The 144,179-nt window shown below is 34.0% G+C and overlaps 6 protein-coding genes and 1 long non-coding RNA gene across 15 annotated transcripts in view; 3 read left to right on the forward strand and 4 right to left on the reverse strand.

Moving 5' to 3' along the window:
* Nucleotides 1–2,416: 2,416 nt before the first annotated feature.
* LOC106671694 (endoplasmic reticulum metallopeptidase 1-like) lies at nucleotides 2,417–34,395 on the reverse strand. Of its 2 annotated transcripts, none has more exons than XM_014402628.2 (15): nucleotides 34,168–34,395; nucleotides 15,229–15,452; nucleotides 14,793–15,109; nucleotides 14,576–14,703; nucleotides 13,438–13,569; nucleotides 12,372–12,489; nucleotides 11,993–12,289; nucleotides 10,893–11,110; nucleotides 10,522–10,699; nucleotides 9,836–10,017; nucleotides 8,025–8,168; nucleotides 7,749–7,942; nucleotides 5,486–5,601; nucleotides 5,222–5,394; nucleotides 2,417–3,550 (listed from the first exon to the last, which is right to left on the reverse strand). In XM_014402628.2, exons 1-15 carry the CDS (start codon nucleotides 34,207–34,209, stop codon nucleotides 3,389–3,391), a joined length of 2,625 nt encoding a protein of 874 aa, XP_014258114.1. In that variant the 5' UTR covers nucleotides 34,210–34,395; the 3' UTR covers nucleotides 2,417–3,388. The 2 variants fall into 2 exon arrangements, with proteins under 2 accessions (XP_014258114.1, XP_014258120.1); XM_014402634.2 differs by lacking the exon at nucleotides 34,168–34,395 and adding an exon at nucleotides 18,306–18,470.
* LOC106671682 lies at nucleotides 26,668–91,887 on the forward strand. 2 transcript variants are annotated; one of them, XM_014402615.2, is made up of 21 exons: nucleotides 26,668–26,761; nucleotides 75,367–75,398; nucleotides 84,238–84,369; nucleotides 84,577–84,725; nucleotides 85,247–85,317; nucleotides 85,382–85,479; nucleotides 85,840–85,973; nucleotides 86,047–86,268; nucleotides 86,330–87,013; nucleotides 88,093–88,134; nucleotides 88,216–88,473; nucleotides 88,535–88,655; nucleotides 88,728–88,837; nucleotides 88,892–89,095; nucleotides 89,177–89,397; nucleotides 89,471–89,662; nucleotides 89,721–89,868; nucleotides 89,926–90,130; nucleotides 90,187–90,365; nucleotides 90,428–90,594; nucleotides 90,682–91,887. In XM_014402615.2, exons 4-21 carry the CDS (start codon nucleotides 84,578–84,580, stop codon nucleotides 91,114–91,116), a joined length of 3,639 nt encoding a protein of 1,212 aa, XP_014258101.1. In that variant the 5' UTR covers nucleotides 26,668–26,761; nucleotides 75,367–75,398; nucleotides 84,238–84,369; nucleotide 84,577; the 3' UTR covers nucleotides 91,117–91,887. The 2 variants fall into 2 exon arrangements, with proteins under 2 accessions (XP_014258101.1, XP_014258108.1); XM_014402622.2 differs by lacking the exon at nucleotides 26,668–26,761 and adding an exon at nucleotides 58,834–58,972.
* Nucleotides 91,888–96,857: 4,970 nt separating this feature from the next.
* Nucleotides 96,858–102,304, reverse strand: LOC106671364. 2 transcript variants are annotated; one of them, XM_014402263.2, is made up of 4 exons: nucleotides 101,478–102,304; nucleotides 97,399–97,486; nucleotides 97,084–97,314; nucleotides 96,858–97,009 (listed from the first exon to the last, which is right to left on the reverse strand). In XM_014402263.2, the coding sequence occupies exons 1-4, from the start codon at nucleotides 101,690–101,692 to the stop codon at nucleotides 96,893–96,895; spliced, it is 651 nt and encodes a 216-aa protein (XP_014257749.1). In that variant the 5' UTR covers nucleotides 101,693–102,304; the 3' UTR covers nucleotides 96,858–96,892. The 2 variants fall into 2 exon arrangements, with proteins under 2 accessions (XP_014257749.1, XP_014257743.1); XM_014402257.2 differs by having other exon boundaries at nucleotides 97,387–97,486.
* A 2,149-nt stretch (nucleotides 102,305–104,453) lies between these two features.
* LOC106672688 (CWF19-like protein 1) lies at nucleotides 104,454–113,918 on the forward strand. 2 transcript variants are annotated; one of them, XM_014404313.2, is made up of 7 exons: nucleotides 104,454–104,773; nucleotides 106,021–106,190; nucleotides 108,858–108,959; nucleotides 110,258–111,219; nucleotides 112,217–112,380; nucleotides 113,184–113,320; nucleotides 113,738–113,918. In XM_014404313.2, exons 1-6 carry the CDS (start codon nucleotides 104,745–104,747, stop codon nucleotides 113,314–113,316), a joined length of 1,560 nt encoding a protein of 519 aa, XP_014259799.1. In that variant the 5' UTR covers nucleotides 104,454–104,744; the 3' UTR covers nucleotides 113,317–113,320; nucleotides 113,738–113,918. The 2 variants fall into 2 exon arrangements, with proteins under 2 accessions (XP_014259799.1, XP_014259793.1); XM_014404307.2 differs by lacking the exon at nucleotides 113,738–113,918 and having other exon boundaries at nucleotides 113,184–113,508.
* Nucleotides 113,919–117,551: 3,633 nt separating this feature from the next.
* LOC106671251 (DNA damage-binding protein 1) lies at nucleotides 117,552–136,739 on the reverse strand. 2 transcript variants are annotated; one of them, XM_014402139.2, is made up of 19 exons: nucleotides 136,437–136,739; nucleotides 128,106–128,254; nucleotides 127,788–128,050; nucleotides 127,196–127,334; nucleotides 126,845–126,994; nucleotides 126,619–126,772; nucleotides 126,324–126,548; nucleotides 125,874–126,036; nucleotides 125,641–125,802; nucleotides 125,113–125,238; nucleotides 124,686–124,849; nucleotides 122,934–123,064; nucleotides 122,688–122,872; nucleotides 122,452–122,575; nucleotides 120,917–121,130; nucleotides 120,600–120,859; nucleotides 120,333–120,503; nucleotides 118,382–118,491; nucleotides 117,552–117,750 (listed from the first exon to the last, which is right to left on the reverse strand). In XM_014402139.2, exons 1-19 carry the CDS (start codon nucleotides 136,495–136,497, stop codon nucleotides 117,567–117,569), a joined length of 3,135 nt encoding a protein of 1,044 aa, XP_014257625.1. In that variant the 5' UTR covers nucleotides 136,498–136,739; the 3' UTR covers nucleotides 117,552–117,566. The 2 variants fall into 2 exon arrangements, with proteins under 2 accessions (XP_014257625.1, XP_024083412.1); XM_024227644.1 differs by lacking the exon at nucleotides 136,437–136,739 and adding an exon at nucleotides 129,773–130,037.
* Nucleotides 130,440–140,266, forward strand: LOC112127185. 3 transcript variants are annotated; one of them, XR_002910440.1, is made up of 3 exons: nucleotides 130,440–130,654; nucleotides 130,889–131,071; nucleotides 139,645–140,266. It is a non-coding gene; the product is annotated as an uncharacterized LOC112127185 (long non-coding RNA). The 3 variants fall into 3 exon arrangements; XR_002910442.1 differs by having other exon boundaries at nucleotides 130,972–131,071; XR_002910441.1 differs by lacking the exon at nucleotides 130,440–130,654 and adding an exon at nucleotides 130,793–130,810.
* Nucleotides 140,267–142,339: 2,073 nt separating this feature from the next.
* Nucleotides 142,340–144,179, reverse strand: part of LOC106672599 (E3 ubiquitin-protein ligase SH3RF1) — a 16,392-nt gene continuing 14,552 nt past the window's right edge. For both annotated transcript variants that reach the window (XM_014404157.2, XM_014404150.2), the window contains 4 exons: nucleotides 143,950–144,087; nucleotides 143,480–143,876; nucleotides 143,206–143,399; nucleotides 142,340–142,622 (listed from right to left, as the gene is read on the reverse strand). In XM_014404157.2, the coding sequence (XP_014259643.1) occupies nucleotides 142,454–142,622; nucleotides 143,206–143,399; nucleotides 143,480–143,876; nucleotides 143,950–144,087 (898 nt within the window). In that variant the 3' untranslated portion in view covers nucleotides 142,340–142,453. The remainder of the gene's footprint in view (nucleotides 142,623–143,205; nucleotides 143,400–143,479; nucleotides 143,877–143,949; nucleotides 144,088–144,179) is intronic.

A 144,179-nucleotide genomic window follows, 5' to 3' on the forward strand; every position in this document is an offset into this window, starting at 1 on the left:
GCATTTCACTCCGTAAATTATAATTTGCTTATTTAGAAACTGAGGCATCTTTTTAGTTTTTCTTCTACTGCTACTAATCTGATCTCCTCCTGTCTGACAGAATTCAGAGGGTTAAAGCTTCAAATTATATCTCTTTCAGCTGGTGTACGCCAAGGCTCTATTCTTAGACCTTTATTCTTTTCCATGTTTCTAAATGATCTTCCATTAGTTCTTACTTTCTCCCAATTTCATCTTAATGCTGATGACACTTATCTTTACAGTCAGTGTCCCACAAGAAACATATCTGAAGCTGTCTCTGTTCTTCATTCTCTCAATCAACGGTCAAGAAATAATTTTTTAAAACCCTAACAAATCCCAGTTCTTATGAATTTTCAATGACCCATTGCTACAGATTACCTATCCCTCCTCATATCAATGTCTCCCCTATTAATTTTTGCCCTAAAGTTAAAATTTCGGCGTTCTTTTTGACTTCAAGCTTACATGGCATGACTATGTGAGCTCTATTACTATAAAGATCTACTCAAGCCTACATTCTCTTTGTCACCTTAGCTTTTCCAGTCCACTGAAAACTAGAGTTCTCTTTATTAAATCCCTGATGATTCCTTTATTCTCTTGCTTATTGTAGCGTTATTTTTTCTCTCAAATCTGCTCATAACCTTCAAATTGCTTATCATTTTTACATTAGATACTGTTATGATCTTAAATCAAGAGATCATATTTCTATATTAACATTTTCTTTACATTCTAAGCATTTGTAAATTTAGAGTTTTAATATACATATATAAAATTAATAATTATTATTAACAATTATAAATGTCCTCATTATCTATCAACTTTTTCCCCGCATTCCTTATCCAAATGCACAATTGTATCCCTAGCTTTCAACACTCCTCTAAAACTTTAGCCTTATCCTTCAAATTGCAGGGTCAATATTATGGAATTTGCTTCCCCTGGAAGTTCTTCACTTCTTCTTCATTGCTGGCTTGTTTCAAGTCCATGGCATCTTTGTTTGTAAAAATGTATGAATCATCCCCTTATCTTCCCTCTTCCGTTTCTTTTTCCTGTTTCCCTTTTTCTCTTTCTGCTTTTCTTTTGTAATGTGGTTTCATCATTTGACTGATTACAACACGTTCGAATATTTAAAAAAATATATTATTGGCGTTGTCTTTATCTTTATTTATTCAGATATCATGAGATGCGGTCGGGTTTATCTTTATTATGTCTTATTTATTATTGCTATTATTATTTTACTATGTTTACAAAACTAAATTTATTTGTAAAAAAATAAATATAATTTTAAATTAGCTTCATACGATGATTTACAATAATCTTTTTTTTACTTAGTACATTAGTCTTGCTTGTTCTGAGACACAGCTGATATAAATACTGTGATAAATAGATTTTAACATGTACATATTGTATTTATTTATGAACAAGCATGCTACTATGTTTAAAAAATATGTAACTAAGTGTCCTTTTTGGTTTTCAAAGAGCTTAAGGCACTTATTTTTACCTTATAAGTTAAAATTTCGGCGTTCTTTTTGACTTCAAGCTTCTCAACTCACCTTAATAACTTCAACTGTGGATGCCTTGTTTAAAAACTTTATTTGAAGTTACAAGTACAACTTTAACCTATTTTAATGATGTACTCTTGTCAAACTCTAGGCAAGGAATCGTAATTAAAAATGCAGAGACAAATAATTAGGTCTCCTGGGAGGGAGAAGGTGCAGACTACGATACTAGGAATGACACCTGCATCTAAGCGTTGTAAACTGATAATATACATATATATATANTTTCTGATGATGGGCGAAAAATAACCCAAAAATAGAGGAAAAAAGAAAAATGTGGAATAAAATAACCAAAACTAAAAAACTAACATGGTTATATAAAAAACTGTGTTTCTTGGAATATTTCAAATTAAACAAAAAAATTGTTTAGAAAGAGGAAAAAGGTAAAAAATATATAATTAAAAAATAGGTTAATTTGAAATAATTGAAAAAAGGTTAATTTGAAATTAAAACAGGTTGATTTGATGGAAAAATGGAATACCATGGAAATTACACATTCCTTGGTGTCACAATAGATTTCTCTAGTTGTTATCATATTTACAAAGTCTTGCCTCTAAATTGAATCTTCACAGTCGTAGAAGGCCTATCTGCTTCTTCTTTTGCAGAGTAAGATATATTTTTTGAAGTTTAGGGACTATCAGACTTGTCTCTATTTTTCTCTGTCTCAGTTCAACTTTCAGCATAATTTGCGGTGTGCTTAATAATAGTTCTAGTCTGGAGATAAGCGAAAAATTGTTATATTCTAAGAACCAAGGAGTTACTAAGAAGCCTTCTGTAAAGCAGACGTCCATTATAATTCACTCTAATTACAATATTCGAAGGTAGAAGATATATTGAAACAATTATAACAAGTGTAGATGACATTTAATACACAAATACATAACAACCAATATTAACAATGATATTTGAAAACAAGTATAATTATTTTAACACAGTGAGAGGTTAAGGGATTTTTTTTAATGATCCCTGAATTGATGTTCCCTGATTACATAAAGTACAATACTATATTTCCACATTCACTCATCCCTCAATTTACACAGCACTTGTTTTACATAAGCATTTACTTTACGGGCAAATTTACCTCAATTTATGCAGAACTTTTTATATGTGGAATTGATTTACGCAATCTTATCTTATTTTATGTGGTCTGATATGTACATATATGTTTTCCTATAAGTTAAAATTACACAAAATACAGTTGTACTGTTTAAACATGTGACGCAGAAAGAAACATTGTTGCGTTAAGCTGCTGGGACATAGTGCAGAAGCAAACAGTGTGAATTTATATGTTGAGAGGATGACATTATTACTATATTGTTTAGTTTTATAATTTATATTGTAATTTTTACCCAGTTATGTCTAACTAAGTTTCAAAACCATCACCAAAACTTAGTAACGGAAAATACTGAGAACAACTCATCTGAAAAAATTTACTTTCACAATGAAAATGAAGACGAACTTCCAAATATTTCAAGCGATGAAGATGACGACTTTTTGTTAGTTAAAAAGAAAAGGCTTGTTGGTTTTGAATTACAGTAGCAATAATGACATCAAATAAAAATCAAATTCATATGGAATGGATATTTGTGTAAAGTAAGGGATGAGTGTTATTACTAAAACTATATTAACATTTTTATTTACATCAGTAGACTGCTGCATCAAGTACATTTTTCTAGACACTTTTGAAGGCATTTAATGGTTCAGCATTGATCATTTCTATTAAAGCAATTTGTCACGTTTGAAATAAAGGATTGGGCAATGAAAACAAGTCCCTCGATTAATTGTTTATATGAGAAACACACAACTCATCGGATAATCTAATAGGTGAAGTATTTTACGACTGACAATGAAGGAATGAGATGGGTAAACGGTGGAAATTGGGCCATAAAATTGTTGAACTCATTTGAAAAATGAGCTTCATGATAACTATACAGACTTGTGAGGCCAATGTCAACGTGCGGCGGTTTCTTGTCTGCAACCTACAAAATATAGAATGTTTTACATACAAAATGAACTGACAACGGGGAAGCTAGGTACATAGAGTGATTTTAATTTTTTTTTTTTTTTGGGGGGGGGGACGACACTAGGTCAGTTTCTTGCCAATGGGGCCAAGGAGCTGAGAATCAAATATTTAAGATATATTTAAATATATTTTTCTACCTTTGTTACAAAAAACCAACATAATCTTTCAGGAAAGTAGGTACAAAAATTGTTTTGAAAAAATTAATTCAGATTCGTTTTGAGGACCCTTTAAAAACATTAATATGAATTTTTTGGTAAATAAAAAATAGATATTTATGTTTTATTTTTTCCGGTGTCTTGTTAGTCCACAAAAATTGGTAAAAATGCATATCTCCTTTAATTTTATCCAAATTCAACATTATCACAACCAATGGAAAACTGAATTGTTTGACTTTCATCCATGTTAACAACATTCATATTTATTTAATTATAAGTGAGAAAAATAAAGATGAAATCAACAAAAACATTTCAAAAGTTTTATTTTATTTTTCCTGTTCTAATTATTCTCAGAGGCCAAATTGGTAGCATCACATGTAGTTTAATTGGCTCTAAAGTCCTGTAAAGTTTCAAATAGATTGGGGTGTCATTTCAAATTTGACAGCATTTCTGTAGCCATTTTGGAAGGCAACAATTTTGAAAAATGTTTCCTTGTTAAAAAAAACTTACTTTGCTGCGTCGAGTACAAATTATGTACATGCATAAATACTCATACTACGGCTAGCTGCCAAGTACAATTTTGAGCGAGCAAAGCAAGCAATTTTATTTATTTATTTTTTAATCAAAGAATAAAGAAGCACTTCAAAATCCCCCGAATATAAATTTTAAGTAAAATCAAAAAATATTATTTTTCATCAAAATTTTTGCCTTCCAAATGCCACTGATTTTCATAAATTTTGATCAAATCACAAACTGAAATGATAACTGAATGACTCAATCTTATTTATCTGAAACTTTACAGAAGAAAAAAAAAACAAAAAAAACTTTGGAGAGCTTTTGTTGGTTTCATCCCTATATTTCTCATTTATAATGATATACAATAAAAACGTTGTTGAGACAGGCTGAATGAAGAGAAATTAATCTTTCAAACAGTTTTGATAACATCCACAGGAGTTATGAATTTTTCAGTACAAAAACAAGGCACCACGGGAAAAAAGGAAAATGACCCAGACTATCCAACCCAAAAATATGTACTTTTTGTTTGCCATAAAAATTCGAAATTAAGGGCTTTAAAGGGTCTTCAAAACAAATCTGAAGTGAGTTTTTTCAAAAAGAGTTTTTTTAACCTACTTTACTGAAAGCATATTTGGTGTTTGTAACTTTTCATATATCTAATCATATTTAATACAATCCTGCATATTATTTTATTGTACCAGATAATAAAACAAATCAAACTATATATAATAACCTTGAAATACATGCACAACAAATACAGACAATTTTATTTATAAAAAATTTCTCGGCTACTAGGGCCCCATTGGGAAAAATCTAATATTTTTCCATGTAGTATCAACCAAAAAAAGTTTAATTTAAAATTGGTGATCCCACATCTGTGGCCATCAAAAAAATAGTTTAATAATAAATAATAATTTTAAATTTATTTGAATTAAATAAGCAATTAAGACACATACCTTTAAATCTAACCACAAATGCCAAGAAGGAGTTTTCAAACCATGATAATATGAAACGAAATAGACTGTCATGTTGTTTTCATTGTATGATGGTAAAGGTACAATGCCTAAACTCCAACTATTTAGAACAGTATTTGGTTGTAGGGAAATATACAGAATCATATGATCAGAACCTGTAGGAAACAAAAATCCAACTTTCAGTATGAATCAACAATTAAAAAAATGTAACCACTACTCATTATATTATATATTGATCATACTAACCTGTAACATTAAATGACAAATGCCTTTTTAAGTTTTTCGTTACATCATCAGTCAATTGCACGTGAGTTTGGCTCGTGAATTGATGTGGTTTTGACATTGTAAAAACACTCCTGTTGCTGTTGTAAAGTGAAGAAATAAGAAAATAAAAATTGATACACCCAATTAATAACAAAAAGTCATTACAATTAACTTTTTCCAAGTACAATTGTATTTGGTTTAAAGTAGATTAAGTACATCTTAAATATTCTACGTTTTTAAGCACATTAATACAGTTAAACAACTTACCAAAACAAATACGCTTGTATTAGCACCTATACTTACACAAGTTATAAGAAAACATAATACGACTACATATTTTGTCATTTGTTTTTTATTCAATACCCCATTCCACCTGAAGTTCCACCACAAGGCAGCATCCTTGGTCCCATTCTCACTTTACATTACCACTTTATATTAGATATCAATCTTGATACAGCCATCCTTTAAGTAAACCCAGCCCTGGTAGTGGCCTTCAGAAACCAGAAGAACAGTTCAAGAAATAGAGGATCAGACTTAACCTAAATAACCTTCACCTTTTGCTGTAACAACTCTCCTCTGATCTACTACAAGTTTGCCTCTCTCAGCGACCAATGACATGTGCTATTTGGGACATAACATCGACAAAAGAACTAGGAACCCTCCCACACTCGACTCAAATCTGGCCATACAGGATTACAATGGCATTCAACTAAGCGATGCCTCCATCAAACCATTGACCGACCCTCTTCTCTCCATTTCTCCCTTGTGCAGGGGTTAAAGATGCGGATCAAACAAACCGGGAAAAGACATTTTATTCTACTCAGAATTAAATCACGAACCATGCAAATCCTACTTAAACCAAGGTTTGTACTCGTCCTAAAAAAGAGAAAAAGAGAGAAGACAGGAGTATCAAAGAAATTTCGTTTCAACATGGTCAGGTTCAACACCTGGTAATATGAAATCTTAAGCATATTAACCATAAAAATAAAAACAAAGTAGAAAAAATAATTTCCCTTGTCCAGTCTCAGTTTTTTCCTTGTTTACTTCAATCTTCACAGGTAAATGACAGAGTTGAATTGCAGATGTTATAGGGAGTAAACGGCAACAAGAATTAAAAAAAAATTCAATTAATACTTAATAAAATGATCAATAAAAAATATTTTTTACAACGTTGTGGAATAATTTCTCAAAGAAAAAGCATCAAAAATATGTACACACTCATCATCAAGTAATGCGTGGATGAATGTAGATGCCACTGATGGCCATTGTGTAGAAGAAGCATACAAGTTTATTTGAAATGTTGTCTAGACAACAGTATAAAAACCTGATTTTAAAATAATTCATGTAAAAACTTTTGAGGCAAACTTATTATTAAGACTTTATTTACTTACATACACTTTTTATCCAGTCATTCAATATTAAACAAGCAATTGAACGGAAGATGACAAGAAATTAGAATAAAAATGATGAACGAATTTTCATAATTGTTAATGCCAGGATTTCTTTTGTTCTTTAGTTACCCAAGATTCCAGTTCTATTTTTTTTTAATGTGGTTGTATGCCACAAAATGGATTTGGGCCTATGAGTCAGTCCGAGTGTCTTTTTTAGCGAGTATAACTGCTGCCTCATTGCCTGTAATTCTCTCATGATCTGGAACTCAATTTGATTGAATATCTCAGTTATTTGGGGGTATTTAGGCAGTTTCAACTAGTTTTGAGGTGATTTTGGCTTTTAGAGCCTTTAAAGCTTCCTACTAGTGTTTGAAAGAAACATTACTGTTTTTTTGAGATGTTTATTAGTTATTTTGAACCGACGTTTCTATTAATATGCTAATGGTTCGGCATTGAAAGATGGTTGCGGTGGGGCCAAGGCCATGTGGTGCTCAAAGTTAGATCCCTTTATGCCCCTGTGTACTATTTCCCAATTTTCGTCTGTACACATACTATAGAAGAACTTCAGGTTTATCTTTTTTTGCTTCATTTTTCCAGAAAGCTCTCTTTTCAATAATTATTTTGAATGGTTAACCAAAATCTAGTATTTTCTCTGATAGGTCTGAGATGGTTTTAGCCATGTCTGTTATTTTAATTTTGTCGAAGACTTTGGTTTAGCTACTAGCACCTATTGGATGCCCTGGAATTCCAACCCCCTCGACCAACAAGTTTCATCTCAAACTTTTCATCCTCATTTCAAATTGTGAGATTTTTTATTTAAAGTTTATAATTCGGTGGTTATAATCTGTACTTACCTTGCCATGAATGATGCTGAAGTTGGCCACGGGACGCCGCAAAACTTAAATTTTTCGCAAAATTGTTCTATGGAAGGCTGTCTAGAAAGAAACGGCAAGACACTTTGTCCCCTTCTCTCTAAATTCATGGTCCAGAAAAATGAATCTGAGATTTCAACGTTTCCCGACAGGTTATGACTTTCTCGCGTAACGTGCTGAAATAATTCCATTATATGTCAACTTGTATATTTAGTATATGTCAAACTTGTAATATTTAGTAAAGTTGGTTCAACTTACAGATACAAATACTCTCTGCGGCGTTTTCTCGGTAAAGGGGAAAACGAAAGAAGTAGATAGCACAACAAGAAGTGAGCCCCATGCAAGTATACTCAGAATAAACAAATACTTTTGATTCTTTCGAACAGCAAGTATTAAAGGGACCTAAAAACAAATTTATTCAAATTTTTTAGCCAAAATTAAAAATTAAATGAATTTGTACATGCTGTGAACCAAAATACAACAAATTTTTTGCATTTTTCTTTGTATTAAAGCTGTATTTAATATTTTACGGGCTTAAAATCAATTAACAGCTTTAAATATTTATCAACAGGATTTATTTCTATCTTAGGTATATGCAATATTATTTTCTGTATTACTGTTGCTGGATAAACATTTCCTCTACATGAAGTAGAAATCTCATTTAACTGAAAGTACATACAGAAGTTTTATTAATTTATATTATGGGGCTACACACTGCGGCTTCGCTGCTCCTTTTTTTGTGATTGCCCACTTAAACCCCTCGCGAAACAGCTAGCAGGTGCTAGCTGCTGTGGGGTGGCCAATAATGGCTAATACAGTTTGAGGAATCATCGATGCTTCCTCCCAGATGAAAGGTCTGTTTCATGGAGTGCATGTTTCATTTTGAGTGACCAGTTCAGTGTGTTGCTGTTTTCAACTAAATTTAACGGTAACCCGAATGTTTGGTCCTGTCCATCCACACTGGGGGCGAACTGTCACTATGGTTCTGCTGTCCTGGCAATGGTTGCAACTTTTTTGCCAAAATGTCTGCAGAAATATATCAGACATTTGTATAAAAATATCTTACCACTACCTCCAGGTCTGTCAAGAAAGAACATATTTTGATAGCTACTAATTTCTCCAGTTACGGTTAATGTTACCAAAAACTTTTGATTGATCAGCTTTCATTTTTTCCTACATTTGTTCATAAACGACTTTATGATCATAACTCTGTAGATCTTCGTCAACCAAAATTTCTATCAAGATTTCCTATTCATCTTGTGTGATAAGATCACAACTGAGCCCCCCCCATGGTCTGAAACCCAAGGAAGGGATCTTACACACATGTTTGAGGATAGGCCATACCTGATTAACATATGGACACCTCCTTTTGGGGCAAACCCTGCTTGCACACTTACAGGGAGTGACTAGGCATGGATGACATCCAACATACAGACAGTCCAGTTGGGCATGTGAGTAGGTTGTTGGATCCCTTGCTTTGATTTTTAAGGGAAACATGAGGGGAAAAAACTTGAAGATAGTTTGCATTGCAAATCTTTGCAAAATCGAGACACCTGCTGTGTTGGCACTTAACTACAGAAATTGGGGCATCGGTGGCCGCAACGGTTTAGGCATTGACACGGTGCTCATCACTGTAAGGTAAAGGTCCCGGGTTCGAATCCAGTGGCCCTGCGTTCGAACCCGACATACTTACAAATGTTTTTTTTTTTTTTTTCAAAAACACCGGCACCCTGAAGGTTTATATGACCTCTGCTGTTGCAAACCCTAGTAAAAAAAATAAAAATAAAAAATACAGAAATTGTAACGGATGAACAAGCCTTCAAATGACAACAAATAAACCCAAAATGCACAAGTAGGAGAGGAATGAACAGAGAAGTAGTAATGATATAAACATAATTATCATTTTATGAATTTAAGAGAACAGTGCAGTTATACCCATAAAAGTGGGAATAAAACGGTGATATGCTCTGATAACTTTTGTTTTAAATTACTAATTTTACCTCAATTCTAACTAACTTAAATAGCAACTATATTTTTATGAATGCAATAAAATTTATTAAAAAACTTACCAAATAACTTGAAATTCCAACTGTAAGCATAGTTGATAACAAGCTTATTGTTATTTCAGGATTTTTGTCATCATTAATACGTCCTGACATAGGAATAAACAACTTCATAACACTTAGTGAAAGATACGCCAGATAAAGTGAGACCGGCAGTGTGGACAAAATGTAAATAATTGTCCATCCAACTGAAAAATTGAAATAATATTAAATAATTACAACATTTGATGTCATAATCATGGTGAGAGATCTAAAGGCCTCTATACAATGGCCTATAATCGGCAACTACATGCTTAACTAGTAACACACAACAGGCATTAGATCGAAAAGGAACTAATTATAGCAGAAGAGAAAATAAAGATTCGGATCAAAAGAACTGAGTTGAATTGCAGATGTTAAGGGCTACAAGAATTTGAAAAAAAATTCAATTAATACTTAATAAAATGATCAATAAAAAATATTTTTTACAACGTTGTGGAATAATTTCTCAAAGAAAAATCATCAAAAATATGTACACACTCATCATCAAGTAATGCGTGGATGAATGTAGATGCCACTGATGGCCATTGTGTAGAAGAAGCATACAAGGTTTTTTGAAATGTTGTCTAGACAACAGTATAAAAACCTGATTTTAAAATAAGTCATGCAAAAACTTTTGGGGCAAACTTATTGTTAAGACTTTATTTACTTACAGACACTTTTTATCCGGTCATTCAATATTAAACAAGCAATTGAAGGGAAGATGACAAGTAATTGAATTAAAAATGATGAACGAATTTTCATAATTGTTAATGACAATAAGATTAACGTCCAAAGCATCTGAACTGAAAGACAATGGCTGCGTACTCTTTCCCAACATAAATAACCAACCTGTCAATATAAAATCAAATAAGTGACTGATAACAACAATTACACGTTATGCAAAGTTTTTATATAAGACAATAATATTCATGTTGTTAAATGTTAAAAAATGTGTACTCGTCTTTTTAATTCATTTCATTTAATGAAATGGCTTTTGCTACAATTAAAAAATCAAAATGGTAATTATAGTTGGAAAAATTACCGATTCACGATCTGAGCGTATTAACGCCATGCCAAAACATATGATGAGAGTAGGTATGCCATACAGTGGAATCACAAAACCAATAGTGGAAAACCAGGTAAGAGTTAGTTTCTTATAGTCAAGAATAAACGCCATTGCTAAATTATGAACTCCACTCAATACCAAACCTCCAAGTGCTGATAAAACGCCATAAATTAAAATTTGGTGTGGGTTTTTACCTAAAAAACAAGACAAAAACAACAACAATGAATACAATAACATACAATATTATTTTTAATTTTTATGCAAAGAAGGTTAAGAAGAAAATTTAGTATCACAAGCTTCTATATTCTCAACTTTCTTTGCATTAAAATTAAAAATAATAAAAACTGCTTAGTAACCAATAAAAATTCAATATTATATATGGGAGTGATTTCTGGACCACTAATATTTCTAAAGAGGAATCCCTAGGACTAGGTTAAATGCGTTTAATTTAATCCATGAGGATCTTAATCTCCTCTTTCTTTACCAGACGGTAAAAAGCCTTAAGTTCAATGAGGAGCTCTAGACAACAATGGAGATGCACAAAAGACCAATACTGGTCATGGTGAGTAGGTCGTAAAGAGTGTGAATCTGGATCTGGAGGTGGCCTTAGTCAGCATCTCCATCCAAAAGTAATGCTCATAGCAGTTCTAGGATGAGAAAATAGTTTTTTTTTTTTTTTTAGTGGGTGCAAGTGGTGGCCTGCTGATTCAACATCAGCTTTTCCCCCCTAGGCCAAAAGAAAGATAATGCATAACCTTAGCATTTAAGTTTGTGAAAGTATTTTAATAATAATAAGAATATAAATATCCCGCTATTTAAGGTATGCTCGACTGCCCTTGAGGTCTGGCAGAATAGGTGATAAATCTGGACCTGGAGGCTTATAAGCCTAAATAAGTGCCTCCATCAATTAATGATCATAGTGGGATCCAGGATGGGAAATAAAATGAGAAGGGGAGCCTCTTATTAGAACATCACCTTTTTCCCTCCTTGTAGGGAAAAATCTAACACATAGCCAACACTGATAACATTTAATTTTTTGAAAATTATTTTAATAATAATAAAAATATGTAACTTACATCTTTTTGCCATTATTAAAATTGATGTAACTGACAAGACAACTGTTGCATAATTTATGTACATGTAGGTGGCTGCTTTAAAATGCAAAAAGAAAAAACCAAAAACATCAAAATAAACGATTTTTCCTTCTTTTGATGATGGAGCTACCATTTCTTTTGAATGTATAATAGAATGTATTAGAGCTAGTAAATTGTCTCCAGTGTGCTGAAGAACTCCAAGAACATTGTATATACTTTCAATGTTATCGAATCTAGTATGATAAACATATCCATTCCTGTAATGAGCGAAATCCAAACCTGAAAAATAATTTATTAGTTATTGTTAAAAATAGTACAATTTGTCATTTCATTCACTACAGTTAGAAATAGATTAATTTACCAGACAAACGGCCAAAATCTCTAAATATTCTAAAGTCTGTATCGGAAGCAACAAGACCGTTCTGGAAAATTTCTTCAGCCACAACCAACCCATGTGGATGGGGAACCATGGCATATTTCTAGAAGGCAGTAATTAGATTTTCAACTATGTTAATGCTAGTTTTTACTTAATTTAATTTGAGGAAAAAATGCTACAGTGTGATTGGATGGTGTGTATTTTAAAATTTGTGAAAAAAAAAACATTTAAAAAAAATGGTTTTTACATTTGTCTCCCAAGGCAAAATCAGGCAAAGTTTGTAGTTATGTTAAAGAAAATATATTTCCGACAGAAATAAGTAATTTATAATTCTAATATTTCATTTGTCAGTTAGTTATTTTATTAAATTTAACCAAATCCACTCTAATTTAGATAGAGGAGTGAAAAAGAGCAAGGATACCAGGCAGGAGGGAGGAAGGTAGTTGATAAATATGCTATAATGTAGCTATTCATCATAAAAATGATTTTTTTTATTTCTCCTAGTGTTTTAAAACTGCAGAGAATCATATAACATGTGGAATCTTACATTTACTATCACTATTAAATTTTAGTACAGGCCTGGGGTTAACATGTAGTTCGGTCATTCCAGATAATCTTGTTCCATATATAATAGTTGGTGTTGTTCATCAATTTTGCCATCTTCAGTGGTGGGTTTGTGTTGACTTAGTCAAGTACCTTTTAAATGTTCGTGAAAAGTGAAAGAGTTTACCATGTATTATATCCTTCTGTCAGCTTTTTTGAAATTATGTCTGAGTTTTTTGGTTATTTGGTCATTTTCTTTCAATGTTATTAAAGTTTTGAGTGGAGTGAATGTGTATTAGTTGATTTATAAGTTCTTAAGTTTCTTTGTGTGAGGATGATCAAAAACGAACAAAGTACAAAGTTATTTTAATTACAATTTGTATAAATTGACAGTTGAAAATTAATTAATTACTACAAAGTGCAAATTCACTCCAAATTAAAACAAAATTTATAGAAAGATCCATACAATGTGATGACAATGTACGAAAGAATATTATTTAACACTTACTTCAATAAGCCAAGGATGATTGGGACCTGCTTGGAACAAGATCTCTCTTCCTCCTGCACCACAACTTTCAAGGTTTATAAAAACTTTGACATGCTTGGCCCATTCGTGTTGAGTAATAAATCCGTGTGAAGCCTGGAAAATAGTTATGGATTATGACTTTTAATCACCCACTTTGTGTTTTGGCAGTCCGGGGTCAGGCCTCAGCCTTATTCATCCTGCTGTCAATGTTAGCCTCCAGGAGCTTTCAGCAGCTAGATTATTTAAGCCTGCAGTTTTTAAACCTAGACTCTCATCCCTTCTTAAATACATTCTTTATTGTTTATATACCACCTATTCTAATTGAGGATCGATGGGATACTAAGTATTCCATTATAAGCCCTCTCATTTTACTCATTTACACTAATACATTCACCCTCAACATGCACAAAAGGTAACACGAAACAAGTTATCTATCAGTTTTATGTACAATAGTAGCCTTGTTTCCTAAAAAGTAAACCTCACATGGCTTATTCTTAATCAGGTGAGGTTGATCCCTCTTCTATGATTCAGATCATCCAAGGACCACCCTTCGACCGTATGAACTTATCAGTCGATCTGACACACTATGCTGCTATGATGCATTTGATCTCATTTTTGATAGCATGGTTAGCATCTGGGGGCCAGATCTGGGTAATGGGGTCTGGAGATTGCCACATCCCGGCCTAAGTAACCTCCTCCGCTTTTTGTTATCCTCCAAATCTACGTTCCAGGGACAAAGACATCCAGCATCGCTTTGTTCCATCTCTCCAACCAGATCAAGATGAGAGTGTTGTCAAAAGACCTATCATCAGTCGTAATTGTGCTCAAGGAGTTGGAGCTCAAGGCAGGTAGAGCTCAAATTGTCTCAAATCACCACAAGCATATGTCAAATCACATAAAATTCTGTCGTGTAAACACTACAGTGCAGCAGGAGCGACTACAAAGTGGATGCACCATCATTATACACGGTGCACACCAAATTTGTATTCAATTTTGCCTTATTACGTATAAAGATAATTATAGTAAAGTATAGGCTAAATAAATTCTAAACAACTTACTGATGTTGTGGAAGAATTCATTAGATATATACATAGTTTTCAAATGTAGGATTTTTAATTACCAACAGCTGACCTTCTTCTGCGCCATTAAATAAAAATATAACACTGAATGGTAGCTTGGTCGGACTTTGTGAGAGAATATGGAGTACCTCTAACATTACAGCACAATTCAAAATATCATCACTGGCTCCTAAAAATAAGAATGATTTCCTAAGTAAATAGGGTTTTTTTAATTTGAAAAATCTAATACAAAATTGGATCAAAATGTTTGTTAACTACCTGGACTTGTAGGTACAGAATCGAAATGACAATTGACAAGAAGTGCTTGTGGAGACTTCCCAATCTTCACAATTAAATTTTGTACATTATAATAAACATTGGTCGATTCAAGACCTCGGAATCGGATGGGGAAAGAACCGTTCACCGTTTGCATCCTGATCTCTATATCATTTGTAGGATTGGCATTGTTTTTAATAGCTTGAAGCTTGTACAGTATTGTCCTGTGCGCCAAAATTTCATTTTTGTCACTACCAATCACTTTAGGGCCTATGCTCACTATTTCATTTAAATGAATGTATGCCCTTTTAGCAACAAATCTAAAAATAAAATAAAAATAAAAATATTTTACATTTTTTTATATCAAATTCAAAATTTTATCATTTACACAAACAATACACATTATTTTAAAAATGTTAAAACATAATGGTCGATTTACCTTCCCTTTTCATCTTGAAGCAATGGGCGGGGTAATAAATCTCCGAAGTAAGCGGCTGTGTTGAAAAGAACAATGCCAATAATAAGAAGTACGATTGTTAATACAGAACTGGGAATGCTGGCCCGGAATTGTCGAGTGTTGTAATCATCATCGATGACATCACTATATCGGTTCTCAAACTCAAAGCTGCCATCTCTGGGATGTCGCCTCTGACGGAGGTTTGACTGTTAAATCAAAGTCTGACAATGAAATTCACTCGTTAAAAAAAATAAATAAAAGTAAAATAAAATAAATAAATAAATTAATTAATTTAACAAAATCAGTGTATAACTAAGCTTTAAACAAAAAAAAAAATTAGATTTATTGTCTGCCTGCTCAAATTGTTCTATTATGAACCCAATAATAGTAAATGTTGAAACATCCATGTATTTTTTTCATTAATTTTTAACAAAGGTGTTCATAGATTATTATTATGTGTTTATAGATGCTACGGTAAAAACATGAAATAAATTTTAAATCAGAGTTGATCGTCAATCTGGAGGGCTGAAATGATCTAGTTATCTGATAAAATCGATAGGCCAAAGATTTTTTAGATTTTATTTTTCTTATGTCAGTAAACGTCTCCCAGGAATAGAACAAGGCTAGGTGGTTTGGTTTTGTAAATTCTGCAAGACAAAATGAAAAAAATAAAAAATACTCTGGGGAACAAAATACCTCATCATGACTGCTTGAAAATTAATTAAATAAACAATACTAATAAATTTTCTTACATATTTATTATATTTGCTTAAATCTAATATTTTTCACTGTATGAAAAATTTTTGTACATTAAAAAAACAACACTTTTAGTCAACAATAGAGCCTAAGACTAACATAGCAAGGTCAGTTAAAATTAAGTTAAAATACACAAAGACAGTCCTCTGTCTGTTGATAACATGGTAAATACACTGGAAAAAATATTAAAATCTTTTATATGATGCCATTATATCTTTCTCATATTAGATAAAGTACGAAGATAATTACAGGAGGGCTTAACATTCAACTACATGTTGGGTGGCCCAGGAGGGGGGGGGTCAAACCACTTTATAATACCTTTTTCAAATTAAATTCCAAAGGCAAAGCCAGATCAAGATAATTACATAATTAGATATTCACAACAATACAAGAAACACATTGTGATACGTTCAAAACAAACACAAAAGCATTATTTTTAAATTAATCTTGTTTGTTTGGGCTTCACCATTTTTCGTGAGATTTTCTCCTTTGGTGTGCCTTTCCTCCACTGGGGGAATGTAAGTTATTTTATGTCTCACATCCAACTGCCTTGCAACTGCAGTGCTATGGTAGTCATTCAGTACCCGGGGTAGTCATTCTTGTGTAATGTAGGCCTCGATACCATACCACTGAGAAGAATTTTGTACTTTATTAAAAAACAAAAATCTTCCAGGAAAACTATTAGCAGGGATTGGATACAAGAGATAAAAGTTGAAGTGCTAAAGGTGAAAATAGAGAGGGGGAGAAGGAAACAACAGTAGGTTTACACATACCAAAGAAGAGAGGGTGGCTGGCTGGCACAGTGAAATTGATGGAGAAGCAGCAGAGGGAAGTTGGGAGATGGGAATTGCAGCACAAAGCCTGATCAAGGAGAACACCAAGAAAATAGAATGATTTTTAATTGTAAATGGAGGAATAGGAGGGTAAGGAATGAAGGAATTGGATCCAAACACAATATCCTGAGATATTTCTACACTCAAGTTAAGCCTATTTCAGCGGCCCAGTAGCTTTGGGAGCCTCTTCATAAATATTTTATGGATTTAGGGAAATCATTAATGTAAAGCAAAAACAGGAAGCGGAATTGCTTGACATTGAGGGACAATGAAGCCGATGTTGATTATTTCATGAAATACAATATATTTTTTTAATACTATTTTTTATTTCATACTTCAAAAATGAGAGAAAAAAAGTGAGAAAAAAATTTCTGGGGGACCTGGTACAAGCAAATTACCACACGACACTTTCCATTGTCTACTAAAACTTGTTCAACTTCAACAAATTAGAGTTGAAGATGATGGTGGGTGTTGGTCTGCGAATTGGTGAACACATGTTGAATTGGCACTGGGTTACTTATTGGGTATTCACTAGCAAGTTTTTAATTTACTCAAACATGTTATGGCATTGTGCATCTTCATGAAAAACTTGGATCTACCTAAACACTTGGAGTAATCCTGTAATTTGATTCTTGATCTACTGACTCTCTTCAGGAGGAACTTGGAGGCTGAGTCTAATAATGCAGAGATGGGTATTACTTTAAGCGGCTTACTGAGGGTAAGTCGAGCTTGGGGTGGGTGCCACCTGAAGAGTTAATTTCCTCTGCCCAGGCACACACTTTATATGGCACAATGCCGATACACATTTGAGTAATTAAAAAACCCACGAATGTAGACAGACCCAATAACCCAGTGCCATTTGAACCTTGGTCTAACCTCACTGGGCCGGTCTGTCAGATGCGTTTTGGCATTTTGTTATCTTCAGTGTCTGCCTGGGCAGAAGCACTCACCTTTTCAGGTAGCACTCCACCCCAGGATCCGCTTAAAGCAATACCTGTCTCTGCACACTATCGGAATCAAGTAGGGGACAGTAAACGATTACGAAATCTGGCTCACTCTGTCAGGTCGCTTTGGCTCTGATGATGAAGAAATGCCGAAACACTTCTGACTGACCCAGCATAGATAGCCAGACTAAGAATGAACCACAACGACTAACAGGTTCATCACACTGCGGACAATTGGATATCTCACGATTATATAAATCATTTTGCAGTGATCGAGCAGGTTCAAACCTGTTTCACCAACCTACATGGTTTTGAACAATGCCAAACATGCTAAAGTTGGGCGTGGATCTTAATTTGTCAACAGAATGATGACTTTTCATAACTGTGTCAGTAAATGAAAAAAATTAAAATCCAAACCATGTCAATCCTTGGGTGTTTTATAGTGACATATAGTGGCTGAGAAACATGATACATCAGGAGTGTAGTAGTGCTGAAAACACAGTAAAAAATTAAGATGTTATTTTACCATTTCGTAGACGGTAGAAAGGCGATATATTGGCCGTCTACGGCAATTTGTGACACCCCCTCCAAATAAAATAATTAAATATTAACTGCCCAGTAACAGCGGAACGTCGTTTGAAAAACAAACATCATGGTATATCAACAGTCGAGGCGGCCGGTGAACGAACGATTCTCGAAGAACGATCAAGAGATTCATTCGTTCGAAGAACGAAGAGCGACCAGCGCCCGCCTCCTTACGACACAAATTCAAATTCAACTCTTCAGGAAGTGAATATCTAATAAATACAAATACAATTGGCATTTATTTTTAGTAAAAATTAAATACACTTGAACGATTAGGAATTGCAAAATTCCTGAAACAGCGGGAGAAACGACACTTATAGCAGTGCTGAGAATTTATTTTATTCTATTTATTGTGGCGGTGCGATGTTCGTACTTTTCATTTTGCACGTTTCTTATTTTATTTTAATCCATTATTAATTTAGAACATAATTCATTAGATTCACTATTTTCGTGGTCCGCTTGACCAATTAATACTTACCAATTAAAGGAGGGAAACCTCATAAGGTGGGGTTGAGATGGGGAGTTGATGTCCGAGTGGATCGAGGTCACGATAGCTCAAGTGGTAGAGCAGCGGCGTATCAAGCCGAAGATCGTGGGTTCGAATCCCTCTCGTGCCATTAACTTTTTTTCATCTCAACTAAAAACCTTAATTAATTGTAAAATAATTCATTAGGTTTGATATTATAAATATAAAACAGAACTAGTTCAACCATTACTTCTCTACCTTCCAAAACAAACTTCAGAGGTCCAGTATATTATCAAAAAAATTTCCAAAAAGAAAGTTCCATGGTACGACTTTATAACGTCTGAAATCTTTCGACTCCTCCTTAAAAAAGAGCAATACTCTTCTTAACATGTCCTTACAATGCTGTTCTAAGGACTATTACGGTTCACACCAAACTGCTTGGATACTAGGAAAAATCTCGGAGAAACTAATTTTGATAACAATCCTTTCCACTCTAAAAAACAACACTATCCCATCTCACCAGGTTGGATTCTGTTAATACAACTCTACAATCCAGCAATACTACCGTCCTGCAGACGCAATCGTGTGCTTTCCTTGATGAAGCTCAAGCTTTTGAGGGTTTGGCATTCAGGTTTGCCTTGGAACCTACGAAATCCTTAGAATCTAAAAAAAAAACATTTTCTTTCAACCTTTCTCATGCTGCTCTAAGTATCACTTACTTTCCCTACAGTGGCATTGCTGGATTGTAAAGTGGTATTTAGAGAAGGATTGTTTTCAAAAGAAATTTCTCGAGGATTTTCCTAGTATCTTACAGGCTTATCGGTGATAGGATTAGGTGAGTGATTAGGTTTATGAGGCTTTGGATTTTTACAATCGACGCAAGCTCCTTGAGCTGAAACAGTACTCCTCAGATGCTTTACTTGGTTTGGCTTTGGCATCCGTATAACTGTGAAGCCTATGAAATCCTTTTCGACTCCTACCTAAAAAAGCAATCCTCGTCTTAATAACCTCTAGACTTATATCTTAAGGACTACCAGGAGTCAGAATATGGCACTAGAATACTAGGAAAAATTCTCGAGAAGCTCCTTCTGGAAAGAATCCTTCCCATTATAGAAGATCAAAATATTATCCCGGAAACACCACTACAGAATCCAGCAATGTTGTAGAAGCCATCTCTTCTTCTCTTTAGATGAAAGTGTACTGCTGTCCTTGATGTGGCTCAAGCTTTTGATGGTTGGCATCCGCGTTAATTGTACAACCTATGAAATCCTTCGACTCCTTCCTAAAAAAATTTTCTTTCATACCTTTATAACGGCTATACCACCGATAGGACCTCAACCCTTCTGTTGCGTAGCAACCCACACTATCAATGAGTATCTCAGACAGAAGGTAAAAAGAAAATGAGGGGACAATAGAACTCACTCATTGGACACAATCCAAGAACCCCCTAACAAATTTCGAAAGGAAAGAAGTAATAGAATAGGGGAGCAGAAAAAAACTGTGAATCCTAACAGGATTCTTAACAGGACACTTGCAAACTAAACGGACAAATAAAGAAGATAATAACCCAATACTGCATGTGCAGGATCTGTAAAGAAGCAGAGGAGAGACATCAACACACCTATTAACAAACTTTGGTGCTATACTTTCCAGCAGGAGGAAATGGTTTGGAACGTACAATGTAACCGTAGAAGACATTCAACCACTAAACCGGGCCTACAAACCAAATTCCTTGATAAACTAGGGCTCACCGGTGTGCTATAGTCACAGAACGGGGGATACAACAGCTAGCCGACTATTACGTCTACATCTACATCTACTCATAGGTTTGTTTCGAATGAGTTCCAGAAGGACTGTGGGTGAACGTTTAAGAAGGCAAAGACGCTTTGAGTAATTCTTTTTTTTTTTTGGCATTAAAACTAAATATTGAAGAATATCTTCATTAAGAATAATTTCTTAATTAAAAATATCTTAACAACACGTGCCAATCTGAAGAAATGTTTCAAGCTTTCGCCGCAACAGGAAGAGCCCTCAAAGAGCAAAGCAAAAATGAATGTGTAGTTGGATATAGAAATAGGCATTGTCATGAATACACCATCCTTCTTCACATATTAGTTTTTACATCAGTTCTAATATCATAATAATCTAAAGTTAATTAACAATAAATAGGAATTGTTTGTTTTAAGAGATAACGGTAGTGTAAAGCCCCTTTAAGGATAATAAATATAACCCTGCACAATGGCTTATTTGCCAGTTGAATAATTAGAAAGCTCAAGAATATAAGAATTTGTAACCGTTTATATTCTCTTGTCCTTCGTTTGAAGCGATAGTATAGAATAGAAAAACTTAAAATATATAATCATCCAATTTTCTCAGATTTATTACTACAGAAATAATTCAACAGGCATTTGATTTTGTTTATCACGTTTTCAACCATATATCAGTCGAGGAACGTTGTGTGAAAGTCATCCCAGGATGAAGACGCTTCCATAAATGCGGTATATTTCCATAGACAACCGCTAAAATCTGGAACGTACTTGTCCTTGATCTTCTATAATTATAATTAACAGCATGTTTCAATATTCAGGTCGAGCAGCTACTTGGTTCAAAGACATCCGCGTATGAAAGCAGGGCACAAGTGCGGTCGGTATTCTTACTCTGTTTTCTAACGTCAAATTGTTTCTACGGCTTTAAATTAAAAACCGCTGTTAAAGAGGGAGGCAGAAAAAAGGACCGATTTTTCTGTAGAAGCTAAGGCTGAAATGAAATTTTTCAAAAAAAATCTATAGCGATGTGTTCCAACATAAATCGTGACGCAACGTGGGTTATAAATTGTCAAGGTAATCACGCTGGTGGTCAACCGCAAAAAATCTACTTCGATGTCATTGATTCTGGTATTAATTTGCTCTTATTCCAGAAGGTATAAAACCAATGTGGCATGTCGCCGTAGACAATTGTCATTTTATTACACTCGATAATCTTTTATTTCAGTCAAATCGGTCGACCATTGGCTTAATAACAATATACTTTATTACAAAACATGTTGTAAATGTGAAAAAATATGATTAAAGTTCTGCCTGAACTTGGATTATTATTCCCAACAAATTTTATTTTTATACCACAATATTGTTGATTTGTCCAGATTAGAAAAAACGTGGCACTTGGGCGCGAAGAATCAATCACCTCAATCGCGCAGAGGTGGAAGTGCAGAGAAATCGACAAAAGAATGCAGGCACATTTCGAAACCAGCCCGTCATGATATCATGACATGCATGTAATGGGGTAGTATATCGTTTCCACGTGTCTTTTGTTGATGTACCGCGCATTACCAATGTACCGCGTTATTGACTATAGCAAAGGATATGTGATGTGGTAAGTAGAGGCATTATTCCATCTCCGATGTTATGGGGAGCTTGTTGACTTTTGTCTGCCTTTATCTTGCCTCAACACATTTTCAGCCAAGATTTGAGGTTGATAGGGTGAGATATGTGAGAGTACGGGATATTTATTGAAGGATAGGATATCAGCATGTGATGTAGCAAGTGGAGACATTATTCCACCTCCGATGTTATGGGAAGCTTGTTGACTTTCGTCTATATTTATTTTACTTCGACACTTTTTCAACCAACGTACTAGGTTAATAAGATAAGCTTGTAGTGAAAGGACAGGATCTTCATTGGAGGATATCAGTCAAAACCACATCAAGGATAGCACCCAAGAAATAATATTGTTTCAACTCAAGAGAGGAAGGGATCTCAAGAGATACAAGACACCATAGAATAACAGTACTGTTTCAGCTCAATGACCTTGTGTCTATAACACGTATTGCTGGTGTGTGGAAAGTTACGGAAGCCAAACTGGTGAGGTGATGTTTTGTTTTTGTAGGATGGGAAGGATTCTTTTCCAGAGGAACTTCTCGAGGATTTTCACTAGTATAAGAGGCTTACCGGATGATAGAATTATAGAATTAGCAAGCTGTTAGGTTTATGGGGCTTTGAATGCGTTTACAGCGTAAAACTTCTACTGAAAGGAAAGTGAGTGTTCTTTAGAACAGCAATATAAAAGTGTGCTAGAAAGATTTTTGCTTTTTTAAGGAGGCGAAAGATTTTATAGGTTCTACAGCAAACCCGGATGCCAAATTATATCCAAATGCTCCAATACTTCGAGGAAAGCACCCAAACGTTTCAAGAGAGAACGTATCTCAAAAGGGACAATATAGTGGCTACTATAGCACTACCATCTACAAAAGTGTGACTAAATGTGTCGGAATGAGTAGGGAGGATGGGTTGAAAGCAGGATGCGATCACGGATACAACCCTGTCGGATTCTAGAGATGGATTTCCCTGGCTAACCAGAAAGATGTGGTCAGTCTAGTATCAAGGGAGGGCGAGGAAGTAGGTAAATGGAAGGATGCTCTTGAGCTTCCACAGTAAACCCCAATGACAGACCCAAGGTCTGAGTCACATCAGAGAAAGGATACAAGCAGAGCTGTTTAAGCTCAAGGAGTATGCGTCTAAAGTTAGTATTCCTAACATGAGTGTGAAGTAGTGTTTATGGAAACGTGTGAGAAGGAATAATGGTTTTTTCTTCGAGGATGAGGATTCTTTTCAGAAGTACCTTCTCGAGGATTTTTCCTATATCACTAGTTTATCAGAAGATAGGATTGAGGTAAGTGGTTAGGTTTATCGGACAAGTTCGGATTTTCAACGGAAAAATTCCATTGCAAGGGAGTACTCTTAGGACAGTATTATAAAGTTAAGAAAGAGATTCTTTTTAGGCCTATGATCCGTCATCATTACGAAGGAATCTTGTCTTCAGTCGTGTGAGTGCAGAGTTTTGGCTCGAGCTCGCCATTTGTAAGTTCGTAATTGTAAGTAATCGTTTGTGTATATATATTAGTAAAAGTCTTGTGTCGATTCTTAAAACGTTTTTATAATTTCTACTTGTCTCTTTTGTAAACGATTTTGTCAAGAATGCGAGTGATATGTATTTTAATTTATGCCAGGATTGCAGCCTTGAGTCCTTTAAGCTTTGAATCCTTGTAAACGTACTGTTTACATTAGAAAAACATTTTTAATGCTATTCAGATCTAAGGACAGATCAGTGGAGATCGAGGTGATTACTTATAAAACGATTGTTCTCTCTTTTTGCACTGTCCTACTGAATAATCGGATTCTTGTAGCAGGCCATGGGAAAAAGGTGGTTTCCCATCGTTGAACATTATTTCATAGATTCATTATATTTCGTGGTCCGATTGACCAAGTAACTTCTGTCAATTAATTAATCTTTATGTAAGGTATTGATTGAAATGGAAAAGTTAGTGTCAAAAGCGGGATTCGAACCCACAAGGATTCAAAGTCCTTTTTGGAAGAACCAATATTGTGTGAAATCAATTTTTTTTCTCTTCCTCTTATTGTTGAAAATAGATTTTCTTTTTGGCAAAAATCGTGGGAAAAAAACTGTCCGGTCATTTAATTTTATTTTACAGGAAAATCCACAATACTGCCATATCCTCTCTATTTTGACAAATATCTTGACGATTTTAAAAAAATAGAAATTCTACAAAATGAGGCTCCGAATTGTCCCTCTGGTTTAAAAGAGACAAATCGCTGTTCGACGTTTTTCCATTTCTTTTTTCGAAACAATCATCGGAAAATTCACTTTTAATTTTTGGAATAGGTAGCTTTTTCCGTCATATTAACCCGTTTTAATTTCAAATTAACCATTTTTAATTTTACATGAACTTTTTCACATCAAATTAACCTTTTTAAATTAGAATCGTTTTACTTCAAATTAAACTTTTGTAACTTCAAATCAACCTTTTTAACTTGAAATTAGTTCTTTTAACTTAAATTTAACCTTTTCAACTTCAAATTGACTTTTTTAACTTTAAATCAATTTTTTTGACTTCACATTAACCTTTAAAAATTTAAATGAACCTTTTTTTAACTTCAAATGAATCCTATTTGACGTAAAATGAACCTTTATAATGAACACTTTTTTAAATTTAAATTTAACCTTTATAAATTCAAATGAATCTTCTTAAATTCAAATGAACCTTTTTAACTTCAAATTAACCTTTTTTAATTTCAACGTAAATTTTTTTAAACTTAAAATTAACTTTTTAAGCTTGAAATTAACTTTTTAAACTTCAAATTAACATTTTAAGTTTGAAATTAACTTTTTAAACTTCAAATTAATTCTTTTAACTTAAATTTAACCTTTTCATAAATTTCAACTTACTCTCTTTTAACTTTAAATTAACTTTTTAAACTTCAAATTAACTTTTTAACTTCAAATTACCTGTTTAAACTTCAAATTAACTTTTTAACTTCAAATTAACTTTTGAATCTGAAATTTAACCTTATTTAATTTCAACTTAATCGTATTTAACTTCAAATTGAAGTGGTTACGTGTACACATAAAGTAGAATTCCTGTATATATTCGATTTTTTAGATATAAAATAATTGGGATATTAGAGGACCATATGGCTGTTATGTATAATTAAAATAAAAATTTATGTAAAATTCAATGTAAAATACATCTATTAATGAGAGATTTATTTGGTGAAATAATTGTTCTATAAAGCAAGTATTTTATATTTTAAATAAAACTCGAATTAATTGAAGAATTTTATATAACTTAAATTCACTAATTTCGTGGCCTGCTTGACCAATTAATATATTACAATTTATTAAGGTTTTTAGTTGAGATAAAAAAGTCAATGGCACGAGCGGGATTCGAACCCACGATCTTCGGCTTGATACGCCACTACTACTTTTTTTATTATTTTCCCGCCTTAATTAATTGTAATATATTAATTTTAATGTGGTATTTTGGATAAGAACCAATTTTAAATTAAAAAAATTCAAATTAAAAGTTAATCCTTTATTTTTTTATTTAATTTTATTAATTTTTCAATTTTAATTGTAATTAATTTTTTATTTTTCTTCTAATAGTCCAATTATTTTCTACTATTAAAAAATTCGCAAATATGCAGGAATTTTATACTAAATGATTATGTTTCATACCATTGGTTTTTTGTTTTAATGAAAGGGTGAGTTTGAAATTAAAAATGGTTAATTTGACGGAAAAAAACTGTAACACTTTTTTTAAGACGTACTACTTTCACTTATAGTCAATTTGATATTATTCAAATCCAATAAGTAAATAAACTAGTGAGTATAATGCCGAAGAATAATCGCTCTTTTTTTATTTACTTTCATATATTTTTTGGATTATAAAATACATTTAAATTATGCATAAATGCAGTGAGAAATGTTAATGCTGAGGATAGATGATGATGAAGATGAATTATATGTACGAGTTTTTTAAAACGACAATGTCCGCGCATGTTTTCAAGATTAGTTCATTTCTATCTCTCTCGCTCTGTGTTGAACGTGAAAGATTAAATCGAATTGCACGTACAATATTTATATTCATGTATATCGCATACGATATGAACAGCGGTAGTTTTTCGACAACAGTAACGAGCACCTAACTGTAGATTGCTTTCCTTTAAAACCAGCGTCGAAAATAATCTTCGTTCTCAACCTGTTTCTTCTTTCAATGGAATCTCAGAAGTCGATCGAGAGTGAAGAGATCCACCTATCTCGCGACCCTGACGAGGGAATGTAAACCCGACCCCGAAACAATCGCCGCTACACAGAAATTCCAGCCTGGTTCTCATTCGGTGTCATTTCAACCCAAGTCTTCCTGCATCTGGATACAAAACCGTTCACGGTCTTACAATTAACGGAGAATGATAAATGAAAAGAGAAAAAAAAGGAACAGAAAAATGTGGAAAGAGGTAGGTGTGAGTAGGGTGAAGTGGGGGAAGTAGACATTCCATCCTTTCTTCAGTCAGTTTTACCTGTGCCAGTTAGTCGTCAACTTACCTGCTCGTCGTGTTTAAGGATCATCATACAACGTAAGTCGAATATGCTGATTATACGGTCGTCTAGGCTATCGGGCCATTCGGCCCTTTCGACGGTGCCCGCTTTCGGTTTGTACACGATTTGAAAGATCTGTGGAGACTAGGAGTGAGTGATTTATGTCGTACAGTGTCCTCCTCCGACATCCCAACATAATATACGAAACAAACCGAAACGTTCATATAAATTGTCTCATTAACAGAATGAACGCATCACCTTTTCTAAGGAATTGAACTCTCCAGATTTCTGTGATTTTTGGCCGTCTCCCCTTCTATACTATAGTGTGTCGAGTGTTGTCTCTTTTTGCTAAAAATTTTGATTTTTAAAAAGAGATTAAATTTACTTAAACGTCTCTTTTTTCATAGTCGACGTGCAGGAAAAATCTTAACGCTTAACGTTAAATTATTTTGGCATCTAGTACGTCCAAACTGTGATTTTGATATAAAAGTACCTCAGTGTTTAATTGCAAATTTGATCATCGCTGGTACGCACCTGTTCGGATTGCGTCAGGTACATTGACATTATAATAATTTCTGGCCCTACCTGCCTTTTCGCTCCTCCGACCTCTCATCCTACACGCTTATCATCGCGCTTTTTTTTTTCAAAGTTTTCAAACGAATGTGTTTTTTTTTACCCCCTGGCCAGTTCAGTTAGCCGGCGGGGGTCCGCGGTGAAATTTCTGGAATTCTCCGGTGTAGGTCAAGTCGGATTTGGAAGGTATGTTTATTCATCGCCATGCGATGGTCGATTTGCCACCTCCACAGCGGGCCCGGGGTCCGATGCCCGCCGTTCAGCTTTCCAGTCAGAACGGGCCGAGCTTTTTCCATTCCATTCCTTCCGCCCCTCCATCGAGTTCTTCACTTATTCCTGTTATGTAACCCTTCCCGACCTTCCCAAAAACCTGAATTACATAAGCATTCCTTAGTTACTCAAGAAACAGGTTCAGAGTCCCATCAGGTTCTGCTTTACCTGGCCGCTTGGGGCTTGGATTTTTTATTTTTTATTACGACATCTCTATTGATACGTGCAATTAAGAATGAGGAGAAATCCGAGACCCAGAGGCGGTGGAGTTGACAAAATATCAAGAAATGACAACCTTTAATTTTTCTATTTTCCCAATATTGATCTACCTTTTCCAAACCAAGAAACACTAAAGATTAAAAAAACAATGCAAGGGGAAAAAAAACTCCGTCTCTATCCATAAATGACGTAGGCTCCTTTTAAAAATGAAAGTCAAGAATCGTTTCCGTGATATTTTCACGGTATTGCATGCGTCATGTATTCATAAATGTAATTTTTAAATTTTTCCCTACTCTCACAGCATCAGTCTAGGATGGGCAGAAGAATTGTTAGAAATTCGAAGACCGTTTACAGTTTTCTAAACCCGCGACCAGAAAATTGAATGCGCTTTCACGCGGACTTCTTCCGCCTCGTAAGATTGTTTTGAGAATCGAGCATTCTCGAGAACATGCTTCAATATTATTGCGAGGAGATCGAGAAAAATTCACGATAAAACTTTTATATTACAATTCACCTTGAAAAATATCAGCAGATGTCAAATTTGAAATATTTTCGAGCGGACATGCGCTTATTTTTTAAGCATAATTTTTTTTTGGCCTTGTACATTAACCATAAATATAAAAGCTGATAACGAGGGACCACTTATAATTTTACTCAAAATTCGAGGGCGGAAAAATATGACTATCAACAATAATTTACGATTTATTCCTATCGCGTTTCCTTCTCTGTTCGCAACTATATTAATCTTATTATTTCATTATTTATCAACTGTATACGGAATGTTTTTTTTTCTTTACTGATAGAGGGGAAAAAATGGTAGACAAGTAGCAAAAATTGTAAACAGTAGCCATAAAATATGAACCTGCTTTAGCGTCACAACACCAGAATCAGATAATACCAGCATAACGAAAAGAAAGTAGCAAAATAATCGTTATTGACCTAATATAAACTGCCTTAAATTTAAAGGGAGACAATAAAAAAAATATAAAAGTATTTAATTTATCTAGAGATAGTCTCTGATATTAATGTATTAGGAATATTTCGTTTCGTGTATATTTTTCGAAAATCTTCAAAAATAGTGATAATTTTGACTCCACTGATCTACCTGAAACTTTACAGAGGCTTAGAATCTTCTGGCCCGGACTTCGCCTTCGTGCATAAATTAGAGCTGGGGAAATAAAATTAAACGTTTTGGGAGTGTTTGTTGATTTCATCGTTATTTTATTCACTTATAACGGCGTAAAATTTAATTCTTGCATGCGTGGGTTTAAAGTATAATAATCCAGCTTTTCAGGGTTGTCATAACGTTGAATTTGGTTAAAACCCGCAGGAGTTATGAATTTTTAAATTTAAAGTTGAACAACAAGACACAGGAGAAAAAAAAATCGCCCCCGCCGAATCGAGCCAAAAATATCAAAAATCTATTTCTTGTTTGTTTTAAAAATTCGTATTTACGGGCTTTGAAGGATGCTTAAAACGAATCCGAATCGCTTTTTCAAAAATAAATTTTTTTGCCGTACTTTACTAGTAATTTCGATTGGTTTTTATAACTTGTTATATACCTAATCTCGTTTAATACGATCCTTGCATATTATTTTCTTACATTGGATAATAAAACAAATAGAATAATAATAATAATATAATAAATTGATCACGTTGAAATTCATGCACAACGAAGGCAAAAACCTTAAGAATAATATTTTCTCAAGTTTTCTGGGGCTCAAGTGTAATATTTTTCGCCCCAATATATTCAATCCCCCAATACATCTGTGCTTTATTCGCCATAAAAATTTGTATCCATGGGCTTTAAACGGTGCTTAATGCGTATCTGAATGGTTCTTTTTTAAATCAAGTATTTTGATTTTACTAGCATTGTCTTATTGTTTTTGTGACATTTCATATATGTCGCCTCAGTTAATGCGATCCTGAGTGTTATTTTCTTATACTAGGTAATAAAAAACAAATCGATTTATATAGTTAATAGCCTCGAAATACATGAACAAAGGAAGAAAATTATCTTTGTAAGCTTAGCTCCACTTAGTAAGTTTAGGCAAGAATGAATAAGATTTTCGATCTCTTTTGAGCCCCTCTCGTTCCCGCTGTTGAAATAGTCTCAACATAGAGAAATCTTAAGCTTTCCAACGATTGTTGTAATGTTAAATTTAGATAAAATTTAACAGGAGTTATGTTAGTTGTTTTTTAGTGGACCAACAAGACACCGGAGAAAACAAAAGTCGTCCCCACTTAATCCAGCCAAAAATGTCAATTTTTCTTTGATATATAAATTCCTATGAAGGCTTTAAATGGTATTTAAAACGAATCCAAATTGGGTTTTTAAAAAATCAAATCATTTTGACTTTGATGAAATTCATTCTAATTTGTTACACTTCCTGAACGCTTGTGTTGGTTCTTGCAACTTTGTATATACATCTTGTTTCATTTAATATGGTCTTGAATATTATTTATATTATAGATAATATAGGGATAGGGATAAAAGAGGTGGCAACAAGGCCTTCTGAACCTTGACCTAAGTAGATCTATTGTGCTCCTATATTTTTATATATGTAATAATTTTACATAACCAGCCAGCTTCAGGTTGTTAATCAACCTCCATAGCTTTGCCAGTGGTACCTAACTGTAGTCTTGCTTGTGGCTTTTCCTCTCCCAGTTGCAAGAATCTGCAGCTGTATAGTCCCTCACAAAAACATAAAACGTGTTCTGCGGTCTCCTCTTCTTCCTGGCAGTATCTGCACGGTGTGTCTAATGTCTGTGTGCCTTGTTAGGCTCCTGTCAGGAGTCGAACCAAAATCATTGTTCTGTTGCGGTTCCAGTAATGCCTTTGTAAGTCTTGCGAATGGCCGTTCTATGAGTCTCTTTGCGAGCGGGGACCATTTAGTTCTTCTAAAGATAGTTGATGATATTGTCCACCAGGTTTTGGACTTAAGGATGTACCCATTTCTGTGGCAAGATGCTAGGCCACAATAGGTTTCGGGAGGGGCGTCGGTGGCCGCAATGGTTTAAATGTTGACACAGCGCTCATCACTGTAAGGTAAAGGTCCCATCCAGCGGCCTTCCCTTCGAACCCGACATACTTATAAATGGGCTTTTTTTCCAAAACACTGGTACCCCGAGGGTTGATATAACCTCTGCTGTTGCGAACCCTCGTTAAAAAATATATTTAAAAAAATAGGGCTTGGGGCCTAGAGAATTCATATTGGCTATATTTTTTGGCCGAATGTTCCTTCTCATTGCCTCTATGTTCTGAATGCCCAGGGCTTCCATTTAATTCCATATGCTTTTTGCCTTTATCTTTCACGAGGCTAAGTCCGTAAGTGCTGCCTGATTGTCAGTTAAAATAGCTATCTTATTGGAATGTGTTCCTAGCCTTTTTATCTATCTGATTCAGTAATATTGATTTCGGACTGGCAAAACAAGCGCATTACCTAAATTTCAAGCAGTTCGGTCTTCAGATTAATACTAAGGCCGCCAGTTCCCCTGCCTCTATCTGTTTTTGAGTCGTCAGTATACCAGTACGAATTGGTCTTAGATAATAAAACCAATTTAATTATATATAATAGTCTGTATTCACCTAATAAAAATTCTCTTAAGTTTAACATTGGCAAAAAAGTATTTAGTTCTTCTAAAGATAGTTGCTGATATTAATATAATCAGGAATATATGTTTTCCAAAATACTCTTCACTTTGCTTACAATTCTATAATTTATTATTTATCTATAATAAATAATTTGGGTTGTAATTTGATTTAATAGGAAAATTCGGACGAGGCCGGAGACAGGAAAATATGCATGTCAAAAAATAATTTATGATTTAATTATCATAAAACATTCGTATCACGTTTCTTTCTCTGGTCGCAATTATCTCATAAAATATTAATTGTACAGGAGGAAGAGGTGGAAAGCCCGTTCACTTTTTTTTTTTTTTTTTTTTTTCAAAAAGGAAATGCACACCGGCCATATATTTAAATGGTAAGTACGTGTAATATTTCATGTACTCATGCTTTTCCTCCGATTGGATTTCTTTTCGATAGATTATCGGTCGTTTTACAAAATCGTCGAAGACTTAATCTTCCACCGGAGCACATCGGTTATAGAATAGTCACCGAGGAAGCATAGTTTCTTTCCGTCGGGCTGGGTATTTCTTGTGTTTCAACCATTGGAAAAGTGAAGGCTCTATTGTTTCGGTCAACGACCTTTTTTTCTTTTTCTTTTTTTTTGAGTCGAGGAGCCGGCCTAGAAAATGGTGTTTTCACTTGTTATGCATGGACTCCCATCGCGTCTGAATTGGACGGTGAGGTGTCTGTCTCGCAATATCTGATATCGGGATTGCAAAATTGCAAATGACATGTAGCGAATGACAAAAGGCTTTTCCCGACCTTCAAAAATTCTTTCTTCGGGCGATTCATTGAATTTTAGACTGAGTCGAAAAATATTTATATACCTAGGAGCGAAGAAAAAGTAATTGAATTTGTTTTGTTATAATGGGATAATTTTTTTTTGGCGTTATGATCTATGCATATTAGCCATGTGACAATTCGTATATGTGTGTTGAAATTTGGGGGGGTTATTGTGAAAAAAGGGCCAGAGGCGACGGTGGGAATCGAACCCACGACCGCGGTGTGAGAGTCTCTCATGCTAACCACTCGGCTACCGCGGTCCCCATAATGGGATAATGAAGTAAAAGGTTGAATCGAATTAAATGAAAATACATAAAAATCTACAAAAAAATTAAAAGATTCTAGGATAATAGGTTACAGATTTTTTTTTAATCAATTCGGATTCATCTTATGTACCCTTTAAAGTCCTTAAATACGAATTTTGATTGTAAACAAAAAATTGACATTTTTCCTGGTGTCTTGTTGGTCCACATAAAAATCCATAACTCCCGTCAATTTTATCCAAATTCAACGTTATGACAACCGTTGGAAAGCTGGATTATTTTGCTTTCAGCCCATGTTGACAATGTTTATATGCTGTGCCACTACAAGCGAATAAAATAAGTACGAAAGCCAACAAAAACATCTCAAAAGTTTTATTTTATTTCTCTTGTTTTAATTTATTCACAGAGGATTGATTCCACCGATGGCACTAAAGCCGTGTAAAGTTTCAAAACAGATCGGTAGTGTTGTTTCAAAGTTGTTGGAATATCTGTGATTTTAGAAAATAAAAAATCGCAGCCGTTTTGAAAAGCGAAAATTTTGAGGAAATTTTTTCCCCTTAAAAATTGGTAATCGGGGGTTTTTGAACTTAGATTCTTGCCAAGAAAAAAATATTTTACCCCACTTTCCCACATAGGGTAGAAATTATGTGTATACATAAATGCCCATGCTAAGGCTACCAAGTTACAATTTTGTCGAAGTGACTGAGCGACATAGCAAAGTTAGTTAATTTTTTTTTTTAAATCAAGAAATAAAGTTAATATTAGGTTTTTGCACTTTCAAAAACCCCTGAATACAAAATTTTTGTCAAATCAAAAATGATCATTTTTCTGCAAAATATTTATTTAGAAATCGTGCCAACGTTTCGATCTTTATTGAGATCATCTTCAGGGCCTGGGATTTACAAACATTGTTTACATATAACAATTACATTTTGGATGTGGAAAAGTGAATTTATACAATGCAAAATATATTTTTTATATATTCAATCAAAGTATTTCTACTCACTCAAAGTGTTTGTCTTCTGTGTAAAATTTAAACGCAAAATTTTCGTCTTTTGTTTTTTTATAAGAAAATCACAAAAATGGTGATAATTTTGAATCGACTTCACCGAATTATTGGAAACTCTACAGAGGCATAAAACCTTCTAAACTCCACGTAAAATTCGTCTTCGTAAATAAATTAGAACTTGAGAAATAAAATTAAAAATTATAATCCAGTTTTGAAGCGGTTATAACAACGTATGTTACTTAGTGAACTGTTGTTTCATAATTTTTTGAAGTCGTGAGGAGCGGTCAAGAATGAAGTAGTTTAGAAAAACACCTTTTTCATTTTTTGCCGGCGTTTCGACCTTTATTCGGATCCTCACTACTTCAACAGGTTATATCAATGTTGAATTTGGATAAAACCCACAGAGTAAAGGAATATTTCTGTAGAACAACAGGACACCGTAGAAATAAACTGCCTCCGTCGAATCACACCGAAAAATGTCTATTTTTTGCTTCCTTCAAACATTCGTATTTAAGGAATTCAAAGGGTGCTTAAAACGAATCTGAATTGTTTTTCAAAAACCAAATATTTTGACCTACATTAAATGGTAGCGACTTTATATTTTTGTAACTTTTCATGTATATAGTCTCATTTAATACGATCCTACTTATTATTTTCTTATAGTAGATATTAAAATGAATCGGTTTATATAATTACCTTGCAATATATAGGAAGAATATTTTGTTTAAAAATTCCCATTGTAAGCTTAATCTTAATCTCTTAATTTTGAGTCTCGCTGCCATGAAAGTCAATCCGTGCCGGATAGGATTTCAATACAAATAATAAAACAACAAAAAAAGGCTAATTATTCGCGCATAAAATCCGAAACGGTTACACACGAGCATACCTTCCGACCTACTAAGTGACCAAACCGCAACGGATTTCGATGGAATTTGATATAAATCTTTTATTACATAAACGTGTACATTAATTGAGTAACAAGCGCTGAGCGGGGAAAATTTTTTATTCGACCCTCTTGCTCTCTTGAATTCCTTCGAAATAATTTTCTCGGAAAGGCCGTTAATTTTTATGTTCAATTTAACGACGGTATTTTATTTGCATCATTTGGCCGTTTACGATCCTGGTTCGCTTATCCTCGCTGTTTTTGATCTGAAAGACTTCTTTTGTCTCGATAACGGAACGCCAAAAACGATATAAAACTAGTAAGGCTGAACTGGCCAAAAAATTTCACCTTGCACCTAAAGCCTAAAGAAATATGACTAATTTTTCGACTGTGATCAGTACCATTGTAATAAAATAAATAATAGTAATAAAAATGTTCTAAGGATTAAGAGCTTTCAACAACAAATTTATATAATAACTCTTTCTTTACATTTCTTCTACGCTTTAAATCGTAGTAGGCAAACGGTTGTGGTGAAATGGCCTGTCGAAATCGCGCTTTTTTTTCTTCTAGCGATTGATATTGTCAATAAAATCCGCATAAAACACGTTTGTACAGAACGAATCTTGGATTGGAATTCTAAGCTTGTGGAACTATCAGCAATTCTGATTGAATGTTGGAAAAATTTACGACCAAGTTAATTAAGAGCGAAACATATTTGGATGGTTTATTCAATAGTAAAATTATCGAGTTGAAAGAACATTGTAAAACTTTGTGTAGTTTATCTTTTCGTTGAAATGAAAAAGCTAGTGCCACGAGCGGGATTCGAACCCACGACCTTCGGCTCAATAGGCCGCTGCTCTACCACAATAGCTCAAGTGGTAGAGCAGCGGTGTATTGAGCCGAAGGTTGTAGGTTCGAATCCCGCCGTGGCACAAGCTTTTTCTTTCATTTCAACCGTAACCTTACATAAAAAGATTAAATAATTGAAAGAAGTAATTTGGTCATTAGACCACTAAATATAATGGATTTGTGTTTTTTCACAGTTATCGTCATTTCTGTGACTTTAGAAACAAAAAAATCGCGGCCATTTTAAAAGGCGAATATTTTGAGTAAAATTATTTTTTGATTTCCCTTAAAATTTGTAATAAGGGGTTTTTGGAGGTGAAAAAACTGAATATCAGCTTTATTTCTTGATAAAAAAGACTTTAACCCACTTTGGTAAGTGCTAAAGGTCGCTCGGTCACTACATCAAAATTGTACATGGCAGCTAGCCATGGCATGGGTATTTATGTGGGTACATAATTTGTGCCCGATTTGGCAAAATAGGCTAAAGTATTATTTTTACATTAAACAAAGTCATGCTTACAAATTTTTGGAAAAATGTCCTCGAAATTTTTGCCTTCTAAAATTCAATTTTGGAATTGAAGAAGAATTAGAATAATACAAATTAATGATTTTTTTTTTTTAAATTAGAATTTTCAATTTCAATTCTAAACAAATCTACCTGAAACTTTACAGAGCTTTCGAACCGATTAAACTACTCGTGATAGCATCAATTCGGCCTTTGTGAATTAATTAGACCAAATTAAATAAAATAAAACGAAGAACAAAGTTAAAATTCTTTTTTCACCCCAAAAAACCCCCTAAAGTCAAATTTTTGTAAGGTTAGTCGAAAATTTCGAGTAAAAATAATATTTTTGATTTTCGCGCGGTATAATGCACACCCCGACTAATACATCTACATATACATCTACATATAATCATAGGTTTGTATAGAAAGAGTTCTAGAGGGACTGTGGCCGAACGTTTAAGAAGGCAAAGACGCCTTAAGTAATTCGTTTTTTTGTCTTGAAAACAAGATCTCACCATAAATCTGGAAGAATATAAAGATATGCAATATAGAATGTATAGATATATAATAGATCTTAAAGGGCGCAGTATATTACACCCCGACTAATACATCTACATCTACATTATATAGCTTGGGTAATATAGCTTCAATTTTATTATATAGCTCGTGACTGTATAATGACTTAACTGCCAAGTTCAATCGGCCTAGTTCAGAAAGGACCCTAAAAAAATTCTCGATGTCTATATTAATGGCCCTGGATTTTCCTAAAATCTGTCCTTGAGTCGTGGAGGATTTGGAAAAAAATTGGTGTTTCAATGGGTTTTCGTCCATTTTGTGAAGTGCTGTTGCTATTGGCTGAGGATCGAGCGGGATGCACCCGTTAACCTCCGAGTGTTTCTTTTACGAAAGTAAAAGTGAAGATAATCAGTCGTATACTGTAAATTTGAAGACCGTTACATCCTTAGAAAAGATGTCCTGATGTTCCAGGTGTTATTTTCGTTATTTTCTTTTAGGCTAGTGAAAGGTGTTCGAGATTTAACATCCGACGGGCCTTTCTTAAGCCGACAATTAAAATATAACGCCAATTTTTTTTTTAATTTTATTTTTATGTCACATCCTCTCAAAGATTGCCGGACGCGATTTGTCAACGTCTTCGGTGCAACAGATTATCTGCTTTCTGATTCGCCTTACATTGCCAGGGAGCGGCGAGCCGTAAGTTACAATTTCTTGAGAAACTGTTAAATAATTCATTTCATTTTTATAATATCCTGCCGGATGTCCGAGTCAAGATTCACGTACGTAATCGACAACGGTTTATCTGATAATTCCGACTGGTGAAATTACCTTATCCAATAGCATATTTATCACCGTTTCATTAAAAAAAAAAATACATGTGTGGTTTCAAAAAATAAAANTTTTTAATATCGAATCTGGCAAGAATGTTCATACAGATCTCTCAAAAGGCAAAAAGGTTGATAGATATATTCTGGTCGACAAGTTACGACCATCTGGCATTGGTCATCTCTTCTTGAGCTGGTTTGAGTCGTTCATCGCTAGTTCTTTTTTTTACTAAAGGCCAAATGGCGAAACTGTTTCATCTCCTGTCCTCAAATTAGTTAAAGGCGGTGTGAGAGGGGGTGTTATCCCGGACGAAACGGCGCATGAAGAAATAACTTTAGATCAAAAGCTCACCTGGAAGAAAAATGCAAAACGATACAGAAAGCGAAGGTCAACAAGTCTGAGCTAAAGATTTTGGGGGCAAAGCGTAGTGTATAAATCCAAAAATAGCCTATGTATACAAAAAAGATTATACCTCTGGTCAGGTATGGAGCTTATGGTGGTCAAATACCCTGGAAAATAAGTCAAAAATTAATTAAAGATCAATTTGCAACTGTTTTAATATTGTAACAATGAATTTATAGCTTTTTTCCTTCAAATTAACCGTTTTTAACTTCAATTTAACAATTTTTAATTTTAAATTAACCCTCTCTTTAAAGCAATAAAAAACTTTGTACATGTAAAGGAAAAATATATAAAGTAAAATTGCTGCATGTTTACGAATTATTTTCAAATATAAAAAAATAAAACACCATGTGAAAATTATTAGGATGCAAATTCAAAATTATATAACATTAAATATAAAAATTAAGTCCAATCATTATTCTTTTTATCCAAGGTTTTTGGTTGAGTTGAAAAAAAAAGTATCAAGATTCGATTGAGCTATCGTGACTTCAGTTTGAACGTCACTTGAAGTCACGATGGCTCAGATAGTTAGAGCCGCGGCGAATCGAGCCGAAGTTCGTGGGTTCGAATCCCGCTCGTGACACCAATTTTTCATTTCAACCAAAAACCTTAGATAAATAGAATAATTAATTGGAACAATTAATATGGTCAATTGTGACCACTAAGCAAATATGGATTGATAAAATAAACTATTCTGCTTTTAAATTGAGAATTTAAAAAAATAAAAATAGCTTAAAATGAAAAATAATTACATTAAAATTATATAAAATTAAATATATTTCTTTAAATAAATATATAAATGATTCTTCTAATAATTCAAGACTAAAAAAATAGTGTATAAGATAGTTATTTATATTTTTAAAACCCTCGAATTAATAGAAGAATCTCTTTTTTACATTTAATTTTATATAATTTTTAATTTTTTTGTAATTAATTGACCTATGGTCTTTTAAGATGCTGATTATTTTATATTTAAAATAATCGCAAATATAAAAGAATTTAATTTACATGCTTATATTTCTTTTATAGAATTGTTCTATCGCTTTTAAGTTTTTAATGCTTTTTTTCGATTAAAATGCTGAAAAAAAGGAAAACTGAGGCAGAAACTTGCCCTAGACAATAGAAACGATACTATGTTGATCTTAGTGCTCTCTGTAATGTTCGTGTTGATTCGGGTGTTCCTCAGGGCTCGCATACCAGGCCAATCTTCTTTAATGACAAGATTTATCAAAAATAGTCATAGAACGCTGCTTGCTGATTTAATATAAGAAAGAGGACTCTGTGATTGATTTGTCTTCATCCTCCCTCCATCGACGATTTGATGTGGATAGACTCGAAAAATATTACAACGAAAGGCACTTGATGGTCAAGTCTGGCTATCGTCGAGAGGCTTATGTCACCATTATAAATTTAATGCCGTAGGGTTGATTGATAACAAACGTACTTTAGTGTGCTCAATTTTTGTTGGAAGGTTTTTAATGGTTCAGTCCTAGTGTTCTATTTTTATCTGAACTTACAATTGTTCCGATTCTTCCTGATTCCGTGATAATGATTCATCACTGTTGATCCATCCTTTCACAGCCGCAGATAAGCATTTAATTTATAATTGGCTGAGTAATTCAGCATGGCTGATTAACTAACGGTTATGTATCAACGATTAACGCCCTGTGGGAATCCTCTTTGAGCTTTATATTTAAAAAATACAAAATTCACTGCTTATACCGCTTTTGTAATGGATGAACATTGACTGGGGAAGGGATGAGAAAATATATTATCCAAAGGTTGAAAAATCCCAAGTTCTCCGTGGTTAAAACATATTTTATTTAATTTTGTCTATTACAGGCATTTCGGGCTTACGGCCCATCATCAGACCTAAAAAACGGGCCGAAACGTTCATGTAATAGACAAAATTAAATCAAATATTTCAACCACGGAAACTTGGGGATTTTACAACCTTTGGATAATAATTGCCACGAACTGTGGATTTTATGAAAGACAGAAAAAATATTCAAATTTTCTACTTTAGAGAACGAGGAAAGACGATATCCGGTCCAAGTTGTTCGTTCAGCCTTTCTGCCCGAGGGGTCATCGTTCGGTTATTAAAGACGAGATTTGAAATTGAAATATGTCTACGACTTTCTTTTTAATTATACGACAATTTTTTCCCCTATTTATTACAAAAAGTTAATCGATATTTAATAAAAAAAAGAAAACTATAAATTTATTTTAATTATAAGGAAGTAATGAACGGGTGTTAACTCCGTAGCTGTCCTTATTTTACTTTTCGTCTCCTTCCCCATCAATTTCAATTCTTCTTTTCTCCTTTTCTTTTGTTTGTTATAATTGAGATCCTTTCTTCAATAAATTCGAAGTTCTCAATATTTAAACAGGTAAACATAATATGGTCAATAGACCACTAAATATAATGGATTTAATATTTAAATTTGTATCGTTTCTATTTTCTTTATCGGTTTCCTTTCCCCCTTTTCTCCAGCGACCGTGACGCGAATTGTTGAAACGGGGGGTGGATGTGCGAGAAAGACGAGCACCGTCCTTTCCAACGTAAGTGGTCATCCGGCCCGGAGGACCAAGTAAAATCAGGACAGCTGTCGTTAACAATGGGTGTCATGAGTTGTTCAAAAATTAAAAGCAAGAACTTCCCAGGTATGAATATGAAACTCCTCACGGGCCGTTTCAAAATGGAATGGGTGGAAATTTCCCTCATTTTGTGGAAATCTTTCCAGCTGAGTTAATAGTTTTCACTTTCTATCCAAAATTTCGCTAGCGGGAGTCGACACGGCTTTTCGAATTTATTTTCCAATATTGCGAAAAAGTCAAACGCGCACGAGAGAAACCAAGTGGAATTAAATAAAGAATTTCCTTTCTCGTGAAATATTTCGCCGAGGTTGACATCCTCGACTTTACAAATCGATCCCGTAAGTGAAGGCCTAGTCTTACCACTAATAACAGGATTAAGGTAAATATTGCGCAATGGCTGCTAAATGACTAGGAATTTACACCGATTCCCAAGATAATTCCCAGTTGGAATGGATTACAACGGAACTCTCGGATAAAACTATTCAATGGTCCCGCTCGGCCAGGTCTCAGCGGTGTTAAGCAATAAGTGACCTGATTTCATTTTTCCACACTCCTCCCTCGATTGCCTCTCTCGTTTAATTGTCCTCCGGCTCGACGAGGGTATCGGACAGGTTGATCGTGAGAATTTAAGTAAACGACAACCACCTGGCGGTACGATTGTCTGCAGAAGTTGTAAACATTCGGATTGTGTTGTGAGCAACGGCTGGAAATAGACCTCATGACGAATAGACAACGAAAAAAAACCCTGATTTTTCCCATTTTTCAAAACGGGAAAAAGGTTGAGACATGCCGGTTATGTGCAGTGACTTTTTATGTTCAAACATCTCCCACCGCTGTAATTCATTACTCATGTGGTTTGTGGTTTTGAGGAACATCGAGGTTCTGCCCTATTATAGCGGATCGCGAGTTTTTTTCCTCTGTCTCTATCTCCACAGGCGATTGAACTCGATTCGACAGTTTCGATCAAATTCAGTAATAAAGGTTGAACTGTGTTCTATTAAGTTCTAAGGATTAACTTGGATGATGATTGGGGTATTGATGTTCCCTAAGCACTGCAGCCTTCTGGCTTGTACCTACTAGAGTTTCTTAATTTAGTTCGATTGCCTCGATCCTTCTTTCAAGAATTAGATCATTCTCTGTTATAACTGAAGAGTCATCATTGAATATACACTTGTTTGGGTATTTTCTCAGATGTTAGTGACCGGTATATTATAGCCCTATCACTAACCTGAGTTTCACCCCGCCTACGTGTATGAGTGCGTACCAGTGTATTGTGTTTGGGCTCATCTGGATTTCGTACACTTTTGCTTTTTGTGGACCCATTCTTAGATGGAGGAATATTTGATCTTTATATCCAGACTGTAGGTTTGTACATCTATAGTTTGTCTTCTTGATAATTACCAAGAATTTGTTTGTGCCCTGGTTGTTTGCTTTCCCAGGTTTTGGAGATTTTCAGTAGAATCACCCGACTATTTTGGATTTGACTTTTTTACGAGCTTATGATTTTCTATGGCATAAACACTGATATGTATTTCAGCTTAATGGACCGAGTCGTGTACTTCTCTAATGAGTTCGATTGCTCATGTTTTGGTCTTGCGTTTGTAACTGTAGCTGCCAAATTTTTTGGGTCAGCTTGTTTTTGTCGAGCTTTTAGTCCACAACATAAATAATTCGTAGGATATATTTTAGGTCTTGTTACTGCCGTATCTATTCAATATACTGGTTTCTGTTTTATTCTCCAAGATTTACCTGGGGATATGAAACAAACTTGAGACAAAAGTTGAAAGCGTCCTTCCTTCCTTCGGTGGACGATTCACTTGTGACATTGAAGAACGAGAACGGTTATTTGCATGAAGGATGGATAAAATGGAAGAAAGGAGTTGGAGAGAAAATCCGTCATTCAGGTTGATATTTCTTTGACATTTTAAACAAACCTTAATTACGGGTTGTTGAGACGTGCGCTATGTAATTAGCTAAATCTGACTACAATAGTTCTAACCTTGCTTGTGAGTGCGTCTTGCGAAAAGTGTTCTTAAGTGACTAGTTATAACTACTGTAGAATTGTCTGTTTGCTTTTTAGACGTAAATCGCCCAATGTATGCCAATTAAAAACAAAAATGGAAATCCTTACTTATAAAATCAAGCCACATAAATATGGACTTGAATTTTCACGCTCCATTGTGAGAAACAGAATCAAGTCTCGGGTTGAAAGTACAACAAAACCCATTTTAACATATTCTTCACACCGCTGTCCCATTGTACTGCGGTTTTCAGGACTCGTGTACTAAGCTCATATAGACAACTTTCTTTTTCTTTTCCTTAAATTTACATGTTTACCCATAGTTATATTCTTTCCCGAACGTCGGATCTTCTCACCATCTCCGACCACCGTCGGAATAGTCTTCGGGGAATCAAGTCTTATCAGGGGCTAAATCCTTTGGTTTTTAGTGCCGTTAATTGAAATTGAACATTGAAAATGTTATTAGTAGCAACATTGGAGCTTTCAAAGAAAGGCTGTCCCAGAAATCAGAAAGCTAATTTTTCATAGGCCGAAAAAACCCAGAAAACTGTCAAAACCTACTTTTGAAACGTCATCGGAACACATGACATTCAAAACTATACACAAATGATATCTAGACGGTCGATTGATTCATTTTACCTTCTGTTAATTATCTTATATTGATAATATTATTGTTGTTATGTTTTTCTGTAGGTCGTTATTAAAATTAATTAATTTTTATCTTGATCCATTCTATTTTATAGATGTAGACAGCCAAAAACCATTTTTTAATAACCCGAGTTAAAAAATATTCAGTACAATAAACAGTATATACTACTAAATCTATTATATTTCATGGTCCGATTGACCAAATAACTTCTTTCAATTAATTAATATTTATGTAAGGGTTTGGTTGAAATGAAAAACCTAGTGTCATGAGCGGGATTCGAACCCACGACCTTCGGCTCAATACAAGGCTGCTCTAACCACTTGAGCTATCTTGACTTCGATCCACTCGGACACCAACTCCCCATCTCAACCTACCTAGTATAGACTACCTCTAAGAACCCGAGTCTAAGACTTTTTCTATGTTGATGCATTTCGATTGTGGTCGTTTTGAGAATTCTCTTTCGCCGCATTGGAAATACGATTTTATACTAGATTCTATTGCGTTACATAATATGATTCCAATTGTTTTTTGGAAACTTTGGATTGGAAGAAAGTATTGTGAGGTGGAAGTCTTGTTTGAACCGCCTCACATTTCTTAGATCGACATGGGTTGGACGATCATTCTTTGCATTGGAAAAGCCTCGCGCTCAAAATGTTGTTAGTTTTTCCCAGGTTATTTTGAATGCAAACACTGACTGTTTTGAATGCGACCTTTCCATGTGCCTCTTCTTTACGTAATATACATAATACAGATTACAAGGAGTGAGGTTTTTCTCGATTTAGGTAGGTTTAGGTACAAATGTGGGTATCTCTGATTTTAAGAAGTGAGGTTGTTTTGATCCATCCTAAGTTTTGGTAACACTGTGGGCAACACTGATTCCAAGAAGTGAGGTTTTTTCTCCATCCCATGTTTTGGTAACACCGTGGACAACACTGATTCTAAGAAGTGAGGTCTTTAGTTCAGACTTGTCGAAGCATTTTTCAACGTTGATGGATTTTGATTGGGAACATTTTGTGAATTTTGCATGCAAGCATTGGAAAAAGGAATTTTATGTTGGATTCCATTGCATTACGTAATGGTTTTTTTGTGATTTAATAAATGCCAAGTTTTAATGAGCGTCAAATACAATTTCGTCTGCCACCTGCGTTCGATTAAAGCGTACGATTAAAATTGACTGCACACCATCAAATTCGCAAGACTGTTTCTTTGCTGCACATTACAGATTCTTCCCTCCTGATCTTGATCCGCCTTGAATGTAATACTACGATTAGATTGTACAATAAGATTGCCCATTAAAATCTTGGTCATTCTAAGTACGGTTTACTTGTTTTCTCTAAATTTTTAAGTAAACGGTGCCTTTAGTTGGAAGGGGTAATTTTCTATGTCCGCCGCGATAAAATCCTTGGCCTCCTTGCCGACAATCTCTTCTCTCCCTCCTTGACCACCGGACTTGTGTAAATTCCAAAATAAACCTTTGGGATTTTGTATCAAAACAAACCGGTCCGTGAGTTATTGTAATTCGGAATTTTTCGCCTGAAAATGATGTTTAGGATCGTTTAATTCAGGTTTCTTCTATTTAAATTGTCAAAGATCTGCTCTCAAAATAGCGCCGCTAAGAGGTCATGGACCGTCTTTTTTCCTGGAATGTACGGAAACCAGCTCTGGGCGTCACGAGCCGGCACGGCATCTTCCATTCGCGTCAAGAACGTTTCTCAAAACATAAAATTCCATATTACACTAATCTTTCAATACTGAAGAACTTGTATCATAACAACGTTAAATTGAGTACAGTGCATTTTTGTAAACCGTTCTATTGGAGGAAGATAAATGAAGACAAAGGTTTTGTACCATTTGAGAAGAGCATCGCTTCTCATTGCGTATATTTGAACACTTTCTAAAGTTGTTCTAATTTTGATATTGCTGTTGATGTTATTATCAGGCTGATACAGGAACGGGAGTTCCCAGTCTGACAGGTAGTCTTTTTCTCCTGTTTTCTCTCTCCTTCCGCGTTCGGCCAACCTGCACCACATCCTCAATAACAGGGCCCACACTCGGCTCTTGCACAATCATAAGTATTGAAATGGGCCGTTCCTTTGTTCTATCTCTTTGATGGACACGCAGAAATTTTTTTCTTTCGAAAGGGGATCACGGTGAGTGACTAGAGAACGAATGGACTCCTGACGGTCAAAGGTTTTCTCTTTTCCCCCCTAAAACAGAGAAAGCTTCGTAATCTAATCATCCGAATTCTCATCATCTTTTCTATGATTTCACCAAGTATGGAATTCACGTTTGAACAGTTTTCAAACAATTTCTTTCCAAAATGAGTCGAAAATCAGGTTGCATGGCTCACCAGTCGACTTATACGAACTCTTTCCGCTATTTACACTTACCTGCCATAAAAACATACAAATTTAATGAAACATCGTCCCTATCTTGATGGAAGCATTGTCAAGTGGAAGTCTTGTTCGAACCACCTCACATTTTTATATTGACATGGCTATAGACGATCATTCTTTACATTGAAATTCCATTTTTGATTGAACACTGTTTCAAGAAGCGAAGTTTGCCTCCATCTCATGGCCGCAATGTGGAGTGTGGACAACATTGATTCAAAGAAGTGAGGTTTTTCCTCCATCACACATTTTGTTAACATTGACTCAAAGAAGTGAGGTTTTTCCTCCGTCCCACATTTTGTCTCAAAGAAGTGAGGTTTTTCCTCCGTCCCACATTTTGTTAACATTGATTCAAAGAAGTGAGGTTTTTCCTCCATCACACATTTTGTTAACATTGACTCAAAGAAGTGAGGTTTTTCCTCCGTCCCACATTTTGTTAACATTGATTCAAAGAAGTGAGGTTTTTCCTCCATCACACATTTTGTTAATATTGATTCAAAGAAGTGAGGTTTTTCCACCATCCCACATTTTGTTAACATTGATTCAAAGAAGTGAGGTTTTTCCTCCATCCCACATTTTGTTAACATTGATTCAAAGAAGTGAGGTTTTTCCACCATCCCATATTTTGTTAACATTGATTCAAAGAAGTGAGGTTTTTCCTCCATCCCACATTTTGGTAACACTGATTTAAATAACTGAGGTTTTGTCCTCCATCCCATGTTTTGGTAGCACTGTGGGTAACACCGATTCAGAGAAGTTGGATTTTTTCTCCATACTATATTTCGGTAAACCTGTTTCAAAGAAGTCGGTTTTTTTTCCTTAAATAGGAATATTTCGCATAAGAGATTTTCGTTACTTCTCTCGTTGGCGTTCGCCCCCACTCCAAGTCTTAAGCATTTAAGAAATCCGTGTTAATATTCTTACATAATGTAATATAAAGGTCACGTAAAATATATCTAATTGGGGCTTAACTGTTAAGTCGGAGTTTATTGAAGTGATGGTGAATCCGAGAGTTTCTCTTTTGTTTCCGCAATCACCGCCTCTAGTCTGTGTCACAAGGAAGTATGTAACGGGGGACATCGACTGTCACCTGGTCAGAAAACACGAACCTTTTTTTTCACCTGGCAGCACTGTCAATATGATATATTTTATCATTACGTTTTGACCATAAGATCGATTGAATATTTGAGCTGGTGCAAAAATAAATCAGGTTTTGAAAAGGCTTGAATAAGCTCAAAACTATTTTTAATTTTTATAAAATAAAGAAAATTTATTCGAAATATTTTCTATCACAATCTATACATCTTTGCCAACGTGTAATAAGCGCTTTTATTCCGCTGACATAAAATTTTTTATTTCGACTCACAATAAAGTCTTGGAAGGCGTTTTCGGCTTCACCGCGTTCTCTTAAAAATTGTATCCCTCAAGAAGAGATCAAAAAGCCTAAAAAAGTGGAATTCCGTAGGCGAAAGGTGAGGTGAATAGGGAGGGTGCGGTAAGGTTTCATATCCTAAGTCTTCAAGTTTCCAGAGGGTTGACGATGCGACATGTGTCCTGGCGTTACTGCATTAACCCGCATTAATACACTATAGGTACTTACTTTTGTTAAAGCCAAGTTTTCACTTTAAAAATGGCACAAGTGATATTTTTAAATGTCCAAACGCAAGCCTACTTAATTAAATGTTTGAAATTTCCAGTTATGGCCATGTTTGCTCTTTCCCGACCATTTTTGTCTATCAGACTCACTACGTTCATGTTAGTACTACATGTCTAATTGGGCTAAAAAATTGTCTAAAGTCTGATTCCCAATTTTATTATAGATGTTTCACATTTGGGTAATTTCAACCTTTCACAACCTTATAAAAATAACTAAAGTACTTCATCTCATAAAATATTTTAATCCTATTTTAAATTTGATTGCATTAAAGGAAAGAGCAGTGAAAACCCTGCGATATTAATTTTTTTATTGTAACCTTGAGCAAATAAAAAACAAAAACATGTACATCATAAACTTATTCAATTTTTCGAAGTTGTTGTAAAAAGTTTAAGGATTTTCTCGGTTCTGTAAATACAGACAGATATGGAGCTTATCGAAAAGTTTTCCTACTAATGAGCTATAAACACACTTAATTTCTCAAAGATCAATTAGTACCAATATAAAATTAACGTTTAATTGCTAACATTTTGATTTTTCGGCTTAAAACGGCCAAAAAAAATAGTCATTAAGATTTTTAAACGTCTATTGGAAAATAATGAAAGTACAAAATAAACAAAAAAAGACACCTTGGTATAAAAGGAACCAGAAAGACAGCTTATAATCTCTAGCTAATCTGTTAGGGAGCGATGTACATTTCGAATTTAATGTACATTTAATTTAATTTATATTAGCTTTTTTAGTTCAACTTTTGCCTTCTTTTCAACCTTTTTTACTATGTGTTACTTTCATTATTTTTTTTTTAAATAATGATAGTATATTTAATTAGTTTCAAAATCTTATCGTTTATTTATAACAGAAAAATTAAAAGTTAATTTTACACTGGTGATATAGCTTTTTGACGTCAAATTACCCCTTTTTAACTTTAAATTAAACATTTTCAACTTCAAACTAATCCTTTTTAACTTCAAATTAACCCTTTTTCAAATTCAAACTAACTTTTTTTAAATTTCAAGTTAACTTCTGTTCCCCTCCGCTTATTTTTTGTTGGAACGTTTTTGGGGATTTTTTTGAAATTAATTATTTTTTTAGTTTCCTATTATTCAAAATGTTAAATTCACCCCGTATATTCCAGTTTTTGTTAAGAATTTTATTTATTTTTTAATTTTATATAACTTTTACTTTTGATATGTTTAATTTTGTATTGCTTTAAAGAAAGGTTCCATTATCTAATTAAAAAGGATTAATTTGAAGTTAAAAAGGGTTAATTTTAAATTAAAAAAAAAGGTTAATTTCAAGAAATTCACTAATTTCGTGGTCCGCATGACCAATAATATATTCCAATTAATTAATTGGTCAAGCGGACCACGAAATTAGTGAATTTAATGATTTAAAATGAAGTATACTTCACTAAAGCTCTCCGTGGCCATTTCATTTGTCGTCGAGAATCCAATCCGATTACACCACATTTAAAAATGGCAAAAAAGAGGGAAAATTCAAAAGGTGGGGTTGAGATGGGAAGTTAGTGCCCGAATGGATCGACGTGACGATAGCTCAAGTGGTAGAGTAGCGGCCTATCTAGCCGAAGGTCGTGAGTTCGAATCCCGCTCGTGACACTGTCTTTTTTATCTCAACCAAAAAACCTTAATTAATTGGAGTTAATTTCAAGTTAAAAAGGTTTAAGTCGATGTTAAAAAGGGTTAATTTGAAGTTAAAAACGGTTAATTTGACGGACAACAGCTTTAACTGATATTTGAGAAATTAAGCTCATTAGAAACAATTAATTAAGGTTTTTAGTTGAGATAAGAAAGTCAATGGCACGAGCGGGATTCGAACCCACGATCTTCGGCTAGATACGCCGCTGCTCTACCACTTGAGCTATGTGACCTCGATCCACTCGGACACTAACTTTCCATCTCAACCCCACCTTTTGAATTCACCCTCCTATTTGCCATTTTTCAACTTTTTTATCTCAACTAAAAACCTTAATTAATTGTAATATAATAATTGGTCAAGTGAACCACGAAATTAGTGAACTCATTAGAAACTTTGTTGCAAGCGCTATATCACTTAAACTTTAGGCGAGAACATTGGAAACTTGTAAAAGTTTGTCTTCTATGCGATTTTACTTTTTATTTTTAGTTAAGATTAAAATAAAAATAAATAAATTAATCTCATTGGGTTTTTAATGCTCTTTCTATTGATGTCAAATTTAAAGCAGGACTGATATTATATGATTTGATTTGGACTTTATGCAATAAAGTTGTGAATGTTTAAACTTTCCTGAAATGTGAAACGTCTCGAATACAATTTGGAATCAGATTTTGGACAATAGAGAAATTTAGTCGAATTTGACATGTACGATATCCTCATGTGGTTTTGACATCAGTTCACACCCTGTATATCCTTTATACTGCAGAGGTCACTACTACGACTATAACTCATTTTACCCTTTCCCGATGAACTATACAAATCCTACAGTTGCTCCGGAATATCTGCAGAGACATAATGTGTAGCAGATTGGTATAGAAATTGATATAATGAAGAATGAAAGAAGTTTCATGTAATTTTGTGTCCGAGACTCACGTTTAACATTGGAATTGCGTCTAAAAAAGGCAAGACATGCATGCTATCTACCGAAAATAAACTTACAGGTTTGAACTGGGGGCATATTGAGTGATTATTAACGAAATAATTATAACAATAACACTCTGATCGTTGAACGTAGTGAGTCTGATGGACCAAAACAGCTTGGATAGGTAATCCCAAAAGAGTCGGAAAAAAATTAAATCAGGTCTTGGTATGATCGTTAAATAACTAAACAAGGCCCCAATTGAGGCAAGACAATCACGATTCAGCTGAACATTTCGAAGGACGTGTATTTGACTTGGTTGAGGTCGGATGCACGCATGTTTCTTAAAACCGTGGGTACCGTTGGAAGTGGGCGTGCATGAGACGACTCATAAACATTTGTCACACCTCCGACATTCTCTCAGGCCGTTCCTTTTTATGGTTTACTTTTTCCAACGCGCTCTTATGTTATCGAACTTTGGACAAAAACGCCCGTTAAAACTCTTTTTGCGACTTGCGTGCATTTGAAAAATTCCAACATGAGTTGGGCGGGATGGAGTTCGTTACGCCCGATCTCGAACCTGATTTTTGCGGTCCAGCCAGGAATTTAGTAACTACCCACTATTCTTTACAAAAAAGTAGTTGTAGTCTCCTCTCCTAACGCTACGTACTCATCATATCCTTTCTAATCGTAAACAGGAAAAACCTGTTTATGATGTACAGTTTAGACCAAATTTCAGTAAGGCGATAACAAACAGTACAATTTCTTATTAAGAATATTTAAACAAAAATCCATAAAACTAATACTGCCTGTTAACATAAATTGTCACCAATGAAGAGTCGTTTGTAAACCACCAACATATCCCTGTCGGTTTCGACTCATTGAAAGTTACTTTGTATTGCAACTTTAAACTCCTTGTATACTCTAGGCTTGCTGAGAAAATTTGAGTTTTACCAAGCAGTTGAAGTGCAAGTAATTCCTTGGCTCTTTCAGGGGATCGAATAGCGCTTGAGCAGTCATATTAGTTTTCCTGTTCTGATATTTTGAGGACATTATTTATATATTTCATACATACATGTACATAAAGTGAGAAGTTTATGGGCCGACAAATAGTCGAGGACATCGCCGGCCCTCCGCATGTCCTCCTTCTTTTTCTCTTTTTTTCTTGTTTTAAATTGCAGCCATTTGAGCGTCTCGACCTGGACTCTCTGCTTTTAAATGTGTACCATGACGATATCCTAGCAAGCCTCTCGTTTGTACCTCACGTTGTCAAATACTGAATAGAAACAATAGAAACAAATCATACAATGTATATATGTACAGGCTTCCGTCCTATGTCTCAGACCATACCCGGTCATTTCTTCCATTTCAAATCTTCCATCCTGCCTGGAGACACTCAGACGTCTTCTCTTACTACTATTGGATGGCTTTTTATTTGGGCTCTTGCCACAGAACTTTCCGAGCTTATTATTAGACTACTTTCTTGTAATCGTATCCACTTGTGTTAGATTCCATAACTACTCATTGCATATTGACGGACGCTTGTTAAGATCTGCCTTTGAGGTTCATGAAGGTCACATCGAAAACTCAGGTTTATGCCTACGCTGCACGGTCTGGTTACTATTTTCCAATCCAAAACTGTGGGTAGTGAACAGCTATGTGCTCTAAGGTATGCGTGAGCTGTATATTTCATCGCTCTTTGAGGCTTCCTAAGAACTTTTTTACATGGCTTCCTATCCCTGCTCCCACCTTTCAAGGGTTACACATTCCTGCTGTTTTCCACATCGATTATCTTCCTCATCCCACTCAATTTCCACATTTCACCAGATGCAAATCTTCCATTCTACCTGTAATGCACTAAGACGTCTTATACTTTCCAATGCCCGAGGCTATTAGACTTCTTTCTTTTTATATCTTCCAATGTTTGATGCCCACCCCAGTGCCTTGCGTATTGTATTTTACCACCGCCTGCCAGCTTCTTTCATCGGCTCCTCATTTAGTGCTATGTGTAACTCTTAACATTGAGTTGGGCAAGTAAGTGATGGATTAATGCCTTTCGATATTTGCATAATTGTGCACTGTCAAACTTTATGGGTATCCCCTGGATGTTCGGTGTGAAATCGATCATTAACTGTGAGTCGATCTTTTTAGATATTAATCGTTCCATTAAAAACCAAAAAATGTCACTCCGAGCAGGGATCTTGGATTGAAAGTACCGGCCTTGGAGTATCTAAAAGACTGGTTTTCTGCCTATGGCGATGTCAACATTTAACATCGATTTTTAATTGATTAATTATCCTTTCTTAGAATTTGTAAGGCGTCATTTCGGTTTTATATAATGCATGAGAATGAATTTTATTTTCCATAGCTGCTGTGAGCTTACGTATATATTTTTGTGAGGATTGACCTTTCACGATATTGAGTGGCGATGAAGCTTGTACAATCTCACGAGCGACGTTGCCGAGCATTCTTTCAAAATAATGTTTTTCTATTAATTATTGATTTTTCTTTTAAATTAGATTAAGTCACAGTTTATTGCATTGTTAGTATGGGTTTTTCTTTTAAATAGGGCAGTCCTAATTTGACTAGGAAAACACGACCTCCATGTTAAGTGCCCTGGAAAGCACGCATAGGAGAGATTTGACGAAAGGAAATAAAACTTAAATTACAAGCAATAATCGATTGTGACAGCGGTGAATTATGAAACATTCATCGTACTTATTATCCCGTGTGAAAATTTCACATTCCTAGGCACGTCGCTCACATTTCACTTCACGTAGCCTGGTTAAACCGAAAATATTATTATGGGTTATCGTGAAAACAAACGGGTTGCAAAAATAAAACACGAGGGTTATCATAGCTGGTTTTCTTTGTTTTTATGATGTAAATGCTTTTAGGAACCAATCATATTATTATCTGAGAATTGGCCAACACTGCCTTTCGGCTCGGCTCTTTTTCACAATCGATGTGTAGCTCGTTCGTGCTACACGATCACAATAATCAATTAATTTTATGCGTGGTATACATCTATTCACTTCGGTGACAATCTATACAACAAAAATAACACACTTTTTTAGTATGTTTTCGATGTTTTCATGTTAAGAGTAAGAGGCGTTTTAGTTAGCTAGCAGGATACCATCTCAGAACCGCCAGAAGGCATTACTTCAGGATGGTGCCTCTTTTCATTATCATTATTATTTTAAAGTACATTACATTCATCTACAGAGAGAATCTACTATAATCGTATAACAGAAAGGTCGCTTAAAATTAACAAAAAACATTTCTTTACAATTCACGATAATATGTATGGATGCATAAATTATTAGTCGGTGAATCTCCTGAAAATTGCAAAAACGTGGGAAAGCATAGCAACCTAGATCTTAGAATCAGTGTTTCTAAAATATGTAATGGGAGAAAACCTCACTTCTTAGAATCAGTGTTGACCACAGTGTTACCAAAATATAGGAGCCCAGAAAAAAACCTCACTTCTTAAAATCAGTGTTTCCCACAGTGTTATCAAGACATGGAATGATCGAAAGACCCTAAATTCTTGGAATCAGTGTTGACTACAGTGTTACCAAAACATGGGATGGACGAAAAACCTCACTTCTGGGAATCTGTGTTACCGAAACATAGCATGGAGGAAAAACCTCAATTCTTAGCTTCAGTGCTGCCCACAGTGTTATCCAAACAAGGAATGGTCGTAAAAACTTAAATTCATGTAATCAGTGTTGCATACAGTGTTACCAAAACAAGGGATGGAGGAAAATCTCACCCTTTTAGAAGCAGTGTGTTAAAAACTCTGGGATGGAGGAAAAACCTTTCCCACAGTGTTTCAAAATATGGGATGCAGGAAAACTTCAGATATTAGAGTCAGTGTTACCAAAACATGGGATGGAGGATAAACCTCACTACTTAGAATCAGTGTTGCCCACAGTGTTAACAAAACATGGAATGTAGAGAAAAATCTTACTTCTTGGAATCAGTGTGGCCCACATTGTTACCAAAACGTGGGATGGAGGGGAAAAAGCAGTGTCAACTTTTCTAAACGAACCGGGGTGCAACGATAAGCCGACATCCACGGATAAAACGACTACACTAACCTCTCGTGAACTGTGAACTGTGCTTATTACGATTTTATGTCTTAATGTCACTTTTACTGTACGAAACTTTGTATATATTTTCTGTGCCACGTAATTAAAACAAAAAACAAAATAATTAATTAGTCGTAACTGAAAGCCTGTTTTCAAAAATACCACTTAAAATCCAATTTATCTTTAAAGCCCGTTGGGAAATATTATATATGAATTTCATCCCATTAGCTAAAATATTTCTGTGCTCATTGTATAATCTTGATTTAAGCGAGGATCACTTTCACTTTATCGGTTTACGCTCCGACTTAAAAGAATTCAGGGAAGAGGACCTCGGGAATGATCTTATAACATTACATCCGGAGTATATAAAGAGCTACTCGGAATATTAAACAAACAAGGCGGATGGCGCAAAGACGAAACACGTTTTAGTGACATTAAAAAACCAATAACCAAAGTCCCAAGCAGCGAGATTAAGCGGACCAAAATGTTCGGTAAAGAACGAATTGCAAGTTCATCACCCCGCAGAAAAAACGGAGAAATTTCACTTTCTATCAATTTATACGGAAACAACGTAGAATTTATTAATTAAATTTGACATTCCATTAAGTAGCACGAGGCATCGGTAAAGATAATGATTTTATCAATTGATTTCATAATTGCTGTATTGCTTCTTTATTCTTTCACATACATTTCATCATTGGTCTATATTCTCAACTCTTTCATAACCATAACACGAGTGTTCCCAAACGTTTCATAACCGAATTCTTAATAAGCAGAAGGAAAAAAACTTGCCTGAGCCCAACATTACAAAGGCTGTTCTAATGTTCCATCTCTCGCCTCCGTTCCTTCGATTTTGCTCCGGTCGACGACCAATTTTATCCTTGGTCGAACGGCGGGGGGGGAGGGGCAAGAACGCTTTTGTTTCTGTAAACCTAACAGTAAAATGTAACAATGCCTTCAATGACTTTACCACTATCCTTGACATTTTCAAGACTTGTCTGTGTTACTTCACAAATTTGTTTATTTCCATCTTTGACACACTTGAGGCTGGTGGGGAACTTCGAGATCATTACTGCTATTTGGCCAAATGTGATTTTTTTTCCTGAAAAACATCATTGCAATGGAAATCTCAAAACAATATGCACAAGAGCCTCAGTTTGAATGAATTATTTCAAGGGGTTTGACATTCTACTGGATGGCATATAATGCCACTGGTATAAAAGATCATCTGTTGTACCTGTTGACACGTACATGTACAATAAGTCATCGTATCTAGCTGCACGACGAACTTGTGGCCGAAAAGATTCGATAAAGCAGTTTTGACTGATTCATTGACAAGGTCATTAATAATAATTAATGACAAGAAGTCATTAATTAACCGATGTATATCATAAAATTGGAAAGTATAATTAATTTTATTAAATTGAATTACTTAAATATTAGTAGACTTCCATCCAAGTCAGATACTTAGGACTATACGAAGGCGCAGGCATGGACCCACATAGGACTTAAGCGACAACTTACCAAGCTTGGAAAAGAAGACGTTTAGGACTGAAATGAGTTTTGACCGTCAAAACTCAACTGTCTCCATACAAGATTACATTACTACGACTAATTAGGATATGGAAAAAACTTCACTTCTTGAAATCAGTGATGTCCCCTGTGTTACTAAAACATGGGATGGACGAAAAAACCTCAATTGTTGGAATAAGTGTTATCAAAGCGTGGGATGGATGAAAAAGAACTCACTTCTTGGCCTCGAGACCTCCGGGTGAAGAGCTTGTCATTGTCAGACCGGAAGGGAAAAAAAAAATCGCGTATGTATTTGTAATACGTATTTTCATAAGCCACTAGCTGGAACGGCCGTTGAAAAATTCTTGAACCTTAATCTCAAAAGTGATCCATGTATCTGAGGTCTGGACTGTCGGCGTGGAAGGAAACCGTTAAAATCTTTGAACTTTTCCTTGATCCGACTGGAAGCTTGAAGCTTTGGAGTCATCATCCTCAGTGGACCTCCAGCTGAGGAACTCTATGACTCAGAAGTTCGCCTGTAAAAACACAGTTCAATATTTTGGTTTTACTACAGCACACCTCGATTATTAAGAAGAAGCAAGAAGTGATAATCCTAAATCCTTGATTTTAATCACCTTTTTAGACGTCGAAGCGTATCGTTGGGAAGTGATTGCAAGGAATATTGTACGAGGAGTTTATAGGATATGTAGGATTGAAGTTTTTTGTTGCAAATTAAGGATTCTTGATATTCTATAGATTCTGCGGAGATCATAATTTTTGGGTTGAACCCAATCATTCCATATTGGTTTCAGTGTTGATTGTACTTAGTAGTCGTCGGTTCCGTTCTGTCCTTTTAAGCCGTTTAAGAGGAGTCCTGGTCTATTGATACATCCCCGAGGTGGCGGATGACGTTTCCGTTGAAAGGGAGTGACTTTATAATAGACTAGAGGTAGGATGACAAATTTTTGATAGAAGCAACCTATTTTAATTTTTTTTAAACTACAATACAAAGTTTCTATCATCTACAAGATTATTTTTCAGCATTAGGACATAAAACCTTAAAATATTGTGAATCAAATCCAACGGATAGCAGGACTAAATTGTCAAATTTATTTGACCTCTCTTTTCTCTGCCTTTCCAATTTTTCCGTTCTATAAACGGATTTATAATCCGTAATATCATAGAATTCACGTTAAATGGTTTTTAAAACTAAAGGAAAAACAAGTCTTTTGATTCTTCACTGAGTACTTGGGACGTCTTAAAAGGTTGCGAACGTTTTTGTTTGTTTAATTCTTCTTATCGATGGATTTTAATTTCGGCACGCATTTTTTTCAGGAGAGTCTGCACATTGGTTTTAAGCATCAAACAGCAATTTGGTAGTGGTCCAGTGAGGACGGTTTTCATTGTTCTGTACCATTTCTGTCTATTCGGTTATTAAATCTGATATTTTTTTCTTAGTATAATACGAATTCTTAGCAGTTTTTTTAATCAGCTCACTACAATTATTTGCCTATTATTTATCTATAAAATGAAAAAAAAAAAGAATCGTTTCAATATGATGCGATTTAGAGAAAAGGATAAAGTGATTCCAACAAGTGAAATTTTTCCCCATCCCATGTTTTGGTAACAGTGATTCGCAACTTTAAAAAAAATTATACGACCCACATCGAATGCTCGGAATCTTATGGGACAAGTTTTATTCTATATAAAAAGGGAGTAACAAAATAAAAATATATAAAACCCTTGGGATCGCTCCTTTTTCGATATGACGAACATTCACGACAGAATTCAAACACTTAACGCTTTATTAAGTCAGTTGAGTCGTATTTACTAGTGTTCTATAAGGGTGTTGAGTTTTAAGGCTATACTGATTCAAAGAAGTGAGGTTTGTCCTCCATTATATGTGTTGGTAACAATGTGGGCAACACTGATTACAACAAGTGAGGTTTTTTCCTTCCATCTTGTGTTTTGAGTAACCCTGATTCGCATCTTTCAAAAAAATTATATAAACCACTTCTAAAGCTCGGAATCTTGTGGGACAAATTTTATTCTATGTAAAAAGGGATCCATTTATAAAAGGTCAATACAAAATCCTTGGGATCGCTACTTTTTCGATATGACGAACTCGTGACAGAATTCAAACACCTAAGGCTTTATGAGCCAATTGAGAACATACTATACTATCAGTATAGTGTTATAAAAGTGTGTGTTGAGTTTTTACTAGTCTTTTTTCTATATTTTTTTATATAGGAAGAAAATTAGCAGTTACACAATGCGTTACATCTAACTTGAGTTGAAGCATGTCGTATCCATCCATCCGTACTTGTGATCAATTGGCCGTTTCCTTTGTTCCGACTGATTGGCAAAAGCCATTTCATTCATACGCTTCTAATTGACTTACCGTCTTTTGAGGGCCGAAATGAAAAGGATTTTCAATAATCTAAGGCTAAGAACTGACTCGAGTTGATGACGAACCATGGATTTATGACGTTCCATCGATTGAATGGCCGATCTCACCTACCCTGGGAGCGATTTAAGTCTTCCCACGGAATCAAAAAGTATTTCAGACGTACACATTGTGGTTGAGAAACTCAGAAATACACTCGAAGCAAGAAAACCTTCTGCCATAGCATTGACGATATGAAGTTTGAGCAAATGTTTTCAACGTAGTTTTAATTCTCACATTGTAATTGGCATGGGAAAACACTTGTAGATATAAAAAAACAACTCTTTTGACTAGGATATTTCACACAGGTCTCTCTATCACATACTACATAACTAATTTAATGATGATTCGTCTATTCGAAATATCTTCCAAATTGTTACATACAAACTGTATCCTCCAAAAACAAGAGACCCAAAGACTCGTTCAAGAAGAATTCTCGTGGCGACATTCTTACTCGCTCTCTATATGGAGCCGAGAAACCCCTCAATTAAGTGGGATACATCGAGCAGCCTTTCTTCATATGGTCATATACGCGGGCCATTTCCATCCCATGTTTTGGTAATACTGTGGGCAACTCTGATTCCAAGAAGTAAGATTTTTCGTCCATCCCGTGCTTCGGTAACACTGATTCCAAGAAGTGAGGTTTTTCCTCCATCCCATGATTTGGTAACACTGTGGACAACACTTATTCTTAGAAGTGAGGTTTTCCCTCCATCCCATGTTTTGGTAACACTGTGAGCAACTCTGATTCCAAGAAGTGAAGTTTTTCCATACGGGCAGCGCCTCACAAAGGATATCTGCCGATGTCTCTGGTTCTACTTGAGTGAATCGGTATGTTTTGTCTCTGTTCTATCTTATTTATATGGCAGTAAAGAGAGGTCGGTATAGAGGCCTGTAATTCTCCTCAAATCATGCCTACTGAGAGAGATGAGTTCCTTCGCCTTCCTTGTTGACAGTTTTGTGAATCTACAAGGTAAGCAGCTATCTAAAAGCTACGCAAGTTCAACTTGCCTCGTTTTATTGATTAGGTATTTCAGTTTTTCACAAGCCGTTTTTCCACCTTCATCCCATGGAGTTGACTGATTGTTCAGCCTGTTTGTTTCCATCCATGCCTTCATGGCCCTGAACCCGATTCAAGGTAAACTTTGTTTGTCCTCCTTCGCCTTATTACAGGACGATGATGATGTGAACTCACATGGGGTTCGACGTGATTAATCTACTTCTGTGGATATACATGGGAAAAGTTGGATAGGATACAGGGCGATTGATCCACATCCGTTACTAGGAGTCATAATTTATATTATTATACATTTCTGTAAAACGTACAGCGTTATATAATTTTATACGATGTATAATGAATTCAGATAAACAATTCTGTCTATATGATTTGATCCCCCACCTACTGCGTATTTCCTTATACTGATCTGTACATCTCTAACGGTAAAAAGGCGAAACAGGTGGATGGCACAGAGCGAAGATCAGTGAGCGTGCAGAACATCTCGAAGCAATTTAATTGTTACGGGTCGTCACAGAAACCGTGTCCTCATTTCGTCTTTAGAAATTGATGGGAAATACATTTATGATTAGTAAGTAAAAACAAAATTTTGCAGGTTTTTTTTTCTTTGTCGTATCAAACGAACCGACAAATACCGTGTGATAAAATACCGGGTGATTCCTCTAAATGAATCATCTTAGCAATATTCTTCCTTGATCGCTTTATTTACCAAGTTAAAAAATATTTTCAACCTCTTTTGTGCGTCTTTAATTTTTTTGGATGTACTTATGCTTTGATTTGCAAAATATGCAATAGAAAGAACGATATTAATTTAATGAGTAATAAATACTTTTTGCTCAATAGCAAGTATTACGGTCATAAAATGTGAACTCGTCATGTTTCAAGAAACAAAGCTTAAAAGCGCTTAAAACATTAAAAAAAGGTGTATCGAATGCTCCTGAATTATTGCCGCACTTAAATTATTCACAGTCCCCACTAGCTTCCTTGTTTCCCGTTGTCCAACCCTTTGTGGATTAGGTTCTCGATAAATCCATAGGATTGAATTTATTAGAACAATTATTTTAATAAGAATGATCAACATGTTGGCAGGACGTTGTTGATGATGATAGGGCATTAGTTAGTTTTCCTGGGTCTTTTCGTGCCCTAGGTTCTACCTCCAGTATACCATGTGGTCTTCCTCTTCATTGTATAACATCATTGAATCTCGGATTTCTAGATAGCCCTTTCACTACCCTGACTTTTACCACTAGAGTAATGTGTTTGCTTGTTGGTTGTTTCCTCCATTCCATGTTTTGGCAACACTGATTCCGAGAGTTCAGGTTTTTCTTTATTCCCATATTTTGGTAATACTGTGGGGGACACTGATTCCAAGAAATGAGGTTTTTGAGGTTTACAATCACGATACAGAACTACTGGAATATGCAGACCATACGGTCTTTTCAGTAAACCCAGCCTGGTAATGGCCTTCAGAAACCTCTATTGGGCTGGTTCAAGAAATGGAGGATCAGCCTCACCCTAAATAACCTTTACCCTTCGCCTTATTACCTCTCCTCCAATCTCCTATTAACCTCACCATCAATCCATGTGGTGTACGTATACATTAGATAGCTCTACCACTGCGCAGAGTTTCACCCTGTCGAACTGTAGCTATGTACTGTGACTGGGACCTCTTGAGTATCCACTTTTACATTTTTTTCACCTATCCTCTGATGGACGAATGTTTGATCTTTTTATCCAAACTGTAGGTTTTAGATCTATATGGCCGTGAAGAACCTCTGGCCAGTCCACTTGTTCATTACTTAGAATTCCTTTTGTGCCCTGGCACCACGTTTGGATTGTCATGTGTTCCCAGGTTTTGGAGATCTTGGATGGACTCACTGACTTTTTCCTTAGCTATTGTATTTACAAGTGTTATTTTATTCCGAAATGAAAAATTTATTTTTCCTTTATCTGTGAGGCCGATAAGTACCGTTCTTCTCCCTTCAATAAAAAAAAACCTTTTTAAACGGGCCGTTGTTACATTTTAAACATGACTAATAATCAACGCTGAATAGACAGGATTATTACGAGCGATATGACTCAAAGTTATTCACAAAGAGGGAGAGAGATAGAGCGAGAGAATGATAAAATCAGAGTGAATAAGTTTGAACTTTATTGTTTGCATTAAATAACGCTCATAGATAACTCGAAAAGGACTGCTTCAACCAGGGAAATGTGTTTTCATATGGGTTTACGTGTAAGGGTTATGTTTCGTCTCGCTTGTGCAAATAAACAGAGAATTCACGTTAATGATCACTAAAAAAAGCAATAAGTGCTTTAACTAGTTTATTAGACTAAACGTCCACATCAATGTCGAAAAGGTTTCGTAACTTTTTTAAAATCATTATTCACATTATATAATCAATTTCAAAATGAACGCATCGTTCCGAAATAATGAATTGCGAAGTGCACCGACAGAAAAACAAGACATTAGTACGAGAAACCCGAATATTTTGTCACTCGTGAAAACTCCACATTATTAGTCATGAGGTGAAAGGAATATCCCTAGTTTTAATTTGCATACTAGTTGACTTTGCACTCAGTCGCTTTCATTACACGAACATTGCTGCCTGAACTTGCGTTGTCCTAACTTCGGGCAGAGCTTTATTGCCATCGTCCGACGGTTATTTTGATGGTGCTTATTTGTTGGTCTGCGAGTCGGTTTGACAAATGTTGACATGAACGTCACTTGACCAACACCCGGTAAGTATCAGTTCAAGAAGTGGCCATATAACCTGACCATTGCTGTTCCTTGTTTTCTAGTTTCTAACCTCTTTACAAATTTGAATCTTATTTATGTGGCTGCATCCAAGATTTTTTAATTGGTTTATTATTTATTGGTCGCCACGTTACCATCTGCGTTTCAGTCTACGGGTAGGGTTATCTGGGATAGCAGAACTGATCTGAGGTAGCATGGCATGGGAATTTGCGTAATTAGCGTTCAACAGGACCAAAGAGAATATTGAGTTTTGGTAGATAAAAAAGGAGGATTTACAATTTTTCTTAGGACTTTTACTTGTGTTCTTGGGATGCTTAAGGCTTAAGAGTCATGTTGTATCTCAACATTTTGTTCCGTTTTAGTCTCGTGTGCTGATTCCAACTAAGTTTTTAGTCTGAGTGAAGTCCCAAGTAACGTCGTGTGGAGTTGACGTAGTTACTGAAAATGGTTTTGAATTGCTGTATCGTCAGCAAAAGTGGAGAGGATTGTTTTAAGGACGAAATGTCACCGATCTAGTAAAAGAAAGGTCCAAAAAGGCTTCCGCGTGGGACGCCAGAACGGGGATGTCTGTGTCCTGTTTAACACTGACAGGTGCGATTTTACAATTAGGCTGTCGATGAATGACGTACACAAAGAACTTCGATGTATTGTGGAGTGCAGGGACCTAAATCCAAACCTTTTTAATTTCAGATTAACCAATTGTACCTTCAAATTACCCTTTTTTTTTTTTTACTTCAATTTAGCCTTTTTGATTTCAAATCAACCCTTTTACCATCAAATTAACCCTATTTAATTTAATGTTTTTAATTTTACCTTTCTTTAAAGCATTACAAAGCTAATGAGATAGTATGAAATACAAGGGTGCGAAGTAAGATTCCTGTATATTTGTTATTTTTGTTTAAATATCTGGGGGGGGGCAAAATATATATATATATTGGGTTCATGTAAGAACATACGAAAATTTAATTAGACTTAGAATAGAGATTATTCGTTTAATTTGAGAATTTTGCAAAAATATAATTTTTTATTATTATTATTTTTATTTATTCATTTTTTTTTTAACGGGGGTTCGCAACAGCAGAGGTCATATCAACCATCAGGGTGCGGGTGTTTTTGAAAAAAAACCCGTTTGTATGTATGTCGGGTTCGAATGCAGGTCCGCTGGATTCGAACCCGGGTACCTTTACTTTACAGTGATGAGCGCCGTGGCGGCCGATAATTAATTACAATTAAAATTATATATTATATAGCATTATTATTATATAGCAAATTAAAGAGAAAAAATTATCCGCGATTTATTTTACAATAAACATAAAATATTTGATCTATAAAATAATTGTATTTTATTTTTTTTTACTTTTTACATTTTAAAAATCTTTTTATTTAAATTTTATTTAAATTTCATGTAGTAGTTTAGACAAGGACTGACTTTATATTGTTAAATACTTTCAAATTGTAAGAAAAAGCTTTTATTTTTATATTTAATTTTATATATAGCTTTTTTCCGTCAAATTGACCCTTTTTAACTTCAAAATAATCTTTTTTAATTTAAAATTAAATTCGCAAATACAAACTAATTTTATTTGACATGCGTATATTTCATCCCATCTAGTAAGATTTTTAATGTTTTAAAGTACAAGTTAATTTGAAATTTAAATGTTATTTGAAAAAAATTAAAAAGGAGTTAATTTGAAATTAAAAATAGTTAATGTTAAGTTAAAAAGGGTTAATTGGAAGTTAAAAGAGTTAATTTGAACTTAAAAAGGGTTAATTTGAAGTTAAAAAGGGTTAATTTGAAATTAAAAAGGGTTAATTTGACGATAAATCTATACGATCTAGGTCCTGGCAGATCTTTATTTCTTTTTTTGTACACTGGCAATTGTATATATTTTTGTACAGGAAGCAATTATTAAAAAATGGAAATAAAATAATGGTCTTTTAATAAAAGTAATAGTTTGATATAGTTTTGTCGAAATGTTGCGGGACCGTCTTGACCATTTTCTCAACGCCTTTTCTCTTGCTAATTTTAATATTCGTCCTAGTTCAAAAACTCTCTCGAAAAACCATCCACGCCTTACTTGCAACCTTCTGCTATTTCTTCTCTTTTTTTTTATTTGTCATGTTAATAACTCATTGAAAGTCGCACACTTTTGTTTAGGTTTACTCATTTTTGAACACTGAAACTACAATTTAAATATCTCATTGAAACAGTTCGAAGGAGCATGAGACCGTTGCTTGAACAATTATGAATTATGATTTGTCAGAACTCTGTCGTTTTCTCATGGTGACATTAAATTACGATTTTCTACACCGTCGCAATAAAAATTAAAATAAAAAAGAAGAAACCTCTATTGTCTGGAATATAGTTTCTTGACCAATTAGTCACGGTTTGATTCTGCAACCGTTCTACGTGTCGTTGAAACAGTTCCTCTAAATCACCAACACTCAGCTTGTTTATTCTGAACGGATGCGCCGGGAATATGTTACAGATAAAAAGCCGTAAACGGTTGTATAACAGTTGAACCGTTTAAATAACAATTTGCATATTCCCACGTACTCAGGGGAGTTTTTGTGTTCGAGACGGAAAAATTTTTCGCCGGAATTGGGCCAAACTGTGAGAAGGACGTGAATGAAAAATGTTCTTGGGCAACAACATTGCCTCGAAAGCAACTCTAGGTGAAGTTAATTTCCTTGTGGTTTACGTTTTAATCACATGTTAGATAGCCAATACGAAACCAATGACGTTTTCAGATACTAATGTAAAATTGTTTTACCCCGTGCCTCCGCATTTGAATTAATTAACTTTTTATTGCATTATATTTCCTTGTAATAGTTGAACAGTGTAATCTTTTCTGAGGGAAAGTAGCACTGTGCACGCTCTTCAACATCTACGATTAATCATTAAGCATTAAATGTAACGACAATCAACAACGTGCTGTTTCTTCTGCAATCTCTGCAATGTCTGCGCAGTCTTGTTTCTGCCTCTCTTAAATACGGCTCCGTAGACTGATGTATCCAATCATACTATCATAACAGTCCTAATACGTCCTGTAGTAATTCGGCCTTTTTTCAAGAAGTTTAACGAACTAAACAGGCTGCTCCGGCCTATACAAACGCCTTGGTAGTCTGCTGTCGGTCCTACTTTCATTCTCACCCTAATTCGTTTTAGTTTAGTACTTAATTTTACTAATTCTGCCTTTATATTCTACCAAGGTTCTTTAATGAACTGCACAGACTTATTCCTGCTGTTCCGAATTTATACAGAAGGCTTTGTAGTCTCCTGTGCCCAGTCCTACTATCACACTATTCTTAAAACATCGTTGGTTTATTAATTCTGCCTTTATTTTATTCCAAGGCCCTTTAATGAATTGCACAGACTTTTTTCTGTTCCTCCGAGTCTATACATTTGTCTCCGGAGTCTGCAGTACTGTCATTGTACTCCTAACACTTCCAAGGTTTCGTAGTTCTGCCATTAGTTTCTGCTATGGAACTATGATGAACATGTCAAGCTGTCCTGGAGTAGAATCCCCTTGAATCGAGTACTTAACTCATTGTCAGATGGATGTACGTTTTTGCCAGGACTGTGTGAATGATTGTTAATCCAACTTTCCAATTTATTGGACTCTTCGTTGTTATTCTGCCCTGTACGTCCCGGTACGCGAACAAGGGTGAATTTATTCGGACTTTCACCCCGAACGGTTGTCACTCCCCGATGTGCTGACCTTAGTGTCTACATCAGGGAGTTCACCCACCCCATTATGTGGCTGGGTCTTTGGTATCCCCTCAAGCCAAATGGCCAGCAGATCGTCGCTTTTCTACCAACGGGGTTAAGCTCCGACGAGGGGCATATTGACAGCTAGGCCATTTCAGCCTCGGATAGATCACTCGCACAAATAAATACATTCATACATTGCATTCATTCTGATTAGTCGGTGGAGTACTGAATATTCCTCCATCGACCTATACAGTGTTAATAATTAAACTAAATGAGGCTCGAAGAGGTACGTTTATAAATATTTCGCCATCGACCCTAGAACACACACTGCTGGAGGTGCGTTGGTGACACTATATTTCACGTTCACCCTTCATCACTCACACTAATAAATACACGCATTCAAATAATACACGTAATGACAAAAAACATAAGATATAAGTATGTATAGTGAAATACCCCCACGTCCTCTAAAAAACGGAACAGGGGACCCAGAAAATGACTGCTGTGCTCGAGAACCATTCTAAAATCCGGCGGCATGCCTGCACGCTCTCTGTACGGAGCCAAGGCATGACACCTCGCTATTATGTGAGATAAATCGAGCTATCTATCTCTGCGTAAGGCGCCTTGTGTCAACGGCATATGGCCAATCACCAATCGGGTGAGGGAGATCCCTCGTCTCAGGCTCAAGTCTATGAGGACCATCCACCGGTCGTTCTCTTGACTCGCAAGACCCTCTCAGACGACCCCACGTGATTCCATTGTTTTCGCCAATGTCTGACCAGGACTTGATGCAATCCTTAACGGCTTAACTACCGCTGTCCGAGGAGATGGTTATACTTTTGTTGATACCATCCAACCTTTTTTGATCTCTCTGGTACAGGGCCCCCAATATGAATTCTAGTACTTTTTTCTCTCATGAAATTTCAATTTCTTATGAAATCTGAATTTGTTGGATCATGACGTCGACAGTCACCTTCAGACCCACCTGAAGTTCCCCCTGAAAATTTAAGCTATTGGAGCCTGTCTCTACAGTGACCCGTGAATTAACTCCCGGATGAAGATATGTTGAAATGAAGATGGCTTATTTCTATTTATATATCCAGCTTCTTCAACTCCATTAGGGACTACAGTCGTCAAAGATTGTTCATCATTTCCGATCCGCCTATGCTCTCTGTATATTCAACCATTCAGCCTGCAGAATCACCAAAAATCAATGAACTGCCCTACAATAAAAAAGTCTACAGGTATGTTCAATATAATCTAGCGTTACTTCCTTGCTAATGGAAGAAGCTATCGGCGTATTTTGGCTCTTATAATTGATCATTATGCTGTGTATTGAATATTTAACTCTTGCAGTGATACCCCTTCAACATGAGCTTATGGCATGTACTGTTCTAACGTACCAGGAATGAACGGTTCTACTCGACATGATATTTAATGATGTTGCTTTTTGTCGTGGAAAACAGCGAAAGTTGTTTCACTGGGAAAAATGTGGGGGTTGGCATCCCATCCCGCTGACAAGATAATTCGCCACAGTGTTTCCGGTACCGATTTCGTCTCGTTTTCACTGATGTCGAATTTCACAACAAAAAAGTTTTTGTAGGTTCGAACGAACGTCTGTCTTGGCCAATTTCACCAATTTGCGCATCTCGAAATATCAGCTCAGACATTGAACCAAACCTAGAAGCAATAAAGTCAATGGTTTTTGTTCGACTGATCACAAGCCCACGAAGAAGTAGTAGATATCTATTTCTAGGCAAGTTGATTTTTTGGTTGTGTTCAAAATGTTGCCCTCGGTGCCCATTTCCCCGACATCTGGGACCGGTAGCCTTCGAGCCCCTTTTTGTTTACTTATTATCATACCATTAATTTTATTTACGTCTAAGCGCTTTCACCCATGTTAGTCGGTTTGACATTACAACGACTGTGACGCAACGGAAAAATATTTTCAGTGAAAGAGCTGCCGACTTTCGAATCAAACTGCATTGTGTTTAGGATAGAAATAGGAAAAAGTCACCACCAAGGTACCTCCATCGCACGTCCAATGTCCTGGATTTACTGGATTCGGTCCTTTGAATCGTTTAAATCCTTTCCTTTCCTTTCCTATCCTAGAAAGCTCCAGAGTAAGCTCCTCTCTCGAGGAAAATTGGATTAAAAATTGAGCCTATTTTCCTCCTATCCTCCCCTGTATTTCTTCGATGACGAAGCAAAAATTTCAACTGGTACCGACCGAGACGAGACGTGCCTCCTCAGCAGGCCTTCCGATTGATCTGTTCCGGTCAACATAAAATTATGTATAAATAATGGAAGAGGCAAAAACATGCAGGCTGGAGTTTTATAAGCAAGAAAGATCTCCCATGGAGGCATTACAAAATCGCTTAGAAAAAGGCAGGGCTTTATCAAAATATTATAGACAGCTTTTGTCCATTAGGGGAAGAAAATCAATATTACATTATTGGTCAGTTCTCTAACAAAACCATTGCCAGTAATTATGGGAAAAAGACTCACGCAAGGGGTTAAAAGGAATGTTGGCTAATGAACGAACAAACTGGCCAGAAGAAGAGTTACAAGGCCATTTAGACCCTGAATCTAAACTTGGGATTTCAAGATCAAACATTTGTCATTCTCAGTTTGGGTCCACAGAAACCGAAAGGAGAAGTAGGCAAACTCTACAGGTGTCAAATAGCTTGCTACAGTTGCTACAGTACACAGAGTAAAATGCCAAAACATGGGATTGAGGAAAAATGGAATCAGTGTTACCGACAGTGTTACCAAACATGAAATCCACAATTAGGAGTATTTTATAGTTAGCACGCACATAATAATTCATCATAATCACCCACATGATAATTCAGAGAAAGCGATACTTGGCCGTCGACTGTACTGTATTGTAGATTTAAATGGGTTAGAATTTAGAGCAGATGGAGGAAAAAGCCTCACTTCTTTGAATCAGTGTTACGTAGGTTATGTAAAGAAGAAACTGCCACATGAAAAGTTCACAGCCAAAATAGTCGGTGAATGTGTCCAAGATCGCCAAAACTTGGTAAAACAAAAAACATCGGAATTCTTGATAAAGAAGCAGACAAACTGGCCAGAGGGTCTGCAACACTATATTGGCCCAACAAGACCTATACTTGAGATTACAAGATAATTCCATCTCCATCTCAGAATGGGTCTTCAAGAAAAAAAAAGGAAAACTCCAGTGGTACCAGGCATAATAAACTAAAAAACCCTCATCATAAAAAATAAATTTAGACAGGGTAAAACTCCGAGGAGTGATAAGGATACATACCGGCCACTGGCATATCAAACACCTAAACATAGTACATACAATAACTGTCATATCTTCGAACTTGAGTCAACAATGGAGACTTGCAGCAATGACCTATCAAACTAACAAACTTTGGCTTCTTAGTACCATTTTCATTATCATCATTAAGTAAACACCTAATTTTTGAGATTTTCTCTTGGATCGCGGGTTAGTGACCTCTTGATAGCTCTTTCCTGTCATTTTTGTCAGACCTTGTCCCGAACACAGACCAAACCACCTAGGTCAGGCAATCCAAAATGATCGACCAAACTACTTTATTCCATTTTAACATGAAGATTTCTAAGTAAATGTTTAGAGCCTTTAACATTTATTAGTTGTTATTTTGGTGGTTCATCTGCCCGCGATCCCTCACAATTGATGAGGGTAGGCTTTGTGGAATGTGAAAAGTCAGAAGTCCATCATTGTGTGTCAGTATAAAAGGGCTTCCTTTTCTACCTTAGAAGCGCCCAATATGAGGATTTGGCATAACTTTGTTTGGAACCGTTTTAATATAATAATGTTCCCTAATTATATATTAAACGGTGTCGGATTCCTTCGTTAAAATCCCGCTTAAGATTCGAAGCTTCCGTCAAACGTGTCCAGCTTTTGAAATAAAGAGCTTTGTTATGAAACGTCCACAATAAATGCACTGGGCTTTATATCGAATTCAACAGTCGTAACGAGCTTTAAAGCTAAGAGTTGAATGTTTAATCTTCACCTCTCCCTCCCCGCTCACTGTGACTTTTCACGGTGACTAACAAAACTTTCGATTTATCTTTGGAAATAATCTATCGGGGGCGGATTATCTCAGTCGGATCTGAAGTACTGGGAAAACAAATCGTGGGCAACCCAATTCTTGTCGACCAGCTGAACGTAAACACGTTTTTCCTTTCGATGTTTTTGTCACTGTTGACTAGATGCTGATTAAGGCATTAAAGTATGCGTGTGTCATGAACATTGGCTGTGAGGGGGGTCAATAATGCGCACAAGGTTGGTGGCGTTTTTCATCGGCCATGCCAACGTCAAAGCTGAACCCAAATAGTTATTATTATTACAAATGTATCTGATTTTGCTATTATGCAGACCTCGACAACGAAACCAATCGAGCGGGAACACTGTCGATAAAGGTCGTTGTTGTTTTGGGATTTTTAACGTTTAGTTTCTTTTTATCAATTTGACTGTTCAAAAAACTGACAGTTTAGCTTTTGGGATCGAGCTTACATTACAAAAATTACGAATAAAATTTGTTATTTTGAGGATCTTCTTCTAAATGAATTTATCACAAGCAACCTATTACTGAAGATGGCGAAATACCGAAACGCGCCTGGCAGACCAAACCGGAGAGGTAAAGTAGACCAAACTACAGGTTCATCACCCTGCACACACCATGGAGAAATCTCGATAATAAATATTTACCTAAAGTGTTTGAGTTTCGCTGACAATAAAAGTAGTGCTTGAAAGGTCTCCCAGGATTTTCAGATGACACATAACTTCAAATATCATACTGACTTCATGATTTGTAGGTTAGAATGAAATTGGTATTTTGTAAATTATCGTCTTATTGTTCCTGCAACGGCTTTGCACTTTTTCAATACCTTAGCCTAATCGAATCGATTTCTGTCTAAAAGAGAGACCACAGATTTGCCTGTGCCATCATGACTCAGAATTCACCACTTTTGTATATCTTTTTGTATTTTGAATCAAGTGCTGTTCGTTTTACATTTTCTATGTTCGGTTTATGAGCTGTTTGACTAACGTGGCCCATCAATGAAGATGGCGAAATTCCGAAACGCATCTGACTGACCAAACCAGCGTGGTTAGGTAGACCAAACTACAAGTTCATCACCCTTCAGACCCCCATAGAAAAATCCAGGCAATAAATATTTACCTCAAGTGTTTGCGTTTCACTGACAATCTTAAATAAAATATGGTGCATAGAAAGGTCTCCAAGGATTTTTACAAGACACATAACCTCGAATATCATACTGATCTCTTGATTTGAAGGTTAGAGTTGGCAGGTTAAAGCAGCTGATGTTGACCCTGTGACGTCTTGACACCTTTAAATATTATCCTTAGCTAAATCAAATCGATTCTTATCCAAAAGGGAGATCACAAATTTACCGGTGGTCTGATCGTCATCCTCCTGATCCTTCTAAACCTATTAATCAACTTATTGGTTGCCTATCCTCCCCAGTTTGATCCATCAGACATTTCGCCATCTTCAGTTATGGGTCACGATAGTCAAAACTAATTCCATAATTAACTAAATATCATATTTTTCTTGTTTCCGTATATAAAATATTTTTAATCATTTAAATTTTAATGTGTGAGGGGTGATGGACGCGTAATTCTGTCGTTTCGGCCCGTTTAACCTCGCTTTTTTTCGTTTTGTCGTGTCAGACGCGATTCGGTCCCCTGCCATCTTCAGTGATGTAGTCAGACCCAGTATTTCCTTTCTTCTCTTGTTAATGATGATTGCCGGTCAACACATATTCTCAGCAATAGGCAGACTAAAAATGAAAACGACAAAACATGAAGATGTAGGTAGACCAATCGATGGTCCGATAGTTGTCTTGTAAATGGCAAGTTTTATAAAACGTAAATTCAATTTTCTTCCTATTGAGCCTATAGAAGTCTCGGTCGTCCGTTTAGTTCCGCTCTTTTCAATCTTGTGTGTAGATTACAATCAACTCAGTTTTCAATATTATGTGGGGTTGGCCAAAACTGGATATTCTAATAGAATCTATTTTTCATCTATCCACGAAGATTGTTCTTTATTATTTTCGTCAGTTATTATATACGATAAACTTAGCTTTATATGTTAATTAACATTCTAATTTTCAAGGCTAGCAAATAAAATTACAAAAGCGGGTTCATTCCAACGTTTTTCTCATTAATTAAATTCTCATAATTAATAACCTTTTTGTTATGTATTTATTATAAAGGTAATATTATAAATTTATAGAGGCCCTCATATAAAATTTATAATTTCCACGATTGGAAGGTTGAACGAGGGCGAAGGAAAATGGAGGATTATCCAAAACCCTCCCAGAGAAGATCCGATATTGCATCTGTACGCATTGTCTTCCAAGGCTGGAGGGGAAGTTGTAATTATTTATAACAAAGTTGGCAATTTATATGGTAACTTCTTCGACGTTTGCCGGTTCGGGACTGAGAATTGGTACGAGATTGAGTTGAAAGTTGAAAGAGTAGAAGGAACTTTCTATACAGGAATGGGGGCAGGGCTGAAGGAACTCGAATCAAGGACATTTTCTCAAACGTTACCAAGTGCAGAGGTACACGGACGGAACGGCGGACAGGTTGTACCGAAACAATAAATTTAAAAAAAATCAAATTGCGTCACCTCTTTCGAAAATATTTTATTAATTGTCACACGGACAACTGCCGTTATAGCCGTCGAGGAATTTCGCCCTCTTTTCCCTGGCTTCCATTAACCCCCCCCCCTTGTGGTCTCGGACGGTAGCGAAAATAAGTTTATTGCATAATAATACCGTATAGTTCAGATTTTTCAAACATTCCCATCTTAATTTGAAAATACAGTCTGTTTCCGAAAATGACCGGACAAGGATTCAGATCTAGTGGAATATATTTTTTCCCGTAAAATTAACCCTTCTTTAACTACAAATTAACCATTTTTTGTAGCTTCAAGTTAACTGTTTTTAGATTAAAATAGCCCTTTTTTAAACTTAAAATTAACCTTTTTTTATCTATAAATTTCCTTTTTTAATTTCAAATTAACTTTGTTTAACTGTAAATTACACCTTTTTAATTTAAAAAATAAATTATATTTAATAAGTACTATATAAATTTAAATATTAAACAACGAAAATCTCTAATAGATACATTAATCCATATAACCTATTTAGTAGTCCTAATTGACTATATGAATTAAAATTTCTTAACAGATATTGGAATATAGCTTTTTTCCGTCAAATTAATCCTTTTTAACATAAAAGCAACCTTTTTAGCTTAATATTAACCATTTTTAACAAAAATTAACCTTCTTTAATTTCAAAAATAAATACTATTTAATAAGTCGTATAAATAAGAAAATTTCTATTACATAATGGTTAAAATATTTCTTAATAGATATTGGAATATAGCTTTTTTCCGTCAAATTAATCCTTTTTAACATGAAATTAACCTTCATACCGATACTCACCCCACCTTCATAAATTCTATCAAATTAACCTTTTTTTAACATCGAATTATGCTGTTTTTTAGCTTAAATAACCTTTTTTTTATATCAAACTAACCTTTGTTTGACTTCAAATTAACTTTTTTTAGCTTCAAATTAGCCTTTTTTGGCTAAAAAAAACTTCTTTAACTTAAATTAATCTTTTTTTTTGCTTAAAATTAACCTTTTTTAGCTTAATACTAACCATTAGTAACTACAAATGAACCTCCTGAAATCTCAAAAAAGAAGCATTATTTATAAGTAGAAAATTTCTATATAAAACGGTTAAAATATTTCTTAACAGAGATTGGAATATGGCTTTTTTCACCAAATAATCTTTTTTAACATAAAATTAACCTTCATACCCATATTCACCCCACCTTCATCATTTCTATCAAAATAACCTTTTTTAACATCGAATTAACTTTTTTTTAAGCTTAAATAACCCTTTTTTATTTCAAATTAACCTTTTTTAACTTAAAATTAACCTTTTTTAGCTTAATATTAATCATTTTTAACTTCAAATTACCTTCTCTAATTTGGAAATTAAATACTATTTAATTGTCAAATAATTTTTTTAAATGTATTAAATAATAATGTTTAATAAGTAGTATGTGAATTTAAATAATAAATTAAAGATGTTTTAATTATATAAAGATTTTAAAAAATTTTCATTAAAATTGAAATTTAGTTTTTTCCCTCAAATTAACCTTTTTTGCCATCAATTAACTTTTTTTAGCTTAAAATAACCCTTTTGAACTTCAAAATAATCTTTTTTTATTTACATTTTAATTTCAAATTAACCATTTATAACTTCAAATTACCCCTTCAAATTAACTTTTTTGGGGGTTGAAATTAAGCATTTTTAGCATCCAGTTAACCTTCTTTAATTACAACAAATAAAATCTAGTTGATAAGTAGTACCTAACTTTAAATAATAAATTAAAGATGTTTCTATTATATAATGATTTCAAATTTGTTAACTAAAATTGTAATATGGTTTTTCCGTCAAAGTAATCCTTTTTAACTTCAAATTAACCATTTTTAGCTTCAAATTAACCATTTTAACTCCAAGTAACACTTCTGATATGGCTTGCCTGTTTTTAAAAGGTTTTCGACTATACCACACTTAAAAGTTGATGGTGGGTTGGCCTGCTAGTACGGTGAACACACGTTGAACCTGTACTTGGGTCCGTCCTGACTCGGTTTTTTTAATGTTATGAACGCGTTTCGCTTTGTGCCTTCTTCGCCATTGAGTCAGTTTTTCACTGAAGATGGAGCAAGCCGAAACGTAACGGGATTAGCACAGTTTACGTGAACTTGATATAAAAGCGATTCGTGATGAGCAGTGACAATATAGTCAAATAATAGTTTTCAAATCCCATTAATCGACTTCTCTACATACGATCATCTTTCTAGCCCACTGTCCTCTTGTCCAAATCGATTCTTAATTTTTTCTTTTTCTTTTTGTATTGCTTCCGATTAAGTTTACTTTATTATTTATTTACTTAAAGATCATCAAAACATCGAGAGTGACGCGTCCTGCATCCTTGATGTACGATCACCCGGGTTTCAGACGGAAGACAGTCAGATTTCTGTCTTTGTCATCCCAAGTATTTTAAGGTTGAGAAAAACCTCGAGACACATAAACTTTTAATTTTTGTTTTATCTCACATGAGATCTCTCATTTTCCACGATAGCGAGATGCGAATAGGGGTTTAACTATTATAAATTGCAAGTCGTCAATTTACATTCTTTGAAAGGTTTTTTGACGCTGAATGCAATGTTGAAAGGTGAACTGTGAGCAATAATCGAGTCTATTGTTCTGCCTGATGACATCGTAGTGAACACCCTGATGACATGCTTGTGCAATCATCATCAGCGCGACATGTTATTGGGTCTTGGCTTCTTCAAGGAATTCCAGCTCTACTATCTATTGTAGCTCCAGTACCTTACACTCAGCAAGTACTTGATATCTTGATATAGTCTTTTGAGGTTCTCGTCATCATTCGTGCTACATGGTACCATCTTTGTACGCTTATAAAACTAGAGGGGGGAATAGAGCTAAGCCCCAAATATACGAGGTAGAATTTTCCTTTCAGAAATTAAGAGGTTCCTCTCGTCTTTAGAAATTGTCCAAGCCACGAACCCCTATAGGCTTCAACTTCGTCGTACCAGTTGCTTTTCAATTGCTTAACTCGTGCAATGAAGGTACTTGCATAGGTTATCATTTGTTTGGATTCGCCTGACAGTGACGAGAGTCTAAGTATAGGCATTTGCCCTCGCAATTCCCTTTCATCTCCTATCTCTTGGCTAGATACCATGTATTTAGTTTTTGACGGGGTTTACAAGTAGCTTATTCTTGCCGCTACCTCTTAAGGAAGTTTCCATCGCGACTTTGTATTTACTTACAAAGGAACTGAACTAGTCTATTAAATACAGTTGTGGTTTGAATGCCTCAATCATGGGATTCCTTCTAGGGCCAGATTGAACAGTTGATGCTATTCCTCCACCCTGCCCTACCGCTCTTTCTGTTCTCCTCAGACCTGTAATCTGCATATCGGATTTTGGAAAAACCACTTTTAGAGCTTTTAGATCGCGTTACAAGAGAGCTAGAGAAGAGTAAACTTGTAGCGCTAAAAACGAACATTTCACAAAAAGAAATCTCACAATGAACCTGCACCTACACCCATGTACATCGTGCGCAATCCGTATATAAATAAATACATATTTACACCAACGGTTGGTAATAGGCCGGGGGCGAACCCGCAAGGCCGAGACGACAAGCAGCGGAAAATAACCAGACTCTTCTTTTCTTTTCTTTAAATATTGCTTGTTATTTTTTCCTTTATGATTGGGAATGCTAAAAAGGAAAGAAAATGTGCTGGCGGATGTGGGTGACATCAGTAAAATCCTTCTTTATTAATATGAAAATAAGTGTCTTTTTATCGCAACAATAATTCATATATTATTTTCTGTTACAGAAGCTGGAATTTAATGTTCTGATGTTCGATATGTAAGTATTTTTTCTTTTATATTTAACAATAACAATGAGCTTTTATCGGTATTTTTATTTGTAATAATTACCAACACTTTTGGCAAAGTCCTCTGAAGCAGTTTTGTAATTAACTTAATTTGACCGTTTGTAACCATTATCATTTATATATTATCTAGTTATTAAATACTTTGGTCGTTTCTGATCATTTTGATCCGACTATCGTACCTGGTTTCTGTCGAGACGTGCTTCAGTCTTTTCGCCAACTTCAGCGATAAATTTCTCTTAGAAGAACTTCACAACAACAAGAGCAACAATTAATTAAGGTTTTTAGTTGAGATGAAAAAAAAGTCAATGGCACGAGAGGGATTCGAACCCACGACCTTCGGCTAGATACGCCGCTGCTCTACCACCTGAGCTATCGTGACCTCGATCCACTCGGACATCAACTCCCCTTCTCAACCCCACCTTATGAGTTTTCCCTCCTTTCGCCATTTTTCAAAACTCTCCGTCGCCATTTCAATTGTCGTCGAGAATCCAAACCGATTACACGACATTTCTTTTGTAAGTTTTGCGGATGGTCCTTCCATGAATCTCTTCGCGTGCCTCATGCCTGCGATATTGTTCCACCAGGTTTTGTACTCATTAAGGATCCATTTTAAGATGTATCCTCTTTTGTGGCAGGCTGCTAGGCCGCAGTAGGGTTCTGGGGCCCATAGAGTCCATTGGCCAGCATGTCAGCCTTTTCGTTGCCTCTACCGAATGTCCAGGGACTCATGCCAGGGTCAGGTCATTAGGGTCGCTGACGTCCGTTAGGGCCTCCATGCATTTCCAAACATTCTTTGCATTCGCCTCGCATGAGGCTAAGGCCCTGAGAGCTGCCTGGCTGTCAGAGAAAATGGCTATCTTCCGGGAATTTATTCTCTGCCTAAAGCACACCGGTGAGTCCTATTTCATCTAGGAACTTGATTAATAGGCCCGGTTTCAATGGTTGCATCTCTTCTATGGTCACATTGCACATCCCAAAGCACTTCTTCCTGCGGGCAAGTGTAGCACCACAGTTTGTTAGTAGATGTGTTGGTGTCTCCCCTGCCTCTTTGCAGAATATGCATGTGCCGTCTTGGATTATTCCAATCTTCTTTAAGTGTCCAATTAGCTTGCAATGCCCTGTTAAGAGTCCTATTAGGATTCGCCGTTTATTCCTGCTTCCTTTGACACATTCTGTAATTTCTTTTCTTCCGAAATTTGTTAGAAGATTCTTGGATTGCCTGTGTCCAATGAGTGAATTCCATTGTTCCTTCATTGTCTTTTTGTCCTTCTGTCTGAGATAAACATTGATAGAGTGGGTTCCTATGCCACAGAAAGGTTCGGGTCCTATCAGCGGTGTAGCAGCTCCTTTCCTTGCAAGGGTGTCCACTTTCTTGTTGCCTATACTCCCTCATACTCATGTCCTTGGACCCAGCAGAGGCTGACTTTGTTCTGCGTACCTAATATGTTTAATTTGGTTTTGCAGTTCAACACCATCTTTGAACTAATGATATTTGAGCTTAGTGCTTTGATGGCTGTTTGGCTATCTGACTTGATAGCTATGGTCTTGTTTTTGTACCCTTTATTCAGGTTGAGTTGAGTACATCTCTCGATTGCGTGAATCTCAGCTTGAAAAATACTGGTGTATTTGGTTCCAGGACCGAATACTCCTGCCTATGTACCTTCTTGTGTTCTAGATCCATCTGTGTACCAAACGATGGTGCCATTCTTAAAGGAGATGTTTTCCTCTCCTTCCCATTCTTTTTTGTTACCTAGGATTATTTGGAAGTTTTGGTTAAATTCAAACATCCTGTTCATGTCGTCTTTTGGAGCCATGAATACCGGATGGTCTTTCATTATTTTGTTGCTGCCTCTCCATTTTAGTTTTATTCCTGTTGGAGGCTTCTCTTTGATAATACTAATGATTTCTGTGCTGTCCTCATTACCATGTGGTGTAGGGGTATTAATCCCAATACTGTTTCCATATGAACTGTGTGACATGTTCTCATTGCTCCTGACTTGTCTGATAGTATAAAGATTTTTTTTGTCAGTGTAACTCTTATAAGATTTTCTAAGACACAAGAGTTGATGGCGTGTATTTCAGCTTGAAAGACCGAGTTTAACTTCCATAATGATTGTTCATGTTTTGGGCTTTTACAAAAACCGCATGATCCTTCATTCTGTCTGCCATATCATTGTATCTTATTTCCTGAATTATTCTCCTTTTTAGTCTGTTGAGACTTCATAGAATGTTGTAAAGAGTGTTTCCGGGATCATGAAATCAGTACCCATTTCTAAAAATGGTCTTTTGATTTTATTTATTGCTGTGTGCTTGAATTGTTTAGTTCCCATCCAAATTGGATTGTTTCTGGAGCCTAAATGAACTTTTCCTCGCTTCTCCTTTATAGAATTTCCAAATATTGCCTAAATATTTTCAATGGAGGTTTAGCAGTGTTTCTAGTGGGGTTGTTTTTATTGCCCATGTGATACATTGCTGTTAGTTTGTGGTCTTTGTATGCTGCCAAATGTTTGGGAATTTTTTAGATTAGTGAACTATGTGATACTTTGGTCTTGTTTTGTGCAAAATTACAAAAAATATTATTCATTTTACCTTGGAGTTTGAATTTACAAATGTAAGAATAAATTCTTGATCCTCCTGCAAGTGTCGGTTTCTGCATTTTAACCATTTTTCTTCTTCTTTAATTAAGAACATTTCTTTAAAATTTTAAACGTGATCATTGTTTAAGGCAGGCCCTATACGATCAATTATATTGCACAATATTACGAATTGCGCAATACGTTTGTCCGTTTAGCGCTAGTTAAATTAAATTTATTGGGTTTAATTTTATTGCACCATATATTTTTTTTTTTTCATTGCACCGAGTAGGGTTAATATTCCGCAATATATTTTAGCATGACGTCTTGCAACAATAGGACTTGCTCACGCGAAAACATTGCCGCTTATGGGCCGTCAATATAATCGCGTGATAAATCGGAATCAAGACGTCTCTCAATACTATCGCATAATAAAAGAATTGTGCAACGTTATTGTAGGTCTAGGGTCCACCTAAAAGTGCGTTCTCTTCCGATTTGGCCTTTGTTGCCTGACACAGAAGCCCGGTGGATCCTTTGTCACTGGGGTCCTTTTATGCTGGCTTCAGCAGTCTTCCTCACTATGCCCTCTTGTAAATTTGGCACCCATTGTCTTCTTTAGAGGTCACAGCGCGTTCCTTGAATTCCTCCGCAGAGTGATGGGAAGGAAACTCTGTAAGCCCTAGGAGCCGAGTAAAAAATTGTTTCAAGTAATTTACATAACCGTTTTTAAAATGTATGTTTCTGCCTTTCCTGGAGATGTATTTAAAGGTTAATATATATCATTCCATTTGTTGCATTATCAAGCATATGAAAATAAATGCAGAATTGTATTAAATGAGAAAACTCGTATTCGTCTTAATTACCCTTTAAAGTCATTGAATACGAATTTTTATGGCAAATAAAAAATAAATATTTTTGGCCTGGATAGGACCTGTTGTTCCACTTAAAAATTCATCATGTGGATTTTGTCCAAATTCACCGTTACGACCACCCGGAAAGCTGGATTGTTTTACTTTCTGCCTATGTCAACAACGTTTGGGTATTATGCCATTATAAGTGAGAAAAATAAGAATGAAATCAACAAACATACCTAAAAACGTTTTATTTTATTATCTCTTGTTTTGATATATTCACAGAGGCCAAATTAATGCCTTCGCGTGTAGTTTGATCGGTTCTAAAGCGCTATAAAGTTTCAGATAGATCGATGGTGTCGTTTCAAAGTTATCATCGTTTTTGGTTTTTGCGATTTTCGGGTAAAAATCGCAGACCGGAAGGCGAAAATTTTGAGTTTTTTTCCCAAACAAATTTCCATCCAGGTGTTGGATTTTTATTCGAAAATCATCAAAATAGTGATAACTTTGAAACGACTCCACCGATCCACCGAAAACTTTACAGGGGTTCAGCACATTACAAATTACACCTAATAGCACAAACGTCGTCCTCGTGAATGAATTAGAATCGGAAAAAAAAATAAAACTTTTGGAGAGTTTGTGTTGGCTTCGTCCCTATTTTTCTCGCTTATATCGATGTAATAAAATGTAAACAATATACATAGGCTGAAAGAACAGAAATAAGGCTTTCAAACGGTTAGATTTGGACAAAAATAGAGTCATGAAAATTAACACCTAAAAAGTGGAACAATAGGAACCCCCCCCCCAAAAAAAAAAAAAATGCACCGGATTATCCGGCCCAAAAATATCTATTTTTTTGGCATAAAAATTCGTATTCACGGACTTTAAAGGGTCCTGAAAACGAATCCGAATTGCTGTTTTTTCGGAAAGAAATTTTTTTTGACCTACTTTACTGAAAGCGTTTTTGTAACTTGTCATATATCCAGTCTTATTTAATACCATCCTGCATATAATTTTCTTGTACTGGATAATAAAACCAATCAAATTATATATAAATAACCTTGAAACACTTGAGACGATCTCCATTTTCATTGAGGACATTCTTGGCGAAGATGATGCTAAACACGTTCCATCAAAAACCCACTATGCAGGAAAGACCCAAGTATAGATAACGCCTGGTACCACGAGCCTAGATGCTTAGTGGTCACAAAAGCAACAAAGCCTTGGAAATGAACGATTTCGGAAGATCCCATTGAGATTATGCACAGTGAGAGAACCCTTATGAACATGATGGGAATATTATGAGAGAAACCTTCTACATCTTACTGTTTTTCTTCATCCATGCCTCGACTGTTCCTGTATATCCTGTAAATTTTATAAGGTGGTTGTTTCTCAAGGCCACCACACCAGGCCTCACGATTTTCTGGCAACTAAACCTTATTAGCCAATTCTCGTGATAAAATCAAACCAAAGGTTTTGCGGTTTAGGTTCAATTCGATTCCATTTGCCATCGGTCTGGATGTTATTAATGCAGCGGACTGTTCGGTCGAAGATGTTCTTATGTCCTTGCCTTTTTCTCTGATCTTGTTCATTTCTTTTCAAAATGGCGCCAGTCGATTATCCTCTCGGGGCATCCCGCCCTTCATACGTCGCCTGTACATTTCTATTTCTTTTAATTTTCTAATCTAAAAATACCTCTCGACGAATTTCTCTTTGTGGCAATTACGTAAGTCAAATTGATGAGAGAAAGCGCGTATGCGTAACCGAACAACCGAATGGGATGGACTAATACGACCCTTCATAATTTCGGCCCGTTTGTCCTTCCGGCCTCCGAAAGCGAATGCCATATTATCAGTTATATTTGCCAACACCCTCGTAGTTTCACAAAAATAAAGTCAAGACATTTTAAAATCAACTTAAGGACTGAAATTGTACATTTACTCGTTTGACTTCAACTATAATTGTCAAATGGTAAACAGAACTATTACTTCCAATGTTAATGCAACGTCGACTCTCTGATTAGTTAAGTGGTGAAACAAAATGTTTTCAGAAAAAGCGGGGCTGCCATGGAAAAAGACAATGGAGAAAGAGGATACAACAAAAGCCAAACGGAATCTCTTCCTCCAATGTTATTATGTAACAGTATTATGTATCTGTAGTATATGTATATTAATATGTTGTATTATGTATATGTTAAACTGTTTGAATACTTTTGTAAGCATAATGCTTTCTAGTTTCTAATACTTCCACCGACAAAAAACTGAGCATTGGTATGAAATATAAGTGTGTAAAGTAAAATTCCTGAATCTTATGCTTTTTTCTAATACAAAATAACTGGCACCTTAGAAGACCATATAAAAAAGAATTACATTTAAAATTGAAAACTATATAAATTAACTATAAAATAAACAGTTCTTGTTTGAGTATAAAATATATTTTGCATTGTATAAATTCACTTTTCCAAATCCTAAATGTATTTGTTAAATGTAAACATTGTTTGTAAATCCCAGGCCCTGAAGATGATCTCAATAAAGATCGAAACGTTAGCACGATAAAGAAAATGTTTTTCTGAAACCTACATCACACCCGACCGCATCTCACGATATCTGAACAACTCTTCTTTTAATTGTAGAATTTCAAAAATATAAAATAGGCTTTAATATAAAATACCACATGAAAATTAATAGCCAGGAAAATTAAATAAAAACAAATGATTCTTTTATTAATTTGAGACGTTTTGTTTTAACATAAAATAACCATTTCATAGAACAATTATTTTTTATTTTAAAAACAATCTCGAATTTATTGAAGAATCATTTGTTTCTATTTAACTTTGTAAATATATTTCTATTAATAGACGAATGCTATATTTTTACATTTAATTTTATATAACTTTTAATTAATTAATCTTTGTGTAAGGTATTGGCTGAGATAAAAAAGTCAGTGTCACGAGCGGGATTCGAACACACGACCTTCGGCTAAATAAGCCGCTGCTCCCACTTGAGCGATCGTGACTTCAACTGACGTTCAAACTGAAGTCACGATAGCTTAAGTGGTTAGAGCCACGGCATATTGAGCCGAAAGTCGTGGGTTCGAATCCCGCTCTTGACACTAATTTTTCATCTCAACCAAAAACCTTGGATAAAAGAATAATTGATTGGACTTTATTTTTATATTTGATGTTATATAATTTTGAATATGTATCGTATTAATTTTCATATGGTGTTTTAATTTTCAAGTTAACTCACGATAGCTCAAGTGTAGAGCAGCGGCTTATTCAGCCGAAGGTCGTGTGTTCGAATCCCGCTCGTGACACTGACTTTTTTATCGCAACCAATACCTTACATAAAGATTAATTAATTGAAAGATGTTATTTGGTCAATCGGACTTCGAAATCTAATGAATTTAATGACTTTTGATTTTAATTGTAATTCATTTTCATATGGCCTTCTAAGAACCAAATATTTCCTATTTTAAAAAATCTCAGATATACAGTAATTTTACTTTACACGCTTGTATTACATACCATTTCCTACCTATTTTTAATGCTTTAAAGAAAAGGTTAATTTCAAATTAAAATTGTTCATTTGAAATTAACAAAGGTTAACTTGGAAGTTAAAAAGTTTGATCTGCAATTAAAAACGGTTTATTTAACGTTAAAAAGGTTAATTTGAAATTAAAATTTAAGCATTTGAAAATAGCTAAGGTTAATTTGAAGTTAACGAAGGCTAATGTGAAGTTAAACATTTTAATTTGAAATTAAAAAGGGTAAATTTGAAGTTACAAACGTTAATCTGTAATAATCCATATATTTATTTAGCTCTCATAATTGACCGTATTAATTATTTAAATTAATTATACTTTTTATATAAGGTCTTGGTTTTGATGAAAAAGGTAATATCACGGGCGGTTTCGAACCCACGACCTTCAGCTCAAATTCGGAACGAATCCGGATTACACTATATTTGAAAATATGGCAAAAAGGCAGAAAATTCGAAAGGTTGTAGGTTGCGATGAGTAGTTGGTGTCCAATTGGATCGAAATGGAGGTACCTCAAATGGTTAGAGCAGCTGCGTACCCAGCCGAAGGTCGTGGGTTCAAATCCTGCTCGTAGCACTAGCTTTTTCGTCAAAACCAAAACCTTAGATAAAAAGTATAATTAATTTCAACAGTAAATTCGTAATTTTAAATTAAAAATTGTTAATTTGAAATTGAAAAGATAATTTGAAGTTAAAAATTTAATTTTAAATTAAACTTGGTTAATTTGAAGTTGAAAATGGTTAATTTCAAATTTAAAAAGGTTAACTTGAATAAATGATCAATTGTTAATTAAAACGGGTTGAAATAAAAAGGGGTTAATTTGATCTTAAAAAGTTTTAATCTTAAATTAAAAAGGGTTAATTTAAAGTTTCAATGGGTTCATTTAAAAATAATAAGGGTTTATGTGATGGAAAAAAGTTATATTTAGTATGGTTGGTTTAGGGTTAGGAAGACACGAAGCCATTGCCTTCTTCACCATTCAATCTTCCTTCTTCACCATTGAATCTCAAGAAACTGTTCTTCAAAACTAGGATTTAAGTCCCTTCACTCCACAATACCTCGATGTCCCTTATGGACATCAATCTTACACAGCCTAATTCTAAATAGTTAAAAAATTTAACTTATAGTTAAAAGATTAATTTGAAGGACATAAGAGTATTTTACCATGTTGTAAATAGGAAAGAGCAGGATCTTTGACAATGAGGTGCTTTCCAAAATACCAAATTGATATGGCAGGGTTATATCCTCAGACTCACCCTTGTATCGATGACTTGTGTAATTTCTCCAAAACAATTTTAATGTGCCTGTTCCCATTTTGATTACAGGTTACATTTACAGATTCTACAATATTTTATCATATAATATATTGCTAACTTTCCATCAAATAGATTCTGAACCAATTAAGTAGCGAACAATAAAAACGATACAAAAATTGAGTAGTGGTAGACTTATTTTCGACAAAGTCATTCTCTTCACGTACCAAGAGCGTGGAAATGACATGTGGAATATTTACAGCTCGGTCATTTTCAATCATTCCGGTCAGTCAGACACTTCTCCTTCCTTTAACCATCTTCCAGCGAGCACAGGCAGACATGATCAAAAACTACTACAGATTCATCATACCCTATGAAAAAAAATCGCACAAATTTTAATTTAATTCAAATAGTCCAGTGGATTTTTGAAGGAACGTAGCATAAAATCTCATTTTACAAAAATAGTCTTCCTCTGAAATACAAGGGCAAAAAATTAAAATAATTGTACAGATGAAAGTTAATAATGATGTTAAAAGTGTTTATGATGTTCAAAATTTTATTTTTACTTTATTATATTTTTTGTAATTCTTCTAGGTCCTGATGTTGGAAAACAGAAAATGGATAGTCTAATGTCATAGTGGTACTGCATTAAGTATTTGTTCACCTTTAATAATTAAATTTAAGGTGTTACTCATTAATGACAAAAATACCATAACGGATTTTGAGGTAATTAATTAATTTTTTACATTTTTTAATCAAATCGACAATTTTAGTAATGGTATAAATGAAATTCTGCATTTTAATTGAAACTTTCCTTATTAGGAAGTCTAAATTTAATATTTTAAAGCTATCTTTTAAAATTGGCCTAATTAAAATTATCTTAATGATGTGATTTGTAATTGATTCAATTGATTTTTTTTCCGGATATTTTAGAATGAAGTGGCTTTCAATTTTGTCTCTGTGGATATTATCAGTCGGGTACGTGACTTCTCATGTCGCTCTGACATTTCCTCCGGCGAGGAAATATGACCTTGATTTCCTCGACAACAGCAGAACAAGAGGTCCTTGCGGAATGCCAAAAGGTAACAATCAATCTCATGACGAAACGCTTAATTTATTTCAAAAGTATCAATCATCATAAAGAATAGTTCCTACTCACACTTAGAAAAACAACTTGTTAAATAAAGGCTTAAAATTTGCCCTAAAAACCGAATTGGATACAAAAAAAAACTACTATCCCTTGGTTCATCCGTAGATTGTTGTAAAATAAATACAAATATAAAATATAAATGTGCTCAAGTAATTAAATAAAACTTGGTAAACCTAAAGATTAAAAAATTAAATATCCCACGTACAATTAGGTCTATTGATAAAAAGTTAAACAGTAACAACAAAGTTATTTTTAAAGCTGATAAAGGAAATAGTATAGTTATCATTGAACATCAAAAATACGTTTCTAAAGGTGAAGAATTTCTATTAACTGTGAGTAAGAACTATCATTTTATAAAGATTGATCACTACATCATTTATCATTTCTATAAATCATATAATTCAACTTACAAGGTTGTATTATTGCAAAAACTGAATATTTATTGTTCTTTAGGGTCAATTAAAACAACGCTACTTGCTGGTAAACCATTCAATGTTACATGGCATTTAGCATATCCTCATCAGGTAATTGACAATAATCAATGTTTACTAGATAATTGGAACTTACTAAAGCAATATCTTTTTCCAGGGTGGTTTCAGGCTTCAAGTTTTAGATAGTCTTATGAGACCGGTATTGGATTTGACACCCGTAACTGAAAAATCACATTATGTGAATATCGATGCTACGTAAGTTCTTTTTTTAACAAATGTTTTATGTTTGCTTGTTTCTTCTTTCTGAATACAACCTCCTAGAATTAAAGTAAAAAAAAAAAAAAAAAAAAAATTAGGTGTAATATCTCTGTCTCTGATCATCCTGGTCTACATATTGCATCATTGTGTAGACTAATACCTTTATGTATTATTTTAATCACATCTTCAGCGGTGGATTTGCACCTGATTGCAAAGGTGAAATGTCTAAAATGTCTAACAGAAGAGAATAGGCGTAGACAAGGATGATTGGAGATGATCTAACGACAGTTGTCCACTTTAATAAAATATTGCATTATTATGTTATACTAGTTTGTATTAATATACTATATGTTACAGCGCCCAGCATTATTCAGTTCAAATTCCTGCCAATTTTGAATGTTCCGATTGCACTATTCGTCTTCTGAGAGAAGCGAGGGAATGGTCTCCTAATTATTTATTCTGGTCTTGCGCTGATGTCGATATCAAAACAAGTAATAAATTGTGAACGAGTCTCCCCCCCCCCCCCCCGAAAGAAGATTTAATCGCTGTATCTCTTATTTTCAGAAAAAACGTACAAAGAAGATTGCAGCGGTCATGGTCCTCATCTGCTTTCCAAATGTAGGTGTAGTCGACTGTATTATGGGCCGAGGTGTCAGTACCGTGATGAATGTGTGGAACATATCGACTGTGGTGACAGAGGTCGTTGTGTTGATATAAATGCAACATCTGCTCCGAGGAAACAATGTTACTGTGAACTTGGCTGGTTTGGCCCAGCTTGCACTAAAAGTATGTTAGAAAACTTTCAACAACAATTTACATTTTGTATTAATTTTCTTCTGATTTCCAGGATCACCTGTCAAATCGACAAGCATTGACCTTAGCAGTCATAATCATCGTGAGCTTAGTCCCAACTACAATCTTTATTGGCGGATCATACCTGAGGATAGTGAGATTGAAGTTGTTATGGTTGTGAATGGAACTAGTTATGTGGGTTTAGGTTGGAGACCTAGCAGTTTGACAGCTGAATGTAAAAACTTTCCTAAAATCGAAGATCTCCCTGGAACTGTAAATACTCATGCGTCTTTCAAAGTGGCGCCACAAAGTGAACCTGAGCCCAAAACTGAGCCAGAACCCAAAAGTGAACCTGAGCCCAAAACTGAGCCAGAACCCAAAAGTGAACCGGAACCCAAAAGTGAACCAGAACCAGAGCCCAAAAGTGAACCAGAACCAGAGCCCAAGAGTGAACCAGAACCTGAGCCAAAGAGTGAACCAGAACCAGAGCCAAGCAGCGAACCAGAACCTGAACCAAAAAGTGAACCAGAGCCTAAGAGTGAACCCGAACCTGAACCAGATTCAGGAGACTCCAAAGCTGACCATATTAGTACAAAAAGTATCCTTTCGCAATTTAGTAGCACAACAAGGAAGCCTTTTAGACCTCTACGAACAGTAAATTCTAGAATGACTCGTGATGAAGAAAGTCCTAAAGTTTCTGTTGAAACAAGTGTTTCCTTCAGAGTTAGCTCATCCCAAGGTAATTTTGTGTTATTTTGTTATTTATAGCTTTTTCCATCAAATTAAATCTTTTTCAAAGAATTAAAAAAACTTAGGCAATGGTTGGTATAAAATATAAGCATGTAGAAGTAATATTCCTTTATATTTGCAATTTTTTCATTATAATATAATTGGACCCTTATACAACCATATTATAATTAATATTTTAAATGTCAATTTTTTTAAATTCTTCTTTTAAGTGGAGAAATTTTAAAAAAATACAAAGTGAGTTGTTACCTAAAATACCACATGAAAAATATTTACTATTAAAATTAAAAGTTAAATAAAATTATATATAAAAACCAATGATCTTTCTATTAAATCAGGATTTTTTAAATAAAAAATAATTGCTTATACAATAATTATTTTATATTAAAAAAAAATCTGGAATAAATAGAACCTTTTGTTTTTTTATTTAATTTTATATCATTTTTAAGTTAAATTGTAATTAATTTTAATATGATTTTTAAGTTTTTGTTGCTTTAAAGAAAGGGTTAATATGAAATTAAAAATGGTTAATTAGAAATTAAAAAGGTTGATTTGAAATAAAGAAGGTTAATTTGAAATTAAAAAGGGTTAATTAGAAGTTTTAAAAGTATTAATTTGAAATTTAAAAAAAAGGTTAATTTGAAATTAAAAAGGATTAATTTGAAATTGAAAATATGAATTTAACAAGGGGTGGTTTGAAATTAAAAATGGTTAATTGGAAGTAAAAAGGGTTAATTTGAAAATAAAAAATGTTAGTTTGAAATTAAAAAACAGATAATTTCAAGTAAAAAATTATCATTTGAAATTAATAATAATAAGTTGATATTAAAAAGCATTAATTTGAAATTAAAAAGGGCTAATTTGACTTTTTAAAAAATTATTTTGAAATTAAAAGTATTAGTTTAACATTAAAAAAGGACAACTTGAAGTAAAAAAAAAACAGTTAATTTGCAAAAAAGATTAATTTAAAGTTAAAAATGGTTAATTGAAATTAAAAGTGTTAATTTTATGGAAAAGAGCTATTATATAATATGAAATTGTCCATCAAAATTACATTTTACTTATTTCTAGGTGGACCTGTCAGAGGAAAACGAGCGACACCATTTTCTACAGGTAAATATTTTTATCATTTTATGTAGGAATTTATATAAATTAATGTAATATAAATTAAATTAATCTTCTTTAATTGCTTAGAGCATAGAACACATCTTTTGTTCCGCCGGCCCAAAGCTTTGACCACGCCTGCACCATCGCCCAAACCTGAACCTTCGCCAAAGGCAGAACCAGAGCCTGGCGCAGAACCATCTTCTGAACCACATCCAGAACCTAATTCTGAGCCAGAACCATCAGCCAAGTCAGAACCAGAGCCAAATGCTGAACCTAAATCCAAGCCAAATACTGCAGTAAAAAAATCTTCTAAAGAACAGAATCAGAGACCTACAAATAAGCAAGGTATAATTGTTCATAAAAAGAATACTAATATGAATTACAACTACTTTATGCTATATTAAAGGTCTGAACTTCCTTCCATACACTCCTCGACATGATTTCAATCCCATGGACTGTACAGATATGGTCATAGGCATGGCTCGAGGTTCATCATTTAAAATTTGGGATTATTACACAAGAGATCGGTATGTTAAAAAATTTGGTTTTAAATTTTAACTGTTGGTTTTTACGAGTTTCATTCTGTATGATTCATTCAGTTCAACGCCGAGGCTGGACACTTTCTGGGGCGGGAAAAATGATTTGACTGCAGCCATGGGTTTTGAAAAAGATGGTGTTACTACCATTCTGTTTAGAAAAAAACTTAAAGGTAAATTACAAATAACTTTCTGATTTGACTGATATTTAATAAACATAAATTCAGCTACGGAACCAACCGATCATTCATTCGAAAATGGAATGATGCACGTCATTTGGGCTCAAGGACAAGAACCGGGTCATTATGTGCACAGTCCCAAATCTGGTATTGAAGCAAATGCCGCTCTTACAAAAGACTTTTACAAACCAGATGAACTTAAATATCATGGGCACAAAGATCAAAGAGGAGCGACGTCGATAAATTTTTTCGGTAAGTGTACTGTTTAATTATTATATTTTTAAACGTACTGAGCCGCTTTTTTGGCATATTTTTGAATTGTCTTTATTTTAGAAACATCGATCGAGGAATCCGAAAACGACCAAGTGCCCAAACCTATGAGTATGTGTAGAGGTGAATGGGAATATCCTAAAGGATGCAGTTTGGAAAAACAAGAATGCGAATATCACGCAAGTTGGCACTATTCTTCGCGTAAAAAGAATATTTTCTTTACTATTTCCACAACCAACACACATCTCTGGACTGGAATAGCGTTTTCCAAAGATCATAGAATGGTTAGAGCCCATTGCAAGTTAGCATTATTTTAAGTTTATTGTAATTGTATTTTAATGTGATGAACTGTTCCAGTCGCAAACTGATGCAATCATCGGTTGGGTTGACAAAACTGGAAGACCATTTTTGATGGACACTTGGATCATAGGGCAGACAGCTCCTAGGTTAGACGCCTCCCAAGATATTTTTAATTTTACTGGTAAAATTGATAATGGCATGACGACTCTCACATTCCAAAGAAAACGAGATACGGGTGATGTGAATCAGGTATGTTGCAATCAATCGGTTCAAAATTCTTCTTTATCAAAAGTTTTTTTTATTCCAGGATCTCCCTTTTACGGATGACAATTGTTTGTATGTCATGTTCCCTGTTAAAGGAGGTGATTACGACGGTGTGAGTAAAAAAATTAAAAAGCATTACAACGTGCCTAGCTTTTCGCCCAGCAAAGTATGCATTCAGGCTTGCCCAGAAGGTATAATTTATTTATAAATTATGAAGAACTCTACTTTAAAATTAATGCTACTTTTAGGAGACGAGTTGCCGACTCCTCCCCCCAAGCCTTTCATTAGTTACACAGTTGAAGTGAAACTGCAGAATCTTGGCGCAAACTTCAAAGCGCCAAAAGTCGCCACGGATGATTTTGAAATCTTGGCAAAAGCAGTCAATTCAGGTTTCAAGTTGACTACAAACAAAATCGATCAATTTAAAGCATTGAATGTTGTAAAATTCGAACAGTGAGTAATTAATGTGCACAAATACTTCAAACTCTAATAAAATTTAACTCTTATAGGGATAACGATAATGTTATTGCCAAAATGAATTTGGAAGTGGAAGAGGAGCCAAGTTCAGAAGAAGAGTTACAAAAAATCAATGAGAATGTTAAAAAGATATTTGAAGAAGTCATTCAAAGTGGAAAAGCCGGTGCTCTTACAATTGATCCGTCTTATTTTAAATTCAGAGCAAACGAAGGTAGGAAATTGTTTTTAAGCTATTCCATTAAATTATATTTATTTTATTATTTTTATTTCTAGCAAACTCAGTTGTAACGTCTAATTCAGATTCATCAAAAACTCTTTTAAAATCTGAGACAAAACTTTGGATAGTGATAGGTTGTTTGATCGCTCTGGTTGTGGCTGCCATCTTACAAGCGATTTGTAATATTTATAAAGCAATGAAATCATCTAAATCTTTGAACAAGGTAAAGTAATTTATTTTACAACATAAAAAAATTGTATTTTTTATGTTACATTATTTAAAGAAGAAAAATTGTTGTATATATTTGCAGGAAATTTTGTCTCATAATTCCGCCTGGAAAGACTATTCGTCAGCAAATACGAATTATGCGTTCGAACCGTACGAATCTGATGAAAAACAGCACAATTCGATTGGAAGGACAAACGGCTCATCTAGATCGACCATGCAACACAAACCGGTAAGCAATCACCCGATGTTGACCTACCACCACGGAAACGGAGCTCAATACGCCGATACTAGATCGCTGCAAAGACCGAAGGGTTATCATCACCCGGTAGAGAGGAGTACATATTCCCTGCCGAGGACGCAGCCCCAGCCCCAGCCTCCACAAGGCTATTACACTCAAAGGCCAGAAAGAAATTCTGGCGACCAGCTTCAGCCTGATTTTTATTTTATGCCATCGCAGAGAAAATATTCAGGAGAAGTTGTACGAGTTTATGTGGACTACAATAATCCTCGAAAATAAAGCTTACTTAAAAGAAAAAATCTAAGTTTTTCATTATCGAAACTTAGACAAATGGCAAACCTTCTGTCCAACAAACAATCCTGAATATTTTATATTCAGCTTCAATTAAACCAAAAATATTCGTGTAAAACTTTTATAAATACTTATGTATAATAATTAAATGTAATATTGTAAATAAATTGTTTAGAAATAGTTGTGATGAATGGATGTAAAGTTTTTATATATATTATGCAGATGGCTGGCAAACTATGTGACCTCATTTTTTTAGCATTAACAAAATGTTCTTAATTGTTTATAGCGATTGAGTAACCTAGTTTTATAATCTTTAGTTATTGTTATTTATTTCTAATATTTAATTAAGCTGTTATCAGAAATAACACAAGAAAAATTACAAATAATTGTCTGTAATAAATTCAACCAAATGCCGTCATAAAATGACAATTTTAAAAAAGAACCATTTCACAATCCTTTATTATAGGACGTCGAAGGCAGGAAATATTAAGGTTTTAGGCTTTTTGTTACCATTAAGCTAAGTGGTGGATTTCCGTCAAGTTAACCATTGTCAGTAATTTGAAATCTGCAATATAAATATTTTAATATGAACAACGGTGTGTAGATATGACTATTTGTTACCTATAACAACCGATACAGTGACAAGAATCACAACTACACACATTTCACATTTAAAAAATCTAAATAAATATTGAAAAAATATAGTAAACCAAAAAAAGGTATATTTTTTAATTGTTTAGGGTTTTTAAAGCACTCTGATAAAAAAAACATACTCATTATATTTTGCAATATTTGATAAAGATATTGTTAATTGTTTTTAGACGCATAATTTATTAAATTTTATTGTAAATAAATTGCCAGGAAAATAAGACACATTTTCTTAAATAATTTGTAATTTATTGTTTAACGTTAACAAATGTAAAATATAAAGAAAATATCACAAAAATCGGACACTATTGCCGAAGAAAATTGGGTTGCTTGCAATAAATAAATACATTTTTTTAAAAATGCAACTTTTTTAAATATATTTGCAAGTTCTATTATCTTACCATCCATTCTTTCCGTGTTCAGATTTTTTTTTTAAGTTTTATCTAAGTACATCCACGACAAAATGCAATGTAATTATTTTTATATAATAATATTTTAAATTTGTTATAAGAGTTGTTATAAAGATTTCGTGTGACAGGGGTGTACATAATTTAACGAAGATAAAAATAATTAACATAAATCGGCCATATTGTACAATAGCTCAACTGTTAGAAAAAGGTAAAGGGTTATTTCAAAAAATAAAATAAAAAATAACCCATACACAAAGCATATTCATTTTATTTTGATCATACACGAAGTTTACATATTTATAACTGTAAATATTTTCATGTACAGGTATGCCGAGTAAAAGCTTTGCTTTTGAAACTTCCATAGTCTTTTGGTCACACAAAATCACCAATTGATCTGTTATCTATCAGTTAACGGTTAATCATCACGGTTAAATTATTAAACATCAAAATTAATCAATTTTACAATCCAATTTTTTTTACATTTATTGTGCCATTGTACACATCACATATATAAAATATAGTGTAAAGTGTTTTTTTCATAACATTTTGTTAATCCAAAGTTATTTATTATTTGTAAAATCAACTCATGTTAATTAAGAAAAATGTATGTACCTCTAATCACATTCAATTAAAATTTAATGATTTTATTTATTTTTTATTTATTTATTGAATAACTACCCTCTACTGTGGGGTAAACAAGCAAGAGTGAAGAAAACAACAAACAATTTATAGTGGAGTAGCAGATCTCCCTGGGGGATGAGAGCTGTTGGACGAGTGGAACATTGACCAGGAATATGGATCAATATCTTGATAGGATGGTGTAGTAGGACAAGATTTAGAATTTTCCTGAGGATTTTAGATTCATTGTATGCTGCTTGGCCAGTTCATAAGTCCATATCAGTTTAGGATACTCTTATAAGTTAGTCTGGACTTAAGTCTCATATGTTGATTCCACGATAGATATTTGCAGTACGAAAGAGCATTATTAAAAGTAGATAATAGGTTTGCGGACAGAGGGTAAACATCAAACTATTTGTCAGTATTTAGTTGCTGCAGGTTGTGGAAAGGGAGTCGTAAGTCCAAATTCTCTGTGTCTCCTGGGAAATGCCTGAGCCGGATGCCTCAGACCTACTCCAAGGCCCTGGGTGAGAGTACGAAGGCTTGGGTACCGTTCCTCCTTCTTGCTCTACTCTTGCACAAACACATTTTCTTATCCTCCCAGCTGAAAGCTTGGAACAGCATACTCCCGAATGGCTGCATGGTCAAGCACCTGACTACTTACTAACGAGTGACCTCCAGTAATAAATAGCCTTCCCAATTTTTCATGGGACTTTTTCAAAGAATAAAATCAAAACAGAGGGAATGATTCTTCACCAATCCTTAGAGGGACCTCGTTCTGGAGGTAAGGGCTTGAGCTCTAACCTCTTAGAAATCAAAATAATTGAAGAGATAGAAAAGGAAAAACTTCTCTCTAGTCCTCTTAACTATTTCTTCACCTCTTCCATCATCAGCTGATGTAACCAAAGAAAAGTCATGTAAAGTAAGAGACAATAAATCAAAGCTACTAAAGGACAAAAAACTCAGCTGCCAAAAAAGGTTTACCTTGTACCTAAAACAAGGCCTTAATAGAAAAGAACAAAAAGCTACAAAACATATGGCAGGCTGTGTTTCAAGCTCTTTGAAATAAATGACAGACATCACAAGAAACAGAAACAAATAAAAAATAATAAAGAAGGTAAAAACTGATGATAACCTCAAAACCAAAGACATGGCTTATGGGAGTACAATCCGAAAAACAAGCCCTTCAAGGGGTGAGGATGGGCATCCTGCATAAGGAATACCCAAATAACACTGAACACTGAACAATTGAAGATTATTCAGCTATCATTGAGCGGAAAAAAGATGTAAAGCATTCTTCAACGGCAGCTACAAGAGCACTTATCTATCTTAGCTATCCTTCGTTTGTGAACAGGAGACAGCACACTGTCTTAAACCTCACTCCATTTGATAGTGCTGCTCTATTTACTGTAGAGGGAAAAGACCTGAAGATGTGACAGGATCTTTGTGAGAGGAGGGAATCACGTCATCAGAGAAAGTAACAATAAAAGTGTCATGAGTAGGAATATCAGCTTATATAGCTGATAAAAGACACTATTTTGAGGGACTCCAGCTTCATTGGGATGGTATAAGGAAAGATCAATCAGCACGTAGGGTCTGGTTGATACCTTGAGTAGTACTCAAATGCCTGAGTCCAAGGACAGTACTGCCCAGTTTAGCAAGAAAGATGAAATGACAAGGGAATATTTTGGGAGTCTACCATATGTATGATTCGTTATAGGAGCCTATTAGATTGGCACTAAGCTGGGACTATAGAGAGATGTGTTGACTTTTTTTTTATAAATCAAAATATATAACTAATTATGTGTTTTGACTAGAACTCATCCATAAGTATACACAACTGTAATAATAATTTAGCAGCAAGTATATTTTTTCTTTCATATTGCTGACTTGTCATTGATTTTGATCAACAACAAAAAATTGACACATCAAAGCACACACTTTGTCATATAATTTTCATATTCTAAAACAAATTGTGCAGAAAAAAATATAACACATTATATAGCACTTTGTTTAATTAGATTTTTTCCTCACACATTGTTTATTGCAAGGTGTATTCAGTGATTGAAAAACTGCAAATGCTTTTGAGCAATATAACAATAAGGAAAACTATAACGAATAATCTCATAACTACAAATAAATTTAAGTTCTGTTTACTGAATTGGAAATTGGATCTTAACACATACTTAGCAGACATTGGTCTGAAGAAAACTATTTCAGAAAACAAAAGGTAAAATAAACAATAAATAATTAAACTGAAATGTAACATCTTTGGAGGATTTTCTTTTCTTGGGAACAGTAGAAGCCAAAAGTCCATACATACATTATTGCACACTTTTGCTTACACAAAGTACCAGAAAAAGCAAAACAAAATGATTTAACAACAATTTTTTTTTTGTACAATTGCAAATGATTTCTTGAAAAAACAAAAACAAGATGTTTGTTGAAATTTCAATATAATTTACAGATAGATAATTCACGACTTATTGTTTTTTTTTTTAAATAAATTTTATAAGATTGTGAATAAGTGCGTAATAGAGAAAATCAGTTCTTCGCCACAATTTTACACTTTTGGTGCTTTCCTCATTGATCTTATAATACGGGCACTTATGGAATGACCACACTAAACTTAGTCCATTACACGCTGATTCACACTGTTTACAGAATTTAGACGTCAGTATAAGACACAAATAGTCATTATTCCTATCAATAGCTTTTACCGCCAAATTAACCCTTTTTTAACTTCAAAATAACTCTTTTTAACTTCAAATTAACCTTTTTAATTTCAAATTAACCCTTTTTTACTTCAAGTTAACCATTTTTAACTTAAAATGAACCCCTTTCTTTAAAGCAACTAAAAAACTTAAAAACAACATTATAATCAATTGCACGGAAAATTTAAAAATAGACAAAATTAAACATTAAAATAAAGAAGTATTCTTTTATGTAATTGTTACAAAATTTCTTAACAAAAACTGGAATAAATGGGTAGTTCAAATTGAAAGTTGAAACAAGTAAATTGAAAGTTTTAAACTGGGGGATGCAACTATTTCATATGGCAAGATACTCATCCATGAGCATTCTTTGAAGGGTTTTTCGACGTTGAATTCGACAGTTTAAAAGGGTTTACAATTTGTGGCGACCATTCTCAAGTTATTCACAAAAAAACTATTTCCGAACATTGCTTTTTGTTAAAATGAACTCTTCTTCAACCAAAAATCAATTCATTTATCATTTTACTTGATAGTAAATTGATTTCTCTTTGTTAAAAAATATGGCTAATAAAAAAAAACTTTAAAAGATAGGGTACTTTAATACTCTGAGTAGTAACTCACCCTCTATATCCTTTTTTAAATTAATTGATTATTTTTTACCATTATATAAAAGAAGAATTCTTTAATATTTAATTTTATATAATTTTTCATTTTAATTGTAATTATTTTACATATGGTATTTTATATAAGAGCCCAATATTTATCCTTTAAAAAAATCTCAAATAAATTGAAGAATCAATTGTTTTTAAATTTATTGTACATAACTTTCAATTTTAATTGTAATTAATTTTTGTATTGTTTTTTATTTATTTTATTGCTTTAATGAAATTAAAATGGACTAATTTGAAGTAAAAATGGTTAGTTTGAAATTAAAAAGCATTCATTTGAAGTTAAAATGGGTTAATTTGAAGTGAATCTGAAATTAAAAAGGTTAATTTGATTTTAAAAAGTGTTAATTTGACGGAAAAAACTATAAATTCCATTAAGAATCAAACATTAATGAAAAAATTGCAAACTGACAATAATTTCATTGAAGATGCAATTTTCATTTTTCCAGCTTCAAATTATTTGATCATTAATTTTCACATTACTATAAAAATATTTTTTACATTTTAAAAAGTGTTAAATTCGTGATAGAATAAATTTTTTGAAATTATTTTAGAGACTACAATTCCATAGCTGAAGTTATTAAAATTTTGGACACTAAAATAAAAATAAAGTTTGAGCTTTTAGAAAGTATATCTTTTTTCAATATTTCTTGTATCATTATTTATGTAATGATATAAAACAATAACAATTTATCAAATGTGAAAATTATTCATTAATTAGCGAAACATCGGCCTGAATATTTTTGCGAGCATTTTCTTCATATTTATCCCTAAATTCTTTTGTTGCAAATATATTAGGAATGAGTAGAAAGGTCCTTAAAACCTGAAAAAACGCCCATTTTTCTTGTCAGATTGTCCATTGCCATTTATATACAAGACATACATAGAAAAACTTACTTTGACTCGTAGTGAGTTATACATATCGACAGGTAGGAAGTCGTACTCTTCCCTCTCCTTGTCCCAGTATTCGGCATAGACATCCGGTTCCGATCCCAGTATGACCATGTCCAAATCGAGAAAATAATGTTTGTCTTCGCATCCATAAACACCGGCTTGTTTGTGTTCTTCGGTTATGCAAGAACCAGTGCATTGCAAGAGCATCACGACATCCTTGTATAAAATTGAATCCTGTTGCGGCATTTTTAAAAATATGTAGATATATATATGTGTAAATTCTCAAATCAGTTCTGATGCACATACATCCCAACACACCTGAGAAATTTTACATTCAGTCGCAAACTGCTGAAAGTGATTGATGTTCCTTTCATGTGAGTTGAGAATAATTGGACCATACTCAAAACTAGAACAATGAGATCGCCTGATAGATTTGCAAAGTATTACAATTACTAAAAAAATCCATACAATGAATTAATAAACTAGGAAAATACATTATTGTAAAAAATCTCTCTCAGTAGGTAAAAATTAAGGAAAATACTAATTTTATACTGGGCATTGCCCATTCAATTTAAAACCTAAAAAAAAATTGAAAAAATTGAGACAGAAACCTGCCGACTCATGATAAAGCAGAAACATCAAAATATGTCCTATATGACTGGAAGTCATTGATCCAGAAACGGCTAGCCTCTTTGGAAAAGCAATGCTAATGATTATATAAGGAAAGAGGATTTTTACCTTAAGTGTAGACAATTTTTTGGGGTTTGAAAATAAATAAAGGTTAATTCTACAATAGAAATGTCCTGTCATTTTTATAGAAAGCTTGGCTTCGTCAGTATTGGTTTCAGGCGTCATGGTCTGAACAACTTTCCGCTCGACCGGACATCTGTTGGTGTTGCTCGGTGGCGGGATCACCTATTTTGCTCACAAATAGCAACTAACTCGCCTAACTGCACTAATTTGGTTAAACCTTTTGGTCGCAGTGGAAGAAAAAGAGACTTTTTTCACCGACCCCAAAGAAGAAAAAATGAAATCCATCTTCAGGAAGGTCTTATGTCGGTACTGGGGGACAGTTAGGCTTCATTCGAAAACCGGATGGAACTAGTACAGAGACAACAGGAGAAACTCATATTAATTGGTAAACACATTCCAGGGTCAATAATAATACTCGGAGAAGAGCAGCCTACTATTTCAGATAGTCGGTGGTACAGGCCCTCCAAATAGGACTGGAAGAAGGTGGCTAACATAGCCAAAGTAGAGAAAATCAGATGGGTGGTAAATGAGTTTCTCCTCTATAAAACCCCGGGTGTGAATGTGGTATAACCTATACTACCAGAGAAAGGGAAAGAAGTATTAATGTCATCTCTGTTGAGAATCTTTAGGGCCTCCGTAGATTGGAGATATACACCCACTGTATGAAGGAAGGTGAAGGTGGTCTAATTGCCAAAAGTCGGTAGGGCCACAGATCAGACACCTAGTTCATACAGACCTATCAGTCTCTAATCTTTTATGCAGAAAACACTAGAGAAACTATGAATAACCATATTAGGGGCCCAGCACTGAAAAGTAACCCACTCAGTGCTAGGAAATATCAGACAGGGAAGTCAACAGACTTGGCCCTGGATGACAAACAGGCTACAATCTAAGGCATTAAATGACAAGGAAATAGCCTTGGCATTGTTCATGAACATAGAAGGGGCTCAGTACAAATGGGATCTCAAAATCCATATATCAATGGGTGGAAGAAAGTTTAAGTTTTAACACTACAATAAGGGCGAGAACAACCAGAGGCTACCCTCAGGGTGGTGTTCTGTCACCATCACTGTGGTCAGTATTGATTGATGATCTCCAAAAAAGGCTATCTGATGGTAGTCGTGAATGGGCACTTTGCCAAAGTCATTACAGATAGGGCGTACTCAACATAACAAAACAGTTGGTGTAAAACGGAAGGGCTTTCTATCAACCCTAACAAAACCATCGTTGTTCCCTTTACCAAGAAAAGGGCACTAGGAGGACTTAAGCTCCTTAAGCTAAATGGAATTGAAATTCCTTTCTCTAAAAAGGCGAAATGCCTGGGACTCATCTTCAATCAGATACTTTCATGGAATCAACAACTAAACAAAATCACACAAACATCAAAGATTGGCAATGGCAGATGCAAATGCCTTTGTAGGAAAAGCTGGGGCTGAATCCAAAGATGTCCCTATGGCTATACACAGTGGTTGTTTGACCCATGAAAGCCTATGGAACAGTGGTTTTGTGGACAAAGATATTACAGCTAAGGGTGGTCCAGATCCTCAGTACTGCTCAGAGACTGGCATGTCTAAGCATCACTGGGGCAATGAGAACAACCCTATGGCTGCCCTGGAAGTCCTTCCGAACTACCACCACTACACATCTTTATTCAGGGAGAAGCCAGAGCCACAATTCATAGGCTAATGCAAGGACAGGCCTAAGCCATCTTAATAGCCTACTCACTAAGAAGGAGCAACTAAAGTTTCAAGGGGAGCTTCAGCTAGACAGAACTTTGAGGATGCCTACTGATGCCATGACCCCTAAATTCAGCTTTGACAAAAAATTATCCTTGTCTGGGTGCCAGGGCACACAAGGCAGAGGAGCAATGAAGAGGCCAATAAATTGGCCAAGGAAAGTTCAATGAGGACGCCTATTGGCCCTGAACCCTTTTGTAGCTTACCAAATTGCCATAAACGCAGTTCCATTAATTGGATTAATACTAAGCCCTCCACTCAATGGGAATGTAGCCCAGGATAGAAAAAAATTTATTGAAGGACCATTACAGAACTATTAAATCTAGGGTGTGCAAGGATGAGAATAATAATTGGACTGTTAACTGGACACTGCAGTCTCCAGAGGCATATGTATAGACTAACAGTGGCAGAAACAAGCCTGTGCAGATATTGCCAAGAAGAGAAAGAAACAACGGAACACGTCCTCTGTTCGTGCGAAGGCCTATGATACATAGATATTTCTATTCCTGGGATAGGAAAAGCCAGGGCCTAGAGGATACACACGGGAGACCTTGAAAAAGCTTTGGGGTCTGGTAAAAAGCCTCAAGCTTAATGATGAGCTCTAGATTTAAAAAAAAATGGAGATGCACAATAGACAGATAATGTTCGTGGTGCACAGATGGTGAAGAGGCCAGCTCCTATATAATATGTTTTGTTGCATTAGATATAATAATAATAAATTAATTACAAATATGTATATAGTTTAATTCTTCATTGTTTCTAAGCTGTCTTGAAGACAGACAATATATAACTTTTTTCCATCAAATTAACCCTTTTTCACTCAAATTAGGTTTTTTAAATTTCAAATGAACCCATCTTTACTTTAAATTAACTCATTTTAATTTCAAATTAACCTAGTTTTATTTGCAGAGCGCTTTCAAATTTTAAATTAAACCTTTTTAATTTCAAATTAACCCCTTTTTACTTTAAATTAACCCATTTTAATTTTAAATTAGCCATTTTTTATGTCCAATTAACACTTTCTTTAAAGCATTTAAAAAATTTAGAAGATAGTATGAAGTATAAACTTGTAAGGGAAAATTCCTGTATAGCTTTTTTCCCTCAAATTAACCATTTTTAACTTCAAATTAACCTTTTTATTTAACCCTTTTTTTACTTTGGATTAACCCTTTTTAACTTTAAATAAACGCGTTTTAACCACAAACTATCCCTTTTCAATTTCAAATTAATAATTGTTTTTGATTAATCTTTTTTTAATGTCCAAATAATCCTTTCTAATTTCAAATTACCCTCTTCAAATTAATCTTTTTATTTCAAATTAACTCCTTTTTTAAATTTTCAAATTAACTCTTTTTAAAGTCGAAACAACATTTTAATTTCAGAACTACTTTACTTACATTCAAATTAACCTTTTTGTTTATTTAACCCTGTCTTTAAAGTAATAAAACGACGTGGTTTATGCTTCTAAGAACCTCGTTATTTTATAGTTTTTTTTTTTTTTTTTTTAAATCGCATAATATTCAGGAATTTTACTTTACATGTTTATATTTCGTACCATCTCTTAAGTTGATTAATGTTTTAACGAAACGGTTAATTTGAAATTAAAAATGGTTGATTTAACGGAAAAAAGCTATAATTCACTCTACCATCCTCATTTTACTCAGCTTCAAGAATGGTTAGACATAATGAAAAATTAAACTATCCGTAAAAGAATAAAATGACAAGAAGCAACTTTTAATGTGGATAAAATTTCAAAAAGAAAAACTGGTATTTGTAAATTTGGATTGTAAAGAACTTTTAATTCATAACCATTTGTATGTATGAAACAGTAGGATTTATTTGAAATCGTTTTTTCACATTTAATTTAAAACTCGAACACATTTTGAGAGATGAAATTATTGTACTTACTAGCTGAAAAACAAGGCGAAACGAACAGCAGCTTTATTTTTGATTAAATGTTTTACAGACTCGTACAGGGCAAACTTTTTCTCTAAATAACTCAAATTGTGACACTTCCGTTTAGAATCGTTTAATTTCTCGACAATTTTGAACCACCAGTCGTTTTTCTCATCTGGAAGATCTTTTGTAAGCTCGTTCCAGATCTCTTCCAGATTTTGTGACATTTCTCGATTGTGGGGTATTTCACGAAGAGACTAGCACAAAGTCCTGATTCAAGTCGGTGTTTGTCATTTGTGCAAACTATTCCGATTCGTAAACGGAAGAAGTAAAAGGTTCGATGCTTAAATTCAAACCATATTTATTGCCTTTTTTGCCGAAGACAGGCGCTTAACCCAGAATATAAACGTGAACCACCATTCTTCCCACCCCCTTTGATGAAAATCAATATCCTGCTTGCAAAACCTTCTGACCACTTGGGACTTTCCGTAGTCATTTATTTTATTGGTATGCGCCCGTTTGGTTTTTACAAGCCATTTCGAATTTGGATTCGGGTTGAAAAAACAAAACAAGCTCGTTAATTACTAGGAACGCGTATTTTTTGGCAAGAACGAGGACCTCTTTAATCCGGAGGCAGGCGCAGATAGCATTGCAGAACAACTGTGCACGTGGAGAACCTCGAGATTCAAATACATTTCAGAACAAACTGATAAATAAATCAACAACGGGAATTAAAGCTTAGTTGAGCTTTTCATTTAGATATAATTACAATTTAGCCTAGTGACATATGATATGGAATGAATGTATCTGAAATATGTAATGACATAAATGAATTTGGAAGCAATGTAAAACGTTATAATGTTCATGTATTAATGTAACTGATGTATTGTAAAACCTTTATATGGTTGCCTACAATAAAGTTGATTGATTGATTGATTAAAACGTCTTTGCCCAAATCATTTCCGCCGAAGGAGAGTTTCTCCCTTACTCTGGAGTTTACGACCATAATTCTCACACCATTCCATAAAAATAATAAATATGAAGATTTATTACTGAAAATAATATATCATCTGACAAAATTTAACAATAACATCATCTAAGGCATCATTGGCGCAAGAATTATGCTCGTAAACCTCAATATAAGCGAGATAAACACATAAGAAATTTCGTTTTTTCCCCCCTCCGACATATTCGTATTTATTTATTATTTATAGGTACAAGCACAGTTATAGATAACATCTGGTAAATAATGTTTACAAATTCTCTAATATTAAACAAAATTAATAATATACGAACCCCACTAAAATCAGAACAAATTTGCAAGTTTTAAATGTACAAGATATAAAAATATCTTTTTTCCGCCAGTCTAACCTTTTTTTAATATCACTTATCCTTTTTTAATGTCGAATTAGCCTTTTTAACTTCAATTTACTCCATTTTAATCAATAACCAGTTTTAACATCAAATTAATTAATTAATTTTCTTTTTTCTAATTTCAAAATAAACATTATTTAACTTCAAATTGACACTTTCTTTAAGGAATTTAAAAAAAAATAAAAAAACAAAGAAGAAGGTATGAAATAAATAAAAGCAAAACTCCTCTATATTTGCGATTTTATTTTAAATATATAATAATTGGTCTCTTAAAAGACCATTTGAAAATTAATTACAATAAACATTAAAAATTACCGATATAAAATTAAATATAAGAAAAAAAGGATTTTTCGTTTAATTTTAGAATAACAAAACTTAAATGTGTTCATACCTAAAATATCATATGTAAATTAATTACAATTAAAATTTATATAAAATTAAATATAAAAATAAAGGATTCGTCAATTAATATGAGAACATATTAAAATATAAAACGATATGACATGTATATGAAATACCAGATTAACATTAATTACAATTCAAATTAAAAGTTATATCAAATAAATTATTCTTCCTTTAATTTGAGATTTGTTTAAAAATATAAAATGAGTTCTTATCTACCTCATGAAAATTAATTACAATTGAAACTTACATAATATTAAAAATAAAAACAAATGATTTTTATATTAATTCAATATTTTTGTAAATATAATATAATTGGTCTATAGAAGGATTTTTTTTTAACTCGAATTAAAAGAAGAACAATTTGTTTTTATATTTAATTTGATACAATTTTTTATTTTAATTAATTTTGAAATGATCTAAGAGCCCAATTGTTTTATATTTTTAAAAAAGCTGAAATATACTGGAATTTTACTTTAAACTAAATTCCTCAATCTCTTAAGTTTTTCAATACTTTGAAAAAAAAAGGGTTAATTTGAAACTAAAAAAAAAATTAATTTGAAATAAAAAAAACTGTTAATTTGACGGAAAACGTTATATATTTTTAAAATATCTAAAATACATCGGAATTTTTCTTTATAAAACTTATATTTCATAACAATCTCCTAAGTTTTTTAATGCTTTAAAGAAAGGTTTAATTTAAAATTAAAAATGGTTAATTTGAAGTTAAAAGGGGTTAATTTGAAATTAAAATGGGTTAAGTTGAAATTAAAAGGGGTTAATTTGAAATTTAAAATGGCTAATTCGAATTTGAAAAAAAGGTTGATTTGAAATTAAAAACGGTTAATTTGAAGTTAAATAAGGTTAATTTGACGGAAAAAAGCTATTTATAGTCTAGTATATTTGTAGACCTTTTTCTTAAAGCCCTCACACCTAGGTGGAAGAAATAAGTGGATACCCTGGGAAAAATCCTTTTCAAAATTTTGAAAAATTTCGGAAGAACATTGAAACTTCTAAAATCTGTTATATGTCATATATGTGAAGTGTTATATTATATTAATGAAATATAACGATACGGTGATTCCTATACCGTGACTACGGTTGTAATGTATATACAATTGTTGTGTGAATGTGTTGGCGCGAATGTGATTTGTCCTAGTCAACGAATCGTTCGAAACATCGTTCTTTTCCAGGATCGATTCTAAAGATTCGATTCTCTCTCTCCATGCCCAACATTGAACATTTTACAAGCTAGGCTTTTATCATTTTCTTACTGTTGACTGTTCTGTTATAAGTGAAATTGACAAATATAAGTCTTTGACGTGTTAATAACTCGAACGTGTTGATTTAAGACTATTTTCCTCCGTCGTCCCTCCGCCGAGGTGGAATAACGCCAATATTCAAACGAATATGGACATCGCGACGAAATAACCCGGAAAGTCTCGCTTTGCCCAATTTGGAATCTAATGCCAAAAAAAACAAAATCCACTGCGATTTTGAATAATGACTTCCACCAACACTTCTGTGCCCATGTAAGATGATTTTTTTATTTTTTAATACGGGAGAGTTAGTTTAATAATGTCTCTCTTCCACTTGACCATTTCTGTCTACTCAACGCACACAAGCACACGATATATTTGATTATTCGTTGTATGTTTTTTATTTTTTAAACCTATAAAGTAGCTATTTCAAAGAGAAAACTGGAATAATATTCAGTAGTTCGTGGTTAAAAACATTAATGTTAACAGCATGACGCCATTCCGTCAATTTGCGGTTATCACAGCTTAGTACTTGTTGCCACAAACATTCTACAAAAAGCCGTTTAATTTTTTGTGATACGATAATTTTTTAAATTAACTTTCATTGTCTTTTTTTCACAAACTAAGATCGGAAATTCCATTAATATATGCAAATAATTTTTAAAAAAATTCAAAAATTCACTCGACTTTACAATGCTTTCCTTATCTTAAACCTAGTACACACTGGAATTCTTTGTTCGGACTCTTTTTCGCAGACACTTTGTCACTCTGAAAATTGTGTGCGCATCTAGTTTGAGTGCGAGCCATGTCGAATGAGGTCGCACTCTCAGGGATTGCAGTAGCACTTTACCTAGCTCTACGGAGTAAAAAAATTGCTAACAAAAAACCACCACGTTGGTGGATTCATGAGATATTCAAGGATCGGAAGAAACATGGGTACGATCTTGTCACACTGAGATTGGAAGATAGAATGGGATTTACGAAATTTTGTTCGGATGAGTCCAGTCGACAACGAATGTCTTTTGGAAATGGTTGGTCCACGCGTTTCGAAAAAGGAGACAAATTTTAGGATGTAAGTTTCTGCTACCAACAGGCTAGCAATTACTCTCCGTTTCCTCGAAAGTGGAGGCTCTTATGGAAGCCTCATGTGCAAGCCTAACTTCAAATTTTTGGGCTAACTTAGCCACAGTGTATGGTTTCTTTCCCCTGTCGTTGTATTCCTCCGAGGATATGTCCCACAAACATTGCCATATTTGAAAATCTTCAATCAATGTTGTGTGACATTGAGTAAAGAATTCCATTTATGATGGGATTCAAAAAATACTAAAACAACACATCAAATTCAAGACTCAGTATCATGGAGCAGTCCTGGATGCAAGAAAATTTAAATGTTTAAAAAGTGTCCGAACAAAGAATTCCAGTACTAGGCTTAACATTCCAGCCACAGTTCACACGATTACAATTATTCCCATGATATTCATTTTGTATAATTTTCTTTTTGTTTTGTTTTTTGTTTCTAGACTCTTTACTGGTGATGTTGATGGCAATTTCAACTATGTTTTCAAAAAGATTCGCAACGTTCTGGCAAAAACGAAGACTGATAAACCATTTAGCATGTTAATATGTTGCGGGAATTTTTTTGGCGATAATATCAAAGCATGGGAGGAATATACTTCTGGCGAACAAGTCGGTGAGGAAAATGATTTTTTAATCGCAGTTTTTGATAAGTGTACAGCAGTGCCTTAAGGTACGAGTTTTAATTTGTTCAATGACCCCTAGCTTAGGGCTTTCCTAACTTTTTGGCAGTGGAATCCTAACTTTCACAGAATAAAATCCAGGGCGGAGCGGACCTGTCACATTCAAGTGTTTTTTTTTTTTAATTGTCCTTATGATCTTTGCATATTAGCCATGACGAATCTCTTATATATGTTGTTCAAATTGGGGGTTATCGGGAAAAAAGGGCCAGAGGCAACGGTGGGAATCGAACCCACGACCGTGGCGTGAGAGTCTCTCATGCTAACCACTCAGCTACCGCGGTCCCCCATTCAAGTGTTTAAAATTAGATTCTTATAGAAAATGTAGTAAATTAAAGTTTCATAAATTAGATTTTCCATTCCTAATTAGGCACTGGAAAGGTATATCACTATGAAAAAAAAACAAAAAAAACATTAGATTGACATGCTTAACTTTATTTACAAAATCCGAAACACAGAAATCAAATTGGACTGAACGGAATCTTAGGTATGTAAAACTCGAGCCAAATTTAAAAGTATTAACGTTAATGATTAAGGAAATGATGGGAAGAGTGAGGTTGTTTTAGCTTGCACAATTTGGATATGGTGGGTTTTTTGGTTGCTGGATACTGATGTCCAGTTCAGCTACACAGCTTCGGTATTTTAGTTTTGGTGTAAACTGTGGCAAATGGAAAAAAGTTTGCATTTTCAACAAGTGGTTGAAATTTTTTGTTTTCCAGATGGAGTAAAAAATAGTGGCAACTACCAGACTCAAAAATAAATTTCAAGGTGGAGTCTGAAGTAATGTCTATCAAACATTCGTATTCATTGGTTGGCTTTGTTGAAACTGAAAACGGTTCGACCATCCATTCATGGTCTTGCAGCATTGTATCTCCAGCTGTTGGAAAGTAATGCCCAAACGACATCTCCCAACATCGAAGATATTCACATTTTTCATCACTCAACGTTCGCAAGTTCAGTTCGTTTTCTTTTTAAGTCATTCAACACCTGAAAACATTCCACCTCTTCCTTCTCAACAGATTTGATCCAAAACTGGATTTTTCTTCTGAAGTCATCAACTTTGCCATTAGCAACAAAAGTTGTGATACTCTTCCCATGCAAAGAATGATTTATCTCATTCATTTTAATGAAAGTATCAAATAAATATGACTATACATTGCCATTTCTCATCATTGAAACATTGGCCAATTTGAAACCCATAAACAGAGATAAGACTTCAGAATGTAATTTCTGTAAACGTGAAAGTGCTTTCCCACGTGATAGTCACGTAACTTTTGTATGGTGAAGCTGGAAATGATGAAGGCCTCCCATATAGTATTGTGAAAAGTCTTGACGTCAATGGTTGCTACTTGTTATAATTAATAATTTGAACAGATTCATCCAAAATATTCTTAAAAAGTTCTTTGGTTCACAGCTAAAGCATGTCTGTGGAGAACACAATGGCTCCTGTGGCGGAATTTAAAAAAAACTTTCATTTTTAGTACTCCTTGTTATTAGTTTTTAAATTTTATTTATTCATTCTCCATTTATTTTTGTAATTATTACTTTTTCTCGAAGTTCGCCATGGACCTCCTAGTTAGGATCAGTGGACCACAGTTTGGGAAGCCCCATCCTAGTTCGTAAGTCAAAACGGTCGAATCATATCAATTTTCCCCATTGAAATAAATAGAAATGAGATTATCTTGTGCCAGCCCTTAAAAAAACAACTCCATTTTTTAAAATTATTATATAATTATTATGATTTTATTATTATAATTAAATGATTTTCCGTTGTTTTGGTGTGTTTCCTTTCAAACCATCATAATTGAATAATTTTGATTAAAACTCATGACTTTTGTCTTGGAGTGTATAAACAAGAAAATGTATGAAATAATTTTATTAACACCATGTAGAAAAACATTGATCTGGGAAACATGAATTATCACAATTAAAATGATAAGGCCTATTAAGTACCAACTGAAAATATATTACTATTTTTTCCCTGACTGGCTAGCTGTCGTGGCTTTTGCTGAGCACATTGTGGTTTTGTGTGACAAAAAATGGGCCATCCAGTTTGGTGATTTTTCATTTTTGATGGATGGTTCTGGATATTCTGCTGAGGATCTGCCATCATTCATGTTAAGAAATACATTCATACTATTAAACACATTCCCTCTAACTAGGAACTTTCATACTATATGTACATCTAGCTTTTACCCGCAACTTCGTCTGTTTTAATGGAATGCAGAGTGCTAGTATGGCTTTCTAATATAATGTCTCGTTTCTCAAATTCTTCTCTTATTCAGTTTACTCCAGTCTATAAAAAATAGTTGGTATGATCCCCTTAGGCATGGAATTTCAAAAATCCTTTCTTAGCGGCTATCCATTTCATTATAGGAATGCACTGTTGAAATTTCAGCCCTTTAGATCCAGCGGTTTGGTCTGTGCATTGTCTGTCAGTCAGGGCTTCACACACTCGTATCTTAAGGTACCTTCACATTTTTAATATCAGTATTATGGTGCACGTTTTAATACTTTTTATTCTGCTCGTGACACTAGCTTTTTCACCTCAACCAGAACCTTAGATAACAAGTATAATTAATTTTTTAAAAATATTTTTACAGTTCCCATACAAACATTTATTTTGGGTCCAGTTAATAAAGAACAAATTCAGTTTTATCCAAAGATGGAGTCCTGTGATATAGTACAAAACCTTACATATCTTGGTAAGTTGCTAGTCCAATTTCAGATTTGTGTGCAATGTATAGCTTTTTTAGTCAAATTAACCCTTTTTAACATCAAATCAACCTTTCTTTAAACATCAAATTAATCTTTTTATAAAGCAATAAAAAAAAAACTTAGATAATATGAAATGTAAGGCATGTAAAGTTGAGAATTAATTGTAATTAATTTTCATGCGGTATTTTAGATAAGACCCATTTTATATTTTTAAAAAAAGTTTCAAATTAAAAGAAGAATCCTCTTTTAGTTTTTAGATTTTCTTTTAAACCGGTGAGGCCAAAGAAGACCGGAAAAACATAATCCTCTTTTATTTTTTATTTTATATATTTTAATTTTTAGTGCAATTGATTTTCATGTGGTTTTAAGAGACCAATTATTTTACATAATATAAAAATGTTAAATTAATTAAAAGGAAATCTTTTATTGTTAAATTTAATTTTGTATAATTTTTCATTTTAATTATTATTAACTTTTATATCTGCAGATATACATGAATTTCACCTTAAATGCTTATATTTCATACCGTCAACTAAGTTTTTATTCCTCTAAAAAAAGGGTTAGTTGAAAGTTAAAAAGAGTTAATTTGAAAATTAAAAGGTTATTTTGAAGTTAAAAAGGATTAATTTGTAATTTGAAAAGTTTAATTTGAAATTTTAAAAATTACGTTGAAGTTAAAAAGGGTTAATTTGAAATTTAAAAAAGTGTGTTTGAACTTAAAACCGTTAATTTGTAATTTAGAAAGTTTAATTTGAAATTAAAAAAAGGTTAATGTTGAAGTTAAAAAGGGTTATTTTAAAATTTAAAAAGTTTCTTTGAACTTAAAAAGGGTTATCTTATTTAAAAAGTTTAATTTCAAATTAAAAAGGTTATGTTGAAGTTAAAAAGGGTTATTTAGAAATCTAAAAAGTTTATTTGAAGTTAAAAAGAGTTAATTTGTATTTAAAAAGTTTCAAATTAAAAAGGTTATGCTGAAGTTAAAAAGTGTTATTTTGAAATTTAAAAAAGTTTATTTGAAGTTATAAACAGTTTATTTGAAGTTATAAACAGTTAATTTGAAATTTAAAAAAGTTAATTTGTATATTTCTTTTAAAGTTTGCACTTTTTTGCGATGGAACCTCATTATATGTTATTGTTTAGATAAATTCAAAACTGGCACTGGGTTCGTCTACACTCGCGGTTTTCCTCACTGAAGCTGGCACAAACCAGCGAGTGCAGACATAGTAAGAGACCCACTGCCATTTCAACATATAAATTGTTACTATATCTTAATCGTTTATTTAAGGAAAATATGGAGTTTATACAACAGGGGAGGGGTTGAGGATTGCTTACATGAGTGGTGTAGAAGGGACAAAGCAAAGGGATTGTACATTTACATTAAACGATATAGAAAAATTAATATCATCCTGTACAAGTCCAGAGGGTGAAATACAGGTTGTGGATATCCTTGTGAGTTACCAGTGGCCGTATAACATCACAAGCAGTATGCAAGATCCCTACACACCACACAGCCCTTCTCGGCTGTTGGGCCACCTGATTAATAAACTTCGTCCTCAATACCACATTGCGACGTGCGAAAAGAAATCATTCGAACGTGCACCATTTCCACATTTCGATGAGAATGGTACTTTGTTAAGTTATACGCGTTTTGTCGGCCTTGCGGCTATGGACAATGCTACTAAAAGCAAGAGCATATACGCCCTTAGAATTCAGCGGCCAATTATGGAATCTGTAATAGAACCATTACCGAGAGAAGACACATCTCCAAATCCTTTTAGCTATTTGACTGACGAGTTTGATTCATCATACTCTGTAAATCCTATATTCTTCTCGACTCCGTCTCAGAGTTCCAAAAGGTGCGGAAGCGCAAATACAGAAGAGAGGATTAGAAAAAAGAAGAAATTCGGTGAACAGCATACACCTTGTTGGTTTTGCCTGTCAAATCGGACTGTGGATAAATATCTGATAATATCGGTCGCATCCGAATGCTACTTGGCTTTAGCAAAAGGAGGCGTAGTAGATAACCACTCATTAATTACAACAATAGCACATTTTGCCTCGGCGAACAGGCTGTCCGACGTGGCAGCAGATGAAGTTGTACAGTTTAAAATGTCATTGAGACAGTACTTTCGTGGCCTAAAAATGGAGATAATATTCTACGAACGGGCATACAAATCGACTCATCTTCAAATCCACTGCATACCCCTTGCTGCTAATCTGTTTAAGCACTTTAAAACTGCTCTTATGGTGAGTAATAATTAGTTTTTTTTTTTGCTTTTTTATTAATAGTTTTACTTATTCATTCTTTAAATAATGTTTCTTCTCCACCACCGGACTCTTTTCTGTATACAATTTTTGAAGCTTTAACGGACAGTAAGGTTAATTTTTGAAGTCACCAGGGTGATGAACCTGAAGTTTGGTAATTTCTGATCATTTTGGTCTGTCAGACGTGTCTCAGCTTCTTGCTCGACCCACCAATGTCGACAGTGACCAAAACATAGACAGATAGGGCTAAATGATTAGAAAGCGCCAAACTAAATATTTAAATATTAATAATAATATAAAATAATAAAATAGTAAAAACAATTATTTTTTTAAAATAAATTAAGGTTTTTAGTTGAGATAAAAAAAGTCAATGTCACGAGCGGGATTCGAACCCACAACCTTAAGCTAAACACACCGCTACTCTACCACCTGAGCTATTGTGACTTCGATCCACTCGGACACTAACTTCCGATATCAATCCCACCTTTTGAATTTTTCCTCCTTTTTTGCCATTTTTCAAATGTGTAATCTATTTGATTCTCGGCGACAATTGAAATGGCCACGGAGAGCTTTAGTGAAGATATACTTCATTTTTTAACTTATTCAATTAACTAGTTTTCGTGTCCAATTAATATCTTTCAATTAATGAAGGGTTTTAGTTGAGATAAAAAATAATTGAAAAATGGCAAAAAGGAAGGAAAATTCAAAAGGTGGGGTTGAGATGGGAAGTTAGTGTCCGAGTGGATCGAAGCCTCGATAGCTCAAGTGGTAGAGTAGCGGTGTGTCTAGCTGAAGGTCGTGGATTTGAATCCCGCTCATGACATTGACTTTTTTATCTCAACTAAAAACCTTAATTTATTTTAAAAAATAGTTTTTTGCAAGCTATCAGTACCAAAATTGAAGAAAAAAGGATCTTAATTATACATCAAGTTATTTACAATGTAAAAAAAAATTAATGGTGTTATTTTTTAATTTTTAGACAAGGGCTAGGAAAGAAAATTTAGAATTGCAAGAATATCCAAATGGAACAATGATATACCGGACGCTACCAACTGATTGTCAGTATTTCTACATTGATTTGCCTAATGACAATGAAATCTTGATTAGGATTACCGATGATGATTTCCCTTTAAGCTTTGGGAGGTATGTGTAATAAATTTAACATGTATTTCTTGTTTTATTCTTTTTCTGTCTTTTTTTTTACGAGCAAACTCACATCGCTTTTTATATATATTCATGGCCAAATTTTCTTACAACTCATTCTTGTGTTGGTGTGGCATTTCTTAAAAAAACTTTTTTAGTCTAAAGCGAAATTTAATTTTTTTTTTAATTAGTCTATTATTTTATTGGTTTGTTGTAAATGACTAGGTTTTTTCAATAATTCGATTTTATCCTTCTTGTTTCTTTTTAACCATTTTTATTTAGTATTATTGTTCACATAATCTGAAAAGGGTTAAAGTTGGAATTACAAAATGACATGGAAGTTGGTAACATGTAGTGGAACAAAATGGGTCATGTATTGTTGATTAAATTTTTTCAAACATATTAGAAATTTTCATTGAATTTAGTATTTACTTTGTATGCAGTTGTATATATTTTTTCCGTCAAATTAACCTTTTTTAACTTCAAATTAGCCCTTTTTAATTTCTAATTAACCCATTTTTTAAAGCTGTAATAAAATTTAGGAAATGGTATGAAATATAAGCATGTGAAGAAAATTGCGATTTTTTTAACGTACAAAATAATTGGGCTCTTAGAAGGCTATATGCAAATTAATTAAAATTAAAATATAGCTTTTACTGTCAAATTAACACTTTGTTTAACGCCAAAATAACCTTTTTACATTTCAAATTAACCTTTTTTTACTACAATTTCACATTGACCCTTTTCAATTTTTTAATTAAATGTGTCCTGATGTGCCTAATTCTAATTCTCTTGTTTTCTAGAGATATTATAGCCCAGAATATTCTAAATGTTCCTGAGCGGAGCGACTGGCGGAAGTGCGTCCTCGATGAAGAAATCGCCAAAGCGATCGTGAATGACTTTCGTGCGGGATATCAACAATATGACTTTACATGAAGTGGTCAGTAATCGCTTAAACTTGCACATGGGAGAGAGAGAGAAAGAAATATAAATATGTGTATAGTCATTAACCAATTCATGTAAAAAGTCAAACCTCTTGTAATTAGATCTCTGTTCGGCTCCTCTTGTAATATAAAATGTAATATTCAGTTTAAATAAAGTCAGACGAAAATAATTGTTAAAACGACATCGATTGCTATCAGAGATTTATTTATCCTGGTCTGCAGCTCATTAAATTTCCAAATACTTCCTTAATTTGTGTTGCAGGACTTACTATGTGCACACAGTGAATATGACATTAAAACAGTGTGGCTTAAATTAAGCACCAGCAGATCTGCGCAACTTCATCCTGAACACATTTTATGTGGCAATAAAGGAATTCAATGTTAACAAAATTACGTTTTTTTATTTTTTTAAGATTCAATGTATCAACCAAATGTGCTGGGATTGTCTTGCAATTGTGGAGTGCTGAATTCAAGGGGCTTAATTACAAGAGGAGAGATTACGGCAGAGCTGAATTTGCCATTGTGACAATACACATTAAATATTTATATTTAATAAAAACTTGAAATGTCAAATGTTAGTTAATTGGAAATTAGTTTTGTTTAATTTTTTTATATTTTTTTAATAAATCATATCAGAAGATGTTCTTTCAATTGTTTTTACACCTTTGAAATACAAAAATTTTTTAATTTATTTCTTTTGTCGAATCTCTCTTCAACTTAAACTGATGATTTAGTATATTGACTGCACGGCATTCAGGAGATGAATCCCTCACACGCACGAGTGGCGACTCGTATTTTATTTCTAACATTCTCCACTTAACCATTGGTCGCCTCAAGATTATGAATTTTTATTAATCCTATAATATGGCAACAACACATGAATATCGAAGTCTACTGCAAGCAGGCGATGAACCTCTTTCAAATGTCAAATTTCAGATGGTGAGCAGACAGGATGATCCTCTATAAAACTCTGCTGCACTCTGGTACTGTAGTACTATTCCACAGTTGTATTTTCTTCTCAAATCCTGTGCGGCGATGAACCTACCTTTAGTTTAGCTGTCTTCAACCATTTTGACCTGAACCTAGAGGTAGAGTTACAAATTTGAGTCATACGCGCTAACACTCAGCCCTGCCCTTTAAGTTTAATTAAGTTATAATTACACCTAATAAAATTACTATTATGTATATAAAAGACCGAAAAAGTGACCGTTTTATAATAATTTATCATACTGTTTCAACCGGGGAAAAAAAATTGTCCTAATTTGAATATTATATGTAAATTTTGTTATTCTCATGCCAAATCAGAGGAAAAATAAAGGTGAAATACTAAACTTAACTTTTTTTTTATATATACATCCATTACAAAATATATTTTGATCAAGAATACAAAATGTTGAGTGGAAAGAAAATCAAAAATTTTGAATTTTTTCGGGAAAAAAGTTATGTTAAAATTCAATAAAATTTTTTAAAAAACTCGATGTCACCCCCGAATATGGTCATATTTGTGTACATAAAATAGCATAAATTATTTCAATTATTATTTAAAGAAAAAAAAAGGCAAACTACTAACAAGCATCAGACACAACACATGTCCTCCTTTATTAATGGTGGTAGACAATTTTTATTTTCTTTCTAAAAAAAAAAAAAAAGACATTTAATGGATTCTCGTAAGATCTTCAACAGTTTTAATTATCATTTCTATGGTGACTTCCTCCTTTGCTCCTGTACTTCGGTTCAGAACCTGTTTACATAACAAAAAAAAATATTACATATAGGTTATATTATTTTTTAAGTATATTTGAATTCAAAATTACAAGGAATTAACAAGGAAGACTACGAATGTGGGGACACTTTTATTTTTGATATTAGGTCGAAAAATAATATGTGTCTGAGTGTTCTTGCCAAAAGGCCCTAGGGGCTGAGAAACGGATAATTCAATTTGTTTTATTATTAAGGGATAAAAAAATAATAAGCGGGATAGTTATTCAATGAGATTAGATGTACAAAAAGTTACAAAAAACAGAAGATACTTTCAATAAAGTATAGGCTACAAAAATATTTTTTGAAAAGATCAATTTGGATTCATCTTAAGCACCCTATAAAGTCTGTAAAAACAAATTTTTACAGCAAACAAAAATTGATATTTTTCAGCTGGTTAGCCCTGGACAATTTTTCTCCCTCTAGTGTCCTGTTGTTCCACTTAAAAATTTTCAACTGTCCCTGTAAATAAAGTAGAATCACAGGGAAAAAATTAAACATTTGGAGAGTTTGTCGGTTTCAACCTAATTTTTCTCATTTACAATGGTATAAAATTATATTTTGTTGATACAGGCTGACATTAGAACAATCCAGCTGTCTCAGTGGTTTTCATTATTTGAGTTTGGATAAAATTAACAGTACTTATGAAATTGTAAGTTTAACAAGACTAGAAAAAAAATTCCTGATTAATCCCAGCCCAAAAATTTATATTTTTTGTTTGCTACAAAAACTCATATTTAAGGCTTTTAAGTGGTGCTTAAAAGAATCCCACTTGGTTTTTCAAAAAATAAAAATTTACCTACCACAGGAGTTACGAATTTTTAAGTGGAACATTTGCTAAAAAAATTTGTGTTTAAGGGCTTTAAAGGGTCCTTAAAATGAATCTGATTTTTTTTTTCAAAAAAGATTTTATTGGCCTACTACAGGAGTTATGCATTTTTAAATGGAACAAGACCCTGGAGGAAAAAATGCCTTGGATTAGATCAAGCCCAATTTTTTTGCCATAAAAATTTGTGTTTAAGAACTTTAAATGGTCCCTAAAATGAATCTGAATTTGTTTTTTCAAAAAATTTTTTTGGCCTACTACAGGAGTTGCCTACTTGACTGAAAGTGTCTTTTGTTTTTGTAACTTTTCATATATCTAATTTTAATTAATACTATCCTGCATATTATTTTATTACACTACATCGAATGATAAATTGATTATTACATATGAATAATGTATTACAAATGATTACACTACATATGAATACCTGAAATTTATGCACAAGAAAGGCAGATAAGCATTAGATTTAAAAAATATTATGTATATTACATAATTTTTTCTCAGCTCCTAGGGCATATTGGCAAAAATGATTGGACACATTTCTAGTAGTTTTTGACCTAGTGTCATCAAAAATAGTTTGATTGTGCTTTCATAGTGTGATTGATTTTAACTAACCTATACATAGTTTAACTAACTTTAAGGGGGGTTAAGTTTTAAACTATCCAAATTGATGATTTCATTTTTTTTTTTTTTTTTTTATTTTTTTTTAATTATGTGACTTCATAACCCCCTAAGTTAGTTAAACTATTGCAAAAATGACAAAAAAGAAATAAACTAATCAATTTGGATTAGTGTAAATTACATGCACGTATTTAATTTTTACATANAGAATCGGACCATGGACAATATGAACTTTTTTGTTCATTTTAGGGTGAAGAATCTACTGGAGAAGTTTGTAGCACGAGTAGCAATTCACCCTGTATATTACTTATTTAGAGATCGTGAGATGTAGTCTGGTGTGTAGGTTTAGAAAAAAATTTCTTTATCATGCCAACGTTTCGATCTTTAATTAGGTCATCTTCAGGGCCTCGGATTTTTAAACATTGTTTAAATTATACAAATACATATAAGATATGAATATGAATTTATACAATGATGTACACAATATAGAAATTTTAGGTTTGATTGTAAGTACTTGTACTTACTCAAAGTGTGTGATTTCTGTATAGATGTGTCACTGTTGTGTGTTACGTTAGTGAGATATTAATGTTTTTTGTTTATACAGGCCGTGAACGAATGGAATGGATATGTATGCTGGTTTGTCTGTCTTCGATAGAATTGATATAGTGTTATTAGTGATAGTAGATGGTGTTAGTATTGAGTTGTAGATTCTGAATGGCTAACCAGGCCCGAACGACAAACCATTACCCCCATTGACAGTGTCCCTGTCAACTCAAAGAAGCTGACTTCTCATAGAAATTATTATTTGGAGGTCATGAGATACGGTCTGGACGGTCACGACCTCCAAATAATCATTAAGTAACGGTCACTAAACACCACACATTCCTCATAGAAATATGAATTTCTATTCCTATTTCCCCACTCCTTCAAAATCAAACATATAAATAAACAATAAAGAAAATGTTTTTCTAAACTTGCATTACACCAGACCGCATCTCACGATCTCTAAATAATCATTAATTAACAGTCACTAAATACTACACAATATATACTCTACCTATAGCACCGCTAACTGTGCCTAAAAGGATCCCGTTGTACAGATTAGAATCTCCAAGAGTCTGCATAACTAAAGAGCCTTTTCTGAATATATTCACCAGGTCGCCAAGATGAAATTGAGCAACTTCTTGCATAAACTGCCTCTCTTCATCGTTTGTGGAAGAACTAGAGAGGTATTAAAAGAAAATAGTTCCTGTTAAAACACTTATCAAGAAATAAAATGTGCAAATTTAATGGCAACTGGCTAAGTCTTAGTAAATCACCATCATGTCTGATTAATTAATTTTATCTTCATTTACAAAATCAGTGTATAATTCTTATTAAATGAATATGATATGGAGTCAAAATTAATTTATTTTTTTTGTTTCAACTAATTATTTTCAAACATGACTAAACAGTCCATTGTAATCAACAGTTAAAATTCTCTGGTGGTACCACTCATTAAATTTAATTGAAAATAGTCGTTTATGACAGTTTTTATGTATTCCAGCGTATGAAGGATTTAAAAAAAAGTGGACTATTACTCAGAAAAGTCTAAACGAAACTTTTGCTCTTATACACCAAAGCCAATTGCTTCTTCAAAAGTGTTTTTTATTATTATTATTTATTTATTTTTTTATTGAACCAGGTGGTTTAAGTAATATTTGTTCAATATTAAGAACTTTTCAAAGCTTATATCTACAAATATATACAAAATTTTTGTCAAAGAAAATTTTTTTTGTGGCTTAAAAAGTTTTTAATTCGGTGATTTGCTATATTCTAATAGGATGGGGACTTAGATTAATTATAAACTAACCTGTCCTTTTGACAGATCAGAAGGTTTGACGAGTTTTCTGCTCCCAAAAATGTATCATCATCCAAAATTTCAACCGCTGTCATCCAATTTGGATTATAGTCTCTTGCGATCTATAAAAGAAATAGTAATGTATTTTTGAAGAAGAGTTGAAATAAACCTAATCTAAGAGACTTTCCTACATAAAATCTCAAGATAAAAGCCAACATCGATTATTCATTACCTACTAATTTTTTATTGATAAATAATTTATTTGTAGCCTGTACAATATGAAAATATTACAGGTTTGTGTGTAAGTAGTTTTTTCTTGTTTTTGGTCACAATACTGATACTATGGCTAAAACTACACTTGGAGGACGAAGGTTATAGAGAAAATCAGCCAATCCTACCACTTAAAATAGGGGATTAAGGGGTGAGGAAGTCTTGAGATCATTGTTGTTTAACATGTTCAGTGCTGGTGACCAGCATGAATGCCACACTCGCCCAGCCCGCCAGATGGAAGGCCTCCATGAAAGTCATATGACATATAACTTTTCTAGTTCAAGGTGGGAAAGTGTACTAGGTAAGGTTTGGGCAGTAAGATTACGATTGATAAGCTTGGTTTAGAATTTTTTGAAGAAGTATCAGAACAGTACGTCGACAAAAGGAATATTGAGGTCCACTCTTACAATTCATGACGAGAGGCAGACATGTTTGTAACTCCTTCAACCTGATGATGAGCATTAATGCAAAAAATTCAGATTGTTGTAAACAACAAAAGTGTGAGTAGAGCCATCGTTTATAAAAAAATAATTTACGTGCTCACCCCACCTTCATTATTTCTCTTACTTAACCATCCCATTCAGAGTCCTTCGTCTTCTTACTGGCCATTGAGCTACTCTTATATCTTCAACATCTACGAAACGAAAAGGACAAATCACAGGGCAGCAAAAGTGCTGAAGAGTGAATTACGAAAGTGAGAACTTGCTTCTTCTGCCCAGGTTGTAACACCGGTGACAGAAATATTGGAATGTCTCACTAGTGGTTCGAAGAATATCATTCTACAATTTTTTGTAAATAATTTTAGTTAAATAAAATTTTTGAATGTAAATAGTTTGGAATTTATAATATATTTTATAAATGATATTTATAATCATTTTTTCATTTATACATAATTATATTCATAATCATTCATCAGCATTTATAATCATTTTTTTTTCTTTTTAATAGCCTTATGAATTGGTAATTGGCCAGAATAAGTATATATTTGTTGCAGCATATATGTAGTTGGGGGGGAGGGGGTAGCGTGAAAAAAAGGGCCAGGGGGAATCAAACCCACGACTGGGGAGTCTAAGATTCGAGAGTCTATCAAGCTGACCACTCAGCTACCGCGAACCCAATTTGAAATATTTCAAAAATAATTATTATAATTTATTTTTTTAAAAGAAATTACATCACTGCCTCAAATAATGACAAGAAAACTAAATGTTGATTTTTTTTTAATGAGGGTTCGCAACAGGATCATATAAACCCTCAGGGAGCCGGGGGTTTTGAAAAAAAGGCCATTTGTAAGCATGTCGGGTTTGAATGCAGAGTAGAGATCTAATTAATATCTCTATTTAAAAGTAAACATGAATCATGTTCTCAGTACATCACTTGGGGAACAAAAAGAGCTGATATAACTGAAAAGGTTAATAAATTTTCTGGCTAATCCCATCAATTTTATCCCGGCCCAATTGCAACAGATTAAGCAGAAACTACTTGCACTTGCGCCGCAAAATTGAATGTTTTCTTAACAGCCAAATGCATCACTATTTTAATTTATATATTTGGTCAGGCTATCTAACAACTTATGAACTTTATAAATTTACAATTTCTTCAGCAGAAAATAGAATAACATATAGTATAAATTCAAGACTAGAAAGATTTTTTGTGTTAAAATATATACAATCCAGGAAATAAAATATTACATTACCTCCTCGAAACTACCTTCCATAGTTTTGTATTGAAGAAGCGTCATTGCCCTCATTAAGTCTCCGATCAATATAAAATCACCTTTTGTTTTGACATATAATGCGATTATATTATTAAAATGACTACATTCGAGCCTCAATTCTTTTTCAGCAGTCCATTCGAACAGTCTCACCTAGAAGTTACATAGACAACAATGATATAACTGAATAAACAATTAAATTGAAAAAAAAAAAAAAAAAAAAAAAAAAAAAAAAAAAAAAAAACCTACTGTGCTATTAATACTAGCTAACAATTTTCCATTGAATTCACTAAGGGAGTAGCAAGCCCCTTTGATTTCTTTTTCTGTTACAAACTGCAGCCGGCCGTCTTCAACCACGAATAACAATATCCTCCCTTGTTTTGGGTCACATTCTTCCGGATTTACAATCCCAGTTCCGACGATGTAGTAATAATTGGGATCGTCTCCCAGTTTGCATGATATTAAACTTAAACAGTACTCGGTGTGGAGCATCTGATGAGCATGTATGACTAGAAAAAGTATTGAAAATTTAATAATAGTTCGATGGTGGTTTATACGAAGAATACCTTCAAATGTATGCTGGTCAAATAATAAGAAATGGTGAACTTCAACCTCACAGCCGACTTCTGTAGTTTGCGAAGCTCCCCTTGACTTATTAATTGATAAAAATGTTTGAAATGAGTTGGTAGTGGACTGAGCTTTTGTGCTAGCACATTCTCTAACAACTTCTAAACCAGTAGCTCCTTGGACATCCATTCGATTAGTCACGACTCCAAAAGTCTATAAAACAGTGATTATTTTATTAACAATGCTTTGGAAAGAAAAAATAATATTTTATAGTACATTTTTTATGGAACCATTTCAGCCTTCAATGCACTATGAGGGCTAATGGGATACTCAACTTCTGCCACCGGTCCTCGCACTTACTCATTCACACAAACATACCACCAAATTCACACAAATTCACTGGCGTTTCCTTTAAAAACTGGAAAGGGGACTCAGCAACCTACTCTACTCTCTTCAGCATTCTTTACTGTTCGCACAGCGCTACCGGGTCGGATCGCGATGGTTCAGTCTGGTGGGCAAGAGATCCCAGTATTCACCTCCTTGTCTGCACGTTCATTGCCCTCCAGCAACGATATCCAAATGACTACCACCGTTTTGTAGAGGTGCTCTAGCTAGCATATTTATCCAGCAAGAACACGACAAGTGTCCACCGAGAATCTGTCACGAATTGTCTATAAAGATGAGATAGGCAGGGTCTCTGGAGATAGCATAAACCCTGCCATGAACACACTTCAGTACCATGGGAGCAGCCACAAAGAGGATGAGCCTGTGCTATGGTATAAGCCATACTTCATTACTCTTAGCGTCTCCATAAAGAGAATGATGTTTTGGGATGTACAATGTAACCATAGAAGAGATTCAACCATTGAATCTGGGACTAATAATCAAGTTCCTTGATGAACTAGGACTTACATGCTTTAAGCTCAGAAGGAGGGGGATATAACAGCTCTTAGAGGTGCAGTATATAATGTACACCCCGACTAATAGATCAATCTATCTGAGCTGGCAATGCTCATTTTTCAGAATTGTGACCATCAAGGGGTGGTCTGACTTCACAAAGCTCACCACACAGCTGAGAGTAAGCCGCCCAAACAGCTCAAAGGCCCTGATAGTAGAGCCTATTGGGCCTCCGCAGGTGTGTTTTCCAGGCCAAGGAATAGGCATTCAACCATTTATCTTTTTATATTTAAGAAGGATTCACATTTTATATAAAGAACTAATGTAATATTTCATAGGCTCCTTTATGTATTCAGCATACAGAGAAAGGTCACTTGGCACGACTACACTAAATATTAAAAAAAATGTTTTGTTCTATGAGGAATACTGTGTCAACTTTTTGTTATTGTGACCAGCATTAAGGGTCGATTAGGTTGAATTGAACCTCAGATAACGGGATCTACGAGCCGAGAGTCTGGGACCTTAGTCACTCTACTTCCCACAAATGTGTCACATGAGTGTATGATTTTTTTGATGTCAATAAAAAAAAATTAAAAAATATATACATATATATAATGTAATTTTTTTTATATTTTACCTGTGAAGATTCTTGATATGCGATTCGTCTTGGTGCTTCTCCAAGAGGAACAGTACGAATGTGTAGTTTCTGTATTTCATCTATTGTACCAATAGCAACTAGAGTATCATTTGCAATAGCCAAACTATGAATCAAATATCATTAAATAGTAAAAATGTAATCACTTTTCATTTTATTTACACATATTTACTGAAACAAAAACATTTTATAACAGTATAAAGTTTTGCGTTATTTACCTGTCAGGGTAAACGTCTGTGTTTATTGAGCACATATAATTCACTTCCTTTAAATTAACGTTAGAAAACACAAGCTTGTGATTCGACGAATAAATCACAGTGGGCCTGTCAGAACAAGCAAAAACGTTTGTGGTAGACATGGACCGAAACGATTTTAGAACAATCGGTTGTGTACCAAGAGTAACCTGGAAAAAAGGATAATTGAAAAACATAGAAAATATAAGATATATCGACCTGATTATTTACCCTTTTCTTTTCTGACAAGCGTCCGGTTGTGCGGTCAAAGTTGAAATAATGAAGTGAACCATCACCCAATGCACACAGCACATAATTTGCTCCTTCAAAATTTGCAAACAGTATGGAACGAGAGATTATATCTAAAGGGGAAAAATATCAATTTGTAAGTAACTAACATTGATAATATGTACACTTTATATAATATAGCTTTAACTGTTCTATAGCTTTTTTTCCCGACAAATAAACCATTTTTAACTCCAAATTATCCTTTTTTTCCCAAATAACTTTTTTAACATCAAATTAACCATTTTTTAATATTAAATTAATGTTTTCTTTAAAGTAATAAAAAACCTTTAAAAGTATATGAAAATTAATCACAATTAAATTTAAAACTTATATACAATTAATATAAAAACAAATGTCTTTCATACAGTGGTTAAATAATTTCTTAACAAAAAATGGGATAAGGGTTCAACTTCTGTTCCCCCCTATTGTTTATTATTTTTTTTAAATTTTTATTTTATTATTATTATTTTTTATTGGGGCATTTTGGGGAAAAAACCCTAAGACACATCGACTTTTATTTTTTGTCTAGTTTCTCATGAGCCAAAAAGATGATGATCTAACACTCTTGGGCAGTGGGATACAAATCAGAGCTGAACTATTTCAAATGTCAAGATTATGTATTAATCAGTGATGAATGGTTTGTTTAATTTGTAGCAATAGTTCTCAAGTTGTTCGCATAAGATATTTCTGAACTGTTGCTTGTTTCTGTAAAAATTGTTTGTTTCATTAAAAAGAACTTCTTCAACAAAGAACAAATTTATATATTTATCATTTTAATTGATAGTAAATTAATTGCTCTTATGGATTATAAAAAGAATACAAAAAGGAGAAGAAGAAGAAATATCAAATTGTATATTTTCATTGTTCATTGTGATATTTAATTGTATATAACTTTTAATTTTAATTGCAATTAATTTTATTTTTTCTTAAAATAGGGGTTGAGATAGGAAGCTGATGTCCGAGTGGATCGAGGTCACGATAGCTCAAGTGGTAGAGCAGCGGCATATCTAGCCGAAGATCGTGGGTTCGAATCCCGCTCGTGCCATTAACTTTTTTCATCTCAGCTATAAACCTTAATTAATTGGTAAGCGGACCACGAAATTAGTGAATTTTTCTTAAAAGTTAAATTAAAAAGAATTAATTTAAAATAAATGATGGTTCATTTGAAATTTAAAAGGTTAATTTGAAATTAAAAAGGCTAATTTAAAATTAAAAGGGTTAATTTAATATTTAAAAAAGTTTATTTGAGTATGAAATTAAAAAGGGCTAATTTGAAATTTAAAAAGGTCAATTTAAAAAAAAGATTAATTTGACATTAAAAAAAATCTGAAATTAAAAAATGTTATTTGATGAAAAAAAGCTATATAAAGATAGTTTTATGTATTAGCCAGAGTACAAATAATGATCATATTTTTTGGGGACGGTGTCAGGGCCACAAATTCCAGGGGTGATGGTAGAAATTGAACCCATGACCGCAGGGTCTACAAGCTGAGAGTATGTCACGCGACCACTTGGCCCCATGTCCCCAAATCGTTAATTATCATACAATTTCGAAGAAAATTACATATAGCATTGTTGTTATTCTATAAATGATACAATAAACAGATATCATCATTTACTGTATGACCTGATTATTTAATGCTATATATCTGATTAATTTAAATAATTTCAGATTCTTAAAATATAAGCACATACCTCCAGAAAGATATTCTCTGTGTTTCAATTCTAAGTATGGTAATGAGTAAATCCTAGCGCTAATATCCGACCACAGTCCAACTGCTACATAATCTGATGTTGTGTCTTCTGGTAGCAATGGAGTTACATCAAGGCAAGAAACTTCGTGTTTTAAAGTAATAGACCTAAAAAATTAATATTTAACTATACATACATTGGTTCATCTAAATTTTATTTGAAACAAAATTAGAAATTTTTTTGTATTGATTTTCAAAATATTACACCTCAAGTAATAAATAACCTTGATGAGAATAAGAGGAAAGTCATTTTTATTTAGATATAAAATATTAAATTTTTAATTTATGCTGACACTTTAGACGAATAGAATAGGCAATAACTGAAAAGATATCATGTTTTGATAACCATTATATATTAGCTGTATACTAACCATACAAATTTAATTTCATTATCCATTATTTTAAGATAGTATAGATCACCTCCGCTTGCACAAACTATTTGGATATTGTTTGAGGCAACAACACTGATTGTACGTTTGTCTTCAGGTTTCCATTCACTGTAACATACAAAGATGATAAAAAGGAAAAAACATAGTGAGAAAAAATTATTTAGATTAGGAGAACATTAAGCGATGCAATGAAATAAAATGATTTTTTAAAATTATTTTGTGAATTTGAGCTCAGCCCCATCAGGCCCTCATATATTTATAGCACTTTTTATTCGATGGTAAAGCATGGGAGTACAAATCGGAAGATGACAGGTTTGAATCCTACCCGTGACACAACTTTTTCATTAAATAATAATATTAAAATTGTCGTTTAACATTAATGGAATATACAGGGTGTAAAAAGAGGTTCTGTTATAGGGGGGGGGGCATCAAAGTTAGCTATTAAGATAGGTCTTAGCTATAGAGGGCTGTTTGTTAAGAGGGGTGTTAAATTTTTACAAAATGATTTACCTTATAACTTGCTGTGGTTCAAGGGAGATCAATCTTACAGAAGAATACACTACTTGTATTACTGTATTTGCGCTTGCATTCCCGCAATACATAGTTTGAAGTTCCGACTGGAATCCGTTTATTTCGGTTTCTTCGACTTCTTCACCACACAAAGAAAGAACTCTAAAAGTCAGAAAGGAAAATATTTACCGATATTTAAGAAATTGGCATAGCTAAATGACAAAAAAAAAAACCTTGTATGTCCGACGAAGGCTAAGACGAGAGTGTTGTCGAGGTTATTTTCTGAATTTATTTTGAGAGCCCACATGCCTTTTATTCCTGCTAATTCAATAGTCGCTTGTTCTTGAATTCCTATACCATTTCGAATAACTCGCAATGAACCTTCTTTGAATCCTCCTATAAAACAATTATGAAAAGTGATAAAATGAATTATTGAAAAATAAAATCAGAAAATCTTGTATATACAATCATAAATATGAGTTGAGCTTGATCCTGGTAATAATAGTTTTGCAATAAAAAAAATGCTTATGTGTACATAAGTTAATACAGCTTTTAAATTAATAATTGTCAAAATTAAAACGAACCACTACTATGACTTATTTTACAATTTGTAGTGACTATTTGTTTATTTAATTTTATTTATATATTTATTTTATTATTTTTTCTTCTGTTGAAGTGCTTACCAGAGCATGTTACTAATTGCCCTTGGCCCTGGCGCTCTAAATCAACAACGACCATGTCAACTATCGGAGCAAGGTTAATGAACGTTTCCATGATAGTAACATAAGAACCCGTCTCAGGGTTAGGACCTTTGTTAAGTTTTACTAGTTGAGAGTCCCCGATCCTTGAACCAATAAATAATACACCATTATCCAAATATGTGATGCATTCCGGAATACTAACTTCACCTGAAATTTAAAAAATAAATTAATTTCACAATAAATATTAAAGAAAAAAAGAGTAAATTATAAAATTTACCTAGAAGTTCTACTTTTGCATCTTTTACCGCAGGGACACCGTCTATTTTTTCTTCTCTTTCAAGCATGAGCATAAAAAGGTGACCAGCCATGTCTCCAAGAATGTAACGGCAGCCGGTTGAATCCACTTTAGCATAGCAAACAATTGTGCTATTCTAAAAGCAATAAACATACCAAATATATTATCACTGTTGAAAAGAAAAAGAAAAAAATGGTCACTAGCTAACCTTGATAACGGGAGGTGCAGTGGCGACAAATGTGACACCATCATGGTATAATATTGACTCTTGTCCAATGACAATCGCCCCACACATAGGTTCAGGTACGGGTATAACTAAGCATGCTTCCATTTCAACATTATCTTGCTTCCAAGGTACCTAAAATGAATGTTTAATACTGTAATCAGGAAGAAAATTGTGTACAATAATACAATAGTAGTAGTAAAAAATATATAAAAAGTGTAGGAAGTGAAATTTATTATTTCTATCAATAAAGAAGATGAAATAGATTTTTTGTACATCACACTGAATTAAAATAATAATAATAAAAATGCTACTTTTTTCCAACAGTTATCATACTTTAATAAACTCCTTTTCTTTCAGAGAGAGCTCATGAGTTTTTAGATGTCTTCCATTTAAATCTTGATGTAACAACACTATCGTTGGATTTACACAACCGTGAAGAAAATTGAAATCTTGTATGTCAGTTTCTTCAATCCTATAGATAATATAAAAAAAAAATAATAAAAATAATTTACATGATCGAAAGTATATAATCAATCATCCCTCAGGTTTTCAAACTGAAGAAATTAACATTTTTAAGTTGTATTTGGTTATACAGGCTTCAAAAAGCATGGAACTGTTAATTCAAAGTTACATAATATGTAAAGAACTTTGAATTGTTAGTTCAAAGGGCGTGAAATTAACTTAACAACTTCATTTTAGTTTTAAACTAAAATCCTAGCACAAACCTTCGGGGAATTGGTGAAAATATATAATTTAATTATGAATCAGTTGACAGCCTAGCATAGTTTGATGGATTTTTAACTTGAAACAACAAAAAGTACGACTGTAAATTTCATTAGACTAGAAATTCAAAAACTACTACATAAAAATATAATTACCTGAAGGATGATTTTTAGTATAATAACAGATACAAATGAAGGCATACCTGATGCTCACTGCCTTTAGTTCGTTGTTGTCTTTTTCCAATGGTATAATTTTTAATAATCCATCATAAAGCCTTAGCCCGATCACTCTTGCCTCAGGATCAATTACAGCTATGATCCCATTTTCTGATACCTTTCCTATTCTATCTGCGATATGGCCATGAGCCCGTGTGTATATATCGAGATTTTTCCCTTTACCAATGCACTCTAATATCATAGCATTGTACTTCACGGTCACGACAAACAGCAGATCTTTCGGTTCGTACTGGAAAATAAAAACATAATCATATTGTTCTAACGGATTGAACTATAATATTTACAGATGGTTTGAAAAGTTGAATAACAGCGATTCTGCCATTAATTCCAACTTCCTTTAGAGGCTGCAGCCCTTCAGGTGTTACTAGAAATATTTCGAGTCTGGAATTTTTTGCGACAATTAGATTCAGGTGATTGGGAGATGTGAAATGCCCTGCAACAAAAAGAAAATTTCATTAATGAATTTACGAAATAGTATTTTAGTAAAAGGTTGACACTGTTCAATTGTGTTGTGGGAGAATCGATACCAGAAACATGCACAGGCTTTCGCCCAAAAATTACATGTCTGTGTGTCGACCTAGTAATGTCTTTCAGACCTTCCAATGGTCACCTTATCGACTGCCCTCTTGATAAACAAGACCTTCTCTACTGATCCGACCACGATGTCATTTGCTTTTTATTTTTTTTTATGAGGGTTCGCAACATCAGAAGTTATATCAATCCTCGGGGTGCTGGTGTTTTAAAAAAAAGCCCATTTGTAAGCATCTCAAATTCGAACGCAGGGCCGCTGGATTCGAACCCGGGACCTTTACCCTACAGTGATGAGCGCCGTGTCAACGCCTAAACTGTTACAGCCACCGACGCCCCACAAGAAAGTCATTTGCTTTTTCATCATATTTTTTATTACCTCTTTAGAGTCAGAGTGCCAGACTCAGGTATTTTCATAAAGATATACTATATCTTGGTCATTGATGATGTAGAAAAGTCAAAACGTGCAACAGATAAACATCACACAAAAAAGGAAGACTAAAATAATCGCAAACGAAAAAGCTTTTTTAAATAGGTTTATTTATGCATATTAGCCAGAGTATTTTAATCATTTAATATTTATTTATTGGGGGTAGAGGATGGTTAGGGGTGGATAAAATTCTGGGGGTAACAGTAGTAATCGAACTCTCAACCAAGGGATGTACAAGCTGAACTTAACACACTGACTACTCTGCCACCACGGTCCCCAAAAATCTGCAGCAATGCTGTATTTTTGTTTCGTTTTTGTAAAAAAAAAAAATAATAATTTGACCCTACTGATCATCTTGGTCTGCCTATCTCGATGCATTGGGCATCTCGCCATCTTCAGTCCCAGCAAGGACAGGCATACGATTGGACGGGTTTATGAGTGCATATTAGTCAGAGTATTTTAGTAACTATTTATTTATTGAGGGTAGAGGAGAGCATGGATAAAATTCTAGGGGTGACGGTAGTAATCCAACTTTCGCTTTAGGGATATACAAGCTGAACCTAACACGCTGACTACTCTGCCACCGCAGTCCCCGAAAACTGCAACACTGTAATTTTTTTGTTTTTGTAAAAAAATAATAATTTGACCCTACTGATCATCTTGGTCTGTCTATCTCGATGGATGGTCTGCCAGACTCATTTCGCCACCTTCAGTCCCAGCAAGACAGGCAGACGATTGGATCAAATTATGGGCTCATTACCCACCAGAACACAGAAGAAATTCTCGAAAAAGAAAAAGTATAAATAAAAATAACAAACACAACCTAGAGCACAGTAATTTGGTCGTCTGTACCATTTTACATCAAAAAGACAGATTTTACATCACAGTATCAATTACACATTTTACAACAAAGGACAAACGCCCTGTATTTATTTTCGAAAAGAAAGAAAACTACAAAAGACGAACCAGATTTTTTTTGTGGAATTTTCTTACCCGTGACACAACCGACAACGGCAGTTGCTTTGTAGGCGGTGAAGTAGCAATGGTGAGACAAATCTCTGATGCGGGTGATAGTTTTTCGAATAGGAGGAGTCTTGGAGGGTATGCTTGACACCGTGATACGAGAAGGACGGCAGTATGCAGGAGACATAGTGGGTACAATGCTTGAAAATTATTGAAAAACAACTAATAAAACTTTTTTTTTATTGTGTCTTGCAAAACTACATTAGTCTAAAACTCTAAAACTCAAAAAACAAAAAACACGGGTGTTAAAATAACCCGTTCGTTCGTTTTTTGTTTGCCAATGTTCAATTGAAACAATTCCGATTGTTAAAGATCGAAATTAAAGAACGTTATAATTTTTTTCCACGGGCGGTAGAAAATTACTTTCCAATTTACTTAAAATAATAAATAATTAGGAAATGTTCAGATTCATTCAATACTCAGAAGAAAACTTTTTCAATATAACTTGAAATACCTACTGTGGTATATTTTAAAATAAATTCTGCATTTAAACAAATAAAAAAACTACAGTTTAAACTTAAATTATGATAGTTTTAAGACCGAGGTAGCAGATGCATAAAGTATACAGAATTGCTTAAAAAATATAGAAAAAAAATTTATTTTTTTTTTAATAAAACAACACGTAGGCTGTGTAACAGTCATTTTTTTCTCCTGACGTCTGCCTGTAACGGTCGAATTCGCCATCAAACACGTGTTTCTATTTTGACGTTGGATCTCGTTTTAAATACGAGAACACGTCATAAAAATACTACGATTCTTTAAAACCTAAGCCTAATTATGTGACGATTGAAACTAGGATCTGATCTGCCTTCCATTTCAAGCCACCATTTTGCTCAAGTCGGATTCTTTAAGGTAACCCAACTTATTTTCATTCGATTAACCTTTAGAATAATTTTTATAGTAAGCCCATCACCTTCACTTTTGTTTAATGTAAACTATCTTTCTATCTGCTGAATTGTTTTTCTTTTACTGCACACGTGTGATTAAGGATAATTTTAAAAATCTATTGTAAGAACGTTGAATTAATGAAGTGTATTTGTTATCAAAGCGAAAAATTCATATTTTATATTATTTTTTGAATAATAGGAGAGGTTCCACTGCTATTACTACTACTACAAGTTTTGTTCAACGCCTTGAAAAACTCGCTCTACAAAATTGTCCAATTTCAGGGGTGTATTCCTTCACGAGGAAAAACGACTAATCAGGGGAGTAAATTAGCGAGAATGGAGAGGGTTCAACTCCAATCTGAACAATTCCAAGGACTATTAGGTGAGTGTGTAACATCTAGAGAGAACAAGTACATTAGGAAGATGGAAAGGGTCCATCTCCAACCTGTGATATAACAATTATTCTAGGGTGAATGTGTGGCATCTGTAAAGTAAAAGTTATTAGCGAGAATGGAACAGGTCCAATCAAACCTGATAAATAGCGAGTACCCTTGCGTGAGTGCGAGTCATCTGGAGAGTAAGAATTGTTAGTGAGAATGGAGAGGGTCCAGCTCGAACCTGAGAAATAATGATACTCTTGGATGAGTTTGTGACATCTGGGGTGTAAAAGTAATTTTGGGAAAATGGAGAGGTCCAATTCGAACCTGAGGAATGACGAGTACACTTGGATAAGTGTGTAAAGTCTGGAGTGTAAAAGTAAGTCAGGGAGAATGGATCAGGTCCAACTCAAACGTGAGAAATAGCAATTACTCTAGGGTGAACGTGTGAAATCTGGAATTTAAAAGCTATTTGCAACAATTGAGTGTCCATCTGGAACCCAAGGGATTGCAAGTACTTTGGAGTGAATGTGTTACATCTAGAGAGTAAAAGAAAATTAGGGAGAATAGAGAGGGTCCAACTCCAACCTGAGGAATTTGGATTTGCACAAGGGAAACAGATTATGTCACAACTATTTCACACAAAACCAATATGACACCCAAGAATAGCACCACACTTTATGCTCTGAAGATGACCCGAATAAAGGCTGAACATCGGCCAAAAAAATGAAAAAGGTATTTATCTAAAATGCTTCATTCTTGACCACTCCTCACCACTTCAACAATAATAATACAAATATTTGTATATTACCCATCTTCATTTGTACTATTAATAGAAGTCTCAAATCATCTGTATTATCAAAATATTAGTGCAACTTTCAAAGGTTCCTGCATTTCTATACAATGCTGGAGGATTTACATTTTTTAGAAGTGATGATGGACAAATTACTGAGTGTTTGGCTCAACAGAATGTTACTTGACATAGAAAATCTACAACAAATTCCTTCGGAAAAGATCGAACCCATTCCATTCTCACTAATAACTTACTTTTACTCTCCAGATGTCCCATACTCACCCAAGAGTACTTGGGGTATATTCCTGGGGGCAGGGTTAAACAACCCCTTCCTTTCATGCTAATAAATTATATTCATTCCTACTAATTAACATATTGGGTTGAGTAACACAAACATAGAAGTCTGGTTACGTTCACTCCCACACAATACTACATACATTTTAAAATTGAGGTATCAGAACACTGATCTGTGCTCGCTGCCATGCACGAAGACTACACTCAGGTCCTACAATATAGCAAAATATTGTGTATAAGTGTTACGCCTTCTACAATTGAAATGTGCTTGAATGTTAGTTATTTTTGTACAAGAGAGACTGTAGTGAGTTATTTTTGTATGAGAATTGAGTAAGTAGATGTATGTGCAGTCTTGTCAGTATGGCCTTTTCCCTTTTCGACCTGTTCTCCTTGAGCCAGAGACCGACGTCTTTCTTAACCTGCTAGAGTTTGGTAGCGTTATTTCTGTTTTTATGAGTACACTGGTTTATCCATTCTCCTTTTACTGTATTTGTAATTAATATTTTTAAATCCGCTGGTCGTACAGGATGGGAAGCATCGTGAGGCCTGTCGGTTTCTATGTTCCTGGGTATTAACTCTGTGGCCAACACGACCTTTCCATCTGTGCCGATCCCTTTTTATTGTTCTTTTATTTTATTTGTTAAGGAGTCCACTGAAGTTTTCTTGAGTCTCTGGACTGTACTGAGCGAGTCGATAGATAATATAAGAGAATAATAAGAGTAATTTATTGAATAGTGAGGAGCAGTCAGAAATGAAGTATTTTAGACAGTTTTCATTTTTTTGTCGATGTTTCGATCTTTATTTGGGTCATCTTCAGGTTCTGGGTTAATAAGTTAATAATTATAAAACATAAATGATTGACTATATAAAATATATTTTGCATTGTATAAATTCACTTTTCCACATCCAAAATGTAATTGAAATATGTAAACAATGTTTGTAAATCCCAGGCCCTGAAGATGATCTCAATAAAGATCGAAACGATGGCACGATAAAGAAAATGTTTTTCTGAAACCTACATCACACCAGACCGCATCTCACGATTTCTAAATAACAGTATAATATCGATTAACAGTAACTAATCACCACACATATAAAACATATGTTTATTGTACAAGAAATTAATTATACAGTATTTCACAACGAACACCATATTTTATGTGAGCATGAAATACTTGGTTCAAAATTTATATTACTTGCATTTGTATCATATAATTTTTTTTCAATCAACACATTATGTAATTACACAGGACCTGAAGATGGCCCGAATAAATGTTGAAACGTCTGCAAAAAAATGAAAAAGGTATTTACATAAAATACTTTATTCCTGATCGCTCCATATATATATATATTACGCAGGGCGGGCGACCAGGACCCGAGGGTTAAAAGCCTGGGTAGGCCCGTACCCCATCCCTAAAAGGTCCGGGACCTGGTCGGCTCACGAGTCCTGCATAAACCTTTTGGACCTATTCACAAACCCTAGGATTGTGGACCATTTTATCCTGGGGAGTGTTTTGGTTATGTCCTCTCCTTCGAAAGTATCAAATCTTTCCCTAGCATACCTATCGCATTCTGCAAGGTAGTGTCGAGCCGTTTCTTCTTTTGTTTCGCAGAAGCGGCAGAAGGGGTCTGGTAGAGTACCCATTATGAAGAGGTGTCTTCTCAAGGGGCATGGCCCGTTAGGATACCTATCAGCCTCCTTATTCCCCTCCTAGAGTTAGAGAGTAACCATTTCGCTTCTTTAGTTTTGATTTCCTTCAGAAACTCCTTCGATTGCCTGCATCTGGGGGACATATTCCATTCCTTAAGGAATTGTTTCATGCCCCAGCAACTTATACTCTCTTTTGCTGTGCTTAAAGAGTGGGGTAATACCGGTTGTGGCCCGACAAACGCAGTATTTGATCCTTCCTTGGCCAGGCTGTCCGCCTCCTCGTTGCCATAGTGTCCCTTATGAGCAGGTATCCATATGAGGGTTACCCTATTCTCATACCTGGTCTGATCGCACCATACTACTTCAACAAATGATTGAACAGATGGTCACTAATCTTAACACATAAATACAAAAAAGAGTTTTGGTCTAAACGGGCGACTACCGAGCTAGAGTCAGATAATCTCTCACTATTCACTTGCTTTATTCTAAGCGATAAGAGAGTAATCGGCGTAAATGCTTCGCTGCTTATTCTTGTGTAGGGAAAGGAAGAAATCAGAGAGAACGTTCATCAACATTTATTTTAACACACGTCCATTTTTTTTTCTTTCTTATGAATACGATCACAACAAAATCTTAACTAATCTACTAAGTCGGGCACAACTCTAAATCTGGGATGAGCTTATTTGCAAAAGGATTTACTCCAAATGATGCTAGCCAATACCAGCTTCTAAATCATCCCTTCCTGTAGCTTCCTGGGTCCTCAGCAGTCGACTATTCGATGTGTCGCTGGTCCAGTTGGGTCTTGCTGGCTGAGTCCTCTCGCAGAGTCCCAGAAAGAGTGTGGCTGCAGTCGGTTTGAGCCCCTGTGCTGGACTGGACTAGACTAGACTAGACTATTCTGGACTGCTCTACACTGACTTTTGATTTCCAAATCATCCCTTTTTATACATTTCTCTACTGTAGTAGGGATGGAAAGGAAATCAAAAGATGGGGTAGTTCCCTCGGCGTAGGTGGGCTGGCAAAGACGGGGGTCTCGCACCTGGATGAAACGACCCCGATTTATGAAGCCCCACGTCACTAGTTTTCACACCTTTCAGCCTTAAGTAAGTCGACATTAGTTATTTATTTGATCAGTTGTCCGCTTATTGCGATTTTGTGTTTCCCCTGGTGGCCCCTGTTAGGGTCTGCGACACTCTTCAGATTTACAGCCCTTTTTGTGTGGTCCTTTAAACTAAGTTTTTTAAAAATCTTATTTTAACAATTACACCTTACACTAAGACAGGGACTGCTTACAATGGCATCACTATATTAATCTTTTATTTTATCAACACGAACATAGAAGTCTGGTCATATTCACTCCACCAGAGTACTCAATATTCCTTGGGGCAGGGTCAAACCCACTCCATTCTCATGATAAATTACTTTTACTCTGCAGATGTCACACACTCACCCCACTGTACTCGATTATTCCACGGGGCAGTTCGTCCGACTCCATTCTCGCTAACTTACTTTTACTCCCCTGTGCACTATTGAGGGAACACATCCTATCATAATTGGTCCTTTTTCTAGAGTGAATTTTTAAAGATGTTGAACAAAACTAGTAGTAGAAGACAGTGATGACTTGTCTATTCATCATGTCACACACTCACCCCAGAGTGCTCACATTACTCAGGGCGAGGTTGAACAACCCCTTCCTTTCACACTAGTATTCATTATAATAGATTAACACAAACACGTTTAAAAATCCCTATGGCCCTGAGGTACGGAACAGCATTCTTTGCCCACTGCCGTGCCCCAAGGCACTGGTCTGTCAATATGTCAAAATAAATATGTCAAGCTTTCTATACTTAAAAAGGTGTTTGAACGCTTTAAAAATATCCCCATAAACTGTGTCTACGTCTACTTGATTATCATTCTCAATGGAATTAAAAATGAATTCCTTGTACGTTAATAGGTTAGTCATAGTAGAGCGTCCATTCATAAGCTGCATTTTATGACTAATTTCTTATCACACTACTGTAATCAATGTAGAGTAAATAAATGCAATAAATTAATTAAGATTTACAAAAATAATGCTTTTATATCCAACGACTTGTAATAGAAATTTGGAGCTCATATTTTGAGCAGTACGTATTCAGAGACTTTTTGAGTGTATGTATGTATGATTCTTAATTATTTTTGTTTAAGATTGAAAGAAAATTAAAATTTTAATGTTATATTATTTATTTTTATTTATTTAATATTTTTGTTTATTTTTTTTGGGGGGGGGTTTATTATCTGTTACTGTTTAATTTCAATGACATTATTAAAGCGTGCTGAATATAAAATTTGAAAGTTTTTCAAAAAGTCGCGGGTAGCAATTCGAAAACATTCCACAACGGCGTAGTCGGAGGTTTGCCATGCACCAAAATAAAAGAAAAAAAGAAAAAGAAATTTTTATCTTTTTGACTGTAAATAGATTGAAAATCTTCTCCTGGAGAAGAGAAGAAAGAAAAATAAGAAGCAAATTTTCGGAAGCACGTGAAGCAACCGCTTGCCCGGGAAAGAATCGGTTATACAGCCGCGTGAAAAAAAAAAGTACAACTCAGTTAAAACAAGTTAAATCGGTTATTTGACTGTTGTATCGACTTACCTGTGACACAGGACGTGACTGCCGTCGCTTTATGAGCTGTGACATAGTACTGATATGCCATCGTGTCTTCTCTATTCTATTTGAAGGGGTTTGATTAAAAGTCTTTAACCAACATTTGGTCGGCGGATCACCTCAGAAAACGATCTATTTTTCATAGAAAAACTGCAGGGCCGACCGATCAAGGGGCGCACAACAGTATCATTTAAGACCGATGCTTTAATGAATTGAGTATGGTTATAACAATGTGTGTGTCTGTATGTGTGTATGTGTGTCTGTTTTGAGTGCTTTCGCCGCTATGAAGGAAAGCAATCATATGAGAGGCGCCGAGGTCCTGTGTGGTATCGATCCTGCAGGAACCATTCACGTCATAACGATGACATCAAAATTAAACTTCAAAACGGATAATAAATTTCAAATAATTAAATGTAACTAAAATATATACTCTGAATCGAATCGTTTATTTGTGTACTTAATTAAATTTGTCATATATTTATAAACACAATATAAATATGAACATGCATGTGCAATACTTAGCATGATCATATTTGTTCAATATAAAAAAACGGATATAATATCCTTGTACAGTGCACAGAATGAATCATACATAGTTCAGATAATTATATGGGTTTTCCCGTCAAATTAATCATTTTTACCCTCAAATAAACCCTTTCTTAAAGCTCAGGACAAAGTTTGAAATATATGCATGTAAAGTAAAATTACTGTATATTTGTGAAATTAAAAAATATATATACAAAAAACTAGGTCTGTTAGAAAACCAAATAAAGAATTAATTACAATTTAACTTTAAACACTTTTTTTTATTTTTTTTATTGGCCTTATGATCTTGCATATTAGCCATAGTACGAATTCTTGTGTGTTCAAATTGGGGGTTATCGGGAAAAAAGGGCCAGAGGCGACGGTGGGAATCGAACCCACGACCGCGGCGTGAGAGTCTCTCATGCTAACCACTCGGCTACCGCGGTCCCCATTTTGAGAATATATTTAAAATATAAAATTGGTTCGTGAATATTAATTACACAAAAAATTAATATAAAATAAAATTAATCTTTTTATGTAAGGTTTTGGTTGAAAGTAGTAATTTGGTCAATGATCACTAAATCTAATAGATTTAATAAAATAAAATATCAAATTGGTTGATGTAGTTGGAGAGAATTTATTTTTTGCGAATAATGACTACAGATGCTCAAAATAATAATAATAATAAAAACCTACAAAACAAAATACAGCTTTTTTAAAAAATTCAATAAATGTGAATTGACACGTATCCTGCCATTTGAAATGATAAAGCTTCAGTTTGTCTCGTTATCACAGAGTTAGATAGAAACTTTTTGGTTCATGGCAAGCAAAAAATCTCAACTATCAAAACTAATTTTATGGAGGTTTTTCCGAAAAACACCCTAATTAAAAAAAACCAGGGGGGAGCAGAAGTTAAACTCCCCCTTCAAGTAATTTTTATAAAAAATTTTAAATATTTTAAACATTATAAAAAAGAAGAATTCTTTATTTTTATATGTGTGTTGTTTAGTGTCCATTAGTTAATGATTATTTGAAATTAAAAAAGTTAATTTGAAGTTAAAAAGATTAATTTGAATTTAAAAAAGGTTTATTTGAAGTTAAAAATGGTTAGTGTGAAATTAAAAAGGTTTAATTTGGAATTTAAAAGAGTTACTTTAGTAGTTCTGTTACTCTTATTTGAAGTTAAAAAGGGTTAAAGTTTTAAAAACAGGTTGTCTCTATCCGGATATTCACCATGATGGAGTATGAATGAGACTGTGTGCATTGGCTCGAGTGGCAGTCCTCACGGCGTAAAAGTATAGAGCATTCGGGAGGCCTTCACAGAGTTACACTACAAAAATTTCTTTAAAGCAGTGGGTGTAGTGAAATACACCTGTGCATACTTAGAAGACGATCAGGTTACTCGGGATCAATCATCTCCTGAGAATGCTCCCTCACACTCTCCCTGATGACACTGGCCCTCACTCTCTATAGCCATACAGACAGAGAGCCACTCGTCCAACAAATCTGGCTGTTGAGCAAAATTCCTGAATACAACGGATCTTGGCTGGGACGACTGTACACAAAGCGGACTTATAGTGCAGGAGAGTTCGGGTGGGTGACCTGCATGAAAGGACGCAAAAACCAGTGAATGCCAGAAAGTTGTTTCTAATTGAATTTACAATTGGGGGAAAATAATTTTCTCAATTAATAAACAAAGTCAAGGTGTTTAATTAAAATAAACCAAAGGGTTTGCAATAGAAAAGGCATCTTTTAGTTGTATACTTACATACTTATTGGGTTCTTTCCATTTTGAAACAACATTTGGTAAATAAATACGACATAATTTTTAATATTCAACAATAATTTAATGGAGAAATACATGTTATTTTTTTACAATTTATTTTATGATATACAGAATTAACAAATTGCAGATATAAATAATTACACTATCCATTGTTAGTGTTAATAATGTAAAAATATCAACATTTACTGACTTAAAGCATTAAAAACTATTCCGCTGAAGCACTCACATCAACTCAAATTATTTACGTTTTTTCCCCTGTTTATTTAAATCATTAAGTTTAGATAAAAGAAAGTAATGATTATTGTTGACTTGGGGTGCTGTTTTTAAATATACTTATTACACTAAAATGAAATGTGAAATTATGTAGTTCATGTTTAACACAATTTTGAAAGTAAATTTTAGTAATAAAGAGTAAATGACACTGTACCTACAGAAAACTTTTGCGACATAATTTCATTTTTCACTATATTTCTATAAATAAATAGTAAACCCGCACATCATTTTTGTTTTTCTGAAGAAAAAAAAATCAAAATCAGTCATATAAAACAATCAAGCTACTTTCAGTAAGGTTTGACCGCGGTAGAGAAAATACTGTATCGAAAATCTATAAAACTACAAAATATTTCACAACTGTCGCTTCCCACGCTATAAATCAATTCAAACAAAAAGTGTCTATTGATATCACAGTCCCATTGATATAATGGACTGCTGATAAATAAACGAAATAAATATTTAAAAAAAAAAAAATTTTTTAAATTTATATTCCAACCTATTGCAAATACATTTAAACTTTTTAAATTTTAATTTTTCCACTGCAATCCTCCCCTCGCTTATTTGATCTGTTTCTAAATGAATTTTAATTCCTGCATATTGGTTATTTTATAGAATTATAATTTATGGGAATACTAAGAAAAGTCAGAAGAAGCAGACTCGACATCATCTTCAGATCTAACCTCCGCAAGACCACCGGGAACATCCTATAGTTCTGCCCAAAGCTCAAGAAGTAAGCTTTACTTATCTCTGTCTTTATAATATAATAAATATAGTTTGGTAAGAAAAACACATTATTATATATTATGTAGCAATAAAAATAAACAACTATTTTTAGGTTGTTAGAGGATTTGGTATAAAAAGTTCTGTCTTATAAATCTAGGCATAAAACCATCAACTGGCAGAAACATTAAAAAAAAAAAAAAATCAGACGAATGCGAGCTTTCTGAATTACTAAGAAAAGATGCATGAACACCCAACGTTTGACCTAAGATGTATTAATAAAATTGGAAGGGAAGAGAAAAGCCTTGGAGTTACCTAAACAAGTCAGTAACTATAACTTCGAAAAAAGCTTCAATTGAAATTCTTAACCAAAATTATCATGTCTGGCCCTTGCAATTAATGCTTTTTCTGGAGAAATAATTCCAAAAAACTTCAATACGAGAACAGTATGTAAATAAATAGATGTTATTTTCTTATATTTTTTGTATGCCTATTATATTGAATTTTTATTCAACTTTCTTACTTTGTTTTTTAACCTTATTAAGTTTTAAATGTCGAAATGGATCAAGCACATGTGGAAAATATAAATCAGAAAATGTGTTAAACTGACTGGCACGTGATCACGGTCTGTCTACTCTATTAAAAGTTCAGATATCCCTTAAACTTACATCGCCTTCAGTAAATGGAAAAAGTTTAAATGTATTTAAAAAAAGAAGGCTGAAATAAAAGTTTTAAAAAATCGCGAGATTCTCTCCTGCGGTCTGAGCGTGTAACTTGGTCATTACCGATCATTTCGATCAGCCTATCCTCGTTGTGTTGGTCTGTCTGACTTCTTGCCATCTTCTGAAGATTGCTGGAGAGAGAACAAAATGATACATAACGATCAAACTGCACGTTCACTACCTCACCCTGTGGAGAAATGTTCATTGTTTGCTCACAATAATGATTTTTTAAAACATAAATTGTTTAAAAATTATACATTGAGGTGACCATTAAATGTATAGCAGCATTTTCTTACTTTCGATATTTGTAAGGTCACACCTTACTTTACTACATAAAATCTTAATATAAATAATAGTATTTTTTAATACAACTATTTTTATTTTTGCTTTTAATTGTAATTATTTTGAGTGCAAACAACTTATAACAGATTCCACGTTCTAAACCTATATAACTATTTTATTTGTTGTTTATTTAACAATACAATTATAGAAAGGCATGCAAAACCTTGTTTTTGTATAAAAGTTTTTTTTAACTATTTGTTAATTTTTCTCCACAGTATTAACTTAAAAATTAGTATTGTTTCCTAAACATTTGGCTGCATATTTTAGTGAAAAAGTTTTAAAGTGAATTCTTAATAATATATGATGAGAATATGCAAGTTACAAAATACCAAATGGCCTTATTATAATAAGGCTCCAATTTTTTTTTATCTTTTCAATTTAATTGAGATCTACAAAAATTACGAAATCCTGTAATAGTTAGAACATTTTTCTGATATAGTCTAGTCCACAGCCTTTTATTATTTGTTAACACCTAATCCAATTTTTAGAGAAAGAAAACCACAAATACTAAAGACTTCATATTACAAACACTGTTCTTCATTCCTTGTTCCTTTAATAAGCGATAATAAATTATTAATCGTACGATTGTTTAAAACAAAAATATTAACAAATGGCAATTGCACGACTATATATATATAAATATAGTACGGTATATTCATCGGTGAAAAATTAACATTTTTAATAACCGAATTTGGCCATTGTGATTATATAAATATTAAAATTAAATTCTGTACATCAACAATTTCTTGTATCGAGATTAAAACATGAAACATCTAATGTTGATGTCTACTTAAAAAAAATTATCAACCTCACAATACAAATAAACTTGACACTCAGAGGAATACAAACACAATGACAAAAAAATTTAATGTGTTCGTTAGAAGAAAAAAGTAATAAAGTATAAGTAAAAATTAATAAACCTAAGAAGGAAGTAGTAACATAATGTGATTTTACTCCACATAATATTGTAACAATCATATAGTCATAGAAAATAGAAAAGACTATTCAGGTCCTTAGTTTTGGCAGGTTTAAAAAATTAAGTTTAGTACAGTCAATTAATTAATAAATCAGCTACATGTTATTAGTTTTAACTGATTTAAAAAAGGTTTCTGTAGCATAATTAATTAATGTAAGTTAATGGATTGGGAATCGATTAATTTAAGATTAGCAAATTTCTAAGTTATCAGTCGAGAATCTAATTAAATAACTAAATAATTTTAAAATATTGAACAAAAGGTAAATAATATATAGTTTAAATTCTTTAAACTCATGCATACTGATATAAATATATCATATGATAACATTAATTTAATACAAATGTTGATAACCTAAAATAATGAAAAATGCTGTTTTATATTTTACAAACATTTTATACTAAGAATACTTTACCATAAGTAGGAAGTAAACATTTGGAATAAATTATATTAGACGTAAATGTGCCCTCAAAAAAACACCATAGTTCTACAAATTGTTTCCAAATTTTGAGCGACTAGGATTTAATATTTAAAACAAAGAAACGCAAATTGCAAAAAAAGTAACTTTCTTTTTTTTTTAAATTTTTTAAATAACATTTTACCCTACAATAGATACCCTTCTTCCTACTAAATCGAGGTTTCAAGAAGGGTATGAAGTGGGTCTCAGAAGCTCTGAACAAAACTTGCGGGAAATAATCCAGTGCGCCCGGTGCGTTCTTGTGTCCCCTTGTACCATCCGTCTTCTCTTTTCTTGTGAACATATATCACATCGCCAAGTTCCAATTCCAACTCAAATTCACTATTTGGGGGATATGGCACAATGCAACGAACTCTGAAAAATCAATAATTATAATATAAATTTAAGAGAGAGAAAAAAAAAGAAAATATCAACCCTATAACTCATTATTGCTGGCCTTAATAACAATGTAAATAGAGAGGAAAGAAAAAGGCATTGTGTTTTATGTAACACAGGAAAGGTGGAAAATAAATATCACTTGATGGGGACATGCCCAATACTGAAAGATTGGTTTTTACCAATTAAAACGGTTTTTTACCGTTTAATTTTACCAGATTAAAATGGTTTAAGAACTATCATGAATATGTGGCATACCTAATGGGAAAAAATGGTATACAGTATATCATATGTCAAGCAAGCAAGTCTTTATTTTTTAAATTGGCCTTTGCTCCTACAGTAACTGCAGAGGTTTATTGATATGAGTAAAAAAAAATTCCAACTAACAGTAATGATGTACCAACCAGTCAGTCTAGATTGATGGAAAATGAGTGTTTGTAAGAACAAAATACACTTTCTGAATATGTCTTATATATCTGTCTTATATGCACTATTTTAATTTAAAAAAAGTAACAATGAAAAATAGAAATCTAACATTATTGTATTAAAGACAAATTATTACCGCTCTTTTGGTAAGGTTTTGGGCGGTGATGGCATACGTTCATGTGAATTCCATGTATTTGAAAGAATCCGTTTTGCAATAGCGCATTGCCTTGCATAATTTTTGCCCGAGGAATCACTTGGCTGAGGCTTCAATTGGGATGTTTTTTCAGGCACTTTTCGAGGAGACGGCACAGGAAAAGAATGACTCATCACCTACCAATATATCGATTCATTTAAATTGATTTTTTTTACTTTAGTTAATACATTATTTATGGTTTAGGGGATGTACTGACCTGTGATAACAGCTCATAAACTTTTGGGTGTTTATTATCTGCTGATTTTGCATCTTCAATTTTAATTAACTGAATGTCAGATTTCCTTTTGTCATCTTGCGTGTGACATTCTGGTAACGGGTTATCACCTGCAGGCGGCACAGGGATTGAAGTTGGATTTTCCACCGAAGAAAGGACTTTTCTTGGCTTTAAGTCCGGTGCTCCCGGAGGTAATTTGTTTTGTAATGCACTTGGGGCGCACTGCGAAGTAGAAGTACTAGGAACATCATTGGTTAGGAGGGGCTTAAAATACTGGTTTGGAATTTGAGGGCTGACATCGTGTGATGTGCTCGAGTTGGTGTCCATTGAATGAGACTTTCTATGCTGAACGGAAACACTTGATTCATTAGTAAACGTCCTGAAAAAGAAAACAATTTTATAAAACTACCCTACTTTCAAATTATATGCATTATTATTTAGGTATTACAAACCTAGGAGAAATTCTACTAATAGAAGGCCTTTCTATATGCTTAGAACGATTAGACTGGCTCAAAATCCTAGGGTAGTTTATTGCTGGTGAATCACTTGTGCTGTTTGTACCAAGAAGTTGGTTAGGGCAGGATCCAGACCTGTAAATATAGTAGATATAATCTACAACTTCTTATATTTCCTAAGGTCTGAATATAATTTATATTGACTTAAATGTTCATAATTTATTTAC

The sequence above is a fragment of the Cimex lectularius genome, unplaced genomic scaffold (assembly GCF_000648675.2).
Source record: "Cimex lectularius strain Harlan isolate CLEC.00 unplaced genomic scaffold, Clec_2.1 scaffold160, whole genome shotgun sequence".
Taxonomy (NCBI): Eukaryota; Metazoa; Arthropoda; class Insecta; order Hemiptera; family Cimicidae; genus Cimex; species Cimex lectularius.

Coding starts and splice junctions, on each gene's coding strand:
- LOC106671694 (XM_014402628.2), bottom strand. CDS start 34,209: ATGGGAATTTTTAAACAAAATATTCTTCCTATATATTGCAAG. Junction 5,395..5,485: donor TTTGTCATTTAATGTTACAG/GTTAGTATGATC, acceptor TGTTTCCTACAG/GTTCTGATCATATGATTCTG. Junction 3,551..5,221: donor ATTTGTGGTTAGATTTAAAG/GTATGTGTCTTA, acceptor TATATTTTGTAG/GTTGCAGACAAGAAACCGCC.
- LOC106671682 (XM_014402615.2), top strand. CDS start 84,578: ATGAAGTGGCTTTCAATTTTGTCTCTGTGGATATTATCAGTCGGGTAC. Junction 88,135..88,215: donor AGCGACACCATTTTCTACAG/GTAAATATTTTT, acceptor TTAATTGCTTAG/AGCATAGAACACATCTTTTG. Junction 89,663..89,720: donor ATACGGGTGATGTGAATCAG/GTATGTTGCAAT, acceptor TTTTTATTCCAG/GATCTCCCTTTTACGGATGA.
- LOC106671364 (XM_014402257.2), bottom strand. CDS start 101,692: ATGTCACAAAATCTGGAAGAGATCTGGAACGAGCTTACAAAAGATCTT. Junction 97,487..101,477: donor TTCGCCTTGTTTTTCAGCTA/GTAAGTACAATA, acceptor TCATTGTTCTAG/TTTTGAGTATGGTCCAATTA. Junction 97,010..97,083: donor ATAACTCACTACGAGTCAAA/GTAAGTTTTTCT, acceptor GCGTTTTTTCAG/GTTTTAAGGACCTTTCTACT.
- LOC106672688 (XM_014404313.2), top strand. CDS start 104,745: ATGACTTCCACCAACACTTCTGTGCCCAT. Junction 104,774..106,020: donor ACCAACACTTCTGTGCCCAT/GTAAGATGATTT, acceptor TTTTGTTTCTAG/ACTCTTTACTGGTGATGTTG. Junction 111,220..112,216: donor ACTTTAAAACTGCTCTTATG/GTGAGTAATAAT, acceptor TTTAATTTTTAG/ACAAGGGCTAGGAAAGAAAA.
- LOC106671251 (XM_024227644.1), bottom strand. CDS start 129,929: ATGTCTCCTGCATACTGCCGTCCTTCTCGTATCACGGTGTCAAGCATA. Junction 126,995..127,195: donor AAGAAAAGGAGTTTATTAAA/GTATGATAACTG, acceptor CATTCATTTTAG/GTACCTTGGAAGCAAGATAA. Junction 118,492..120,332: donor TGGAAGGTAGTTTCGAGGAG/GTAATGTAATAT, acceptor TTTCTTTTATAG/ATCGCAAGAGACTATAATCC.